At 53.4% G+C, this 138,776-nt stretch overlaps 5 protein-coding genes and 2 long non-coding RNA genes across 14 annotated transcripts in view; 4 read left to right on the top strand and 3 right to left on the bottom strand.

The window, feature by feature from the left end:
• The window catches only part of PPIL1 (peptidylprolyl isomerase like 1), a 21,597-nt gene extending 6,950 nt beyond the window's left edge, over positions 1-14,647 (bottom strand). Inside the window, exons 1-2 of one of the 2 annotated variants that reach the window (XM_036414892.2) lie at positions 14,328-14,647; positions 10,585-10,739 (exon numbers count right to left, since the gene is read on the bottom strand). In XM_036414892.2, the coding sequence (XP_036270785.1) occupies positions 10,585-10,739; positions 14,328-14,383 (211 nt within the window). In that variant the 5' untranslated portion in view covers positions 14,384-14,647. Of the gene's footprint in view, positions 1-10,584; positions 10,820-14,327 lie in introns of those variants that run through there. The other variant, XM_036414891.1, reaches the window with a different exon arrangement.
• LOC123651361 lies at positions 13,400-14,528 on the top strand. The gene is made up of 2 exons (XR_006740014.1): positions 13,400-13,766; positions 14,097-14,528. It is a non-coding gene; the product is annotated as an uncharacterized LOC123651361 (long non-coding RNA).
• Positions 14,648-18,478: 3,831 nt separating the features above from the next.
• On the top strand, positions 18,479-45,614 carry CUNH6orf89 (chromosome unknown C6orf89 homolog). The gene is made up of 8 exons (XM_036413585.2): positions 18,479-18,637; positions 25,636-25,843; positions 26,272-26,485; positions 37,549-37,703; positions 37,814-37,953; positions 39,122-39,251; positions 41,904-42,027; positions 44,498-45,614. Coding segments are annotated over exons 1-8 (1,068 nt in total). The 5' UTR covers positions 18,479-18,635; the 3' UTR covers positions 44,593-45,614.
• A 13,307-nt stretch (positions 45,615-58,921) lies between these two features.
• PI16 (peptidase inhibitor 16) lies at positions 58,922-67,933 on the top strand. 3 transcript variants are annotated; one of them, XM_045572979.1, is made up of 6 exons: positions 58,922-59,336; positions 63,229-63,450; positions 65,215-65,324; positions 65,598-65,686; positions 66,162-66,812; positions 66,996-67,933. In XM_045572979.1, exons 1-6 carry the CDS (start codon positions 59,172-59,174, stop codon positions 67,115-67,117), a joined length of 1,359 nt encoding a protein of 452 aa, XP_045428935.1. In that variant the 5' UTR covers positions 58,922-59,171; the 3' UTR covers positions 67,118-67,933. The 3 variants fall into 3 exon arrangements, with proteins under 3 accessions (XP_045428935.1, XP_036269475.1, XP_045428934.1); XM_036413582.2 differs by having other exon boundaries at positions 58,924-59,336; positions 66,165-66,809; positions 66,981-67,933; XM_045572978.1 differs by having other exon boundaries at positions 58,924-59,336; positions 66,162-66,809; positions 66,981-67,933.
• Positions 67,934-71,981: 4,048 nt separating this feature from the next.
• Positions 71,982-92,476, bottom strand: MTCH1 (mitochondrial carrier 1). Of its 2 annotated transcripts, none has more exons than XM_036413584.2 (12): positions 91,815-92,476; positions 84,579-84,663; positions 81,729-81,835; positions 81,314-81,391; positions 80,892-80,949; positions 80,496-80,547; positions 79,023-79,082; positions 76,189-76,282; positions 74,324-74,371; positions 74,088-74,155; positions 73,773-73,848; positions 71,982-72,827 (listed from the first exon to the last, which is right to left on the bottom strand). In XM_036413584.2, exons 1-12 carry the CDS (start codon positions 92,133-92,135, stop codon positions 72,756-72,758), a joined length of 1,119 nt encoding a protein of 372 aa, XP_036269477.1. In that variant the 5' UTR covers positions 92,136-92,476; the 3' UTR covers positions 71,982-72,755. The 2 variants fall into 2 exon arrangements, with proteins under 2 accessions (XP_036269477.1, XP_036269476.1); XM_036413583.2 differs by having other exon boundaries at positions 76,138-76,282; positions 91,815-92,161.
• A 16,894-nt stretch (positions 92,477-109,370) lies between these two features.
• On the top strand, positions 109,371-134,410 carry FGD2 (FYVE, RhoGEF and PH domain containing 2). Of its 4 annotated transcripts, none has more exons than XM_036413565.2 (16): positions 109,372-109,596; positions 112,136-112,361; positions 114,074-114,151; positions 114,797-114,945; positions 116,063-116,219; positions 116,371-116,509; positions 117,544-117,602; positions 118,429-118,575; positions 118,955-119,047; positions 128,846-128,925; positions 129,027-129,057; positions 129,463-129,555; positions 130,020-130,151; positions 132,544-132,690; positions 133,482-133,628; positions 134,004-134,409. In XM_036413565.2, exons 1-16 carry the CDS (start codon positions 109,529-109,531, stop codon positions 134,175-134,177), a joined length of 1,920 nt encoding a protein of 639 aa, XP_036269458.1. In that variant the 5' UTR covers positions 109,372-109,528; the 3' UTR covers positions 134,178-134,409. The 4 variants fall into 4 exon arrangements, with proteins under 4 accessions (XP_036269459.1, XP_036269458.1, XP_036269460.1 ...); XM_036413564.2 differs by having other exon boundaries at positions 109,376-109,596; positions 133,962-134,404; XM_036413566.2 differs by lacking the exon at positions 130,020-130,151 and having other exon boundaries at positions 109,371-109,596; positions 133,962-134,410.
• On the bottom strand, positions 119,677-129,558 carry LOC118705188. The gene is made up of 3 exons (XR_004983630.2): positions 129,427-129,558; positions 124,157-124,159; positions 119,677-119,687 (listed from the first exon to the last, which is right to left on the bottom strand). It is a non-coding gene; the product is annotated as an uncharacterized LOC118705188 (long non-coding RNA).
• Positions 134,411-138,776: the final 4,366 nt, after the last annotated feature.

Here is a 138,776-nt window from a genome sequence, read left to right as displayed (position 1 = left end):
GAAAAGGCCAATAAAATAAACAAGACCTATGAAGATATGTCCGATGTGGCCACTGGCTTCTGCAATAAACATTCATTCTTATACACCCACCACCTCGCATTGCTTCTCCGTCTGCCCTGCCACCGAGAACTGACCTGAGGGATTCAGACTAAGTTCCCAACAGCTAGTAGAGTGGGCAGGGTTCGAGGAAGAACCAGCCCTGGTGTAATCAGATAGGATAATTTATTTTTTATTTAAAATATATTTTCATTGATTTCAGAGAGGAAGAGAGAGGGAGAGATAGAAACATCAATGATAAGAGAGAATCATTTATTGGCTTCCTCCTGCACGTCCCCTACTGAGGATTGAACTCACAACCTGGCATGTGCCCTTGACTGGAATCGAACCTGGGCCCCTTCAGTCTGCAGGCTGACACTCTATCCACTGAGCCAAACTGGCCAGGGCCAGACAGGAGCATTTAGGAGAATGCATGGCCTCACAGCCACCGGAGCACCAGAGCTCGGGTAGGGCTGTAGCTTGTGCTCTGAACTCCATTTTCCAAATATCTTCCAGAAGAGCCCAGTGTGCACCCCCACCCACAGTGCTCCCCCTCCTTCTCTCACTGCTCTAGGTTCTCTGGCAGCTTTCCAGCATTTGTCAGTCTAACAGGCATATGCTCGCTTGTGGGGTTTTAACCTGCGTTTCCCTGACAGAGGAAATGTGCATAATTTCAGTTTATTGGCCACTTAGCTTTCCTTCTCTGTGAACAGCCACTTTCCTAGTGAGTGGCTTGACATTTTAGAATTTATATGTGTATTATATTATTAGGATTAGTATTCTCGATACGAATCCTTTTTTGCAAATATCCTCTTCCGGCTGACTTTTTTCACTTTTTTATGCGGTCTTCTGATGCATATAAGTTTTTGCAGTTGAAATGCCTTAATCTTTTTATGACCTGTGCTTTTTGCTTCTTAAAAAAACATTTATCCTCAAGATTCCCCATGTCTTTTCTTCCTCCTCCTGCTCACTGACTGTGAAAACCTCTTCAGACGAACTGGAGTGGCACCGGAGACACAGAGAATGGCCTCTAACCCCGGTGCTTGCTCCCTGTCCCCACCCTCCCATGCCACACTGCTGAGACCAGAGGCTAACACCCAGCCCCAAAGCAGCCACAGTGGGCCGGTCAGTGACCCGTAAGGGGGCCCACTCTGTCTGGGGACTGCACACTGGAAGGTGACTGGCCACGCCCATCTAAGCCTGTCTTCTGGGAAGGGGAGCGCTCAGACACTGCAGGCTGGCTGTCCTCCGAGCACCCCATCGCCTTCACAGCCTGCCTCAACCTCACAGACAAGGAAGGCGGCTACCACCCCATGCCTTTGCAGCAAGGGGGCCAGATGACCCAGTTCTGACCTCTAACATAAACGGGAGCCTGCTGAGTAGGAGACTCCTGGGAAAATGACAGCTTTCCTGATAAAAAGGGACATTCCTTAGTCTCACCCCCAGCTCTTTCCCCATCTTCGTTCCCTGAAAGCAGATGGGAGGAAGAATAGCAACTGTCCTGCACACGTAAGACAAGTTTGAGATCAAAAGTCAAGACACTGAGAACGGTGTTGTGGAAACAGCAGGCCTGGGTCCCTCCCACTCTGCAGGGCAGCGGACCCAATGCTGCAATGCTTCCTCCCCACGGCCCCTCCTGAGGAACACAAAAGCTCTGTCTAAGCCATTAGGCTGAGTTTTTTGTTACTTGTAGCCAATGGCATCCGAGTTGCTACAACCGCGGTGTTAGTAACAGGAGGAAGGGGGGCTGACTGGTGTGGCTGTGGTTATTCAAATCAAAACACTGAAAACCTTGGAAATGCCAAACACCAGATCTAACGTGGGAATCCCAGAAGCTTTGCAATTCTTAAGATGTTCTGTCTTTCCTCACGTGCCTTGGGTTTTGGTTCCAATTCCACCATTTGCTAGCTGGGTAACTAAGCAAAATACCCTCTGTAAGCCTCCGATTCCTTGAATGCAAACAAGAATAGTAGTACTAATGTCTCGGGTAATTGTTATGAGAACTAAATGAGATAAGCACGAAAGCCATGCAGTCATGTAGACGGCAGTAGTACCTGCCGTGATGGGCTTCTTTATCTGAGAGAACCGGAGCATTTTCCATGAGAGACAAAGGATGTCGGGATTCTGGGTTTATTCCAGTTCCTCTGTCCTCAAACCTCACCATTCCCTCCCTGCTCCTTGTTCTTTGTAACTTTCCTTCTTACTTCACTGAGAAGAAGGCAAAAGAGACCTTTCACATGCTCACACACCAAATTCACTTCCCTTCCGACAACTTTCTTCCTCCGGTATTAATACAGTATGAACAAACTGTTCATAGAACTATCTCACCCCCACAAACCATTTCCCTGCAATGCACTCTGCAGCTACAATTACCCCCTCTCCTGTATCAATTTTTCTTTCTAGTGGGTCATTCCATCAGCATAAAAACACGGTATGAATATTTCCCATATAAAAAGCAAACAAAACAAAAAGTCCATCTCCTAGTATCTCACTGCCCTGCATATCATCACAGAACAATCTCCTCAAAAAAGCTGTCATCACTTGGCGTCTCCACTTCCTCTGCTGCCTCTTGAATGCTCTCCATTCAGACTTCTGTCTTTACCGCGCAAACGAAACTGCTTTGGTCAAGGTCATCAGTGACTGCCATGCCCTTGAACCCAATGCCAACCCTCAGGCCTCACCATGCCTGGTCCATAAGCAGGATCTGACAGTTGATATCTACCTTCTTGAAACCCCACTGTACTGGCAGCTCCTCATATTTCCTGCTGGTGCTTTCTCCTCCTCCTGCTCTCCTTCCACAGGTGATGGGCCTGCACTGATGTTGAAGAACTCCCCTCTAAGGCCTTCCTCTCTCACCCTTTATTTTCACAGGTGTTACCCCAATAAAGCTCTTCCATGCCTAACTCTGTTTTGGCATCTGCTTCCCAGAGGACTAGGCCCCATAAAACCATGATCACTCTTGTCCAAACCCCAAGTTCTAGCTTTGACAACGAAAGCTTCCAACTGGTCGCCTTGCCTCTTTCTCTTCACACCAGTCGATTTTCCACCTGCAGGCCAGAGGGATCCCTTTAAAACAAGTCACAGTGTGGCAGTCCCCTGCTCAAAATCCTCCGGGGACATGTTAACACTCAGGACAAAATCGAAGTCTTCAGCACAACTTACAAGACACTCCATGATCGGGGACTCAGCTAACCTTCAGTCTCCTCCTGCCACTTTCCTCACCTGCTCCAGGTTCTTTCCTCTGTGCTGTTTCTTGCCAAGCACCCTCTTACCTCCATGCTATCTCCTACTCTGCCCCACACTGCTCCTTACTGCCCCCTCAGCATGCAGCCAGGTGCCTCAGGCAGCACATCGTATGCATTGTTCCTGTGTGGAGAGGTGGCTGGGTTGTGTCGCAGAGCCAGTCCAACAGGTGAGACGTGACACCTGGGGTTGTCGGCTCTCCTTCACACCATACATGCTTCTGTTACTTGTGTGTCTATTCTGTACTCATTCTTCTTCCAAAATATACCTCCCTGTCCTCCAAGAGTTAAAATTCTACATTCTTTCAAAGCCCACCTCAAAATATGCTACCCATTCTAATCCCACTCCACTATACTTTTTATTAATTATTCCAACCTATGTTATATAATAACCACAGCACACCAGCATACATTTGCATATCCTATATACCGTGTTTCCCCCAAAATAAGACATCCTCCAAAAATAAGACCTACTTACAGGTTTCCTTCTGAGTGAAATATAAGGCATCCCCCCAAAAATAAGGCCCTCCCTAGGCTAAACATGAGAGATTTGGTCCACTGATTCTGAAAGAAATGGAGTCACAAAAAATTCACCAGGAAATTCAGAAATTGGATTGTTATGATGATGTTCCAAAAGATGATGACAAGATTGTCATTGAATAAATGAGTAAATTCTTGATACTGTAGGATTCACAGTTTGTCTGGTTTGTGTTGACAACTACTGTACTACCATACCATATACAGGTAATAAATTTCCTTTATTTTCATTTAACAATAAATGTGTACCGTATTCTTCTTCATGGAAAAATAAGACAACCCCTGAAAATAAGACCTAGCGCATTTTTGGGAGCAAAAATTAATATAAGACACTTATTTTCGGGGAAACAGGGTAATAAAAGCCTAATATGCTAAGTGTCTGGACATTCGTTCAACCAATCAAAGCGTAATATGATGATATGCTAAGACCACTCAACGTCTCACTGTGACGTGCACTTGTTTGCCCTCAACCAGACCACCAGGGAACAGTAAGCCAGTCAACCAGTCACTATAATGTGCACTGACCACCAGGGGGCAGACAGCTGACCAGTCAACCAGTCACTATGATGTAAACTGACCACCAGGGGGCAGAAGCTCCTACCGGTAGGTTAGCTTGCTGCTGGGGTCTGGTCGATCAGGACTGAGCAAGATGGGCTGGGCACACCCTGGAGCCCTCCTGTGTCCCTCCCCAGCCCCAACAGTGCATCAGTGGGATCCCTCTACCTGGCCTGAGCCCTCTCGCAATCCAGGACTCCTGGGGGATGTTGGAGAGTTGGTTTTGGACTGACAGTGGAATGACCAGTCACTATGACGCACACTGACCACCAGGGGGCAAACATTCAATGCCGGAGCTGCCCCCTGGTGGTCAGTGCACTCCCACAGGGGGAGCGCGACTCAGCCAGAATCTGGGTTCACGACTGGCGAGCGCAGCGGCGGTGGCAGGAGCCTCTCCAGCCTAAGCTGGCAGTCGGACATCCCCCAAGAGCTCCAGGACTGTGAGAGGACACAAGCCAGGCTGAGGGACATGCCCGCCCCCCAAAAAAGTGCACAAATTTCATGCACCCAGCCTCTAGTTGACTATATTGTTACTGTCTAGATATTTCTCAGAATGAATATCTTGTCTTCCTGGATAAAGAGCTCTACAAAGAAAAAAACAATGCCTTGACTTCTCTCCTGGCCGGTTGGCTAAGTTGGTTGGAGTGTTTGTTCGTACACCAATAGGTGGTGGGCTCAATTCCCGTCAGGGCACATATGATCAATGTTTCTCTCTCTCCCTCCCTTCTTCGTTCTCTCTCTCCCTCCCTTCTTCGTTCTCACTATGTTTAAAATCAATAAAAACATATCCTCATGAGAGGATTAAACCAGCTCTCTAACTAATGCTATGTACCCCTCACAGGCCTTAGAATAGCACAAGATACCCAGCAGCCTCTTAGCAAATATTCCTCAAACGAATAAAATTAATGAGTTTGCTGTCAACAAGTTACACTTCAGGTATTTCTGCAGCAAGTGGAGAGATGAACTCAGAGTGAGGGTGACACACAACATAATCAGCACATGATTAATCACTGCGATCATAGCAGCCAGTGAGCCAGTGAGGCTCAGCACAGAGCAGCAGAAGCAAAGGGAAGCGCTGAATAAGGTGCCACGTCTTATAGGGAGGAGAGGAACAGCAGTTATGAGGGACAGTAGGGGATGGAAGAGGTATTTCAACTTGCTGCAGAGCCCACGATGCCAATGCCACGCTCCTGAGGGTTAGTAAAAACCTGTCACCTAAGCAGCTAACAGTTCAAAGTAGTGACCGAGCTCTTGTTTGCTCTCAACCAGAGACCTGCCAGCAGGCTGAGCTCAATCATTCGTTATACTTAAGGTTGGATACAATTATTTTGAAATCTTTTGAGTGGTTTAATTTCATTAAAGTTACATGGAAATGTGACATTATGAAGGTCTGAGAACTACAGAAATATATGAAGCTCTGGCATGAGTAACTCACATCTGAGTCATTTCTAATTCTTTTACCTCATCATTGGCTCTCTCAGTTCACTGCTGACATGAATTAAAATTTTATCTCATAAAACCCTGGCTGGTGTTGCTTAGTGATTAAGAGTGTTGGCCTGCACACAGACGGATTGAGGGTTCAATTTCTGGTCAAGGGCACATACCTGGGTTGCAGATTCAATTCCTAGCCCTGACTGGTGTGTCTCTCTCACATCCATGTTTCTCTCTCCCTTTTTTCCCTCCAGTCTCTCTAAAAATCAATGGAAAATTTTCCTTGGACAAGGATTATCTAAAATATTTTTTTAAATCTCATAACAACAATGAAAGAGAGGAAGATGACAGGAAAGAAGTGCATCAAAGTGTTGGCAGGACACTTTTAAGTAAAGAATGTGGACTCTTCCCGCCCCCGCTTCCCAATTCCTGATGAAGCAAACACACACACACACACACACACACACACACACACACAAAAGCAAAAATTTCAACCAAGTAAGAAAAAACAACAAACTTACTCCAAAAATTTTGAAAAGTCAGCCAAGGAAAAAAACACGTCTGCTTGTACTCCCTAATCCTCCTAGGAAAGGAGGAGTGCCACCCAGAGAACCCTCCAATTTTGAGAAGCCACCAGAGGAAGTGGGTGAGTAGCCCTGAAAAAGCTAAGCTACGGCTGCCGCACACACAAGTGCTCAGGAGTGGCAGGGGGGCTGCCAGCACTGGCCACCTGGGGGGGGGCTCAGGGGACCCTGAGCCTGGGCCACCTCGGGAGCTCATTCTGTGAGAAAACAATCCAAGAAGGGCTTCTCCATGGCTGTCTTAGCTACTGATGCGTCAATAAAAATAAGAATCCAATAAAACGAATTCGAAGACAAGATAATAAATCAATAGAAAAGGTTGCAGAACTAAGGAAACAGATTTAGAACGATATAACACCAATACAGCACTAATAAATAAATCAGAGCAGGAAAGAACAAAATAGACATGACTAAAAATTGAAAAAGGGACAGAATAAAGGTGTGAGATTATTTCAGTGAATGCAAGGAAATATGGAAAAACATCATCTCAGACACTCAAAAGAAATGTGATATAGAAGGCAAAGGTGATGAAACAAAGAATTAGTCTCCTGAAATAGAAAATCCAATAGGTATAACAGAAAAAAATTCATAAACATAAATCAAAAAAACTTCCCTGAATTGAAGAAGTAAATCTGATCTCAGAATTCTTCAAAGCCATGTTCAAAATCAGAAGGTGATGGAACAGAATGTCTATTTTCCTCAGAAGAAGATCTGAGGGAATGAATGCAGCCCAAGAGGAGCACACCAAGTCACAGTCTTTTTCAAGTATAAGGGCAACAGGCAGACATTCTCAAGCATGACCTACTTAAAAATGTAACAGCCTCAGGCCCTTGCAATAAAACCGCTCAACAAGAAACTCTACCTGCTAGCACTTGTGAATAGAAGAGCAGAGTGGTGAGCCCCAAACCTCTGAAATGCACAACCCAAGAGGGTGTAGAAGGAAAATGCTATAAACTCTGACAAGGAAAAGTAAAACAGAAGCTGGGAGTGAGGAAGGGAGGCCAGGTCTGAGATCGTTGAAAATATATTGGAAAGTTGGTCTCTGTTCCCAATTCTTGGCACAAGGCTCCTAAAACCCTTCGGAAGTGCTAAGAGCACCAGGAGCATCTTTATTCTAATAACGGGACTCTGGGCGGGCTCCTGATGGGGTCACCAGAAAGACCAAACCATGATTAGAAGCTTGGAATTTTCAGCCTCTGGCCCCCGCCCCCAGGAACCACCACCCCCCACTCTTTTCCGGAGAGGGGAGACTGGAAATGGAGTTGTCATGCCTGCATGAGGAAACCTCCATAAAACCCCAAGTACAGGGTTCCAAGAGCTTCCAAGTGGGCGAACACATCTACACCAGCAAGGTGGCACACTCCACCTCCACGGGGACAGCAGCTCTGGCACTCGGGACCTCCCAGACCTCGCCCTATATATTCTTCATCTGGCTGTTCATCTGTACCCTTTCCCACTATCCTTCAGCAATGGGTAAACAGAGTGTTTCCCGAGCTCTATAAGCCGCTCTGGCAAAGTAATCAGGCTGCAGGAGGTGCCGCTGGAATCTCCCCTATAGCCAGCTGGTCTTTAGTACATGCTTGTACCTGGGCTTGTGGTCTGGTGTGTGTGTGGGAGGTGGGGGGTGCGGAGGGTTGAGGAGAGAGACAGTGTGGAGGTGGGGGTGGGGAAAGAGACAGTCTTGTGGGACTGAGCCCTTAACCTGTGGGATATGACATGGTCTCCAGGTAGATAGTGTCAGGATTAAGTTAAATGGTAGGACGCCTAGCTGGTGTGGCAGAGAACGACTTGTTGTGAGGAAAAGGAACATATATCTGTGACACAAGTGAAGGGTTCTGTGTAAACAGGTAAAAGCAGAGGAGAAACAGGAGGATGCATATGCAAAACAGAGCTTTTAGTAAATGTCAGGATGAGTAGAAATTCAAGTACTAATTGCTTCATCTCTCATAGCAGGATGTCAATTTTTCTGTTAAACGTATACAAAATTAAATACAATACCTTTTGTGCAAAAAAACAATAGCATGCAGGACATAGTCTACTCTCTAAATCATTCCCATTCAGCTATTCACCCATTCATCCTTTAAAACAGGTATCTGAAAAGAAAGATGTCTAGAATGGCCACCAAAAGTGAACACTAATGATTTCTGAGAGGTGAGATGTTGGGGCAAGTTAATGGTTGTTAGGAATCTTTAGGAGGTATACTTCAGAGTAATTTTTGTTCTTTTTTTCTACTTTCCTATATATTCTATTTTTTTTAAATATTTTTTTATTGATTTTTAGAGAGAGAGGAAGGGAGAGAGATAGATAGAAATATCAATGAGAGAAACATCAATCTGCTGCCTCCTGCACGCCCCCTACTAGAGATCAAGCTCACACCAGGCATGTGCCCTGACTGGGAATCAAATCATGGCCTCCTGGTTCATGAGTTGACATTCAATGTCTGAGCCACACCAGCCAGGTTATTCCGTATATATGTATAATGTGTATATATTATATTATTCTATATATATATATATATATGTATATATGTATAATATATATATATGTGTGTGTTTTATATCAAACAGCAACCTCTTAGATAATAGGTTAGTGTTAATAAAGCCCATTTAAATGATGGTAACTCTCAAATTCATACCTCAATCCCAGAACTTTCCATGAAATCCCAAACTCATATCCTATTACTTATTCAACACCTCTCTTAATGTGTCCAAAACCAAAACCAAATTCTTAATCTTGCCCCCTCCAAACATGCTTCTCTCTTAGCCTTCCCCACTTTACTAAATTCTATTAAAAAACATTGAAGTCATCCTTCATCTTTCACACACACACACCCACCCCCTAATCCAACCTTAGTAAACATCATTGGCTCTATTTCCATCAAAACATAACCTCAATCCAGTCACTTCGCACCACTTTCTCCACTACTGGCCTCATCCAACCACATACTTCTAGACTGGATGACTACAGCAGCCCTCTAACAGGTTCCCAGCTCTCACTCTTGCCCCTTTATTTGTTCTCCAAACCGCAGCCAGAGCGAGCATTTTAAAGCATATGTCAGATCATGTCATTCCTTTGCTCAAAGCTTTCTAATGGTTCCCATCTTATCTATAAGAATAAAAGTGTAATATGCTAATTAGACAGAACAGCAGAACAACTGGGGCTGTGAGAGACAAGGCAAGCCACCGTGGCTGTGAGGGCAGAGCCCCTTCGTAGAATTTCATGCATCCAGCCTCTAGTCCTATATAATAAAAGGCTAATATGCAAATCGACTGAATGGTGGAACCTGGTTGCTATGACACGCACTGACCACCAGAGGGCAGACACTCAACACAGGAGCTGCCCCCCCAGCGGTCAGTGTGTTCTCACAGGGGGAGTGCAGTGGTGGTGGCAGGAGCCTCTGGTCTCTGTGCAGTGCTAAGGATGCCCGACTACCAGCCCATGGAGCAGGCCTAAGCCGTCAATCAGAAATCCCCCAAGAGCTTCCAGACTGTGAGAGGATGCAGGCTGGGCTGAGGGACGCCCCCTCCCCCCCAACTCAAGTGCACAAATTTCGTACACTGGGCCTCTAGTTCAGAATAAAATCCAGTCTCTACCATGTCCTACAAAATCCTACATGATCTACTGCATGGACTCCTGCCTCAGGCATCTGGGCCTACTCTTCCCTCCAGTCATAAAGTTCATTCCCTCACTTCATTCAGTTCTCTGCTCCATTAATAGCATTTACTCAGAGAGGACTTCCCTGGCCTTGCTATTAAAATCACATCCCCACATCCTTTTCCTGCTTTATTGGGAGCAAGTTTTTTTCTTTGTTCATGGCTACGCAAGAGCTTACAAAAGTATCTGACACAAAGCAGTTGGTCAATATTTATTAAATGAACAAATTAATCAAACAACCCAGTATTCTATTTTTCTCACAACACTGAAAATGTCTTCCTTTACTTCTGATTAGTAGATTATACATTACTGTAATATTATTTGCTCTTAGTAAGCAATACATGGAAGTTATGAGAAACTCTATGAAGCCCAAGAGTCCAGATTAGTTTGGTCAATTCCCCACGTGTGTGTTTGGGGGAGGGTGTGTGCTGGGGAGGAAAGCAATAGTCACCCGAATCCCTGTCCCTGGCAGGTGGAAGAGAGCCCTGCTGCCTTGCATCAGTGACAACAGAATGAAACTTCAGAAACTAATGCTGGCTTAACGGTACCTGTCCCCGTTGGGTCACCGCCCTGGACCATGAAGTCTTTGATGATTCTGTGGAATTTGGTGCCATTGTAGTAACCTCGACGAGCCAACTCAGCGAAGTTCTTGCAGGTCTTCGGAGCATGCTTCCAATACAGCTCCAGCACGATGGTCCCCATGCTGCAGGCGGAAGAGGGCGGGAGAGCTCCCGTCAAGAACAAGGTCACGGCAGACAGGAACGACATGGACTGCTCCAGGACTCTAATTTCAGACTCGTATGTGAGTCATGAAACTGTGATAAACATCAGACTCCATACTCACCAAGGAAAACACCGCAAGGAAAATAACATGAACACAACACAGACAACTAAAATGTTAACACCTTATATGTTAAAAATTTCTGATTACCAGAAATTAATATAACCAACCCCCAAATTAGAAGAAGAAAAAAAAAAAATCTGCCGAAACCGGTTTGGCTCAGTGGTAGAGCGTTGATCTGTGAAAGGTCCTATGTTCGATTCCGGTCAAGGGCATGTACGTTGGTTGCGGGCACATCCCCAGTAGGGGGTGCGCAAGAGGCAGCTAGTCGATGTTTCTCTCTCATCGATGTTTCTAGCTCTCTATCTCTCTCCCTTCCTCTCTTTAAAAAATCAATAAAATATATTTAAAAAAAATCTTACACTTAATTTATAATTTTTTTAAAGGAAGACATTAAAGTATCAGGAATTCATATTTATTTAAACATGTATAAGTTTCTGGGTGGGGTGGAAACTAGGTAAATAGGAGACAGGAAGATTTTCAATGAATCTCTTTTTTAAACTTTATATTTTTGAACCACGTAAATATAGTACTTATTCATAAATATTTTAATGGGGAGGGAAAGGTAATTTGTGTGTATTTAGGAGGGGCTTCAACAAAGGCAAAACCTGGTAATTCAAATCTTTATGCCTACCCAATGTGAGGAGCACTCCCCCGCTGAAGGACTGCCAAGGAAAAGGGAGAAGGAAAAGATGGAGACCAGGTGCCTTCCCTCCTCCATCTCTCACCTAGACTTTGAACTCCAGGAATTCGAGAACGGGGTCAACTCTGTCTAGACCGAATACCCAGTGCCAAGCCCACTGCAAGTAAACACTCTATACTATAGATAGGTTCTTGGAAACTGCCGTTTAAGGAAGGAATGTATAATGAGCCGAAACCGGTTTGGCTCAGTGGATAGAGCATCAGCCTGCGAACTGAAGGGTCCGGGCTTCAATTCCGGTCGGGGCATGGACCTTGTTTGTGGGCACATCCCCAATAGGGGGTGTGCAGGAGGCGGCTGATCAATGATTCTCTCTCATCGATGTTTCTAACTCTCTATCCCACTCTCTTCCTCTCTGTAAAAAAATCAATAAAATATATATTTTTTTAAAAAAGAATGTATAATGAAATCAATTTTACCAGAGGCTAGCTGATGTAAATAAGAGGTAAGTCCCTGTGGCATACTTCTGATCATAAGAACATCACCAAATTTCTAAAAAAAAAAAGACCCAAACACTTCTAACATTTTACATTGAAATAAATGTGAGCTATACATTCACATAAGAAAGATTAATAAAAGCAAATTAAAATAATTGCTTTCCAACCTGCTTATTCCAGTGCAGGGTCTTGAGTGGCTGGAACCTTATCCCAGAAGCTCAGGACACAAGGTGGAAACCAAACTGGACAGACACCTTCCATCCATGATACACTTGCGCACACACACATACACTCGCTCAGACTAGGACCACTGAGACATGCTAATTCACCTAATGTGCACATCTTTGGGGTGTGAGTACCTAGAAAAAACCACGCAGACATGGGGAGCACATGCAAACTCCGGAGACAGTGGCCTTGCATAGCAATCTCTCTTTTCCCCTCATCGTTACAACGGAAGGACACGGAAAGGAACCTTTATTCGAGGACCTGCTGTGTGTGTGTAAGTGCCAGAACACAGATTGACAACTGCTCTGGGCGGGGCACCCTCAGGGAGCTTACATTCTGGTGGGTATTTTTTAAAATTCAGATAATGACTTTAGAATGGCAATCAGGAAGTACCTATACAATACTGAAATGGGCATGCTTCTTGACAGCAATTTCAACCAAATATATACTCTATAGAAAAAAATTACTAAAGTGCTTAGGGATACAATTGTGCAAGGATGTTCATTCCAATACTTGTCATAACAAAAAACAAGAAGCAATTTGGATGACCTTCAAAGAGGGAATGATTAAAATATGAGCCATTCATACCATGGAAGACTGTATACATTAGTGAGTGAAAGGAAAGCAAATTGCAGGAAAAGAAACATACATATGCACAGTATGATCATATGATCTTATTTTTGTTAAAAAAAAAAAAAACATAAAAGAGAGATGTTTATGTAAAAAGGTCTGGAAGATCATTCAACAAACTATTAAAAATGTTTTTAGCCTGGCCAGTGTGGCCCAATGGTTGAGCGTCAACCCATAAACCAAGAAGTCACCGGTTTGATTCCTGGTCAGGACACATGCCTAGGTTTCAAGCCCAGTAGGGGGTGTGCAGAAAGCAGTGGATTGATGATGTTTCTCTTGGATTAATGTTTCTCTCTATCCATCTCCCTTCTTGTCTCTAAAAATCAATAAAAACTTTTTTTTTTAAATTTTTACATGAGAGGTGGCTTTCACTGCTTTTTTTTAATACACTTCTACACTGCTTGGATTTAAATTTAGATTTATCTTATAGTTGTTGTTTTTTTAAATGTTAACAGGTAAGTTCAAAAATTACTTTCAAGTTGGTATCTGAAATAGAATTTTTCCAGATAATAAGAAGGTAAGGAAAATGGGCTTGGCAACAAAAGCAGCATCTGACAGAACTGTGCTCTGGTGGAGAGCAGCATAGACAAGAAAAGAAGGAAGGCAGAGGGATGATGGCTGGACCCCGTCTACTGATGGGGGTATGGAAAGTGGAGCCAGGGGTAGGAAAAGGCCAGATGAAAAAAGTCACCTTGAATGTCAGACCACAAAGTTTTGCTATGACGTTGTTGTAGCAATAAGAAGTCACGTCCGGTAATTTGTCCTGCTCTGGACTTTTTCCAAAGCGGCCAGGGAATGAACGAGGCCAAGGAACCTAGCGCGTGAGGAGGACACACCAGGCTCCAAATGAGGTTCCCGGCTTACTAGCTGTGTGGCTTCGGCGGAGCCATTCGATCGGTAAGCTTTGGCATTCCCCTGCTAAGCCTGGAGGAGAGAAGGTGGAGTAATGCCTACAGGGCATGAGCTGCTGGGAGGATTAAACTAACTGTGAAGCTCTGTCTGCACCTGGGGCAGGGCCCAGGCTGGCTGGGGCTCAGCTGCATCACATGTGATGGTGGGGCAACTGTGCCAATCCCTGTGTTTACCACTTGCTTAAACCGCTGTACACGCATGGCGTTACAACTGTGCTGCTCATCCCCTTCACATGTACATGCTAGTAGCTGTCTCCTTCCCCATACGGTCACCCTAAGGCACGGCTGTGTGTTTTATCCACCTCTGTGTCCTCAGGCGCCAGATCCCACGTCCCGGGCCTGCATGAAGGGATGAATGAACGGAGGGCCGGGAGGAGGGCAATCAGGCGCCCCCCCCCGGCCGCCGCTCCACGAGGTCAGCGACGGCCCACACCTGCCCTCGCGGCCGCCGCTCCACGAGGAGGAGAGCCGCCGGGAAGCGAGCCCCGCGGACAAGCCCGGGCTCCGAGTCGCCTCCGCCAGCCCCGCCCCGAGGCGACCCCCTCACCTGGTCTCCAAGAAGACGTTGGGCGGCTGCCAGGAGTCGGGCGGGATGGCCGCCATAGCGGAGCCGGCGGAATCTTTCCCCGGCAATGGCCACTTCCGGCGTCGATTCGCGGGGGACCCGCCGGTGCAGGGCACACTTCCGGTACCCGCGGTTCAACCCTGTGATGCCAAGATTTGAAGAGTTGAGAAAAGGGAGAAGAAGGACCCCCACCTCCAAGGCCCGAGTCTGGGGTGCGAGGCGAAAGCGAAGAGGAATGCCCCCACTTCCAAAGCCCGGAGTCCGGGGTGCGAGGCGAAAGCGGGCCTGCGGCCGCGGCCCAGAAGGAAGGGAGCGCTCCCGCGGAGGTGGCCACGCGCCACTCTTCGGACGCTCTGATTGGCTCGACTGGGCGTGGAAGGCGGGAACAACCAGCAAATACTCACTCCGATTGGAGTTACGTCCTAACTTTCAATTCCAAGGAGTACCTGGTCCCACAAATGAGACTGGGGCCAGAAAGAAGAGGAAGAGAATGAAAGGGATTAGAGGTGAGAGATGCCAGAGCTAGCTTGCATAAGGCTCTGTACAATTTACAAAGCAGTCACACTTGATTATCCTATCTGCTGTGAAGTAGGTACTGTTATTCTGTTTTTCAGATGTGAAAACTGAGATTCAGCCGTTAGATGACTTTCTTACTTATCCAAAGACATAGAGCAAATCCGAGCCTCCAAACTCCAAAGGCTGAGAGTCTGGAGAGAGAGGGAAGGGTCTGGAAGGAAATGAGAGATAAGGAAAAGGAGAAAGCACAAAGAGATCTGGGCTAGAGCGAGGCCTAGAGTGGCCTGCTGGGATAGATGGTGCCCCACAGTTGTTAGGAGGGTTTGCTGGGGTCAAAGGTTGGAGAAGCAAAGCAGAGGCACTTGGAGGAAGTTTGGATAGAGGACAAGAAATAAATGGGGTAAATAAACATATGGTAAATGCTATGCACAGCATTTAATAATCATGGCGAAATGAATGCTTACTTTGCCTGGGGCTAAGCACTTTTGGGTACCTGAACATTGTTAAAATCCAGCACAGATGGAGACCAGACTTGAAAATTCCCTGAGCAGACAAACCAGTTCAGTCAAACAAGCAAAACTTAGGCCAGTTCTGGGACCCTTAAGACCACAGGCCAACACTCCATCCACTGAGCCAAACCGGTTAGGCCTGTCATTTATTTTAAAAATTATACATTTTTACAGAGCCTCATTTTCCAGGCTGGAAACCTTAAGATCATCCTTTCTTTCTGATTTCTCTAGGGGACACATCATCAAGATCTGTCAATTCTTTTTTCCAAAGATCCCCAAATTGTATCTCTTCCTTCCCACTCTCACTTCTGTTTCAGACCTTTAATACCAGGATTGTTTCAGAAGCCCCCTGGCTGGGTTCCCTGCCTCTGGATTTCCCCCACTAATCCATCGTACACACATACCACAACCAAAGCCTTCCTCTGAAATGTCTTGTAGTTTGCCACTTTGGCACCAAATACTACGTAGTTTCCCTTTGCCTATTAAAGTCCCATACCACTTGGCCTGGACTTGAAGGCCCTTCGCCATTCCCCTCCTCACTGACTTCTCCAGCCTGATTTCCTGCTATTTTATCCCTGACTTAAATGTGCCACCAACATGCCCACCCCCAGGCCTTTCCCCAGGCTGTTCTGTTTCCTTGCAATGCTTCCCAAACCTCGCCCAGGCCATTGTCCCAGCTCCTTCGGAAACCTCTCTACACTTCCTGTCCACAGTACGCTCTCTCCCCTCTCCCTTCTTGGTCTTTAATTCTCTGGTGCCTTCCATTGTTGTCTAACTGCTTGTGTCAGATTCTCTTCTCTTCAAGTAGAATGTTAAGAGCTCATGTGAGGGCCCATGTTAGTTCACTTCAGTTGAACTCTCACACGGGGCCTGTCCAGACCAGAACCTGGACAGAGAGAGTCTCCAATTGCTGAGCAGAGCTAAGGCACCAACCCACAAATAAGCAATTCTGTCTCATTGGGTGCTGTTACCTGGCAACGTTGTCAAGAGTTTTAGTGGATCTCAACAGAGAGAATCCAACACTAAAGAAATGGGATTTACCCATCATTTCCCTCCTGTCCCTCTGCCCCCAAACCAGTTCCTCCTCCCATCGCTCCAATCATGATTGTCCTAGTCAGCAGACATATCTTTGACTCCTCACACTCCCTCAGCTGCATCCCCACACACATTACAGATTTCCAACCACTTCCACACTCCTGACCTTTCCTCAGGCTCCAGGGACCAGGCTTTAGAGTGGAAAGCTCTGAGTGACTAAGAAGGAAGCAATCAGCTTAGACCCAACCAGGATTTACTGTTTCCTGGAACCCAAGCTTCTCCCCTGCTGTCTTCTGAGCCTTTTCTACAACCTGCCAGCCTTTCTGATCTGTTTCACCTGGGAAATGTTTCTTAAGTGGGTTCTCATTCGCCCATTCCTTTTTCCTAGACTGTCAAAGTTGTTTTTCCCTTGAACTTTCAAATATATTTTTATTGATTTCAGATAGGAAGGGAGATGGAGAGAAAGACAGAAACATCCAATAATGAGAGAGAATTATTGATCGGCTGCCTCCTGCATGCCCCACACTGGGATCAAGCCCACAACCTGAGCATGTGCCCTGACCAGGAATCAGAAGACCATGCTCAACCACTGAGCCACACCAGCTGGGCTCCCTTGAACTTTTCAAAATTAATTTTTCCTTTTCCAGTGTAGCCTTCATCCTCTACTAGATGTATGTATGTGTCCATAGCAGAGTTCTGATAATTTCACACCCTTCCTCAAAAAGCTTCAGTGGCTTCCCATTGCCCACAGATCAGAGTCCCAGCATTAAAGGCTTTCCTTACTACGCCAAAGTGATATTTAAATATTGTTTTTTTGCCTGGCCGGTTTGGCTCAGTGCATAGAGCATCATCCTGTGGTCTCAAGGGTCCTGGGTTTGATTCCTGTCGAGGGCTTGTACCTGGGCACATGGGATGTGCAGGAGGCAGCTTGATTGATGTTTCTCTCATATCTATGTTTCTAACTCTCTATCCCTCTCCCTTCCTCTCTGTAAAAAAAAATCAATAAAATATATTTTAAAAATAAAGATTGGTTTTTCCTCTGTAAGTACTTTGGCCTCATCCAGGTTGACATTCCAGGATCTAAGAATGTGCTCCTGTCTTCCCTCCTGAATCTTCTCACTCCTATATCTTGTGCCTAAAATGTTCATTCTCAGGCTCCAGTGTCTGAATCCTTACAGGCCAGCGCAAAGCTCACTTTCCCCTAAATCTTTTCCTGGTGCATCTACCAGTCACTAGGCACTGGGAAAGACAGAGATGAGTTACATGCACCGTGGTTTTGGTTTCCCTGTTCTGTTTTATTGGTTTGCCTGTTCCTGCATCAGTATCACACAGCCTGGGTATCTGTGGCTTCGTGAGTTGCCACAGTAGCATTTTGTTGGCAGCTATCCTATAGAAAGCAGCTAAGCTCTTTAGCACTAAAAACAGGGCAAGGTAAGGAGCCTGGGTTCACGTCATGATCCCACCAGTTTTTATATAGATAATCTCAGCAGGCTAACCTTTTCATAAACGTGAACTTGGTTGGTGTGAGAATGTTGTGGGGCTATTTGTGTCATAAGGTTGTTGAGGCGGTTTCCCGAATATAAAGTGCTTAGCAATGTCTGGCAGAGTAGACCTAAAAAATATTGAGCCTTGGCGGGTAGTGTGGCTCAGTTGGTGGTGATTCAAACCAGGTCAGGACACGTGCAATAAGCAACCAATTGATGTTTCTCTCTCACATCAGGTGTTTCTCTGGCTCTCTCCCTTCATCTCTCTAAAATAATTTTTTTTTAAACTGAGTGGGCCAGGTGTAAATTTGAGTTACCTGTTTGTCCTTCTCTTTTTTAGACTAGAAGCTCCGGATGTACGGGCCTGCTCTCCATTTACTTATCCCTCCCTTAGTGCCTATCACCTTGCCTGGCATGCAGTAGGGGGTTCACAAATGCTTGTTGAATGAACCCATGTTAGCGCAGGTGAGGAAGACTGGTCAATGAACCAAGCCCGAGTCGGAAAGCATTAAGGAGGAAGAACTGAACGCCAGGGGGAGCGCGAACCCCACTCTTCAGATCTCGCGAGAGGAATCGCAGCATCTGACGTGTTGAGTCGGGCGGAGCTACTCTAGGCGTGCGGCCGCGCCTGTAGCTTGGAGTCGCTTCCGGGTTGCGCGCCGGAAGCAGGAAGTTATCGGTTTCCCTTTCTCGCCCGGCGGCTGCGGTCCCCGAGGCGGGAGGAGCCCGAGAGGCGCGGGCCACGTATGTGAGTGTCAGGGGCCCAAGGCCGGGTGGGGAAGGTGGCTCCGTGACCTGTCTCTGCCGCGCCCTCTGTGACATCCTCGCGCAGCCCCTCCCCTGCCGCTACCGACCCCTCTTGCCCCTTCGCTGACCTCTTGTTTGAGCCTCTGGAGTTTTGCAGACCGACAGCATCCCCTGACGACACCCCCTTTCTCCCCCCTCCCCCGGACCCACTCCCTTAAGACGCCGCCCCGCTTCCCTTGGTTCTCCCGGAGGGAGCAAAGCGAGTCGCCCTGCTTGGGCTTGTCTCCCAGGCCTCACTGGAGTGTCCAACACATGAGAGGTGCTAGCGAAGTCGAGGTTTCCCTGCCCTTTGACAGATTTCTAATATATATACATATACAATATTTTTTTTGTATATTGAGATTAGATTCTTTTCAGCCCCCCTCGGAACCATCTTTCTAGTTGTTAAAGAGGACACTAGGAATATGTATGACTTGGTTCATTGACCTGAGCTGTTGTCATCGCCTTCCAGCGCAGGGAAATTGGCTTCCTGGTGTTCCATAGTATTCTGACGGCCAGTCACCCTGCAAGCCACACTTTTTCTGGTCCAATAAGAGCCCACATAGCTTTGTCCTCACCTTATAATAGAGACTACTCCAGTATACGATTAAGACTTTATCTGGTTGCTCATGTGGTTGTTCCCATGGTGGAATTGTCCATGAACATATGTCTCCCTTAATAAATTAACTTGCATTTGAGTTTTCACAATTTCTCTCAAAGGAACAACATGGCTTAACCTAAATTCAACTTTAAAATTGTGGGGGCTATAATAGAAACTATAAAATAATATTTTCCCTCCCATCTCCTAAGTTTTCCCATCTGAATCAGATTAATAGGAGAAAATAAACATTTTTAAAATTTATTTTAGAGGAAGGGAGAGGGAGAGAGAGAAACATCAATGATAAGAGATAATCATTGATCCCCTGCCTCCTGCACACATCCCATTGGGGATCCAGCCCAAAACCCTGACGTATGTCCTGCCTGGGAATTGAACCCTGACCTTCTTTTTCATGGGTTGGTGCTCAACCACTGAACCACAGTGGCTGAGCAGAAAATAAACATGTTAGTACATGTGAACAGGGAATTTACATAAGCATGAAATTCTCAAAGACAGTGATATATTTGTCATTTTGAACTAGGAGAGGGGGAGGGGTGGAATCTTAGATTTCAAAAGTAAGAATGAGCAATTTGCAGGTAATTAAGGAAGAATACAACATATGTACATTTTTGCTAGGCAGCCTAGAAAACAATGGTCTTCCTGAAGCAACCTTTTTCATCTCAAACTTTTAGGGCAGGAAAGCCAGGGAGGGTCAAAGATGCTTTGACCAATTTAAGTTAATATCCTAAAAGGCCGCTTAGGATGGAAAAACTTTTTTTTTTAATTTAATAAATCATTATTGTTCAGATTGTTGCAATAGTTTCTCCTTCCCCCCCCCCCCATAGCTCCCCTCTACCTGGTTCCCACCCCACCCTCTGCCCTACCTCTCCCCTCACTGTCCTCATCCATGATTTTTGTCCAGTCTCTTCCTGCACCTCCTATACCCCTTTCCACTGGGAATTATCAGTCCACTCCCTTTCTATGCCTCTGATTCTATTATATTCACCAGTTTATTCTGTTCATCAGATTTTTAATTCACTTGATTTTTAGGTTCACTTGTTTTTTAAAAAAATATATTTTATTGATTTTTTACAGAGAGGAAGAGATAGGGATAGAGAGTTAGAAACATTGATGAGAGAGAATCATCAATCAGCTGCCTCTTGCACACACCCCACTGGGGATGTGCCCGAAACCAAGGCACATGCCCTTGACCGGAATCGAACCTGGGACCCCTCAGTCCGCAGGCCGACGCTCTATCCACTGAGCCAAACCAGTTTCGGCTAGGTTCACTTGTTGATATGTATTTGTTGTTCATAATTTTTGTCTTTATTTTTTTCTTCTTTTTCCTCTTCTTGAAGAGAACCTTTCCGCATTTCATATAATACTGGTTTGGTGGTGATGAACTCCTTTAGCTCTTTCTTATCTGTGAAGCTCTTTATCTAACCTTCCAATCTGAATAACTTTGCCGGATAGAGTAATCTTGGTTGTAGGTTCTTGCTATTCATCACTTTGAATATTTATTGCCACTCCTGTCTGGCCTGCATAGTTTTCGCTTAAGTGTACAAAAGCAAAAAGATATGAAACGTGGATATCCTATATAATAAAGAGGTAATATGCAAATTGACCCTTGTGCCTCACATAAGATGGCTGCCCCCATGTGGTCAAAGATGGCCAGCAGAGAAGGGCAGTTGGGAGCAACCAGGCTTGCAGGAGAGGGCATTTTGGGGGGGACCAGGCCTGGCAATCAGGTTGACAAGGAGGGGAAGTTAGGGGCAACCAGGCTGGCAGGGGAGGGGTCCTGGCTGGCAGGGGAGGGCAGTTGGGGGTGATGAGGCCTTCAGGGGAGGGGCAGTTGAAGGTGACCAGGCTGGCAGGGGCAATTGGGCTGGCAGGGGAGCAGTTAGGCATCAATCAGGCTGGCAGGGGAGTGGTTAGGGGCAATCAGTCAGGTGAGCAGTTAGAAGACAGCAGTCCTGGATTGTGAGAGGAATGCCAGATTTGAGAAGGTGCAGGATGGGTTGAGGAACACTCCCCCATGCACGAATTTTGTGCACCGGGCCTCTAGTTAGATAATATTAGAAAATTATCAACTTTAATAGGTATGATAATAATGCTTAATGTACTATATAATAATGTCCTTATTCTTAGGAGATGCATGCTGAAACATTTAGAAGTGATATGTCGCAACTAACTTTCAAATGGTTCTGATAAAAACAAAAACAGACAGAAAACAAATCTGGCCAAGTGTTAACAAATGGTGAAGCTAAGGACGTACAGATGTTCATTGTGCTATTTCAGTTTTTCTGAGGCTTGAAATGTTCAACATAAAAAGTTGGGAGAATAATGGAAAGGCTTATTTTCAGAGAGTGAAAAAAGTACCAGGCTCTTCAATCTCTTTGGGAGGAGATGGCCAGAAAGGGGCCATCAGAGGCAAGTGATGACGAGAATGTGAAAAAGTAAAATTCTCTCGACTATGAATTTTAAGTACTTATTGCAGCTTTAAGCTGCTACTCTTTTAAAAAGTTATATTTTATAATTATTTTTCTTTAAAGATGTTTGCTAGTTTTAGTGTGTTTTTTTATTGTCTAAAGTTTTACATAGGTCTTCTTTTCCCTGGTTGACCTCCCCCTCAAGCCATTCCCACGCCAGGCAAGCCCCCACGTCTCAGTGCCTGTGTCCATTGGATATGCTAATGTGCACGCATACAAGTCCTTTGGTTGCTCTCTAACCCCCCCTCCCCTATCATTTGTCTCTGGATCTATCAAATTATGTTGATCATTATATCCCACATATAAGTGAGATCATGTGATATTTATCTTTCTCCAACTGGCTTGTTTTGCTTAGCATAATGCTCTCTAGTTTCATCCATGCTGCTGCAAATGGTAAAAGTTCCTTCTTTTTTTTATAGCGGCATAGTATTCCATGGTGTAGATGTATATTTTTTAGTGGTTTTTATTATAATTCAAAGGTCCCATTTATTCCCCTGTAGTAGAGGGAAAATTAATGGGAATCATTGGACAAAATATAATAGAATATATTCATAATACTAAAGAATGGATTAGCATGCTTTGTAGCTAGCATAATACTAAAGAACCTAGTAGGGGAAAAACAAAATGTAATATTACTCTGGATATTGCTCACATTGTTGAAGATTGGGACATATTTAGATGGGTTTTTGAAACTTTATTTCTCAACTCTAGTGTTTCCCCTTTTGTGCTTTTAACTAGATGAATCATAATTGCCTCTTAGAGTTGCCTAGCTGTCATATCTGCTTAGTTTACAAGCTGAGAACCTCCAGGCTGATGTCATATCAGTATTTAGGGCATATTTGTATCACTCTATTAAATACGGCAAAGGAGAGGTTCCCATTAATCTGACCTTTTAACCTGTTTCCTGCTTTTAAGCAAACATTTATATTAATATGTTCCATCAGTCATTCTGTTACACCTCTGCCCTGTGTTTTCCTAGACTGAGACCCAGAGGGAATTGTGGGGAACATTTCGTCAGAGCTGTCACTTTCTTCCTCCTGTTCTTGAAGTGCTCCCTGGCTTCCCTCCCGCAGGCCTCTTGAAAGCAGGATTTTGCAACCTCAGTTTCTCTTAATGTTTTGAGCAGGACAGTTCCTTGTTGCGGGGTCTGCCTGTGCATTGTAGGATGGTTAGTCTTTACCCACTGGATGCCAGTAGTACCCCCTCAGTTTTGACAAACAAAATCCTCAGATATCACCGAACGTCCCTGGGGAGTAGAATCACCCGTAGTTGAAAACTGTTTCAAAGCAGTGTCTCCTAGTTGGGGGTGTGTCTCTGGTCAGCAGGAAGCGGTTTGAAAACCTCTGGCCCTGGGTCCCTCCCAGAGGTGCTGACAGCCAGCATGTCCAGGTGTGCGTGCGGGAAACTTGGCTTTGTGTGCCGCTATTCGTGTCCCTGCTGTGCCCTTGCAGGTGTTAGGCACTGTTAAGAGTCAGAGTCATTCTTCGGAACTTCCCCTTCTAGACCTTTCTGCCCTCAAGCCTGCAGCTGATTTCACTCATTCCCCTTATACTTGGTACATAGCCAAGACTTTGTGTTTGATTTTTTTGAAGGGATATTATTTTATTTTCATACAAACTTTGTTTATCCTCATCCAAGGATACTTTTCCATTGATTTTTAGAGAGAGTGGAAGGGAAGGGATAGACAGAGAGAGAGACATCAATGTGAGAGAGACACATTGGTTGGTTACTTACCACACACCCCCTGTCCATGGCTAGAGATTGAACCTACAACCAAGGTACGTGCCCTTGACCAGAATTTAACCCAGGGCCCTTCAGTCCTCAGGCCCACGCTCTATCCACTGGGCCAGACTCTTACGATTGAAGGCTGACTTTCACTAGATCACAGGGAGGGAGCTGCTCTGATAGTATGAAACCCTGACTTAGAGAGAAGATTTTTGTTGTTTAACCTCATATCCACTAGATGCCAGTAGTATCCCTCAAGTGTAACAATTAAAATGTCTCCAGACTGTCCTAAGGCCCTCCAGGGGCAGAATTGCACCTAGTTGAGAACCACTGACCTAATGGAAGTCAAAAGGAGGGCTTATTATCAATTTCACTAAATTATAAGTACCTTTCCATTAACTTTGGGCCTGGTGTTAGACTGTCAGGGAAGAAGGCCTGCCTGGTGTTGCTCAGTGGCTGAGCACTGACCCATGAACCAGGAGGTCATGGTTCCTTTCATGGTCAGGCACATGCCCGGGCTGCAGGCTCCATCCCCAGTAGGGGGCGTGCAGGAGGCAGCCGATCAGTGATTCTTTCTCATCATTGATGTTTCTCTCTCCCTCTCCCTTGCTCTCAGAAATCAATGAAAACATTTTTTAAAAAGAATATCAGGGAAGGATGAGCAGATTGCAGAAATATATTCAGTATCGTAACATCATTGTATATTTGAATTTCAAAAAAAGAAACTATTGCTTTTGCGATTTAAACTGGGAGTTTAGTAGATTTTTATGTGTATCAAAAATGGGCGGAGATTTACAAAAGTTGTAAAGCAGCCATCAGAAATGATGACAATTGGTCCTCCTTTCAGCCTTACCAGCACTCTGTCCTAAGGATTCACCCATGTGATGTTCTCTTCTGCCTGGGGTATACCTACATTTGCCCCATCTCCTACACTTTAAAAAGCTTTACTGAATTTTTTCCCCCCCTAGAATTCCCTCTGCTCTCTTTTCTGGTCTAATGAGCTTTAATGGAGTTTGACTAGGTATTATTGGGTAATTTATTTTTGTGTATTTAAATGAACATTATCCCCTGCTTGCTTGAGGCACTGCCAAACTTTTTCTTTTCTTTTTTTAAAAATATACTTTATTGATTTTTTACAGAGAGGAAGAGAGAGGGATAGAGAGTTAGAAACATCGATGAGAGAGAAACATCGATCTTGCACACCCCCTACTGGGGATGGGCCCACAATCAAGGTACATGCCCTAGACCGGAATCGAACCTGGGACCTTTCAGTCCGCAGACCCACGCTCTATCCACTGAGTCAAACCGGTTTCGGCTTGCACAGATTATTTTAGTCAGGCTACCCTGACAGTCCAGGAGCCTCGCTTGTTGTTTTCAGATTATTGCCACAGCCAGTCTGCAAGAGCGCACGCTTCTGTATGTAGACTCTGCCACTGTCCCAGAACTGGCTCCCTCCCCCTCTCCCATCCCTTTGCTCATAGTTAATGTAAGCTTCTTCCAGACCACCTCTTTCTTCTTCCCGTCCCCCTGCTTGATAAAAATGCTTGCAAAACTCTGGACAAGCCGTGTGCTGTCTCTTCCACCCAGTTATGCTGCTGGGGGTTTAAACTCCATGCCCCAAGACTGGTCTTCCTTTTAGCTGGCCTTTTAGTCTTAATAAAAGTCACTTACAAAAAGCCTTTCGGCCTTGGAAGTTTGTTTGTTTGTTTCACTGGTCTATCTGGTATTAATGGAAAGAAATAATTGATAACAACATTCTCCACATTCCATTTCTTTTTATTTTAGTAAATTACCACCAGCAGATCTTTTGTGAAGAGATTCAGAAGTCATTTTGGATGGCACTGATGTTTCAGAGTCCACCTCGGGATTTATTGGGCTCTAGGCCAGTGCTCCTCAAAGTATTTTGTTTGTAAACCATTTGTTACCAGCCTACATTTGAGCCATACAAAAAAACTTGCTTGGCAACTTAACCTTGTCTCATATCGTCATTGTACTTTATAGAAGTACTGGCCTGCAGTGGACTGGGAAAAGCACAGAACCAGTTCTTTCCCACGGACAGTCAAAAAACAGTTCTAAAGCAAGCAGCTTTGAGGAGAGAGAAATTTAAAGAAACTATCTTTCTCTTTACATTTATTTTCTCTCCCTCAGGGATTTTGCATTGGAAGACATGGATCTTGCTGCCAATGAGATCAGCATTTATGACAAACTTTCAGAGACTGTTGATTTGGTGAGACAGACAGGCCATCAATGCGGCATGTCCGAGAAGGCAATTGAAAAATTTATCAGACAGCTGCTGGAAAAGAATGAACCTCAGAGGGGGCCCCACCAGAACCCTCTCCTTACAGCTGTGTATAAGGTAAGAATGGCTTCTGACTTGGCAACACTTAGATAGAGCACAAAGCCTTCAACTTTCTCCCCCAGTATACTGTGCCTGATTACACTGTCGAACCTTGGCCTTCGCTCTTGTTAACATGTGTTACGAGGAAATTTGAGTATTTTGTTAACTGTCTTAAATGAAAGCTGTGTATTTATATTTAAATTATATTTGTGTGTATTTTTAGTGGTGGACATACCCCTGGTTATATGATAGCAGCTTGGTGAGCCATGCAGTCCTCTTGGTTCTCAGACTTTTAAGTGCTTTAAAAAGTGAATATAAATGGCTTATTTATGAAAATGGATTAGTCCTTAAAGCACTAATAGTAGATGAGGCCTGTTATTTTCTTGGCATTAAAGTATTTTATTTGCTGGGATAAGTACTAATAATTTCCCTGTCTTTCCTTGTAGGTCCTTGCAACCCTGGGATTAATCTTGCTCACTGCCTACTTTGTGATTCAACCTTTCAGCCCATTACAACCTGAACCAGTGCTTTCTGGAGCGTATACCTGGCGCTCACTCGTCCATCACATCCGGCTGATGTCCTTGCCCATTACCAAGAAATATATGCCAGAAAATAAGGGAGTTCCTCTGCATGGGGGCGATGAAGACAGATCCTTTCCAGGTAGATGCTGTGTTTACTACGTATGAGATACAGCCTTCTTGACGATGCATGTTAGGAAAGGAAGTAACATTTATTGACATCTCATGAGGGACACTTTTCCTGTATTGTCTCACTTAATTCAATATGCACTAAAGTTCTATGGGATAGATTTTATTTTCTCCATTTTGCAGATTGAGAAACTAAGACCCAGAGAGATTAAGAAACTTGCCTGGGCCCTGGATGGTTGCTCAGTGGTTAGAGCAAAGAGAGGGAGGGAGGGAGGACGAGAGAGAGAAACATCCATCAGTTGCCTCCTGTGCACACTCCAACTAGGGATCGAACCCACAACCTGGGCATGTGCCCTGATCAGAAATCAAACCCATAACCCTTCAGTGCATGGGACAACGCCCAACTAACTCACACTGGCCAGGACAATAGTCATAATACCAGTCTTTAAGCAAGACCTAATAAGTCGTAAAAATCATCCCTTGGCTTGGTCTCCTTAGAAATCTTTTGTTGTACACTTGAGGAAATCACGGAAAGATTTCCAAAATTATATCAAAATCAGAGGAAGGGAACATCATAAATCAAAACCTTGGGCTTGTGAGTTGTAGTTGTTGTTTTAAATTAGCTCACATGCTTAGAGTTTTAAATTTCAAATATAACTTCCTGTATTTATTGGGAAGGTTGTTTTTGAAGTGTCATCAACAAAGCTCAAAAAACATGAAGTTTTTAACTCTGAGCAGGAAAGTCCAGAGCACATGGGGGAAAGCCAGCGGATCCCTTCAGTCAGGCCGATCTGTGCTGATCCTCAGACGCCCAGCTCCTCTCCTTTCTTCCCCTCCCGGCCCTGAGAAGCATCTCTGCCCATGGGCACAGGAGATGAAGTCAGTGGATTTTAGGGCAAAGGTGATGGCAGTTACGGTCTTTCTCTCTGTCCTATAGTGAATCTCCGTAGACTGTTGAGTTAAGAATAATAGTCAGTAGACAATGATTGCTCATTTTCTAAATCAGCGTTTTAAAATTTAAAAAAAAAAAAAAAAAATGTTAGAGTCTTGTCAACAACCCTGATTTTTTGGTTCACTCCAAATAAATATTTTGCCTTGCAGATGGAAGTAAAATGAGTCCTTGGAGCTCAGTTATAAAAAAAGAGTGTTGGAAGGGTGTGGCTAGGTCTTAAAATGTTGTTGATTCTGTTCGAGGGCTGCTTTCACTTGTAACATGGATGTTGACGCACCGTATTTTCCCATGTGTGATGATTCTGGGAAGCGGTAGACTTGTAAACTAACAGCGTTTGCTGAGCATCTGGAAGGAAACTTAAGAACGTGACGTTATATAAGGGGCAACTAGAAATATATTGGGGAGAATTAATTTGAGAAGACCCAAAGAGTAAAAATGTTAAATTGTCATCTGTAATGTTGTGCTACCAAAACACAATGCCTTTCGGTTTGGATTACGTGGGAGTCCCTCTAAAGCACATGTGTCAAACACAAGGCCCGCGGGCCAAATCCGTCCCGCCAGGCCTTGCAATGTGGCCCGCACCAAGCTGTCATCACTGCACTCCGCTGCGTTTCCATCACAATGACAGTTTATGACTGTTCAGTAAACCATTCAGCCCTCGATTTAGGCTGGATTTTAGATTTTGGCCCCTTCTCTGATTGAGTTCGACACCCCTACTCTAAAGTAAACGTGGAGGGGAGTGCCGTGGAGAGGCCTGGAGAGCATGGCTTCCTTAAGGGCTGGCCTGTCAGCTTTCCCAGGGTCATCCGGTGCTCCTGTGAAGGACGGGGCAGCAGGAGCTGTGAGGAAAGTGGTCAGTGTCCTCCTGACACTGGTCGTTTTTCGTCTCGACTCCTCCCGGGAAATAGAAGGCAACAGAAATGAGGTTCTTTTTCTAGCTTTCAGCCTTGGGCAGGAAAGCTTGCCCCTCACTCCTCTTGAGGAGCATGCAGGGCCTGTGGTGAGCCATGTAAGCATCCCTTGTTGCAGCAGGAAACAAACAAGCCGGCCAGATGCCAGGCCCTGTTCAGAGGGCTTTCTATGTATTGGTTCATCTTCATGATAGTCCTATGAGATAGGTTCTGGTTTTATGCCTATTTAACAGATGAAGACACTGAGGTACTTGCCGAAGGTCCCAAGGTAGTTAGGTAATGGAACCCTAATTTGAATGCAGACAGCCCATCTTCAGAGTTTGAGCTCTTAACATCTGGTACGATAGTTTATAGCTACACAGTACCCGAACAATAGAGTTTGATTTGGGAGTTCTACACTCTTTCTCCCTCAGCTCAGCAGATGCTTTCCTTCAGCCCCCAAGTCCCTAAAGAAAAGGCTCTTACTGGTACTACAAGTCCAAAGATAAGCAGTCCTCCAAGTTACTGGTCCTTTAGAATCTGTCTGAACCACTCTTTTCCTGGGCATCCAACCCAGCTCGTCCTCCTCCCTGTCTGCGCCGTCATAGGGGCTGTTTGACTTACTGTTTGGCTTAATCCTTTCACTTACTAACCCATGGTTTTCCCTTCTGTTCTTAGTCCCCTTCATGTCCACTTTGACCCTGCCAGCAGCCATTCTCTTGGCTTTAACCCTTCCATGGAGTCACTGTCTTGGAGCCAAAAAGGAACTTTTAATCAAGGAACTGATCTAGTACATGTCCCCGCTTTATAAAGAGGACACGGGGGCCAGAGAGGTGAAGTAACTTGTTACCCAGCTAAAAGTGGCAAACCAGCACTTGAACTGTGGTGTAGCATTCTTCCCATCGCACCACGCTCACTGCCAGTTGTATCCACCCCGTCAAGCCGGATGCCAGCATGCCAGGCCCAGTGATTTTGTTTATGTTGGGCGTTTGCAGTCTTTAATTATGAACACCTTTTCATACTGAGGAGCAGGGTGCCTTCTCACACACGAGGAGAAAGTGCATCTCAGTGTCAGCACTGGTCCCGGAGCTGATGCGCCGGGCGCTGTCAGGGAGGCTGACACGCCCAGGAGTGCGGGCATAGCAGATGGTGCATTCACTCAGGACTGAGACCTGCTCAGACCGAGTCCAGGCCAGTGCCCACGACAAAAGGTCTCAGGCCACGCCTTACTCTTTTTCAGATAAAAGAATAAAGCATTCCTTGAGGTGAGCATACCAGCTCCATCAAGCATTACTGTGTATCAGGCACTGGGCCATGTATTTTCTCAGACTTCACAACAGTCACAAAGAGTAGTTATTGTTTCTATGTTCTTCAGAGACAAGAAAACTGATATACCAATGGGATTGACTAACTTACCTAAAATCTCGCATTTAGAGACTTTTTTATACAAGGAGAACTCATGAAAATAGAGGAACTCTGTGGTTTGGAATGGCTCAAATGCATTGCTTTCTGGAGGCAAGGCGGTTAGCAAAGTGATTTATTTGGTTCCTTCCATCCATGATGAAAATGGCTCTGGGTTCACTGCCACTCATGCAGGGACCTGGCCTAGGGCGCCTGCAGTGTCAGGTCTTCATCCTGCCTCCTGCCCAGGATTGCAGAAGAGGTGCTAAGAAAAGGAGCGGCTGGAGAGCAGCCTGATTAAACACTGCGCATGCACCAGTGAAAGGCACAGGAACTTTGTTGTGGGCTTTGCAGGCTTTTCTTGAGTGCATTTGTAATCATAGAAATCTAGAAGCTATATTTATTTAATACTCATTTTGAGTTTTTCCAAATTCAGACTTGCTCATTTGATTTTTCTCCCCGTGGACTTAATTGTAAAAGCTTCTGAAAATTCAAGGTTTCATTCATTCATTCATTCATTCATTCAGTGAATGTGTACTGAGACCTCACTGTATGCCAGGCACTGTTCTCAGCAGAGCAGTGAAGAAAGCAGGACAGTCCTCCTGCTCTTGGGGAGCTAGCCTTGGCTCTGTGCCTTTCTTTCCTGTCCTTTTTACCCAGAGGGAGGTTTTTGTCCTGGAAAGAAGGGTCCCCTCCCCACCTCCATCTCCCCCACACACTTTTCTCAGGTTAATAATCCGTGTAAAAGGACTCTGTCCACTCCGAATTCCAGGCCATGTTATGGTTATCCACAGCGAGGCAGCCTGCCCTCAGGCACCAGGACTCCTGGCCGGCCTTGGCCACCGCTTTTCCACACTTTTCTGCCCAGCTTGCAGAGAAGGCTGGGAGGTTCCTGTTTCTGCCTTTCTTAGCTCTGGGCCATGTTTTGTCTCAGAGACTTTCTGTGTCTCAAACTGAAATGATTCCAACTCATGATGTGAAGTTGGAATACAGGTCATGAGTTTTATTGAACTCTTAAATGGACATTTCACTTGTCTGTCATACCTTTATAACATATAAAATAGCTATATAAGGAGGCTGTCTGCAGTAAAGAAGCCTTGGAAATTAAAAGGAAGTTAGGAAGTTGCTGTCCAACTTCCACTGGCCTATGTGTCCTGTGTTGCAAGCAGAGAGGGTGGAAAGCGGGCTGGTGAGAAGGGAGAGGCGGCATGGCGCTGCTGGGCGGGCGCGATGTCTGCTGGGTGCTGTTGGCTGCTGTCCAGGGTGGGTCTTGCTTCCTCTTTGGTGTGATGGCTCCAGCCAGTTGTATAGAGATCAGATAAAGCCTTTTCAGGTAGATGGAGGCCAGGTTGGAGTCTGGACACTTGTCTCTTTCCTCTTGGGGGGGTCTTACGACAAGGGGAGGAAGAATCCCAATTGTCCCCAGCACCCAGACACTTCACTGCCTGGCCGTTCCTCAGCCCTTTTCCACCCAATATAAGCACCTTCTCTGTCCACCTTGGAGATCTCAAGGTTGCAGAGAAATCAAAAGTAGCTCTTCTTCTTTAGAGACATTGAGAGAGAGGAAGAGAGAGAGAGAGAGAGAGAGAGAGAGAGAGAGAGAGAGAGAGAGAGAGTGCGCGCGCGCGCGCAAGAGAGAAGCATTGATTGGTTGTTCCTCTTATTTAGGCATTCATTAGTTGATTCTTGTGTGTGCCCTGACCAGCGATTGAACCTGCATCCGTGGTGTATGAGGAAGATGCTCTACCCAGAGGAACTACCCAGCCAGGGAAGTGGCTCTTCTTGAAATGTGGGCTCCTCTAATTCATATGTGTGGCATAGCTAACCCTTACAGGGATCCTTTCCCCACCTCTGCTGGCACCAGCCTGGCCACAGACCCCCGTTCTTGCCTCTGAGGTGACCGGACTCTACATTTCAAAGTTGACACTAAGGTTAACTTTTCCATATCCGAAGACATTATTATTTAGAAAACACTTACATACAAGTAAAGAGGTATAAGATTTTCATTTTTCAAAATATACTTTTAATAAAGTAAAATTCCTTGTCTCTATTGCTCTAACTCCTCCACTCAAACAACCCTGGTAATAATTTTTCTTTTCCACTGGTAATAATTTTATATACATCCTTGAGTTTTTCCATGACTGTACAGATAGATACACTTACCATACATAAATATAAAATACTTTTTGATTCGTGCACACAGAAAAAGGCTTATGTACCTATTTTTGGCTAGACACATTATATTAGTTTCTAAGGTTGCCATAACACAGTGCCACGGGCTAGTGACTAAAACAACAGAAATTCATGCTCTCACAGTCCTGAAGGCTAGAAGTCCAAAATCAAGGTATCGGGAGAGCCATGTTCCCTCTTGAAGTCTCTGGGGAGGAATCCTTCTTCTTGCGTCTGGCAGTTGCCAGCGATCCTTGGCGTTCCTTCTCTGTGGTAGCTCTGCCTCTTCCCTGTGTGTGTGTCTGCATGTCCTCTCTTTTTGCAAGGACCCCATTTAGATTGGACTAGCACCCATCCAACTTCAGTACGACCTTGTCTTAATTACATCTGCAAAGCTCTTACTCCCAAATGTGGTTACATTCTGAGGTTCCAGAGGACATGCGATTGGGGGGCTCTGTTCAACCCAGTGTATACATTTTTAAGATTTCATATTTCATTCTGTGAATATTCCATAATTAAAGTTACCAGTGGGTATGTTTTTTGGCTGTTATAAAAAATGGGACGTTCATATACACTGACCTTTCTACACATACACTGTTATTGCTATTAGAGCGATTCTTGGAAGTGGAATGGCTGAATCAAAGGGCATGCACAGTTTAACATTTTAATCAATACTAACTACCAAATTGTCTTCATAAACTTGCATGAGTTGATCAACACTGGATATTGACATCATTTTGCCAGTTAGAAAACTGAAGAATTGTATCTCGTTTTAAGTTGCATTTCTTTATTAATGATGTTGGATGTCTTTTCATGTTTGATAGGTCATTTATATTTATTTTTCTGTGGATTATGTGTTCATTTTCTTTGCCCATTTAAACATTTTTTATCAAATAGGAGTTCATTATGTATGAAAGATATTAATTTTTCACCTCTTATATTTCTTATATGCAAATACTGATTAAATCTGGCATTTTGCATCTTGACTTATGCCTTGCATATAAGAAGCCTTTTTGCCTCCCCAAATTATAAAAATCATCTCATATTTTCCCCTAATTATTTTCCATTTTTAAAATTTTGTTTTCTCCACTTATATATTTAGTTTATATAGAATTTATTTCAGTGTATAATGAAAGGTAAGGATTAAACTTTACTTTCTTCCAAATAGATAACCGCTTGTCCCAATATGACTTACTGAATCCATCCTTTATTCAGTGAATTAAGATTGACCTTGGTCATGAATTAAATATTTTATAGATCTCTTGCCACATCTTTGTTCTGTTTTATCAAGTGTTTTGTCTGTCCCTTTATGGGATCATGCAGCCGGTTCTCCTTGTGTGCTGTAGTCACGGTCTGTAAAATCCCTGCAAACACCGAATCAGTGAACACTGACCCACACCCCCAGGGGAAATAGAGGCAGGTGCCTGAAGCCTCTGGCCACATCATCAGCTGATCAATGCAGACCTTGATTTCTGTGTGTTTCTGTGTAAAGACGCCTATTTTATAGTGTTGGTTCATTAACATTGAACTCAGTCCACAGCACTATAACTCTTGCCTGAACAAAGTTGATCCAACACATGTCTTTTCTCTGAAAGGCACATCACAGCCTGTACTTAGGGACACTAGACGGTACTTAGCACTTGGCTCAGGGACATTTTTTTCATTATTCTTACAAACTATTTTTTTAGAGCAGTTTCAGGTTCACAGCAAAATTGAGCAGAAAGTACAGAGAGTTCCCCTACTCCTCCGCCCCCTCACAGCCTTGGGGCCATTTTAAACAGTAAAATCACTGACAGAACTGCAGAAAACGTGGCCCTAAGTAACGGTGAAAAGGACGTTTGTTTATAGTGGGAGAGGTGAGACAGAAAGAGGGTCCTGGTCCCCCTCGGCTGGGGTTGCTGCTCTGCACGTGTGTGGGTGACTCGTAGGCCCTGGAGCATCGATTGGGTTACACATGCGTCTCGGGGAGTTAGGCGACAGGAGCTGCTGGGCACTGAGGGTTGACTTTACTACTTATACTAGCTTTATAGAATGCCACTGCGTTTTTACATCTGGTAAAGCCATTTCCTCATATTTTTTTCTCTTTCAAGAATTTATTATCTACAACTCATGATTCAATAATAGAAAGGCAGATAATCCAATTAAAAATGGGCAAAAAATTTGAACAGGCATTTCTCCAAAAAAGATACACAGATAACGAATATGCATCTAAAAGATGCTCATCAGTAGTCATCATGGAAATGCAAACCAACACCACAGTGAGAAGGCACTTCATGCACACGGGGATGGCTGTAACAAAAAGACAGACAATAAGAAGTGTTGCCAAGGATGTGAGGAATTGGAACCCTCATCCATTCCTGACTGGAACGTAAAATAGCACAGCTGCTTTGGCGCACGGTTTGGCAGTTGCTCAAAAAGTTAAACACAGAGTAAGCAAATGACCTAGTAATTCCACTCCTAGGTATGTACACGAGAGAACTGAAAACATTTGCCCACCCAAAAATTTGCACGCAAATGTTTATAAGAGCATTATTCATAATAGCCCCAAAGTAGAAATGTCCAGCAACTTACGGATGAATAAATGAAATTCAGTCTCTCTGTGTAAAGAGTGCCACTCGGCAATAGACAATGAAGAACTGATATGGGCTATCACATGGGTGAACCTTGAAAACATGACACTAAGGTGTGTTTTTTTTTAATATATTTTATTTTATTGATTTTTCACAGAGGAAGGGAGAGGGATAGAGAGCTAGAAGCATCAGTGGGAGAGAATCATTGACCAGCTGCCTCCTGCTCACCCCCTACTGGGGATGTGCCCGCAACCAACGTACATGCCCTTGACCAGAGTCGAACCTGGGACCTTTCAGTCAGCAGACCGACACTCTATCCACTGAGCCAAACTGGTTTCTGCAGCATGACACTAAGTTGAAGGAGTCAGACACACAATGTAGATTCCATTTCTGTGAAATACCAGAACGGGCTAATGCATGCTCAGGGCTGGCAGGAGGGGTTGGGATGGGAAGGGACTACTAGCAGCAGCGTTTCCTTTCGGGGTGTTGGATGATGGTGCTGGTTACACTATGAATATACTGAAAGCCACTGGACTGTGTCTCAGGAAAGCTGCTGCTGTTGTCTTAATATGGTATCTCCACAGAGAGAGCAAAACGAGCCCTTTCCCTCCACTCCTGCCTCCTCAGGCCCCAAACGTGAAGAAAACCTTCAGGTCTCTGCCTTCTGAGTCGCTGCTCCCCCAGGGCGGAGCTGCGGGCAGAGCCCGCCTCGCGGACAGGCCGCGGTGCTGCTTAGACCTACAGATGGGTCATCCCTGCCCAGGAGGCCCCTCTTCCTCCCAAGCCTACTGCCTCCACTTAGACTCACTATATGTCACCCCTCGTCACCATACAAGCCGCCTAACGGGACAAACCAGAGTACAGCCCATCTCCCTCTGCCCAGCCCCGCTCTCTGGGACAGCCCAGGCACAGCCAGGATGCCTCCTCTCAGGCCTGTGGTGGTTCCTTGTTTTGCTTTCAGTACAGTCTCAAGGGCTTCAGGCTCTCCAAGCCCTCGGACCCTCATTACAGGACCCTCAGAGCCCCTGTCCTCTTATCCCGCCCCCCCCCCCCACCTGCATCCTCTGTGCTCTCCCCACCGCACTCTCTCCCTCACTCTCGGTGTGCTCATCTCCTCAGTGATCACACGGTAAAAAGTAACCCAGCGCATGGAAGTGACTGGCACAGGGCCTGGCTTCCCACATTAGTTCCCCTTCCCCTCCCTCCTTCCCTCACCGGTACTCTGGAAACTGAAATGCTATGTAATTGTGACATGTTGTCATGATTATGTATGCCTCACGTATGTCCATTACCCAGAGTTCTTGTATGATGGCAAGAATCCATCATATTGTCCTAACTGGTTTAGTTCAGTGGATAGATAGGGCGTCGGCCTGTGGACTGAAGGTTCCCAGGTTTGATTCCGGTCAAGGGCACATGCCCATATTGCAGGAGCGATCCCCAGTAGGGGGCATGCAGGAAGCAACCAGTCAATGATTCTCTCTCATCATTGATATTTCTAGCTCTCTCCTCTTCCTTTCTGAAATCAACAAAAAAAAAACCCAAAAAGCATAATAATAATGTAAAAAAATTTTTTTTTTTAAATCCATCATATTTGGCCTCTGATAAGGAATATTTAAAAGTATTCTTGAAGGGGGGGAAAAAAACTATAACTTTGCAGCCTCAGGTGCCACCAAAGGGTTTCAGCTGCCCCAAGGCTCCCGGCGACTGGTGAGGGACAGAGGCCCCTGGGTGAGGGGCATAGGCCTCTGGCTGGTGACCTCCACAGGTGAGACAGGAGAGGGGGGTGGCAGCTGCCGGGTGCCCTGGAGACGTGCTGAGAACACAGGCAGGCTTCCCCTGACGGGTGTCCTCCACAGCTACTGCCGCCTGAGGAAACAAGGACAGGGCACTGCAGGGCCACATGCTGTGTGGTCAGGAGTCAGGCTCCCAGTGCGCTTGTCGTGTAGAGAGCCGACAGCACAGCTTAGCCACGTTGGCTTTGTGCTGTCTTTGTTCTGGGCGCCCTCCTGAGCTGGTTTCCATTGGGTTTGCATCAGAAATCATCTCGTGGAACCTTTTGGATTCAAATTGGAGTTTATCACAAACACATATCTCAGAGCACACACGTAAAGCCCAGAATGGGACAAAAAGCAAACAAGTAGCACAGTGAGGTTGTAAACAGGCGTGCGGAGGGAGGAACAGAGGGAACCTGGGAAGCGCTGTGCAGCAGCAGAGCCAGCCCTGCAGGCAGCGGCCACCCAGTACTCACATCAGGGCCCAGGAGGGCACTCTTCCTTTGACCCACCTGCAGTCCTGGCGGGAGAAACCATGGATAGTACCCCTACCCCCTTCTGAGCTGGGCTAGTCAATTCACTTTACTCCAGAGATGTCCTGTCTCCCCTCCATCCCTCCTCTCTGCACCCTTTTCTCACTCATTCCTGGAGCCAGCCTGGCCTCCATTTGGGCTTGCGAACCAAGGGTCTAGGCACACATTCAGAGTGCTGAGAAGACACGCAACGGGACTCCTCCCTGATGGTGGGACCCTCTCTGCCAGCCCCTCCCCCGTGTGCGGTAGACGGTTCACACGTGTGCGCTCAGGTTAGAAAATGTAGAGGAGCCCAGGCCGGTGGTGCCCAGTGGGTAGAGCATTGGCTTGAGGACTAAAAGGTCCCAGTTCAGTTCCCCGTCAGGGCACATGCCTGGGTTACAGGCTTGACCCCCCTAGTGTGGGGCAGCAGGAGGCAGCCCATGGACGATTCTCTCTTCATTGATCTTTCTCTCTGAAATAAAAACATTTTTTAAAAGGTAGAGGAACTACATCTCCACCCCATGCCACTGAGTGTCTTCCTTTTCAGCTTCATTTGTTAGTTTGGCTTAGGAAATACGTGTACACGTTAGAGAAATACTTCCCATAAAGTGTAGAAGAGTCTGCAGGGTAAAGTACCTCTCCTTCCCGCGCTGTCTCCACAACTACCCTCCTCCCCACACTCTGCTCCTTCTCAGAGGTTGCCATTGTCAGCTTTAAAAATTCTTAGTATCTTTCCTTCCTCCTTCATTGCTGGCCTGTTGGATTTATCTGCTGTGTTCTTCCTGTATCTGCCTCTTCCTTGCTCAGATTTTGACCCCTGGTGGACAAACGACCGTGAGCAGAATGAGTCAGACCTTATCCCTGCCAACTGCACTGGTTGTGCCCAGAAATTACCCCTCAAGTTAGTGCTCCTGGAAGATGTCCCAAAGGAATTTGAGAGACTCCATCCTCTGGTGATCAAGGTGAGCTAGAGGCGGATTCTCCCACTGATTGACTACCCTTTTAATAGCAGAAACCGTCAAGCTTTCCTGGGAAATAATTCTGCTTTGCTTTTGTTTTTGGCCTTGCCAAGACGGAACGGCCCCTGTTGTCGGAGGACATTCAGCATTTTGTGTGCCAGTACCCTGAGGTGACAGAAGGCTTCGAGGAAGGGTTTTTTGCCAAGTGGTGGCGCTGCTTTCCTCACCGGTGGTTCCCATTTCCTTATCCGTGGTGAGTGTCAGAAGGGCGCTTGGCCTGTGTGTGTGTGGGAAGGGACAGCCCAAGTGTCAACACTGCAGATACCTTGCAGAACTGTGCAAGTCAGAGAGCACGCAGGAGCTCAGTGTGAACAAGCCAGTGATGAGAGAAAGGGGCGAGTGAAGAGAGGTGTCCGGAGGAGTGACAGCCTGGGTGGACGCCAGGGCTGCCTGATAGAGTCATGGTTTATTTCTAAGTCTGTGTTGAGCATTGTGTTTCTGCAGCGTGGGTCCTGAGCGTTGAGGGCTGAAGAGAGCGCGAAGAATGGGAGGGAGGCTGCATTCCCCAGCACGCTCTGTGCCAGGCAGCGTGCCTTGGTGCGTAGTGTCCATTGCTCAGTGGTGATGCTCAGAATAGCTCTGGGAAGTAGGGATTGTCATTGTCACCTTCAGATCAGAGAAGTGGCAATCAGAGAGGTCACCCAGTTGGGACTGAAACTCAGATTTGCCCCCGTTCCTCCCTGTGTCCTACAGAAGACATGATCCATGTCTTGGGGTGCTGTCTAGAAAGAAAAGGAAAGCCAGTTTCCAGCTAGAACAGCGGTCGCCAACCAGTGGTCTGAGGACCATGGTGGTCCTTGAGGTCCGAAAGGTTGGCAGCCGCTGATCTAGAACCCTCCACAGGGAAGGAACATTGCTTTCAGGCTTTCTGTTGGGTAATTTCTCGGTGCTTCTGCTTTTCGTTAAATTTGCTGTTTCTTTCGTGATCAGTGACTCAGTTGAACAAGCTAGTCAGGCTTCCCAGTGCATGGCACTCCGCTGCCGGAGAGGGCTCGCGATGTTTGCTGCTTCCTCCTCCCTCGGTCTCCTCTCCCACTTGGCTTGTTAGTACTTCAGTCTCTTTTCCAAGATAGAATGAATGGATTGTTTCCTCCCTTCCTCTATATGTTGTTTTAGCTGGATTTTATAAACACCCACCCACATGGACACATCGTGGCTGTGGAGTTTGTGTGTGTGCGTGTACATGTTACAGTTAATTGATTTGGCATGACTGTTCTTCATGGACCCAATACTTACGATATTATCCTGATAGTTTTCCTCTTTGCCCACCACCCACAGTTTTCCCACCCCGCTCAGCTCTATGTTAGCCGGAGGCTGGCTTGCCCAGTTTAATAACTTTTTTCTCTTCCAAACTTTTATAGGAGAAGACCTCTGAACAGATCACACATTTTACGTGAGCTCTTTCCTGTTTTCACCCACCTCCCATTTCCAAAAGACGCCTCCTTGAAAAAGTGCTTCTTTCTTCAGCCAGAACCTATTGTGGGCAGTAAGGTAGGAAATTTTGAGAGAACTGAGATCGAGAACTTTCCTCCTTTGGGACCTGGGCCGATGACATAATCAAGGCCTTCCCTGCACATCAGCTTTGGGGGCGAATTGCAGGGACACCCTCCCTGGTAGCCAGGAGACTGGGCAGCCTGCTCCTTTAGGAAGACAGGCTATGGAGAGTCTGCCTCCTGCAAGTCTCCCTTCCGGAAGCCACGCTTCTGCGTTTAAGTACATAGAACCCGAATTAGTCTGACTTCTCTACCTCAAAGTAGAAAGCAGGCAGCTATAAGAGAACAGTATGTGAATTCATAGTTCTGGTCACTCATCTTGTAGTTAAGGAAACAGCCCTAGCGAGAGTAAATCAAGGACATGGTAAGTTCATAGGAGGGCTCTTCCCACCCGCGCTCCCAGGTTGGCTTTCCCCAGAAATGGAGGAGGAGCCTCAGGTAGAGAACTGGAGAAGCAAAAAGCTTGGGAGCATGGAGAGGTTTGGGGACTAAATGGTGGACGGCACGCGCCCGAGGCCGGCAGCCCAGCTTAGGGGCTGCACCTCTCACCTCAGCCCAGGGAACCCGACCCCTCACTTCCCCTCCACCAGCCTCGGCAGAGCTGTGCTGTGTCGGTGTAGGCTCACTTGTCTCTGAATTGCTCTTCTGTTGAGTCTCATTCCTGAGGAAGGTTTTTGAGCCTGGATTGGTTTGAAAAAATTAAAATCATGAATTTTTACTCAGTAAAAAAATTAAATTTTGCAAACTGTGACCCCTACCAACTCTGGGTTGTGTCTTCAACCTCCTGATACTATTGGCTCCCAATTTGCTGAATCGTGTTAAAGGAATTTCAAAGCCTAGAAAAACAATCCTTGTGTCTAGGAGTAAGCTCTTCTGTCTGCCAGCAGTAGGGTGGAGGTGCTGGGCTCTTCCTTGATTTTAAAGACGTTTATCCTGTCGCTGGCTGGACTCGGGGCCCTCGTATGATTTCATCTTCGTAATTAGGATATCATTCTGGGCGAGGGCCTTTATCTTTATCTTGCTTTTCCCACTTGAATCTAAAGTTACTTTCATCAGCCTACTTAACAGGAACCCATGAGCCAGCCACAGTGGTAAATACAGAGTTACTCAGCCGCCTATCAGAGTCATCTTGTTATGGTTCTCAAGATGTTTTGGGAAGGGGAGTGGCCCAAATAGGCAAAAATCCTGAGTCTGGTTTCTTGGAGCATCTGTTCCCCACCCTGGCCCGGGCTCGAGACGCCTTGCGACTCCACCCTGTTGTCCGTGTCCCTGGGCCCTGGGCCTGGAAGCCCCGTGTCTGCAGGAGCCTTGGGTTTCAGAAGTGGAGATTTGATTGCACTGGGGGAAGACGTGAGGAGTTCCAGGTCCCTGCCCCCTTCCACATTGTTGCCCACCGCTGGCCTGCTCCGCCCTGGTGTCCGCTTCTTCCCATCCTGGGTGCGGAAGGTCATGGTCCCGCCCCCACAGGCTGATATGAAAGAAATACTAGAACATCCACCTGATGTTGGTCTTCAGGGATTTTTCAAGAGTGCAGGTGTCAGGGCTTCTGCTGGGACCAGTCAGTTGCAGGCAGCTCAAGACACCAGACCCCCCCTGGTCCTCCTCCTGTCACTACAGCAACAGTTGGAATGGCTCTCGTGTAGACATGGAATCAGTCATGGCCAGGGCCTGTGGGAGCAACAGGGAGACCAGGGTTGGGGACAAGAGAAGATGGGCAAAGATCTAAGACTCTGGAGGCCCCAGGCGGTGAAGAGGAAAGTCAGACTTCAGGTCCCTGCTTTATGTGGCCATCTGGAGGGTTTCCCAGATGGGCAGGGCTGGGAGGGGAGGCGAGGGGTTCTCTCTCACCTCGGTGAGCCAGATCAGCCTCTCCCTTTGTCCTATTAGGTGGCCCAGGGTTTGCAACTGTGCCTGGCACCCAGCAGGGTGCATGCCATGCCTATGGTGGCAGTAGTGCTCCCTCAGAAGTGTAGCCATTGCCTCTGCAGGTGCATAACCTGGTGGCCTCCTTGGTTTTCAACATCAGAGGCCAATCTTACTGCCATTAGCTTTCAGTCAGTAACATGACATACCTGCTCACCTGGGTCTTGCCAGAAAGTGTAAAATTGAACTTGCCACTCTTTGGTTCTCATCAAAACATTTTGTCAGTAAAAAGGAATATTCCATTGCCCAAAGGATATATATAGACATCTGATAGTTTAAAAGTCTGGATCAAACTAGTGCCTCAGAAGATTGCATTCTTAGACCAACATGTATTGGCCTTTGCTAGACTTTCGTGAAATTGCAGTTAGATATTTCGCCTTTGACCTACTTTGAAGTTGTGACTAGAAATAGTTGTAAATTATGAAGCTTGTGCCATTTCTACTATAGGGCGATTGTTGAGGCCCCACTTAATTCAGTGTCTCTATGGGAGCTGTTAGAAGCAATTTTTACCCTGGTCTCAACACTGAGAGATGCCATGCTTTAAAGAAACTAGTTTGTTTTTCTCATTTGGATGTGATTGTGAATTGTGTTATTGGTTCTGTTTTCCTTTTAGCTTAGGCTGCTAGGGAACTCAGAGCCGTGTGTGTGGATGTTTGTGCATGAATCTCCCACACCCCTGGGTTTTACTGTTTTCTTTTCCTTCCTTTTCTCCCTGTGTTTACTCCAGATGCATCGGATGCATGACCTGTTCGCCCTCGGCAGCGGGGAGGCCATGCTGCAGCTCATCCCGCCCTTCCAGTGCCGCAGACACTGCCACTCCATGGCCGTGCCGCTGGCGCCCGGCGACATCGGTAGGCGGGGCCCCGGGACTTTTTCAGTGTTGAACTCAAAAAATAGTGTAAGGATTAAATATTGCCTTCACAAAGATCAATTAAGTAGAGTCAAGAATAGCATTTTTTACTAATAGGTCAATATTTAGGCTTAAATGGAACAACTAATGAGAAAACGTGGCAGGAGGGAAGGTCTTGTGTGTCCAGGTTAGGCAGGGTCATGCAGATATTGAGAGCAGGCCTTTATGTACAGCTGAGGGGAGTGAGACCGGGAGGAGAGGTGCCACCCAGGGCCCACCGGCAGGTAAGCAAAGAAAGCCACAGTCTTAGTGTCTCGTTCAGCAGTCAGGTCAGGGAGATTCAATCCCAGATTCCAGGAAAGCCCTTTCGGTGCCATTTTGCTAATATAACAATGCAGTGCAAGCAGCATGTAAGGGCAGCAGCTGCACAGGCGTCTCATCCCCCGGGTGGGTCCCACCGGCAGGTCACAGCCTCACACTCACAGCCATGACTCACCCTCGGCTCCATGATTTCCCCACTGTGACTTGTTCTGTGCAGTAGATTCTAGAAGTTGGTTCCAGGGAAACAGGTTTAAATCAACTGCTGTCTATAGCAATCAGTGTTGTTAGAGTTTTCTTGGCAGAAGCAAATAACTCAGCAAGGACCCCATTGCGCGCCCCCCCCCCCCCCCCACCCCGTCTTTCCTGCCTCACAAAGCCCAGGGGCGGCCCGGAGGCCCTGGCAGAGCCCCGCCCAGTTTCCCAGCTGATTTCTCTAACTTACCTTTTCAGAAAACCCGGGGCTCCAGAAACCTCACCGCCTTTGGAGGACGTGTGCGCACTGGGAAGTGTGCCAGGTTTTAAGCCAGGTTACATAGCTTTGATTTCAGTTTAGAAATAGAAAAATGAAATTGCCTCAGTTAACCATTGACTGAGATGGAGCGCAGCTGGCCTGGCCCTGGGAGTTCTGCAGAGGGAGGTTCCTGTGTGGAAATGTCCTGGAGCTATCTTCCTGTGAGGCGTGACGGCTGCACGGGCCTGCGCGCTTGGCGCTGGGAGAGTGTAGTTGTGCATTCAGAGTCTGTCTTACGCTCTACAAATCCTGACAGTTCAGACACCTGCAGAAACACCTTAGTTATCCAAACTCCAGGCCCCCGGCTCCCACTAGCATCTAGAATGCCAGCCATAGGATGAGGGGAGAAGAAGGAATGGGTGCCTGGCAGAGGTCAGAGAAGCTTTGAGCAGCAGGTCCAGTGGACATAGTCCAGGCTAGCCTGAAATCCAGGGCCTGATGCCTGCCGAGCTGTGACTGGGCGGCCAAAGACCAGGTGGAACGGCCTGAGGTTGGCAGTGCCCACAAAAGGCCAGCCACGGGACAGGAGACTGAAGAGAACAAGAGGACGTGCATGCCTGGGAGAAGGCAGGGAGGACAGTGGGCACCTGAGCAGTGGCAGCAGCAGACGCCTGGCTGCAGCCGCTCAGTTACAAGTGAGGACCCAAGAGCAGGCCCTACAGTGGAGGGTTGAGGACAGGTGGCATCTTGAGCAGCTCGGGGACCCTTAGGAATGGCAGCGTGACAGCAGCTTCTCGGCTTTTGGACGTGATGACATGATAAGCATTGTCCTGTGAGGGTTAAGGGGAAGGGGACAAGGGGACAGACCACCAGGAACCTGGGAGGGGGCCGTTTTCAAGGGTGACGTAGGGTCAGGCGCTGTGAGCCTCACCCCCCGGACTGTGCAGTCCCTGCGCGGTGAGCTTTCTGACGCCCCAGGCAGAGGCTCGGGGCTGCCCGGGGCTCTCATTTACAGGTGAGGAGGACATTTCCATCAGGAGAGCAGAGCACTGACGTGGTGGGGGGTGTCGGTCACCTTTCCGCCCGCTCAGATGGTTCTGGTGAGTGTTTCCTAAGGGTTCTCCAGGCCACTCAGGACCGGCAGGAGCAGGCGCCCCCCCGAAAGGCCCTGGGAGATGGGTCCTTTGGTCAGTAGACTTCGGGAAATGCCAGGCTTGGCAATACACAGTGCACATTCTGTACAAAAGGCTCCGAAAACCCTGGAGGAATCTAGTGTTTCTCAAACTTGGCCACACAGAACCCATTTTCCTTGGACTTCTTACAGTTTAGGGAACGCTGGCTGGGTCAATCTGGATGTTCTGTAATGAGGCCATGTTGTAGAAGTCTCAGGAAAATCTAGTGGGGGACCCCTCCCCCTCAGCCAGTCCGGTCTTCTCGCTGAAAATGGTGAGCTCAGTGCGCAGGAATTGGTGCCCAGCACCCGCTCATCAGAGCACCTGCCGATGGGAACCTGTGGGATTGGCGTTCAGTCCCCAGGTGAGGCAGCAATGGAGCTGGTTCAGAGTGGCTCCTGCTGGTGCCAGGGTACAGAGAATGATAATGACCGGGCACATTTATGCAGGAGGGCCTGGAACACCACAGAGCACGATGCGCCTGGCTTTGTAGGTGTTCACACGCTGCGTTGCTGTTCCCCTTGCAGGCTATGCCGGTGCCGCCCACTGGAAGATCTACGTTGTAGCCAGAGGGGTCCAGCCGCTGGTCCTCTGTGACGCGACCGCCCTCGCAGAGCCATAGGAACGCGGTGCGGAGGAACGGTTTGGAGGTGAAGACCGGATTGACAGGAGGAAATAATTATTTTTTAAAAAACAATGGAACCACTTTCCAGGGGTTGGCTACTTGGTTCCCTGCCCTGTGCATGCCTGTGTGAGCCAGCTGCTGGCCAGCGCTCTGCCAGTACCCGTTTGGGAGAGACTGGGCTCCGCCAGGTCTTTTGGCCCCGCAGCCTCAAGGCCACGCTCCCAGCGAGGACTGGATGGTGCCCCCCTCACATGCACAGCGACCCCCTCTGCGGCCCAGCCTCACAGCCATCCTCTGCTGGGCCCTCGTCCGTCTTCCCGGCCGCACCACCCCGTGCTGTCAGGGACACCATGGCTGATGAAAGAAGTCATTGCCGTTTCCCAAACAGAACGAACGACTCGAGGACCACTGAGAGAAGGTCAAATAGCCTCAAATCGCACTCAAGAAGTGAACTTGCCCAGCGCCCGTGGCTCTCAGGGTCTCGGCGATGCCAGGCTGGAGTGGATTACAATTGAAACGGTTTCTCCTAAAGTCATGCTTCTCCATTTTATCTTTTGGCTCTTCCCCCTGCTCTTTCCCCCTCCCTCGGCCGCCTGGCTGAGTTCTCAGCACTTAGGCTCCTGGTCCCCCTCCCTGGACAGGCCAGAGACCTTGCCCGCTGAGGCAGCACCAGGGCCGCGGGCTGTGTTCTCTTACCAGTGCCTTCGGGGGGGAGCTAGATGCTGGCCGGTGGCGGGCGCCTCCCGGGCCTGATCCTCAGGGTCTGACTGCAGGGAAGATGTTTTACAGATGTGTCAAGCTGATGTAATGTGGTTGGGGAAGGAATTCCAGACCCACAGTGTTTGCCAGCTGGGTGTGCGGCTCTGTGGTCCTGTGTTACAATGGTCTGTCTCTCTGTACTGGGAACAAGGTGAGGTTTTTATTTTTTGTAACAATATACAGCCGGTTCCTTTTGGTTGGATAATTCACTATGCTCGTTGTTTCCCTTAAGTGCTGTATTAATCAAATGATGTAAATTAGGATGGCTCTTTTCTTGTTTCCTTTGACACCTCTGGGTGTCTGGTCATGCCAACACCACCACCACCGCGAAGAAAAACAAAACATCCTGCAGGCAGGAAGCGAATGGACACAGGAGGGTCTGTCAGTCACGGCCAGGCGGACGGCGGGAGGGGCGCAGGCCCCTGCCCCGGCCCCCTCAGAGCCACGCTCCTGCCGGCTTGTCAAGGACAAGCGGTTCGCGGAGCTCAGGGTGGAGACGCCGCCGCCGCCGCCGCCTCGGGCTTCAGCGAAGCTGGGATGAGCTGTACCTGAGGGAGTTCCTGTGGAGCAGTCAGCGCCTTGTGTTGATTAATGCAGGAAAACAAGACTTTCTGTCCATGTGAAAGTCACGCTTGCTAAGCAGTGGTTTGAAGAGGTTTGCAATGGGGGGGGGGGGGGGGGGGGGGGAGAGAGGGGGTGCACACATAGAGCCAGCTTTGTGCAGCCTTTTGAGCCCTTGCACGTCCTTATCTGCCCACGTGGGAAGGAGCATTGGGCGTAAACAAGCTCTTGAGAAGCCGCTCCGTTTCTTTAAATGAGGCCCTTCGGGCTAAGGAAAGGGAGGCTTCCTTAAGCGCAAAGCAGCTGTTTTAATGGTTGAGATTTCTATCTCATTTAATATATATATATATTTTATTGGTTTTTCACAGGAAGGGAGAGGGACAGATAGTTAGAAACATCGATGAGAGAGAAACATCGACTCAACTGCCTCCTGCACACCCCCCCACTGGGGATGTGCCCGCAACCCATGTACACACCCTTGACCAGAATCAAACGTGGGACCCCTCAGTCCGCAAGCTGACACTCTATCCACTGAGCCAAACCGGTTTCGGCTTCTATCTCATTTTTATGAATTACTCTGTGTTCCTTCCCATTTTATTCCTGCTCTTCATACCTTAAATGTTCAGAAAATTCTCACTTCAGCTCAAAACTCTGAAAGCTAAGAAACGCTTGCCTGTGATGGTGCTCCGGGGCACCCCTGGGAAGTCCTCTCAGCCCTGAGCTGGCCACAGGCCAACCTAGTGCGTGGCTCTGCTAAGTGAGGATGTGTGCATATGCTGCTCCTTTTATTAAAACCTGTCCCGTTCAGAATTGAATGTACATTTCAGTTAGAAGAGAAATTCTCAAAATGATTTTTGCTCTTAATTGCTGAATACATGCAAACTAGAGGCCCAGTGCACAAAATTCGTACACAGGTAGGGTCCCTAAGCCTGGCTGGTGATCAGGTTCCCCACATCACCACCTACTCCTTCCCTCACCACCCACGCATGCGCCACTGCAGGGTTCCCCTCCTCCCCCCCTCGCTCCCTCAGCACCCCACCGCCACTACCAGTTGCCCACCATGTTCTGCGCTGCCCCTGGTGCTCAGCACGTCGTAGCGAGTGACCAAACTCCTGAGGGGACACTTTGCATAGTAGCCATATATATATATATATATATATATATATATATATATATATATATATACACACACACACACACACACTGACCAGATTATGATGCATTCAGAGATCATCATAATCTGGCCACTCGGTGTAGACTAGAGGCCTAATACACGAAATATGTGCAAGGGCCTTGGCCCAGGTCCCTACCCACCACTGCCAGGGCCCTCTGCCACCTCTGCTGCAGCCCCCACCCACCGTCCTACAGAAATGACTGGGTGGGTGTGGGCGGGGGTGCCAGCCTGCCCTTGGTTCTCCGAGGCTTGTGTGAGGTGCTGCGGGCCTTCCCTGCCCACCTCGCTCTCCGCTCCTCCAAGGAAGCGTCCAAAGGCCCTCGGTGACCCGCTGTGGGAAAGGGCATCTCGTGAGGAAGCAGGGTCAGGGGAACCACCTAACCAGCTCCCACTCCACTAGATGAAGACAGAGCCACAGGGCTGCAAGAAGAGGGACTTGCTTACTCAGAGGTGACGTGACCTCCACACATGGGTTAGGTTCACTGTTTATAGGTCCCGGAGCACAGACTGGGGAGGAAGGCTGCTCCGAAACCAGATGGCCTGAGGTCAAGGACTAAACAGACTGCCCCTCTCCTTCCCCTACTCCCTCTTCCTCTTAGGGAAGGGAGAGAGTCAGGGAATCACGGTTTATGAAAACAGTATCTACCTGTCTATAAACAGCTTAATAGGCAGGCTTGGGCTCATTTTTAAGAGAAAGGAGCCAGTGACATTGGTGTGGTCCATGGTCTCTTGATCTTGTCTCAGTCCGTTAAACCATTTATTAGACCCTCATTTTACGAGTAAAGAGCCGGGCTTAGAGCAGCTCCGTGTGGCGGTGGGCAGTGGGCTCCGCAGCATCTCCCTCCGCAGCGCAGCCGGTGCCGGGGGAGCCGTGCAGGACCCCGTGACCCCCACGGGGAGGCGGCTCGGTGCGGGGTCCACCAGCAGGGGGAGACTCTTCGGCATTTGTTTTAAAACTGTTTGGACCGAAATGAAGGAGAGAATCTAACCAGATGACTATTATAAAGAAGTCTTTAACTTTTCCCTCGCCATTTGAAAACTCAGTGTCCAGCCATTTTCCCGTCACTCCTCATTTCCAGATGTCTGCCCAGTTCCAGCTGTGGGTCCCCCTGGAGCTTACATCACTTGTTTTTCGGTTCTGTTTCCTATTCCTTTCTCCCCAAACCCAGCATCGGCCAGAGTAGGAGCAGCTGTCTTAACAGAACCTCGGTCCTTAGCTGCAGGTGTGGCCTGTCCTTCTGCTGTCGCCCGGGTGGCTTTGCTCACTCACCGGGGGCCTCCGCGGTGAGCACTGAGGACCCAGAGCAGAGGTCCAGCAGGAGGGCCAAGTGTCAGGAGGGGGAAGCCGCGCGCCTGGTTGCATGGACAGAGGCCATCTTGTCCACCTCTGAACCCGTCAGGGAGCAGCGTGCTCTTTGGGCGTTTGAGTTCTCCCGAGCATGGAGGAGGAATTCCCTGAGTTCACCAGTTCACTCAGTGGGGCCGTCACCCCCTGAGCCATGACGGAGGGCGGGCGGAGATGGGCTCTGACGGAGGGAGGGAGGTGAGATCTCCCCGTGGGCCCCGCACAGCTGTGTCCGAAGTGGACGTGGTCGGGCCGCGGCGGGAAGGACACGTGCTGGGAGGGGGCCTGCCGCCCTGGGAAGATGGGAGGCTCTGGGATGTGCTGTCCCCGTCGGCAAGCGCGTTCCTGGCCGCCTCCCCCCTGCACCCCCCCCCCCAGCAGTGTCTCCCACAAAAGCATCTCAGACAAGACAGGTGCTCCCCCTCGCCCCGTGTGCACCCCCCCACCCCCGGCACCGCGTGACTAAGGGCTGGCCTGCGGGACGCCTCCAGCCGCCGTCCGCTGCCAGCCCCAGCTGCTGGTTTCCCTGCCGCATAACTGAAGCATTAGAGCTCAGTCATCTGTCATCTCCCTTCCTCTGGAGACGCGGGGAGGCCAGGCCTTCAGGGTGGGGAGAAGGAACGTCACACACGTCCGGCCGCGGCCTGGCTGCCCGGACACGGGCCGGCGGGCTGCTCCCCGCGCCGGAGAAGAGGGAGACCCGTTTAGTTTTCTGTTTCAAACAGAAATTGGGGAGTGGGGTCATCTACTTCTTTTCCCTCGTCCCCCCTCACCACTCGGGGTGGAGGAGGCCACCCTGTGAAGCCACCGTAACTCACACACAGCAGCGTCCCAGCGCTCCAACTCCAGCGACCTCTTCAGAACCAATCCCTCCACTTGGCTGTGAGAATTGAGGACAGGATCTGACACGAGACATTCCCAGGGGGGACCCCAGTCCCACCTCAGGCAACGTTCCCTCCAAGCTTCTTTCTGTGGTTCCGCCCTCGGAAAACGCTCCCTCCTGCGGGAAGGCCAGGGACAGGCCTGGGGCGGGGAGACTGGGAGGCAGAGGTAAGCCTGAGCTCCGCTCGGCGGCCTCCTGCCCTCATCACACCATCACGTCATCATACCATCACGTCATCACGGACAGAAGCCGGCAGCGCCGGGACGGTGGGCCTGGGTGGGCCTGGGAGCAGAAGGGCGCGGGCACCTGCCCCAAACACTGTGCTCGGAACGGTCTACGCTGTCACTGCTCAGCACAGAATGTTGACTGTAACAATGTATTGCAAGCTTGGAAGACTTACACCGTGTGGAGAACGTATGTCACAGACGTGTTCACTTCTTGCAGTTAAAAGTGTGTGTGTGGGTTGATGACTTCCCTGTGCTTGTCATTCTTTAACTTTGTTCTTTTCCCGTAACTCAGGAGACATGCAGCCATAGCTTACTCGACAGGCAGGCCTCGGGGCTGCTCTGTGGGCCCGGCCTCCGTCCCGCCTGGCCTGGGCCCCCTGACGTCCTCCCCCAGCTTGTGCTCACGCGTATTCACAGGCCCCTCCCTTTTTTTTTTTTTTTTTAAAATATATTTTATTGATTTTTTTACAGAGAGGAAGGGAGAGGGATAGAGAATCAGAAACATCAATCAGCTGCCTCTGGCACACCCACAACTGGAATCAAACCTGGGACCCTTAGTCCGCAGGCCAACGCTCTATCCACCAAGCCAAACCAGTCAGGCCCCTTGTTATTCCTATTCCAGGCCTTTGTCCACCAGGCCTGGCGATGTGCCGTTCCCAGGAATCCTCAGGCCTGCAATACCACACACACACACACACACACACACACACACACACCCCGGTCCCTGCACTGGGCCCAGAACTCACAGGAGCCCTGGGTGCCTTTCTCCTTCTCAGCTGCTGGCTGCATGCAGCCCAGGTCCCTCACGTGTCTCCTTTCTGGACGTGCTGGGCCCTCGCAGGAGGACAGCCAGGCCCCTGGATGGTTCACCCAGGAGGCGTGCAGGAGGCAGCTGACTGATGCTTCTCTCTCATCGATGTTTCTAGCTCTCTTTCCCTCTCTGTAAAAAAATCCATAAAACATTTATTTTTTTTAAAAGACCCCAACATCGAGAAATAAGCCATAAAATGAACTGGAGCAGGTGTGCAAAGTCACCTGAAAAAGTGGCTCCCAGATTTGACTGGAACCAGCATGGAGAAATGACACGCTAAGGACTGCCCATCGGGAGGTGGGCAGAGCGGCCACCAGTGGGAGCCCAGAAAGGGAGCCCGGAGGCAGGGCTGGCGGTGCCCAGCTGCAGACAGTGCCCTCAGCGGGAGGCCCGCCGGCCCTGCCCACACCTCTCTGGGCTCCGAGGCTGCGTCCACTCTCAGCTGCACAGGGAATGCGGAGAGCGGGTGGGGGGTGGGGGGGAGAAAGGGGGACCCGGAGCACTGAGCAGGGATCACTGAGTGGGGAGCACTGAGCGGAGGCCGCAGGAGGAAACGAGAGGAGGCCGGAGCGGGCTCAGAGATACTGCCGCCTCCCGTGGAGGAAGTGGGGGTCAGACATCCAAAAGAGGGTGGCTGCTCTCCCCGCAGAGAGGAGGCACGGGGGCAGCATGTGTGCGCAGCGGACCAGCAAGGGGTGAACACAGAGGCCTGGGGCAGGGCCAGGTGGGAGCCTGGGGTCAGATGTGACAGGAAGAAGGAGATGTGGGGTGATGATGGTGTCTGAGAGTCCGCAGCCCGCCTGGCGGGGTGGGCTGACGGACACAGGGCAGGAACAGTGTGTGTGTGTGTGTGTGTGTGTGTGTGTGTGTGTGTGTGGTGGAGTGGGGGGTGGGTGTGGGGGGGTGGACACAGGGCAGGCACAGTGTGTGTGGTGGGGCGGGGGGTGGGGGTGGGTGTGGGGGGGGCGGACACAGGGCAGGGATAGTGTGTGTGTGTGTGTGTGTGTGTGTGTGTGTGTGTGTGGTGGAGTGGGGGGTGGGTGTGGGGGGGCGGACACAGGGCAGGGACAGTGTGTGTGCTGGGATAGGGGTGGGTGTGGGGGGGCAGACACAGGGCAGGGACAGTGTGTGTGTGTGTGTGTGTGTGTGTGTGTGTGTGTGTGGCGGGGGGTGGGGGGGCGGACACAGGGCAGGGATAGTGTGTGTGTGTGTGTGTGTGTGTGGTGGGGCGAGGGGTGGGGGTGGGTTGGGGAGGTGGACACAGAGCAGGGACAGTGTGTGTGCTGGGGTGGGGGTGGGGGTGGGGGGGCAGACACAGGGCAGGCACAGTGTGTGTGTGTGGGGGCGGGGGGTGGGGGTGGGTGTGGGAGGGTGGACACAGGGCAGGCACAGTGTGTGTGTGGGGGGGCAGGGGGTGGGGGGGGGGGGGGGGGCGGACACAGGGCAGGGACAGTGTGTGTGTGTGTGTGTGGGTGGGGGGGGGGGGGGTGGGGGTTGGTTGGGGAGGTGGACACGAGAGCAGGGACAGTGTGTGTGCTGGGGTGGGGGTGGGTGTGGGGGGGCAGACACAGGGCAGGCACAGTGTGTGTGTGTGTGTGTGTGTGTGTGTGTGGTGGAGTGGAGGGGGTGTGGGTGTGGGGGGGCGGACACAGGGCAGGCACTAGTGGTTGTGTGGGGGGGCAGGGGGGGTGGGGGGCGGACACAGAGCAGGGACAGGTTGTGGTGTGGGGGGGGGGCAAGGGGGGGTGGGGGGGGCTGACACGGATCAGGGACAGTGTGGTGTGGTGGGGCAGGGTGTTGGGGGGGTGTTGGGGGGGCGGGACCACAGGGGCAGGCACATTGTGTTTGGGGGCAGGGGGTGGGGGGGGTTGGGGGCGGACCACAGAGCAGGGACAGTGGTGGTGTGGGGGGCAGGGGGTGTGGGTGGTGTGGGCAGGGGGTGGGGGTGGGTTGGGGGGCAGACACAGGGCAGGCACAGTGTGTGTGGTGGGCGGGGGATGGGGGCGGACAGAGACCAGGGCCAGGTGGGCAGTGGGAGGGTGCTCAGGGCCCCTGGATGGGAAGTGAGGAGAGGCAGAGCTGTGCCAGAAAGGACCGTCCAGCGTCACCGGTATCAGAATGCCTGAGCGGGAGAGGAGGGAGTGGAAGCTGAGCGGTGGTCTGTTCAGCAGGGAAACGAGTGGCGGGGACCCAGGGCCTCCGTGTAAGAAACCCTAAGAAGGCTGCAGGGAGGGGCGGGGACGGCAAAGCCAGTGTCAGAGGCCGCAAGCTCCTGCCGCCCAGTGCAGTGCCCTCCAGCCGCAGGCCGCTATTTAAACGCTAATTAACGGATCGCACTCGCCACATTCACGGCTGGACAAGGGCCTGCGGCTGGCGGCTGCCTGCGGGCGGCACCGGGGGCACCGGCACCATCGCCGGGGCCTCCGGACGGCGCTGGGGTTTGGGCAGACAGGAGATGGCACTGCGCCGGACACAGTGCAGTGAGAGCAGATGGACACCGTGCAGATGTCAGACAGACAGACAGACAGACAGACAGACAGCGGCGTGCCGGGGACCCGGGAGTCCGGGATCAGAGGGCCCGGGCGCCCCTGGCGCCCAGTGAGTGCCCGCACGTTATGGCGCCACCTTCTCCGCGGGCAGAGTCAGGCAGCTCCCGCTCAGAGGACGGGCTGGGGGGAGGGACCCTGCGGTGGGCACAGGAGACCAGACGCCTCTCCTGCTGGGAATCACGCGTCTGTTCTCATGTCCACGCCGCCCACGTGCGCCACGCAGCCGCTCCCTGCCACCGTCACCGTCCTGCGTCCTCACGGACACTCCGCTGGCCTCACTGCCGTGGCAACTTCCGCCAGCGAGGGAGAGTCCTCACAAAGCGCACAGCTGGCCTCCACTGGCACACACCCCTCCTGGGGTCCCTCTCGCTTGCCCAGCCACGGGCCCCACGGCTCTCCCCACAGCCCCCTCCCCCCTTCCCCCCAGCAGCTCCCTAGCCAAGCCGGGCCCGCACTCCTGACGGGAGGGCCTGTGTCTCCTGGGCCCCGCAGCCGGGACCAGCCGCTGGGCTCCGCAGGGATCAGTCTGCCCCGGGGAGCAGCGGCCCGGGAAGGTCCAGGCCGGGCACCCAGCACGCTGAGGCCACGGCTCCTGGCCGCAGCTCTGGCTGTGGCTGACTCTGGCACTTCAGAGGCAGGGGGAGCCCTGGTTATGATTTGGGGCTTGCAGTGCGGCCAGGCCCTTCTCTCTGGGGCAATGCATGGTGGTCCCTCTGCCCTCAGTGCCAATCCCGGAGCCATGACCCCAGACCAGCGGCTGAGGGTCCCGTCAGCCTGCTGAGGCCCCGGCCCTGCCCCTCTCCTCCTGTGGGAGCAGCTGCCGCTGTGTCCAGTGCTTTATCCATGAATGGCCTTCATTCATTCAGCGGTTCTACATATGAGCACAGTGAGGTGTGAGGGGGAGGGTTAGTTCAGCAAGTGACAGGGTTAGAGTCTGCATGGGGCGCACCTGCTGCCTCCTCTCCCTTCCTCCAGCTCTCGTCCTGCCTCTCCCTGCACCTCCATCTGCCCCCACCTCTGTGCTCTCCCCTTGCTCCCTCTCCCCCACCCCGGAAGCACAAAGGTGGGCTTGGGGTGCAGCTCTGTGGCTTCTGGCTGAGTGGGTTTCGTGCCCCCGGGGACGCAGGCTGCCCGAGCCCAGGAGCCGGAGCCCCGTCCAGGCGGCTCCCTTCCCCGGACCACCCTCGGGGGAGAGGATGAAGGTCCCTGAAACCGCTCCAGGGAGAAAGGTGTCACGCTAGTTGGAGGTGGGAGGGAAGAGGCAGGGCCGGGTGGAGGGCGACAGGGTGAAGGGAGGCAGGCAGGGGACCCTCCCCACGCAGGGCGCTGTGAGGCCTGTGTCCGCGGCCCCTCGCACACACCGCCCGCCGCCCGCTGACAGCAGTGCCGGGCCGCGGGGGCCAGTCCAGGTGGCGCCCCCTCCGTCTCCCCCACAACAGGAGCAGCGGCCGGGAAGGCCTGGTGCGTTCTTCTCCATCGCCCGGGCAGAACCAGAACCGCGTTAGGAGAGTGGTTAGAGGATCAGCCAGGACAATGGGGAGAGGGGGGAGGTGGGAGGGGCTGGACCCTCCTCCCTGGCAGCGGGGAAGCCATCTGCAGCTCACCAGGTGGCCCCGCAGCATCCTCAGCATTTGTCTCAGAGGAAGAAAAACTCGTGTTCACACAAAAATCTACACACAACGTTCACAGCAGCTCTATCAGCACAACACCAACTGGAAACAACCCAATGTCTTTCCACGACGAGTGTTAGACAGGCTGAGGCACTCGTCTGTGCCATGGAGTGCATTCAGCCACAGGAATGAGTGACCTGCCGGGATCGAGGGCATTCATGCTGAGTGAGGAAGCCGGTCTCCAAAGGGGCCTGCTCTCTGCTTCCATTCATAACCCATGACAATCTTTTCTTTTTTGTAAATCTTCACTGAGAGTACGTCTTTACTGATTTTAGAGAGAGAGGAAAGGGGGAGAGAGAAAGGACAGAGAGAGAGACATCGATGTGAGAGAGAAATATTGATCCGTTGCCTCTGTATGCTCCCCGGCCAGGGATCAAACCTACAACCTAGGAATGTGCCCTTTGGTGAACCGGACGATACTCCACTGGCTGAGCCGCCCGGCGAGTCATTTACCCGCGTCTCTGACATGATAAAGCTGCAGCTATGCAGAGCGGAGCAGTGGCTGCGGGGACAGGGTTAGGGGTGGGGTCTGACAATAAAGGGGCAGCAGGAGGAAGTTTCTCTAAGTTCTGGGTCTTGGTTGTCATGATGACAACACAAATCTGAGATCTACTTGCACAGAACTACACACACATACACATGCAGGCACACACGTACATGTATGTGCAGACCGGTGAGTGGAATCTGAATGAGGTCTGATAGCAGTGAACAGAAAACGATGTCAGCTTCCTGTTTGATATTGTGCCCGAGTTACATTAGGTGTCACCACTGCGGGGGAGGGGGTGGAAGCTGGGTAAAGGGTTCCTTGGACTCTCTGTATTATTTTTGTGACTTTCCGTGAGTCTAGTTATTTCAAAATAAAATTTGACTCTTAGAAAAATGAAATAGAAAGCAGATTTTAAAATGTCCAGTTTAAAAAAAAAACATATATATATATATATATATATATATATATATATATATATATATAAATTGATTGATTTCAGAGAGGAAGGGAGAGAGAGATAGAAACATCAACGATGAGAGAGAATCATTGACCAGCTGTCTCCTGCACACCCCCGACTGGGGACCAAGCCTGCAGCCCAGGCAAGCGCCCTTGACTGGAATCGAACCCAAGGCCCTTCAGTGGCAGGCCGATGCTCTATCCACTGAGTCAAACCCAGGTAGGGCAAAAGGCCCAGCTTTTACACCACAGATCCAGCAGACAGACAACCAGGTCAGGTCGCTGAGGGCTTCCTCGCTGCTGCTTCCCGCACCTGTGCTGAGAGCAGAGATGGCCTCCGCAGGAGAGAGAAGCTCCGGCTCAGAGCCTGGGAGCCAGCAGCAGCGGTGGAATCCCCCTTTGCCTTCAGTGTCTGAGTGGCGTTCCGCGGCTCAGATGGAGCTTGGTCTAAAAGGCATAGACAATATCCAAAAGAGAATCCACATCCCTTTGAGCCGGAAAACGTGCGTATCAGTTGGTGTCAACCACAGCCAGTCCCCTGCGGGCCTGGTTTTGTCGTGTCTTGCTCCCTCTCGCCTCCCCTACCTGCCTTCCTTCCATTCCTCTCCCCTGTCGGCTTGCCTTCACCCACCCTCTCTGCAGGGGCAGGTTGAGCCTCGGGTCCCACCGGTCACTGCTGCCCTCACCCTCTCTCGTGCGTGTGATTGGAAGGCCCGCCTCAGGGCTGTCCTGAGGCGTAGCCCCGGGGCGAGGGAAGGTGTCCGGGCAGAGCGGGCTCTCTGGCTGCGCACTGCGGTCCCCAAACACGTCCACAGGCCCCGGTCTTAACTACTCTTCGTTCCCAGCTCACCTTCCCTGTCAGGCAAACAGGCTCCTCCTTCTCCGCCTCCCCAGTCCCCGCATGTGCCCCCGCACAGCATTCTGCCCCCCAGACTCGGGCCTCCCCTCCAGCTTCAGCCTCTGCTACAACCTGGGGCCCTGTAAGCTCCTCCCCATCACAGTAACAGCGAACACACCCCATTGGCTAACTCCATGAGCACTTAGCGTGTGCCAGGCACTATCTCACACCCTATCCATGTGCTAACTCATTCAATGCTTTCAATCCTCCTAGGAGCTAGGTTCTGCTTTAAGCCTAATTTACAGATGAGGAAACTGTGGAGAAATAATTTGTCCAAGGCCACCCAACTGGCAAACCCCAAACTCTTACTTACAGCACGACATACCGGGCGGGTCTCCTGCTTCAGGGCAGTAAGAGCTGGGTCTGTCGTATTCAGCAGCTCAGCGCCTGGCTCTAACCCTTTGCTGAGTGAGGAATGAGTGAATGAACGAATGCTGCTCATTGTGCTCGGCTTACAAAGCCATTTTCCTCTGCTGCAGAGGAGCCGGGCAGCCGCATGGAGGTGACACCAGGGCAGGCTGTAGCGCCTGTGTCTGCTCTGAGTCCAGCACCCTGCCAGGCCAGGCCTTCAGCACCTAAACTCCCTGGGAGACCCACGTTTCCTTCTAAGTCTTCCTATTCCAACCTGGAGATCTCTGCCACAAAACAAAGATCTCCATCTCACAGCTTCAGCAGCCGAAGGCCCTGGAAGCTGCCCAGCGGGCTGGCGTAGGTCTAACCTGCTTTCTCTTAGTCTTCTCTCCTCCACTCTGATGTTCCCATCTCCTCCTCCCACAGACCAACCCACTTTCCTGCACTCTTCTGATTCTCCCCCACACTGTGCTCCACTCTGCCTCCTAAGTCTTTCTTCTCCCTTTTCAGCTACCCATGTATTTCCTTAATCGCATATAGATATGCCTAAGTACCTGCCGACCATTCGACCATTTGACCGGTAGCTATGACGCACACTGATCACCAGGGGGCAGACACTCAATGAACAGGCATGGAAACATGGAACGGACTGATGAATCTCAGAGGGAAGGGAGAAAGGGGAGGTGGAAAGAAATTAACCAAAGATCTTATATGCATACTAGAGGTCTGGTGCATGCATTCACCAGTGGGGTCCCTCAGCCTGGCCTGGGGGATTGGGCTGAAACCGGCAGTCCAACATCCCCCCAGGGGTCCCAGAGGTGCAGACCAGGACAAGGGACCCCACTGGTGCATAAATCGGTACACTAGGCCTCTAGTTTTAAATATAGTTATTTGAAAATCTTCTAGATTGTTATACTATCTCAAGTTTTGGAGACAGAAATCCTCCTGTGTGTGCTCATGGTAGCTCAGGTCCTCATGTGCTTTATAATTTTTGATTGTGAGCTAAAGCTGGGGATTTTCCCCCCTTGTAGATGGCCCAAGCTGGGTTGTGAAAGCTTCTTAGGGTTTTGTGGGGTTTTTTTTTTGATTGTTCATTGTTGTGTGTAGAAGCACAACTTCTTTTGTGGGCTGGTTTTGTATTGTGAGACTTGGCTGAATTTTTTAATGAGCGCTAATAGTTTTTTTGTGGTTGAATCATATTATTTTGTGTTTGCTTTTGTATTTACTCCGAGACCTGAGCAGTGACCGGTTTTATTGCATCTTCCAAAGCCAGTAAACAGACTCCTTCCAGGTCCCCATTCACCGAGAGTGCAGCTTCGAGGATCCCAGCCGAACTCCAAGCCCGGTTCCAGCTGCCTGCCTCGCGGAGGCCCAGACCTCAGTCCCGCCTGCATGGCCGCTCCAGTCCAAGTGCTTGCCCCCTGGGCCTACTTCCCTCCAGCCCCTCCCCTCGCAGCCGCTGCTCATCAGCTCATCACCCTCTGTGTTTCTGCTCTCTTCATCTGAAAAATGAATATATTCTATTTTCTACATATTTCTACATACAGGAGTGATCCCTGCACCCCACTTCCAAAGGCGCCCCTCAAGCACCTGAGCTCACAGAGAGCACGTGGGAACCGACATGTTATCCGTGGAAAGACCTGCGACCGGACACAGCTGGCGAGGGAAGCAGCCAGTCCCTCCTCCAGGAAGCAAGCATCTGCCTCCCCACAGGGCTGGGCGCCGGCCAAGCTCTCGCCCTGTGGGTGGTTGCCATCTACTGTTACCGAGGGCCTACTGTGTGCCAGACACTGTGCTGGGAGCTTTACACATATTCGACCTCCTTTAGCCCTCCTGCCAGCCCTGGGAGGCAGGCATGATTACTGTCACTGATTCAGTCCAGGAAACGGCCACACACACGGCCAGCAAAGTTGCAGAACCAAGATTCAGACTTGGTTTGGCTCACCCTTTACCAAATACACCTCGTCTTCCTCCCTCCTTCCCAAGCCATCTGCACCTTCCTCTTCCCGCCCAGTCCTCTGGGCCGGGGCTGTGGGGCTCCCCTGCCTCTGCTCTGTCCTCGGCGCCCGGGGGTGTGACCCCGGCCGAGGCTGTGTGCTTTGGGCCCCGGGGGACCCGTCCACCGGGAGGGACCGGACCGCGGCGCTCACAGGGCTGTTGGCCTGAGCCCCCGTGACTGAGAGAAGGGAGGCGTTTGCCAGGGACTCCGGGGGGAACTCCATGCTGGAGGGAACCCAGCCCTTGTCGGGACCCAAGCACCCGGCCCTCCCGGAGACATTGTGTGAGCCGGCTGGGCCTCCAGACGGCCCCTCCCGCCGCCCCAGCCAGGGTGGTGCTGGTGTGGGAGGGACTTTAAATCCGGCTGCCAGACCCCCGGACGGCAGAGGCAGAGAGGGCTGGCCACCATGCTCAGCTCCCGCAGCCTCCTGGCGCTGCTGCTCCCGCCACTGCTCCTGCTGGGGGCCGCCCCGGGCCCCGCCGGAGCCCTCAGCGCCGAGGAGAGACGCGAGATGGTGGAGCTGCACAACCTGTACCGGGCCCAGGCGGCCGCCGCCAACATGCTGCGGATGGTGAGTGTGGGCAGGCACACCTGCCAGGCTGAAGGGTGCGGCCGGGCCCCCCACCAGCCGCTCCCGTCCCTCAGCCAACGCTGTCCCCCGGGCTCCCTCTCCAGCCAGGACAGGGTCTCCGAAATTGTATGACTCCCAGGTCCCCATGGCAGCCCCGCCATAGGACGAGGAAGCAGGCTTAGGGGGCAGGGGGCCTGCAGGGGCTGACAGGGCCAGGCCTGGGTGACCCCGCTCCCCTCCAGCGCCCTCCCCCAGCCCTTCCTAAATGCACGTGCCACCGGGAGGGGAACCCCTAGGTGACAACCGTCTGTAGATGCCTCCCAAAGAGGGAGGAGAGGAATCGGCAGCAGGACCAGCCCAGGCGCCTGAGCAGGAGGGCGGCCTGAGGTGGCGGCACTGAAGCAGGCAGGGAGCACCTCGTCCAGCCACCTGCAAGACTTTGGGGGAGTCTCTGAACCCCGGAAGGACCCTCTGCTTCTCGTCTGTAAAGCGAGGTCATAACTGAGTCACACGTGTATCAACGTGGGCTGACTCTCGTAGATGTAATTTTGAGTTGGGGTAAAAATGAAACCTCAGCCCTCGCCAGTTTGCTCAGTGGTTAGAGTGCGGGCCCACAGACGGAAGGGTCTCGGGGTGATTCCGGTCCAGGGCACACACCTGAGTTGCAGGCTTGATCCCTGGCCCCAGTCGGGACGCGTGCAGGAGGCAACCAGTATCTCTCTCTCACATCGATGTTTCTCTCTCCCTGTCCCTCCCCCTCCCTTCCACTCTCTTTAAAAATCAATGGAAAAAATATCCTCAGGTGAGGATTAACAGAAAATTAAAGAAATCTCAAGTACATATATACTAGGATATATTTACATGACGTTTGAAAATGTAAAAAACACTGTTATAACAGGTGGAACTCGTGCTGGCTCGGTAAACACACATGCACAGCCTGCGCAGGACAGAGCCACTCAGGTGGTGGCCACTCTGCCTCAGGGGAGGTTATCTGATGGCAGCGTGGGGCAGGCTGTTCCCCTCAGGATTTGGAGAGATGAAGTGAGAACTTCACCCCCTTCCTGCTCTCCCCGAGGACTAGCCGGCCAGCCCCCGTGCCCCTCTGAAGCGGCCGGAGGGTGATGAGCAGTGACCAGGGAGCCGGAAGTTCAGTTCAGTTCAGAGCACGGTCACACCGGGGACACAGCCGCAAGCCGGAGTGCGAGCCCGGAGTGTTAACAGCCGAGTCCAGTCCGGCGAGGGGACTGGTGGCCCCTTTACCGTCAAAGGCCTGTTTCCTGATCTGTCACAAGGGGTGGCATCCCTGCCCAGAGGGCCGGCAGGATGGCACAGGAGCGAATGGGGGGGGGGGGTGTCAGCCAGGGACTGAGACACAAACCAGGAGCCGGTACCACTCTGCCAACGACTCTGACTGAGCCCGGAATACATCATCAGACCTCAGTTTCCCCATAGGCAGGGCCTTCCTGCCCACAGCCTTGCTGGCTGAGGCTGGGGCTTCGCCGGCTGGGAGCCACTTTGCCTACAGAGATGGGCCTCAGGGCGGGCAGCACTCCTGCAAGCAGGTTGGCATTGGGGGGCACAGGCTCAGCCAGCCTCTCAGTGGTAAATGCAGGCTCTGGAGCCACAAGGCCTGGGGTCCAATCTCTTTTCTTGTAATATATTTTTATTGATTTCAGAGAGGAAGGGAGGGGAGAGAGAGAAAGGGGGAGAGAGAGAGAGAGAGAGAGAGAGATGGAGGGAGGGAGAGAGAGATCAGTGATGAGGTGGAATCATTGATCGGCTGCCTCCTGCTCGCCCCACAATGAAAGATGGAGCCTCCTACCAGGCCTGAGCCCTGACCAGGAACTGAATGATGACCTCCTGGTTCATAGGTCCATGCTCAGCCACAGAGCCACGCCGGCCAGGCTCAGATTTTAACTTTGCCAGGCATTAGCTGTGTGACCTCAGCCAAGTCACTTAGCCTCTCTGTGCCTCAGACCTCCTCATCTGTAAATTGGGGGTGAGAATAGAACAATCCCTGGCTGAGTGGCCGTGAGGACTAAATGGTAAGCATGTGGGAAGCACTCAGAGCAGCCTGACAATTAGTAGTTCTCAGTAAGAGTGGGATTAACAAGAGGGAGTGGCCGTGGGTGAGGCAGGTGGGGGTCAGGTGGACTCCTCTCTCTCTCAGCCTCCACATGTGACCATCACCACCTTTACACCCAGAGGCTCCTCTTCCCGAGTCCTTCCTCCTGCCCCAGTCTCTTCGGCACAACGGATTCAGCCTTCCTGTTCTCCTCCCGGACACCCAGAGCGGCCGCTCCTGCCCCGGCTCCGGCTGCACTGCCAGAGCCAACGGCCCCACAGGCTGAGCCCTCGAAGCCCCCCTGGCTCCCAGTGCTCAGGACAAGCTTCACCTGAGGAGGCTCTGTGCCTGGCCTGCTGCCCCTCCTCCCTGCCTCTGCCCCTCCTCCCTGCCTCTGCCCCGCCTCCCTGCCTCTGCCCCTCACCTCCCTGCCTCTGCCCTCTGTCGGCCCCCCCCCCCCCTTCAGGCTGGGCTCAGTGGCCCTCTGGTGCCTCTATGGACCCATGCGTATCTCACTCACCACGTGGCGGCCATCAGTGGCTCATGGCGATGTGAATTTGGGCTCCTGGGTCCTTGTTGTTGCTTGGGCTGGCGCGGTGCCCAGGACTGTTGAGTGAGTGAATAAGTGAAGGGATGATGACCATGTGGCCAGTAGGGTGGTGCTGTGACTCCCGAAACTCCCCAGGGGTCTTGGGACACTAAGAAGCCTTAGGACAGAGCGGTGCCCTCCAGGTGGGGCCCAGGCAGCTGGTGGAATGGAAACGCAGGGGCTCTGAGCAGAGGCTGCCTAAAGCAGGGACCGTCTCAGCCATCCTCAGCTGGCAGGTCCCTGCTGTGCCATCCCTGAGCCAGCCCTGAGCCATCTCTGTGCCAGACCTGAGCCATCTCTGTGCCAGCCTTGAGCTAGCCTGAGCCATCTCTGTGCCACCTCTGTGCCAGACCTGAGCCATCCCTGTGCCAGCTCTGAGCCAGCCCTGAGCCATCTCTGTGCCAGCCTTGTGCCATTCCTGAGCCATCTCTGTGCCAGCCCTGAGCCAGCCCCGTGCCAGCCCTGAGCCAGCCCTGTGCCATCCTGAGCCGGACGGTGGGATGCGTGGTTGCCCCACCTGAAGGAGCTCACAGTCTAGTGTGCAGTCCGGCCAGCCTGCCAGGCGCCCTGTCCTTGTCCCGGCTCCCTGCCCCTTCCCCCCATCCCCCCTCCCACTCCTGCCCCGGTGTGAGGGGGCCTCCGGGACCAGGAATTTGAGACAAAAGGTCCCGGAGAGGGAAGGGACTCACCCCGCCACGGGGCCGGGCTGTCCCAGCCAGTGCTCCATCCACGCCGGCGGCTCCGGAGAGCCGTGTGAGCGGGGATGGGTGTGGACACAGCCCCCTCCTTAGGGAGCCGAGCTCTCGGTGCTTTCTGGGCCGCCCGGCCCCGCAGCTGGACGGCCTCGGAGGGTGGAGACCGAGTGTGGGCCAGGCGATCCTTCCAGGAGAAGCCGGAGGAAGTTTAATGGGATCCAGGCTCCCTCCTCACCCTTCGGTCAGCTGCCTTGTTAGTCTCTTCCCACCCACCCTGCGCTGTGCCCAGCGAGGGACCCAGCACCTCAGAGGCCCCTCCCCTCCATGCTCTCCTCCTGCCGTCACCCCGTGGCCGACGGAGAGCCCTGCCTTTGGGGGGAACGTTCTCGGGAAGAGGCCTCCGCACCGGGCACCTTGAGGTCTGCCGGCGGTGCAGGCGGCCAGGAGGGAGGCAGGGGCATCGCTGCCAAGTCCCACTGGGATATTAACATGAATTAATAAGATCACGGTCCCTAACCCTAACCCTGACCCTCCTCCCCGCAGAGGTGGGACGAGGAGCTGGCCGCCTTCGCCAAGGCCTACGCCCGGCAGTGCGTGTGGGGCCACAACAAGGAGCGCGGGCGGCGCGGGGAGAACCTGTTCGCCATCACGGACGAGGGCATGGACGTGCCGCTGGCCGTGCAGGAGTGGCACGTGGAGCAGCAGCACTACAACTTCAGCGCGGCCGCCTGCGAGCCGGGCCAGGTGTGCGGCCACTACACGCAGGTGCGGGCGAGAGCGGTGGGCGGGGCCTCGTGGGCGGTGGGCGGGGCCTCGTGGGCAGCGGGCGGGGCGGGCCCACCTGCCCCATCACCCGCCCCAGTGCCTTAGGCCACACTCTGAGCCCTTCAATCCTTCTTAAAAGCCATCACTCCACAGTTGTTAATGACCATCTAGACCTGACAATGTCTGCTTCTCACACTGATAGACCATTTCCAGTTCTCTCTATAAAAATCTGAACACCCAGGCCGCCCCTCGGCCTCCCGCTGCTGAACAGACTCAAGTTCGGTGTCTCGGAGCCCGTTTCTGCCCGGCAGTTACTGCACAGGCCACCCCATCCAAGCCGGAAACAGCCAGGCCCCAGCAGCAAGGACCCCCACTCTGTCCCCCCGCTCACTGTCCCTCTTTTGTCATTTCTCATGGTGTCTCAGTTGCTGCTTCTAACCTGCCAAAGGGGAAAAACAAACAAACAAACAAAAAACAAATACATAATTTTGTTGTTTAAATTTTTGTTTGCTTTTAAAAAACAACATAAATGAGAGCAAATTGTCACAGAGGGAAGGTTTCGGGAGCCTCTGAGAGCTTGTCCCTGCCTCTCACAGTCGCTTTTTGCTTATGGATTCTCACTGCATTTGGAAAGTTTGAGTCTGCAGATATGGGGTGTAAGGGTGTGTGCTGGGGGGAGCACCATTAAGTTCCTGAATTCTCTTTTTCCTCCTCCCAATGCTTATCTGTTGTTTAACAATAACACAAAGACAAGTTTTGGGTTTTTTTGTTTTTTTTTTTAAAGACAAAAATAAACCAACCATCTTCCCACCCATATCCACCAATTCCATTTTCCAGTGCCGCCTTTGAGTGGTATTCTTAGTGCTAATCTTTAGGGCAGGAAATCCCAACCTCACCCACCGAGATCAGGAAGTTATGAGGGTGCAGCAGCCCCCTCTGTACCCTGCCATCCCCACCCGATCCTCCCAGGGATTGCTGCCAGTGCCCAGCACAGCACAAGGGGGTCCGCCCCGCCTCCACCCCAGCGTTCTCTAGGGCTGAGTGCACACGCCCTTGCTCAGCTCTGCCTGGGAGATGCTCAGCATCCCTGGCGGACCTTCGGCTGATGTGAGCAGAGACGCCAGTCCTGGGAGGGTGGGCAGAAGCAACAGTCAGAGCCAGAGTTCACAGCAAAAACCCGCCCGTGTGAGTGGCTCCTGGGCAGCCGAGGCCTCGAAATAGCCGGTCTCCAGCCATGTGCACAAAGACTGTTTTGACTTCTTAAATTTTATACTCGAGGCAGAACTCCTAGCAGCCAGGAGACCCCTTAGAGATGGCAGGGCCCTGCTTCCTTGTGATTTGGGGAAAGTCCCACTTCCCAAATGGCTTCTCCTGTTTCTTTCCTTGGAGTTTACTCGTTGCCGAGTTTAAGATTCTCCCATTGGAAATCAATTCCTTTGGATAGACCCGTCGTTTAAAAAGCAGGAGCCTCTGGGAACAGCCCACAGGAAGAATGCATGAGGGCATAGCAAAGGGGATGGTTTTCAGAGGGAGAGAGGCCTGGTGAAATGGTGGTTGGCAGGGGAGAGTAGTCTGCTCAGGACAAACCCGCACCCTGCCCTTCCCACCCTCGTTCAGAGCTTTGTCCTTAAGCTGCATGTCATCGGGGGCTTGGACCTCACAGGCTGCAAGGCTGGCTCCTCTCCCCGCCCGCAGAGGCCGGTCAGAGCGACTCCAGCCAGGGCCCGGCCCATCCACGCCAAACTTGGTTTTGCCCTCCTTCAGGTGGTCTGGGCCAGGACAGACAGGATTGGCTGTGGCTCCCACTTCTGCGAGAAGCTCCAAGGAGTGGAGGAGACCAATATCCACTTACTGGTTTGCAACTATGAGCCCCCGTGAGTCCGAGGGAGCCGTTGGGGTGGGCAGAGCCAAGAGGACTGGGTTGGATGCAGTCTAAGGAGGTGGGTGGGGGTAATCTGGAGCCCAGGCCCTCTATGCCCCTGGGGGTGCCGTGAGGGGACCTATAAGTCTGCTCTCACTGATCCAGCCAATTAGTTGGGGCAAGTAAGAAGAGCCTGGGCACTTCCGGTCTAGGTGTGTGTATAAGGGCTAGAGTCAGGGGTTGTCAGGGAACCCCCAACCCCCAGCATCCTCCTTGCCTCCTGCAGGGGGAACGTGAAGGGGCACAGGCCCTACCTGGAAGGGACTCCGTGCTCCCAATGTCCCTCCGGGTACCGCTGCGAAAATTCCCTCTGTGGTGAGTCTGGGATGGGGTGCGGAGGAAGAGGAAGGTGAGGGGAGGGACGCACCTGAGCAGGGCGTGGACCGGGGAGGGGCCCAGGGGGCGCGACCTCCAGGGGCCTTCGGCAGTCCCACCCCATCCGGGTTCCCAAGCCCGTTTGGCCCTCCTTGGGCAGCCACTTGGGCGCCCTCTCATCCCAAGTGACCGGATTTCAACCCTCGCAGCAGAGAGTAGCGCTGGTAAGGGGAAGGGTTGTAGGGGGGGGGGGGGGGGGGGGGGCAGATGGGAAAAGCCAGGTGGACAGGCCAGTTGGTGGGCGTGTTAGGAACTGGGATCCAGATGAAAACTGGAAATGCGAGTGCAGAGAGAGGAAGGCTTGGACAAGGAGGTGATGGAGGAGCAGCCATATCAACCACGAGAAGTAACGTTTATTATCAGAGGTCTATGGGGTCCTGCTTGAAGCACTAATGCCAGGCCTTGTCTCTCGTAGCAGAACCCATGAGCGACCCAGAGGAGGTAACTGAGACCCCATCTTTCCTGGCAACAGAAGCCTCAGACTCTAGGAAAGAGGGCATCGCCACTTCCCTGGCAACAGAAACTTCATCCTTCTTGGTAACAGAGGTCTCAGGGCCCCTGGCAACCAAAGCTCTACCTACTACAGAGACCAAGGCCTCAACTTCCTTAGCAATGGAAGGCCCATCCTCCATGGCAACTGAGGTTCCATCTTCCTTAACAACTGAGTTCCTTCCGATTTTGGAAACTCACAGCCCGCTCTCCTTGGATGAGGGAACGGCTACCTCCCCCAAATCGACCCATGATCCCACCTCAAAAGGGGTAGACCAAGAGGCCAGCGAGACAACAATGCCCTCCACGAGCCCAGAGAATTCTCTGCACCTCCAGGTGTTCCCGACAGGGACACAAGGGCTGCTACCCCCCTCCCAGGAGAAGGGCAAGTCTGAGGCCGAGTTGCCTTCATCCAGTGAGGTCTCGGCCCCAGTTCCTCCAGCCCAGGAGGAGCCAAATGAGCTGCCGGCCACGCTGAACCACGATGTGCCCATCCTCTCCAAGTCCCTGCCCGACTTTCTCAACACAGGGGCCACCGCCAATGCCATGGGCAGCCGCACCCTGGCCCTGCAGTCAGGTGAGGCCTGCAGTGTCCGCCCTACCTTCCTTCTTGGGTCCAGACCGTCACCGTGAGGGACATGTGCCCTCTGAGCAGGAGCTGCGTCCTGGCTGCTGGGCCCCCGCCTGCATGCTTGGTGGGGGGGTGGGAGTTCAGGCAGAGCTGTCTCCGGGCCAAGGCAAACCCCTTCCCTTCCTGTAGGTGCAGAGGACCCTGCAGGGTCTGAAACCTATGCCGGGCTGACCTCGGGCTCCGGCCACATCTGGGGCCCTCTTCTGGCTCTGCTGCTACTGCCTCCCCTGGTGTTGGCTGGAATCTTCTGAGGGGTCACTACTCAAAGGCAAGGCCTGGTGCGGGGGACCCTGGCCTCATGCCTACTCTGGATCCTCCTCCGCCAAGTGAGAGGCCACATCTTCCCAGGCAGGTCCTGCTCTGTGGCCCAGCAGCCGCCTCCAACCCAGCTTCCGGCGCTGTCCAGGCAGCGCCTCCGCCTCCAGCGGCCGCCCCTCCACTAGCTCGGACTGAGCGCTCTTCCCGTGGCTGTGGCCCTGCTTTCTAGGGACAGGAGATCTTGGGGCTCTCCAGGAACCCCTGGCCCCTCCCAGGCCCCTGGCCTCTTCCCGGAGACATCTGAGTCCCAGCTATTCCCAGAGGTGCCTCCTGCCTTCCCAGAGTGAGGAGGTCAGCTGCCCTTCTGCCATCTCCCTCACTCAGTCCCCAGCCCCCCAAATAAAATGCTTAGTGGCCAAAGGCCCTCTGGAAGGGAAGGCTGCAGGGCACGCGCCTCGCTCAGACATCTTACCCGGCTGGCGGTGAGCTCAGGCTGCCGCCTGAGACTGCACATCTGACCTGGGCCCCTCCTGTGTCAGTCCAGGGGTGAGGGGGGATTCTGGGGAGACCCCTGCCTGCCTGGCCTGGGTTGACTGCCTCCCTCTTCCTACTTGCCATGTAGCTGGGGGTGGGGGGGTGGGAGGGGTAGGGGGCAAGTGGACAAGCCCCACCTGGTGGGGTGCTATGGGTGGGGCAGGCAGACACCAGGAGTGGGAAACAGCTCTGATTCCTGAATAAAAGCCTGTGTCAGATACCCGGTCTCCATGCTTGCGAGGGCAGGTGGCGCTGAAGAGGCTCAACACCTCCCCTGCCAACCTGTGGCACCTGTTCTCTCTTCTCACACCCCCTTCCCCCAAATACTCCATTTAGCTCTTTGGGGCACCTTCCTTTCCTTCATGTCAGCATCAAATCGTCAGGCTGCTGGCAGGAGGGTAAAGGGCCCAGGGCCCTGGGCTGGCTCTCCCAGCTCCAGGACTCACCAGTCAGGCCACGTTGGGTTCGGTGCCCGGGGTCGAGGAGTGGCATGCACCCTCTTCCCAGGGTGCTGCTACCCAGGTGCCCCTGGGATACAAGGCCAGAAATGGAGCCAAGCCCTGGTGACTGGAGGAGTCCTGAGGAAGGCGGAGTCCCAGACACTGCCCCAGCGGGCACAGCAGGGCTGTGCAGACGTGCAGCGGGCAGGAAGGCACAGTGTGTGTGCAGGGCCAGCAACAGTAGGTGGCTGAGGGCGACCTGGTGCCACGCTGGTGTTGGTGTTGATGCTGGTGAGGGCAGAGCGACTGTCTCCCGACTAAAGCCAGTGTCAGCAGTTAAACAGGAGGCATTCAAGACAGGCCAGGGATGCCTGCCTTTCATACATGTACAATATAAAAATATGATACCATATATGTCTATTAAGATATAACTCGCATAACATGAAACTCACTCATTTAAATTGTACACTCAATGGTTTTAAGTGTCTTCACAGGGTGGTGCAGCCGTCACCAAGGTCAATTTTAGAATATTTTTATTCTAAACCCCACTCCCATTAGAAGTCACGTCCTCTTTCCCTCCAAGCCCCCTCCCCCCAGACCTAATCCACCACTAATCCATTGTCTCTGTGGACTTGCCTATTCTGGACATTTTGTATACATAGAATCATACACTATGTGGCCTTTTCACGTAGCATAATGTTTTCAAGGTTCCTCCAGGTAGTAGAATAGAGCAGTCCAGCACTCCATTCTTTTTTTATTACCAAGTAATACCGGTATTCCATTGTATGATTATTTACCCGCCCCTAAGGCGGTGGGCACTTCAGTTGCTTCCATGTTGGGGCGAGTATAATAATCCTGCTAGACACACTCCTGGACGTTTTCATTTCTCTGGGAGAGATACCTAAAAGTGGTATCCCATGTTAACTCTGGATCCTGTGGTAACTCATGTTTAACTTCATCCTCTTCCATTGGTCTGTCTGTCTTTCTTATTGCCAGCATCACACCAAAGTGACTACTATAGCGATGGACTAAGTTTTGAAATCAGGAAGTGCAAGTCCTCCAACTTTGTTCTTTTTTAAGATTGTTTAGGCTACTCTAGGCACCTTTAATTTTAGGACCAGCTTCTCAAATTTCTGCAAAGAAGTCAGCTGAGATATTAACAGGGTGTGTGTAAGCTGCCATCCTGACAATGTTAAATCTTCCGATCCATGAGCATGGGATGTGTTCCCATTCATTTAGGGCTTCTTTAATTTCTTTCAACAATGTTTTAGAGTTTTCAAAGTGTAAGCTTTTCAATTCTCTTGTTAAATTTGTTCATAAGTACTTTGTTACTTTTGATGCTATTATAAGTAAAATCCTTAATTTCATTTCTACTTTGTTCAATTGCAAATGTATAGAAATACAATTGATCTTGAATCCTATGACTTTGCTGAAATCACTTATTATAGAAGCATTTTTAGTGGATTCCTTAGTATTTAAAAAATGTTTTTATTGATTTCAGAGAGAGGAAAGAAAGGGAGATAGAAACATCAATGAGAGAGAAGCATTGATTGGCTGCTTCCTACAAGTCCCTTACTGGAGATCAAGCTCACAACCAGGGCCTGTGTCCTGACTGGAAATCCAACCAGCAACCTCTTAGCACATGGAACAAGGCTCAACTACTGAGCCACACAGGCCAGGGCCTTGGGATTTTTTATATACAAGATCATGTCACCTACAGTTTTACTTCTTCTTTCTGATAGTCCCTCCAGGGCACTGAGCAGTGGCAAGAGCAGACATCCCTTCCTTCTTCCTGATCTTTGGGGAGAAGCATTAGGTCTCTCCCCATTCAGTGTTCTTTGTGGAGTTTTCATACTTATCAGGGTATATCATTGACTAGGTTGAGAAGTTCTCTATTCCTAGGTGTTTTTTTTATTATTATTTTTTTATTTAAAAAAATATATTTTATTGATTTTGTACAGAGAGGAAGGGAGAGAGATAGAGTTAGAAACATCGATGAGAGTCACCGATCAGCTGCCTCTTGCACACCCCCCACTGGGGATGTGTCCGCAACCAAGGTACATGCCCTTGACCGGAATCGAACCGGGGAACTTTCAGTCCCCAAGCCGATGCTCTATCCACTGAGCCAAACCGGTTTCGGCCCCTAGGTTTTTTTTGTTTTGTTTTTAATGTTTTTATCATGAAGGTGTTGAATTCTGCCACATACTCTGTGTCTACTGAAATGATCCTTTGGCTTTTGTCCCTTTTGTGGGTGTTTACATCGATTTTCAGATGTTGACCCAATTGTCCCAGAGGACGTTTTCCAATGCTGCCTCCTGTGAAGAACACCCTCAGGATCACTGTCACCTGAGAACCTGTCCCAGGCCAGGGGCGGGGCCTCTTTGGGAACGCATGCAGAGGGTGGGAGGGGCTGGCTCCCAGCACAGGCGGCTGCTGCCACCTCGGGCTTCATCACAGGGGTCCCTGTCACAGGCTTGCCCGGCTCTGTCCATCAGAATGAAGTGTCCCTGGGTGGGGGTGGTGACTGGCTTCACAGCATTCCCGAGCCCATCACCCCTCCTTCTGCAGACAGCTCAGCTTCCCTCCTGCCCCAATACAACCCACCTCTTTTGCCAGACTGGGACTTTGCCACTCTGTTTCCTGGACTGCCAGGGAGCATGCCAGGTGCTCAGAGGGCCCAGGCATCAAAGGGAGCATTTAATACACACATATGCATCTGAATATTGAACTGAAAACTTGCTTTTCAGTTCAGACGTAAAACCTGGACTCTGCTCAACTATAAATAGAGGATTAAAAGGTGTTTTCTAGGCATTTCTGGGTGTGGAAGAGCCTGGGAAATGGCGAGACCCCGAAATTCAGGGATCCCGGGGTGTTACCTGGAACAGCAGGCTCTCAGGCACCGCGCCAGCCCATCTGGCCCCCTCCTGCTCCAGGTGGCCTCTCAGGCCGGGAGGAAGGGTCCTCAGGCCAGCGCAGCACAGGACTGGGACCGTGAGAAGTAATCAGTGCACACAGGATCCGGACGTGGGAGACAGGAAGAAAGGTTATCCCAAACCGGAGTCAGTGCTGGGGAAACCACGCTGGGCTGGAGAATGGCAGGTGCCTGGAGGCAGACTCACCCTGAAGGACCTGCCTTCTGTAAAGAAATGAGGCTGGAGGGGGAGGGCACATTCCCCTTCCCTGCTCCCTTAGAGTCAGGACACCTGCTGAGGCATGTCTTCTGGGGGAGCAAGGATCCATAATAAACTGCTCTCCAGCCATCTGTCACTAGGCCTCTGGGGAACACCAGTCCTGCCAAAGCACCCCAGGGCCTCCCCTGGGGTGAGCGCCCGCACCTGTGAGGACATGACCAGTCACCAGACCACCAGGCTAGAGCAAGGGCAAGACACACGGAGGAAGCAGGCCAGGCCGCCATGGCATTCAAACCCCCAGCGTCTCAGGGCCGGGACCGCCCATCAGTACGTTCTGCCTGTCTCCGGACCCGGCGCTGGGCAGAGATGCTTCAGCTGGGCCCACATCGGCCCCTCTGCTGTCGCCACGTGGCTACACCAAATGACTCAGTAAACACTGCAAACCCACCCACAGCTGGTGCGGAGATGAGTCAGGGTTTGGAGGGACACCTTTGGAAGCTGGGAAGCCTTTAAAGGGACTGTCTCCCTAGCGACAGGCCCACGCACGGCTTGTTGATCTGTGAATGGCATCTTGGCCAGTCTGTTTCAGAAACCACCCCCATCTCCCCACCACCACCCCCCCAGGTGGCTGATCTACACCGTGCCTGGCACTTCTCAACCCAGGCTGTGCTGCCTCAGCCCTGCCGCTCCACAGCACATCCTCGCACAGACACCAAGAACTGCGAGATCAAAGTCAGAGACTCCCACAAAACTCCAAATCACCACCAGTACATTTATTTGAGGACGAAACGGTCAAAGTGGGTAGGACTAGAGATGCTGATCTGCCTAACTTCTGGGTGTTCACAAGTGCACAGGGAACCAGATCCCGCACACGAGGCGTCACCATTAAGGAGGTGTGCATTCAACGAGGTACACATTCTGAGTGGCCATGTGATTTCCTGTTGAGAGGGGCTGCCTCGCCATCAGAAAAGTAGTGTTGAGAAAAACGGCAGAACCTAGCCACAGCTTTTAGCACAGGCCTGGGCATGATGGCGGCTGGTGGCAGGCGATCACACCCTATTTACAAGCAGGAGATGGCGCTCCCAGCTGAGCTGCAGGGGGAGCTGGGGTTGACTGGGGGGGCTGACTGGGGGACGAGTGGGGTGGGACCTGACATCAAGAGCCTTTTCCCATCCAACCTGGGCCTCTGCAGCGTTTTGACCTGCAATAGGCAGACCTGGCACATGTGTGAAGCACGGGGATTCTGCTTCTGTGAAGCCTGGGCTCCCCTCCCCTGCCGCCCCGTCCTCCAGCCCCGCCCCCCCTTCCCCAGGCCCAACAGGTGACTGATCCCTGGATGCAGCCTCACCCCACTCAAGCCCGCTCTGGACAGACACAGGGCAAACGTGGACGCCGAAGCCCGGCTGGGCTGCGGCACATCTAGGAGTCGCTGGGTTAGAGTCGTCTTACGAGGCCCAGGCTGATCAGGCCCCACCCCGCGGCGGCCGGGCGGGCTGCCAGGCTGCGCCGCGGGTCTGTGATTCAGGTTACTCCACGGCGAAGTACGATCCTGACGACACCCGGCGGAAAAGGAGGCTGGAGCCTCGGAAGAGCTGGCCCTGGACGGCGAGGAAGTTGGGTCAGTGAGAGGGGAGGCCAGCTTTCCCATCCTGCCCCCGAGCAAGGCCAGTGTGAGCAAAGGAGGGCCCAGCGGCTCCGAGCTCAGGGTCGGGGAGGGCCCAGGCTGCATCCCTGAAGGACAAGAGCCGAAGTGGTTCACTGGCCACTGCATGCCACAGGCGTCCACTGGTGATGGGTAACTCAGTAAGCACCCCATGAGGAGGGTCCTCTGGCTCCAGAGCCCAAGTGGCCCGGGCCCTCCAATGGCCACAGGACGAGACGCACAGGGAACGCACTGGGCCACTGGGAAGAACTGCACCCGTTGCCCTGCGCGTCCCCCCATCCGTCCTCTCACTAACCCCAGGTCAGCAGTGCGCGGGCTGCTCGCCAGGCACTGCCCCATTCACGAGGCAAACCAAGGCTAGGAAGGCGAGGATCTGCCCCAGACACCAGGAGCCCTGGCAGGGGGCCCAAGGGCTCCAGCCAGGAGAAAGGTGCAGACTGCCCCCGCACCAGGCCCACCGTGTGGCCCAGGTCAGGCCCAGGCTCTGTGGGCGAAGGGTGTCCCGCCAGAGGGCTCGGCCCCCAGTACGCCAGCTGCCTGGCAGGAGCTGCCTCAACCCCACGGCCCATTTCCAGCGTCTGATTCCAGGTGTGAGAGGGTGTGCGCCCCTCCATGGCTCCCACACATCTGATCCAGCCGTCTTAAGAGTTGAAGAAAAGGGGACTTTTTCTGATGTAAATTTTTAAGTGGACTCAGATCTAACTACCTCAAACCCTAAGATAAAGTGAAAAGTCCATTTAAATGTCTTAAACCAAGTCTGCATTTACATTCTCTTTATCCTCCTCACAACCCTGGATTCCATGGCAACCCTTATCTTTCCAGCAGTGAAGCGCCCTCAAACCCCCGTGGCCGGCTCAGGCCGCCTCTGGAGCTTGCTCACCTGCGTGCTCAGGTACTTCCAGCAGTGGATCCAGGACTTGAACACGGGGGAGTAGGGGGGGAGCCCGGCCCGCAGCCTGGGGGGAAGGGGAGCATGTGAGACCCAGAGAGCCCTGGAGGTGATCACCCAGGAAGGACCCCAAGAAGGAACGGCGTGGCACTGCCGCTACCCGCCTCCCGAACCAGACATCCCAAAGGGGAGCCAGGGTGCCAGGCGGGATGTCAGGCCCAGATGGGAGGGGGCAGAGCGCTGGACAGGCTCAGCTGGGTGCCCAGCAGCCTTGGCAAAGTGCCTGGTGGAGGGGCGCACACCTACCCACAGTTGTTCACGGCCATGAGGTCACCGACCAGCAGGAAGGGGTAGGTCAGCATGCTCACCGCGATCTGAAACCCGGGGAGACCTGCGTGTCAGTGACCCCTCGCCAGTCCCACGGGGGCTCAGGGAGCAGGGGCACACTGTGCCAACATCCTACACCACGGCCAGCCCCCAGCCACCCCCAGAGCTGCCCTCCCAGGCCCCCGGGGCAGGGAAGGGCGGCTGACTTGACTTACCCCCATCACAAATTTGGTGTAGCTGCGGATGGCCAGGGCCTGGCTGAACTGCAGAGACAAAAAGGAAGACGGGTTTGCCACGGACACCTCAGGATGCACACGTCTCACTGCAGAACCCTGCCGTGCTGCCTGGTCCTGGCCTTTCCCCCCGACCGCTCCCTGCCTCACACACCCCCGTGACACTTCCGGGGCCTGCCAGCGGCCTCCATGGCCCTGGAGCAGAGCCACGGGAAGATCCGGGAGGCAGGGGTGGGACAGCCAGACTGAAGGGATTCCCTGGTCCCGCAGGGACGGCGAGGAGTGAAGGCCAGGTGAGGGGATCCCTGGCGGCTGGCCTGTGCAACCCACTGGCTGTGAGCTGCGAGGGCTTGGCCTGTGCTGCCCTGGTCAGTGTGAGGCTTGGCACAGTGCCCAGGGAGTGCTCACAGGCCAGAAGACAGCCAGCCTCCTGAACTACCCAGGCCCAAATCCGTCCTACATCCAAATGGGGGCGGCCTCGGCTTCCTGGCCCCTTCAGACCGCAACCTTGCCCCGGAAAGGGGACCACCTAACCTTCAGCATCTTGTGGCATGGCCATCCCACCAGGTGAAGCACCTACAAGACCCCTGGATGCAGGCCTGCTCAGCCCTCTGCCAGTGGCAGCTTCCTCTTAGCCTTTAAAAGCACTTTCAGGGGGGCTGCTGAGTGCCGCTGTTGGAGGCTAAACGCAGCAGGCCTGGTCACACACCCGCCCACCTAGACTAGAGGGAACCCATCAGTGTGGGATGCCCCCTCCACCTCCGCTGTCCCCGCCTGGCGCTCTGACGGCAGCAGCTCCCCACCCACGAGGCCCTGAGAAAGGGGCCGTCTGAATTCGCTCACTTTGAAAGGCCAGTAAGACACCTACACAAGACTGACTGAGGCTCTCACTGCTCACTCACCAGGCACAAGCCCAGACACACAGAACTGCCCAGACACAGACACATGTAGACTATGACACCCTCCACCCCCAGTAGATAGGTCCCTAAATCCTCACCTTCCTTCCTGGGGTTGGCAATCCCTGCTGTTACAATGGCTGGCTATCAGCAACCCTCACCCATCACTGTTCCCCAACTCTCATCTGGATTCAGACAGAATCGGTCAAGCCATCAGGTCCTTAAGACTCCTTTCTTCTCGGTGCCTTTTAGAAGGCAAGGCCTCCACATGCCCGACCCAACTGCTGAGGTCTGAGCGCAGCAGGTGTGGGCCTCTGTGAACACAATACTGGGTGCTCCTGTGTAACACACTTCCTAGTTGATTCGAAAACCTAAAGGGGGGAGCACCCCTACCTTCACAGGGAGGACTGAGGCCCAGCCCTGCTGATCCCAGCCAAGTGCCTCTGGAGAGCCCCTGTCTCTGGGCCTCAACGTCTCTGTCTGGGAGACAGGATGGCATGCCTGCCCTGCTCCCTTCGCAACCGGGTGCTCTCAGGAGCCAACGTCATAATGTTCACATAGGGTTTTCAAAACATCAAACACTAAGCAGGAGTGAAAGGATGGCTGGGAGTCGGTCTCTCTTGTTTCCTGACCCTAGTTGGGTCATAACTCACACAGTCTTAGATAAGCTAGGATTTCTGATTTCTAAAGCTGCCCAGGGACGGGCACTCCATAAACTCCAGGTTGCCAGTCTGTGGCAAAGCTAAGCTGGGGACCACAGAGGTCTCCTCTCAGACCTCTCCCCCAGAAGCCCTCTCTAGCCCTCGGGGCCTGGCGCTCAGAACCCCAGAGTCCTTGAGTCTGCCCCAGACCCTGGGCATCAGAGGTACACAGAAAGAACAAGTCCTTGTTCCAACAAACCTGGGAACCTGGATTCTGGTCGTTTCCCAGCCCCCCTGGGGAGTCACTCACGCTGTCGTCCACCAGGTAGGCATTGATGAAGTGGGCCAGCAGGTTACAGCCCCACAAGAAAACCACATCGCCCAGCAGATGAGGGACTAAGCCGCTAAAAGACAAGGTGAGCACACATGAGCCAGGGGGTGGGGGGGAATTTCCTGGGGCTCCACGCCCAGGAAGCAGCAAGGATGTTCCAAGCTCCAAACCTCAGCACATCCACTGCCTCCGGCAGAGCCTGCGGGGCCACAGGCCAGCGGCTACACACACAGGCAGGCACGCTCCTTTCTCCAGGACTGGGGTTATGTGCTTCGTCTGATACTGGATTAGCTTCTGGTTTCAAACCACAGAAGCTGGGCCTCAAGATGTGAATTTTGCTAAATCCGGGATTTTCAATACAGATTATGAAAGAGTACCTACATGTTGGTAGTTTTCTCCTGGCCTTGATGCCTAACCAACTCTCACAAAACACTGTTCAACGCATGTGGTCTTCCCCCAGAATGTTCACAACCAAGCAAGCTTCACAAGCACCGACCTTTAAAGCGACGGCCTCAGCCCTGACCGGTTTGGCTCAGTGGACAGAGCATCAGCCTGCGGACCGAAGGGTCCCAGGTTCGGTTCCAGTCAAGGGCATGTACCTTGGTTGCGGGCACATCCCTAGTAGGAAGTGTGCAGGAGGCAGCTGATTGTTGTTTCTCTCTCGTTGATGTTTCTAACTCTGTCCCTCTCCCTTCCTCTCTGTAAAAAAAAAAAAAAAAAATTAAAATTAAAAAACCAATAAATTAAATTAAAAAAAAAGTGACGGCCTCTGAGATAAGCAGAGGGGAAGCTCCCCCCAGATCCAGCACCTGTGTGTGCGGGTGGTTTTAATGTGCTTATTTACTGGTGTAGATATGGAGTGACTTGAAAAGATTTCCAGAAAAATGGCTATCTCTTGGGAGGGGAAGTAGAATTATGATTTTTGAGTTTTTAAAAATTGTATTTCAAAATACTTAAAAAGTTCACAAGAATTGGAACTTCACATCTATGTTATGAGGGATATTAAGAAAATGAACCTCGTGAATGCAATTCTAATCATGCTGCTCCCACCTGCGCCCAGGTGGCCTCTCCACACGGACCCTTTGGTGACTTCTGAGAACGGTAACGTTTGCGTGTGTCCCTGTTCCACACCCACGGGAAGAGAAGCAGAACCCGAAGGGTAAGTGACCAACAGGAGTCCCAGTCACACTCCAGAATGGCACTACACAGTGAGCGTGGAAACACCAGAGGCGCCCTACCTGGCTTGGCTCAGTGGACAGAATGTCAGCCTGCAAACTAAAAGGTCCCAGGTCTGATTCTGGTCAAGGGCACATGCCAGGTTGCGGGCTCAATCCCCAGTAGGGGTGTGCAGGAGGCAGCCAATCAATGATTCTCTCTGGTCATTGATGTCTCTCTTTCTCTCTCTCTCCCCCTCTTGCTCTTTGAAATAAATATAAATAAATAAATAAATAAATAAATAAATAGTGTGTGTGTGTGTGTGTGTGTGTATATATATATATATATATATATATATTCTTTAATATATTTTATTGATTTACAGAGAGGAAGGGAGGGGGATAGAGAGAAACATCGTTGAGAGAGAAACGTCAATCTGCTGCCTCCTGCACACTCCCTACTGGGTATGTGCCTGCAACTAAGGTACATGCCCTTGACCGGAATCAAACCTGGGACCCTTCAGTCCACAGGCTGATGCTCCATCCAGTGAGCCAAACCAGTTAGAGCAATGCAAATATCTTTTTTTAAAAAAACAAAACACCAGAGGTGGCGATGGGTAGTGTTTTAAAGTCTGATACACCAGTCACGTGGCAAATGTATAAGCATATATGCACAGGTGTATATATAAAAATGAGTGTGTGTACATAAGGTACGGTTTGGCATTACTGACATTTCGGGCTGAATAAGCCTTCGTTGTGGGCTGCCCTCGGCACTGCAGATGTTTAACAATAGCCCTGGCCTCTCCTGCACACTGGCTGGGACAACAAAAGATGTCTCCAGGCAGTACCAACGTCCCTGGGGCAAACATCACCTCCTGATGAGGCACACACAGAGATTCTTAGTTACACTGGATCATAAATGAAAACATGTGGCCAACTATAAAACCACAATATGAGTAAACAGAGAGCCCGTACTAAGTACATACATGCCACTGCCTGGACCTTAAAAGGCAAAACAGATGACACTTGTCAGGCCCGGCTTTTGGGCTCCATCTATGGATTATTCTGCCGGTGTTTTCTTTACAGGGAAAGCAGGTGGGTGTGAGACACAGCAAGGCAGAGGCTCTGTGGTCCTGGGGAGCTCGTGTGCCCTGCTGGCAGGCACTCTGCACAAACACAGGCTGAGCAGCGCCAGGTTTTCTGACTTTTTAAAAGAAGCCAGAAATAGGAACTGTTATGTGAAATTCCCTACATGTCAGACAGGAAGAACTCAGAAATGCTGTCACTAGGAGCTGTCAGTGTTCGGTCCTCAGTGCGTGGCACAGATTGTCAGTCATTTTTCAGCAATGAAACAATAGAGTGCCCTGGCTCATGGCCAGCCCCATGCCCACCCCCAGCCCTGGCAAATGGACAGGGCCTGGGTGGCCAGCGCAGTCAGCACTGAACAAATAGTACCATCTCTGTGTGGCCGTGTCTGGACCAGCATGCACAGCTCTAGTCTGGATGATCTGCAGCTCGAATGCGCCGTGAAGTGCAGCCACTCAGGCAGGAGTGGGGCCTGGGGTTAGGCTGAGGCCAGCAGCTGCGGCCTGAGAGGCTGAGGGAGCCTGTGAGCAGAGCCATGCCCGCGGCCAGCTTTGGGGGTACAAACTCACGTACACAAAGAATCCCAGCAGCCCCTCCTCTTTGAAAATCTTCCCAATGGAGCTCAGCACGCCGCTGTGAAGAAAGCAAGACGGGCTAGAGGTCACCCGGAGAAGCACCCTGTCCTCCCCCTCCCCACTGCTGCTCAGAACCATGAGTCCTGGCTGGGATGGGCAGGGGAGCTTCTGCTTCCAGGCAGAACCCAGTGGAGATGAGAGCTCTTGTTTGAGGGTGGGAGGGTACTTACCCAGCTCAGAGACCCCACCAGCATTGGGCAGAACTCAGCAGTTAGCAACCACTGTTTTGTGTGGGTCTGGGATTTAGGCCTAAACCGTGCGGCCTGGGCTACGGCACCCTGATGGGCACTTCTGCCTGGCCCTAGACTTCTCTCTGGCTGAGCGACCTTCCTGTAGAGAAGCCTGAGCGAGAGCAGGGGGAGTGGCAAGTGGCAGAGTTACTTTCCCAGAAGGCAGAGGAGGAGCACAGGGACCTGCAGCAGAGCGCCCAGAGGCAGCCTGGGAAAGGCATCTGGCCTCCCCAGCAAGAAGCCCGGGACCGGCACTCATCACGGCCTGTAGGAGACCAGATGGGCTTCTGGGTGAGAAATGGAAAGGAGGCTCCAGAGCAACCCGTGACCTTGCAAAGCCAAGTGGCCTGTCCTGCATGAGGCTCTGCAAAGCCTCAGGCGGGAGAGGCCCAGGAGAAAGAGACGGTGGGAGCCAAAGCCTTGGCTGGTGCTGGTTCCAGGGCACAAGCTCTGCCAGGTCCCACTATCTTTCTCCTCGGAACAGGGGCACGGCCACTGCTGGTCCGTCTGCCGAGCTCACATTTCAGTCTGGGGGAACGGGCCAATTTCCCACTAGTGAGCCCCAAGTGAGGGCCCCTAGCAGCCAAGCTTCCTGGGGCAGGGACCCCACAGGACAGCAGCAGAAAGCAGCTGAACCCAGGAAACGAGAATGAGAGAGGGTAACAGAGGCGGGTCCTGCTGTCACAGGCATCCGGGATCCGCCTCCTGTCCTGACTGAGCCTGAGGGGCAGGAGGGATAATGCCGGAGGGAAGGGCTGTTGTCCCTCTGCCCCAGCCCCTGCAGTGTGGTGCGCAGATGCACAGTGAGCACTTGGCCACCAGCTGCAGCAGACAGAGGAGGAAGCGAGCTGTGAGCAGGTGCTAGGACAGTGGAGAAATCCTTAGGGCATGGCCTAGGGGGCAGGAGGAAACCCTGTTTCAGTCCTAAGAAAAGAATCAGCTCTGGTGCCAGGACTCCCCGGCCACGCACCTCTCTGCAGGGCACCCAGGCCCGCCCCGGGCAGCCCGGACAAGAGGCACAGAGAAAAGGCCCCTGGACACAGACTATGGAGGCCACTACATTCCTCTGAGGCCAGCACATCAGAGCCCAGGCTGAGAAGGGGCAGTGACTGGCCAGCATGGCCTGTCCTCCAGACTTGGAATGGGGACGAGGCCATGCCTCAGTCCCGAGATTTACCCACCTGTACTTGGCCTCCCGTCCCACAAACTGAACCATGCAGCGCATTGAAATGACTGAGGAGAGAGAAAACACAGAGGTGACATGACGCAAACACAGAGCACAGGACAGCCAGCTGTGGGGTCCCGCGGGGGTGGCCCCTGCACATCATGGCCTGGGTCACAGAGCGGGGGGAAGGGCCTTTGGGCTTCCCAGCACACCCCATGGCCACGGCACCCCATCTTCCACCTGGGAAGAGCCTCAGCTCCCTCTGGACAGGACTCCCGGCCAACCTCTCCTCAGTGGGATTGCAATGCAATACTCCCACCTCACTGCCCCTTCCCCGTAAGTCTCCCGCCGCCCAGCTACAGTCCACGAGGGCATCCCATTCTGCGCTACGGTCTCTGGTGGGGCGGCTCACCATGCAGGGGGTGGGCCAGCATGCGGGACACGCACTGCATCATCATCTCGTAGGAGGTCTGCAAGAGGGCAGAGGGGGGTCAGAACCCCGGCAACCACTCAGTCTGGCCTGCGCCTGGAACGGACACTCCTGGGGAGCTAAGAGCTCAAAAGGGCACAACTGAGATACCGCAGCCCCCACAGGGGGTCAGTCTCCCTCAGGTGGCCCCACTTTTGCATCTCCAATTCCCACCCCCCAGGAGTGCTGCTGGGGCCAGGCCAGGCCCCCAAGCAGCTGCAGGCTTTCTGGGGCTCCCTGCGGTATCCACACTGGCCTTCCACGTCACCCCTACCATGCAAGCATGAGGACCCAACCCTGAGCCTCTTCAAAGACCTGTCCCAGGCCTCTCCCCGGGCCTCTCCCTCTCCAATTCCAGCACCCACCTCCTTCACCACCTTCTTCAGAGAGGTTTTCATGTCGTCCTTGTTGGACACCTGCTCGATCTCATCCGGAGGGAAAACCTGAGCGAACACAAAGGAGGGCCAAGCAAATCACAGTGCCTCTTGCTGGAACTCATGGAAGCAGCCCCTACCACTTCCTCTGCCGTGGCCACTGGCTGGCCAGCCTCAGGGAACCCAGGGCTGGAGCCTGGGGTCACAGCCGGGGGAAAGCGGGAAGACTGTGGGTAACCCTCCCGACCAACGAGCGGGCCACCAGGGTTTGGGGCCTGGCTATGGTGCTGAGGGGTGGCCCGGCCAGGCTGGGAACGGGCCGCTGGACCAGTGCACAGGCTGCCTCTGGGGTGGCCGGGAGCTCAGGGGAACCTTGGCCACTGCTGCTGACTTCCCCGGGCCTCACCTTCTTCATGCTGCCCCGGGTCACGGTGGAGAGGGCGTTGGACATCAGTCGGGGGCTTAGGCCTCGGAACAGCCCGATCTTCCCATCCACTTGCACAATGTACTTGGCTAAAAGGAAGCAGGGGTGGCAGTGTCACGCCAGCCCAGACGCCCACTCCGAAGTCACAGTCACGGAGGGGAGATCCGCCCAGGAGCCTGGAAGCAATCAGGCCCCACCAACTCCTTCTCTCGCCCATCCCTTCAAAACATAAAAGCCTTCAAAACATATTCCTGACAAGTTCGCACATTTCCTTTTTTAGCTTTGACAAATCTACTTGGCAAACCGAGCTCTAGTTTTCAACTCGGTAACTTCAGCGCTGCAACCCAGAAACCAGTTCTGTTGTTCATTAAAAAAAAAAAAAAAAAAAAAAAAAAAGTGTTTCTCAGGGGAAAGGAGAAAGGTAGGGTTCTCATAGATAATAATAAAGCTTTCAACCCAAGGGAGGAAAAAGGGGCTCCCAGAAGAGGCTCATGCGTGTCCGCTGGGCATGCCCCGGGACCGCACCTGGCCCGGGTGGCATTCATTAACCAAGACGGGAGAGGACCTGCAAGTGGAGAAGGAGCCAAAGCAGAGGCAAGGGCTATTTTACAGAAAAAAAGTCAGCAGCCAGGGAGCTAGAGCCACCTGCGAATCCGAGCTTCTTCACTGGGGTCTCTGAAAGGATCGCTTTTTTAATGTTTTGTTGATTTCTTTAATATCAACTTTAAAACTGTGTTCAAAAAGCTGCTGTACTTTTACAAAGCTGCATACTTGGAAGCTGGCAGAACGTTCTCAGACAATGCTCCCCTCAGACCCGCAACTCAGCTCTCCAGCGCCTCACAGTGGCAGGAACCGGCTTGTCCGGCCTTTCTCTGCAATATGTCTGCCGCCCAGCAGGCCACCGCCACGGCCACTGCCAGAGGGCTCCCCCGGGCTGCAGCACCTGCTCCCTGCACACTTGCTTCCTGAGATGGGCGGGCTGGGGAAGGGGGGGGCGGAGAACACAGGCGCTGGCTTCAGAGTGGGCAGAGGGAGGTTTGTTTTGGGGGAGGGGAGCACCACTCAATAAGAGGGAGAGGGATGCTGGGTAAACAAATATGACCTCCAGTGAGGCACTCAGCCTCTTTCTATTCACCTGCCCAGCAGCCAAAAAGGAGTTAGGGCTCCCTACTTCCCCCATCTCTGAGATGAAGAATGAACAAGTGAGAGCAGAGAAAGGCAGCAAAAATGTCCAGAGAGGCCCAGCTGGGCCCAAAGCCCCGCCCCTCTCCTTCCCGCAGCCCCTGGAACTCCCTCAGGAAGCTCTGCGTCACACCTCCACCTGTCACACCCCCACCGTGACACCTCCACCTGTCACCCCCCCACCGTGACAGGGGAGGAGATGCTTCTAGACAGGCTCCAGGCCTCCACACAGCCGAGCCTCTCCCCGCAGAGAGCAGTGTGTGTCCGGAAACACCCATGGGCTCTGCCACAACACCCGGGGAAAACACATCCCTGTCACCGGGTGGGAGCACCTCAGCACTCTGTTCATCTTCGCAAGAGGAGACAGTGAGTCCGTTCCCTCTCCTGAGTCCTTGCGGCGATGACTGCGACGTGAACAAGGCCGGCGCGGCTGGAGGGTGCCCAGCCATACAGACGCCCCAGGGAGGGGCTGGCAGCCCACACCCCTGCTTCCCACAGGCCCGGTGCTGCCTGGGTCCCCAGCCTCACTGCACTCCGGGGGTGCCTTCCTCATGCTGATCTCCCTCCCCCACACTGACAATCTTGAAGTAAAAACAAATAAGAACACATTTCCCCACAAAATGACACGTTCTGACTGGCCCCAGACTGTGCCCAGCACCATGGCGGCAAGACTGAAAGAGAAACGTGACAGCAGAGTCTGCCAGCAGTGGGTGAAGTGAAACAAAGGGGACAGGAGGCGAAGCCCCGTTATTCAGTAGAAACAAAGGTCTTCAGAGAACATTCTGGAACGACCAAAGAGTAAGAGCAGAGGTGGAGGGGGCATGAGGGGACCGGGCTGGCTGTGAACATGTAAAGGAAGTCCCCTCCATGACGACCCTGAGGGGGGACTGGGAGAAAGGGCAGCCATGGGGGCTTGGAGAGCTCTTGGGCAGCTGGTGCCCACGGCCCAGGGGGTGAGCAGCAGAGGCAGCCAGGGGGGCTTCTTGGTGGAGACCTTGGGCCAGGGCCGGGAGAGGTGTGTGAAGGGCCAGGCATGAAGATGCTGATGCCACTCGCAGAGGAATCGGGCAGGGCAGTGAGGCTGTGTGCCCCAGCTCACCGGCTGGTCAGGGCACACCACAGGGAGAGCCAGACTCACCGTGCACTGCTCTATACCCAGTGGGCGGAGATGCCAGAGTCAGGTGGCTCCATGCCCGGGGAACACAAAGGAAAGAGGCCGAAGAAAGAAGAAAGAGAACCAGGCCTCCTGCTACGGCAGCAGGAAAGCAAAAAAGCTAGTAGCAGGGCCGACTGCTCAGAAGGCAAAGGACACCTCACTATCCCCCCTTCCCCCCAATTCCAGGCACAACCTGGGGGCAGGGATGACAGGATCAGTGTCTTCACTGGCTCCTCCCTTGAGCACCTGTCTGCGCCCCCTCCCCCCCGGCTTGTCCCCCAGCCCACCCCCTCCAGCCCCGCCTGACCTGCTGCCAGGTAAAGGATATGGACCAAAGCTGTATTATTCACCAGCTCTCACCCCAACACCCTGCTGCCTCGGGCCACACTCTGGCATCCCCTCCTCCATGCCAGCTCTGACTGGGTGCCATGCTGCCCATTGTTCCCCAGGGCCACCTGATGCTTCTCTTCCGTCGGTGTGGGAAGCACACTCACCGTAGGTGAAGAAGCTCGGCAGATAGAGGACCTTCCTCCCCAGCACATTGGTCCCAACGGTGGGGGGCATCGGCTCATGGCCCACCTTCAGAATCAACACACACAAAGGTCAGATCCCACCTCACTGCTTCTCATCTTCCCAGGCCTCTCACTCCTTCCCCACAGATTCTAATGCTGTTCCTGTCGATGTTTCCCCAACAAAACGTAAGAGAAATTTCGTCAGTGTCTATAACCATCAGGATCATGAATCTCCCAATGAGCAGAAATGTCCAGAGACTGCCCCACCACTATCCAAGTCATCCCCATCCCCCAAAATCATTACCTTCAACTTCCAGACATCCCCAGGACAAAACCCCCTATTTTTATATACTTTGAATCCCATACTCATCTCAGACTAGATCTGTTTACTGTCATCTCCAGGTTAAAAACTTCAGTCCAGTCTCAATTGTAAATGTGGTTAACACCAAAACACAAAATCTCACCCCAAACTTCAGACAGCTCAGCTCCAAGTAACCCATTCCAAAGGTCACCCACAACTCAAATTTCTTACCGCACCCACAGATGTCAACAGATCTCTTCTTCTCAGAGCAGTCTGCCACCTCAAATCCCAGCTGCTCCTCCAACAATTTCTCAACTGTTTTCTAACCTCAATCACCCATATCCTTGTGTCAGAAAGTTCCACATTTTCATGGGGCTATGGTCCCTTTTGCTGTGTGGATGCTGTTACATGTGAACCTCATGTGGGTGAAGGACCAAGCCACCCACACCCCGTGAGGAAGTGGGGTCTCTGAGGAGTGAGGCTGTTTGCTAAGCAGCCCATTGAGGAGACTCTCGGCTGCCAGGCAGGAGGCAGCATGTCCGGGAGACCAGCACGTAAGTGGGGTGAGAAGTCTCCTTCCTTGACAGGAGGCTGGAACAGTAGCCCTGTCCCTCAAAGCAGGCCAACGGAGTCTGGGGACCAGTGAACCAGACCAGCAATTTTTTTTTATTTTATTTTTTACAAATAAATATATTTTTATTTATTTCAGAGAGGGAGAAGGGGAGAGACAGAAACATCAATGATGAGCGAATCATTGATCAGTTGCCGCATGCCCCCCACTGGGGATCAAGCCTGTACCCCAGGCATGTGCCCTGACGGGGAATCTAACAGTGACCTCCTGGATCACAGGTCAATGCTCAACCACTGAGTCATGCCAGAGGAGCAACTCTTGAAATGTGGAAAGCAGAAATGGCAGGGTTGGGGGCTCTGCCTTAAAAACTGAACTGGGTATGCTTCTAGTGCTTTCCTGGGTCAATTCCCCTTCTTCTTTGCTTTAGGGTTTTTGAAAGTTCACGCTGTCCCATATGGATGGGATTCTGAGCTACCTGACATATTACTGATTGTAAAGTAAGAAAGCTTCTCTGGATGAGACCTTTTTTTATTTTTTTTTTTTATTTTTTTAATAAATCTTTATTTTTCAGATTATTACAAATGTGATCCTCTTCACCCCCTCAATTGCTCCCCTTCACCAGGTTTCCACCCCACCCTCTGTCCTTTCCCCATCCCCCATTGTCCTCATCCATAGGTGCACAGTTTTTGTTCAGTCTCTTCCCGCACCCCCACTCCCCTTTTCCCTGAGAATCGTCAGTCCACTCCCCTTCCATACCTCTGATTCTATTATATTCACCAGTTAATATTGTTCATCAGATTTTTTAATTTCCTTGGTTTTTAGATTCACTTGTTGATAGCTACATATTTGTTGATCATAATTTTTATCTTTATCTTCTTCCTCTTCCTAAATAACCCCCTTCAGCAATTCATATAATTCTGGTTTGGTGGTGATGAACTCTTTTAGCTTTTTTTTTATTTGTGAAGCTCTTTATCTGTCCTTTGATTCTGAGTGATAGCTTTGCTGGGTAGATTATTTTTGGCTGTAGGTTCTTGCTATTCATCACCTTGAATATTTCTTGCCATTCCCGTCTGGCCTGCATGGTTTCTGTTGAGAAATCAGCTGACAATCTTATGGGTGCTCCTTTATAGGTCACTACCTGCTTTTCTCTTGCTGCTTTCAATATTCTCTCTTTGTCTTTTGCTCTTGGAATTTTAATTATGATATGTCTTAGTGTGGTCCTCCTTGGATTCCTTTTGTTTGGGGTTCTGCGGGCTTCCTGGACTTGTAAGTTTATTTCTTTCACCAGGTGGGGCAAGTTTTCTGTCACTATTTCTTCCAGTATTCTTTCCGTATCTTGCTCTCTCTCTTCTGGAATCCCCATAATTCTGATGTTGGTTCGCTTGAAATTGTCCCAGAGGTTTCTTACACTATCTTCAACTTTCTGGATTCTCTTATCTTCTCCCTTCTGCAGAGGAGTGTCCTCTGGCTCTTTTTGTTCTAAATCTTTGTCTTGATTCTTGCGATCTTCCCTTCTGTTTTTAGGATTTTGTATAATATTTTTTATTTCAGACAATGTTTTCTTCATTTCTTGTTGATCCCTTATTATTTCTAGTTGCTCCCTTTTCATATCCTCATAGGTCTCATTTATTTTATTGGCCTTTTTTAGGATATTATAGAATAACCTTTTAACTGTAGTTTTGAACTCAATGTCCAATCTTTTCTTTTCCTCCATCTCCTTCCTTTGTGTCCTTCTTCTTGTCTGCATTTTAGTTGTTTCCCTGATTTGATGGAATAGCTTTGTGTGCTAGGTGTTCTGGTAGAGCCCAGTAGTTACCTGCGGTGGACAGTCTTGGTGTAGCCCTTTGTGGGCTGTGTGTGCAGTCTTGTTGTTAAGCCTTGCTTATTGTTGGTATCACTGGGAAGCGTTGATCTCCAAGCCAATTGGCTGTGAGGATCAGCAGTGTCTCAGCTAGGAGGGTTTCCGTACGCTGCTTGAATAGGGCGGGGTCTCGGGGTGGCGCAGACAATCTTTGGTTCCCTGTCAGTCTCGCCTTAGAAAAGTCCTGTTCGTGGAGAGTTTTGGAAGATTGGTTGCAGGCGCGCACACCTCTTTGGTAAAGGCGCAGACAAGCTTTGGATTCCGGCCAGTCTCTCCTTAGAGAAAGCCAGCCTCTGGGAGAGCTTCTGTGCTCAGCCACAGGTAGGGCGGAGTCTTGGGTTGGTGCAGACAAACTTTGTTTTCCCTTCGGCTCCTCCCCAAGTCCCGCAGTAATGGCCTCTGGCTTCACACACCTCCAAGAGATCTCTGCCCGCTGCCTGACAGTCTCTCCTCTCCCTGTCTGGGGCCGTTTATCAGAGCAATAGGATGATTCTGTTTTCCTCTCGAACAAGAAAGCCAGCTGCGTTAGCTGTTCGCCCTCTCCGCGCCAGGAGTAAGCCAGTAGCGAACTCAGCCCGGCCCGCCCTCTCTGCGTGCAGGGAGTAAGCCAGCAGCAATCTCGGTCCGGCCCTTCCTCTCCGCACCGGGATTAAGCCAGCGCCTTTTCAAGCACACAGTTCTCCGTACCTTCACAGTTCCTGAGGTTCAGCGTGCCTTCTCTCTCCTTCCCAGATGGCAGAGCCTCCTCTCAGCCAGCCGTCTGGCGGTTCAGGGCAATGCCTCCCCTGTTTTTCAGTTCTAAATTCAAATTTGTTGTGGTAGGCTGCATTCGGGTGTCTACCCTATGCCGCCATCTTGGTTTTTTCTCATCGATCAGCCGAAACCGGTTTGGCTCAGTGGTAGAGCGTCGGTCTGCGGACTGAAAGGTCCCGGGTTCAATTCCGGTCAAGGGCACCTTGGTTGTGGGCACATCCCCAGTAGGGGGTGTGCAAGAGGCAGCTGGTCGATGATTCTCTCTCATCGACGTTTCTAACTCTCTATCCCTCTCTCTTCCTCTCTGTGAAAAATCAATAAAATATATTAAAAAATAAATAAATAAAAATAAAAACCAAAAGTTTAAAAAAAAAAAAAAAAAAAAAGAAAGAATCATCGATCAGCTGCCTCTTGCACACCCCCTACTGGGGATGTGCCTGCAACCATGGTACATGCCCTTGACTGGAACTGAACCTGGGACCTCTCAGTCTGCAGGCCGACGCTCTATCCACTGAGCCAAACCGGTTTTGGCTGGATGAGACCTTCTTTTTACAAAAGTCTATCCTAGAGGAGCTGGAGAAAAGGGATGAGCCAGCTGACCTAGGCTAACGGCCCTCCCCTTCCACACGTACATTCCCTGTAGTTTAAAACTCAAAGGTTTTGAGTTTTGTGTTGATTCTTCCTCTTACACAGGCAACATTTCTTTATCCTCTCTACTCCAAGTCTGAGCTATGCTCTTTTGCTGTCTTATCCAGTCTCGTCACAACCATTTGGGGGTCCCACTGATTCCAATTTCATCCCTGAATCTGCTGTGTCCCTTCACCTCATGTCCCCATAGCTTCCAAACCTATATTTGTAACTCCCACCTGGGTTATCAAAGGCACAGCGGCCATACTTCACCCTTATTCTCCTTGCCCTCAAAATTCCATTATTGGAGCCCGAGTCACACTTACCAATTTCATCCCCAATTCCGGGAACCCAGTCCCAAGCTGTGGCCCTGTATCAGATTCTGGCAGTTAGCCTATCCCCTTCCATCTCCAAACCCTGAAAGCTAACTCCCAGGAACCCTGATTTTAGGCACTGCGTTCTTATTTACCCCAAATCCGCCACTCCAAGCCAAATCTGTTAGCCCCCCAAACTGGTATCTACTTTTACAAAATGTTACTGATTCCTAAGCTATGCCCATTAAAATTTCACCCTAGGTATGCTATACTCAGGACCAGCTGAGTTCAAACTGGATAGGCCACCTCCCTACCATTCAGTCCTTTTAACCCAGTGGTCGGCAAACCGCAGCTCATGAGCCACTTGCAGCTCTTTGGCCCCTTGAGTGTGGCTCGGTGTTAGAACCACTTCTTCAAAATAGACTGGCCCTCTCTCTCTCATCGATGTTTCTAACTCTCTATCTCTCTCCCTTCCTCTCTGTACAAAATCAATAAAATATATTTAAAAAAAAAAAAATAGACTGGCCCAGACCGAAAACCGACTTTTGCACATGGGCCACGGAGTTTCAATCGCACTATATGTGCGAGCCTGCAGGTGGTATTTTGTGGAAGAGCCGCACTCAAGGGGCCAAAGAACTGCATTGGCTCTCGAGCCGAGGTTTGCCGACCACTGTTCTAACCGTTTAGCCTCCCTTTACTTCCCAATTCCTCATTCTCCCTCATTCCCAATTCTCTTCAAATCACGCTTATTTCAACTTCTTCTCAAACCTGCAAACCATCTACAATGGTCCACATGAAGCCACTTCCCACCTCCTTTCCATGGAGCCCCCTATGCCTGTACTCCAGCATCCCCCACTCCACTGATCCTCCTCTCTGCCCCTCGAAAACCCCAGCCCTCAGCCAAAACTAGCTCTCAGTACCCTCACTCCACACCTCAGGTACCAGTCAGGCCATCCTCCAAATCTATTACCCCATTCCCTCTATGCCCTCTACTCCAAGTCTGATTTCAATCTCTCTTATCCATCCAAATCCCTCTTATCCAATGGCATCTCCCACTGTCAGTACAATTATAAAGAAGTAAATCTGACACACATCCACCTCAACTTGAATCAAACCTCAAATCTTGGTTGGGTCTTCATCTTAATTTTTATTCCCCTCCCCACTCCCTGCCCACTCTTCTTCCTTTTTAAAAAAAAATATATTTTATTCATTTTTTTTTACAGAAAGGAAGGGAGATAGTTAGAAACATTGATGAGAGAGAAACATGGATCAGCCGCCTCCTGCATGCCCCCACTGGAGATGTGCCCACAACCAACCTAGGTGCCCTTGACCTGAATCGAACCTGGGACCCTTCAGTCCGCAGGCCGAGGCTCTATAAACCGGTTTCGGCTCACCCACTCTTTTTTTTTTTTTTTAAATATATTTTTTTTATTGATTTTGTACAGAGAGGAAGGGAGAGAGATAGAGAGCTAGAAACATCGATGAGAGAGAGTCATCGATCAGCTGCCTCTTGCACACCCCCACCGGGGATATGCCCGCAACCAAGGTACATGCCCTTGACCGGAATCGAACCCGGGACCTCTCAGTCTCCAAGCCGACGCTCTATCCATTGAGCCAAACCGGTTTCGGCTCGCCCACTCTTCTTAACTGGAAAATTCTAGGCTAAATCTTCAGGCCTGAACCACCCCCATCTAAACATTGCCCTTTTCGGATATGCATCCCTCCACCCTGCCTCCTCCCAATTCAACCTCTCCCTTTCTCAAGGAGCCTGCTGCCTCTGCAAGGCACTGCTGGCCAGCACCAGTACACCCTGCGCACCTGCATGGCACTGTGCAGACATCCCTACCTTGGCCTCAGTTCCTGCCAGCCTCTCTATCCTGCCATCTTATGTCCCAACTACCCTTTCTGCCTAATTCCAATACTTCCAAACCCCTGCAGCACCCCTGCCTCCGTTACAAGGGCTGAGACCCATCACCCGACCCCCACCGTGACTTCCATTTTCTCCTCTAAATGCGTCATTCTTTCCCCTAAAAGCCTCCTTGCTCCCCCTCCAGGCAAACGCCATAGTCCCCTCCCCCACTGCGTCTCCCTATGTTCCTCTCCTCCCACCAAATCTGCCGTCGCTATCAGATCCAGAGGCCCCCCCATTTCCTGCTAAACCGTGCGCCTCCCCACTCTCCCACCAAATTCCACCACCGGTAGCTCCACTCCTTCCTGGAGTCTGATGCCTTCTCCGCTCTGAATTTTTGGCCCAGGCCCCCGGCAACCCGTCCTTTGTCTTAAATCCATCCCTTTAAATCCATCCCTATCGAAGCCAGAGCCGTTGCTCCCTTCACCCTGAAGATGTGCTCATCTTCTACATATTTCGCCTTGGCCCCCAATTCTCCTTCCCACCCATTCGCCAAAACTCCCTGCCCCTCCCCCAAATCTGTTGCTTTTTCACTCGCCCCCAAATAGGCCCCTTCCTTTCTATTCTAAGTTCTCGCCTCCATCTCTTCATCCCCGAAAGAAACCCGTCTCTATCCCATCGCCCTCTCCTTGCACCTCCAAAGCTCCTTGTTCCTTCCACCCTCTCCCAAATCTGTCGCTCTGACCCCTTCGCACCTCTCCTACACCCTCAAACCTGTGCCCCTGCCTCCCCCAAACCCTCCTGCCTCCCTCCTCTCCCGTCCCTGCGGCCCCAGCCCCTCCCCCCAAACCCGTCGCCATCGACCCCCGCCCCAATCGGACCAGATCGAGGCCTGTCACCTTCACGTGAGCACCCCTCCCTACGCCGCCCCCCGGCCCCCACCTGGATGAGCAGTTTCACGTAGAGCAGCGGGTGGCTGAGCGCCGTCACGCCCGCGCCCAGGGCCACGAAAAGGGCCTCGGTGGTCGGGGTGTTGTCCCCAGAGCCCAAGCCCCCGGGGCCGCCGTCCATCCTGCGGGCGGAGGGCTGCGCCGCGGGCCGAGGGTGGCGCGGGTGTGCGCGGTGCGCGGGCGGCGGGTCGCGAGCCCGGGCCTCCACCCCCGCCGCCGCCCCGCCGCGCGCTCCGGCTCCAGCTCCGGCTCCCGCCATCCCCGCGGCACCGCCGCGAGCCTTGGGCGCCACTTCCGGGTCCGAGGCCCCCATGGCGCCGGCCGCCGAGGTCACTCCCCGTCACGTGACGGCGTCGCCCCGCCCTCGCTGACGTCAGAGGCCGAGCCGTGCGGCGGCGGAGCCCCAGGGGATCATGGGAGGCGGCGCGCGGGGAATACTCGGCTGTCACGCTCCGCGGCCGGACCGGGTCCTGGCGCCTGGCGCCGCGCTCGGCGGCCCGGGTCGCGGGGTCGGGCCCGGGTGGGCCGCCACAGGCTCGGGCGCTCTCCCAAGACTCCCGTGAGCGGCGGGGCGGGGCTGGCGGTTCTGGAAGCCAGATGCCCCCAATATGGTCTGCGGCGTTGCCAAGCCCGGCCCGGGCTTCGGGAGTTTTCCCTGCAGGTCCGCGCCCGCCCCTTTGCGGCCCGGACCCTGGGGAAACGGCCTGCGAGGCCTCCGGCTGCCGGGCTACGGCTCTGCGGGCTCAGACGGCCCTCCGCTTTGCCTCCCGCACCAGACCCGACCCAGGCGTCCTCAGCATCCTTTTCACTGAGCCTTCGCGAACCTCGCCTGGGCCCACGGCTGGAAAATGTGTTTTGCTCTCAAGTTCTTGGCCAGTCTCCATCGCTAGATGCGGGAGTTTTAGTCAGTCGTTGAGTTCTTGTGCCTGCTAGGTGCTATAGTCTAAATCTCTAGTTAATAAGAATGAAATAATAATTGGCCCTAAAATCGCACTTTGTGCCAGACACATTTGAAGGTGCTTTGCACCATGTCGACGCCAGTATAACCCTCACAAACTTCGTAGAGGAAGGCTTGGCTGGTCCTCTACCAACATTTTGCTCGATTTCATTTCTCTGTGTTAAAATGTTGATGAGATGCATAGGAACTGTAGCCTATGGTAAAATCGGTTTTGTTATCCGGTAAGTTGGGGACATAGTGTGTTTATTCAGCAAGTGCCCTGTCCCTGCTGGTAGTGCCACCCCTGCACGGACACCTGGAGCCGCCTGCTGCTTGTGAAGGTGCTCAGGGAACCTTTCTGTTTAAACGGAAAAGGAATCCGGTGGCTGAGTCTGCAGGAACACAGCCCTTTGCCTGTACTTATCCTGTGTTCATCGTGAGCACGTTCTTGAGGTCTTCTGACCATTTAGTCCAGGTATCTAGCAGTCTGCCCTTCCCAACTCCCTTCCTTAACTAAAAAGCCACTGCTGACAAACACTCTAGCAGCGGACGCCAACTGGTGGTCCTTGAGGTCCGAAAGGTTGGCGACTGCCGGTGTAAGGAGACCTTTGGAGTCTGTGACACCTTCCACATTCCAATCTTGCTAGCCTACCTCCCTTCCTCCCTTTCTTCACTGTGCTGGCTTCCCTAACCAGTTCTGTTCTGGTCTGAGTCACTGCAAAGCCTCCTAGCCCACCATGGCCATTGTGGCTTGGTTGGAGTGTCCCCCCCCTTGCACCAAAGGGTCTGGGGTTCGACTCCCAGTCAGGTGACTCTGTTTTCTCCTTCAAACACAACTTTCATTCAACCTACCTCCCACCCTAGGAGCATTTTAAATGACTTCCCTTTGCCTGATTAAGGCTTTTTCCCTACAGGGGGCCCTACAGTGACGTTCACTCACAGCCTCAGCTAACTTTACAGCGGCACTAACTCTCCTCCCACAAGTCAGATTTCCGTAACTTCCTCGCACAAACCTTTTCTCCTCTCGGCTTTTCCTCCCCATTTCCCCCAGCTGTCTGTTTTTCCTTCTGACCTTGCCTGTGGGTCCACTGTTAGCCCTGTCATTGACTCTGCCTTACATGGTTACCTAACTTTGTGCGTATATTTGGTTCTTTCAGACAGTTCCATGTAAGGCAGCCACATAGTATTGTCTTGCATCATTTTGTATCTTCCACAGCACCAAATACAGGGATACACTTGCAGTTAATGTCCAGGAAATTCTTTCTAAGTGATTGAGTAATTTCCCTAAGCAAAGATATTAAAGTAAACCTAGGTCGGTTAGACACCTTAGGAAACCAAACAGAAGCAAATATGTAACTGTACTATGGCTATAGTTCCACCACCCAGGTCTCGTAGGAACACCAAGAGAGAAAAAAGTTCACAACCAAAAATTACAAACCACTCAAAAACACATCCCATCACGACAGTGAATGGCCAAAACAGGAAGCTTAACTACTCCTGGGAACTTTTCAACAAGAGCAATCTGAAAGAAACTTTAAGGGAGAAAATGTAGTTTTCAAGTGAAAAAAAAAAAAAAGAATAAAGAATAGAAAGTATTGGGGAAAAGGAAAAGACGCTGTGAAAAGAGAACAGGTGTATTTGAAAAGGAATCCCACAGGTGGTCTGGAAATGGACGCATGCTCCCTGCAGTGGCTCAGTGGAAGGAGAGCCTGCTCAGGGTTCACTCCGCGGGGCAGCTGGCAGCGTGTGTACTTGTCTCTGGGCTGGTTAGTGCTCTCCGCCCCCCCCCCCCTCCCCAGCCCCACTGTGGTCCCGTTCGCCGCAGTCTCCACCGCAGAGTGCTTGCCACACGGTGCTGTGGCTTCTGCTTTGTCAGCCTCCCCTGTTGGAGCGCAGGGACTGTCTTATTCATGGTTGGCACAGCGCCTGGCACATGGCAGGAACCCACTTAATGTTTCCAAGAAAATGTGTGAAAAAAGAAAAGTAGTTTTCACAAAGTTAGCGAGACCTATATGCCCCAAATGAGGATCCAACAACAGCAGGAAATGAATAAGAACTACCACTCTTGTAGACTTTATTGACAAGGATGTAAACCACCGTCCCTGGAACCCGTGGGAAAGTAATGAAAAGAATACAAAATAATAAGTACCTGCTATTGCAGCTAAATGAACATCAAACTAATCAGGTCAGGAGTGAACTTGAGCTGATGTCAAGGTCAGCATGAGAGTTCAGGCCTCACCTGGGGACAGGGAGGCACAGAAGGTGTCAGTTGACGTCACCCTGGTGTAAAGCCTGGATGTAGGTGTACTATATAGTTCTCGGTGAGAGCATTCTGGCTGCACTGTTCACCTGTTGGCCTGGGTAGGGTTAGGGAGCACTGGACTTCCTTCTGTCTGGACCCTAGGGTCCCATACCCAGACATCAACTCCACCCAGAGACTAAGCTGCAAAAGGAAACAATTTTAGGTTCTGGCACCCCTGCTCCCATTGCTTCCCCCCGTACCCCAAAGCACGTAGGATTTTATTGAGCAGTTTTTTTTAAAATATATTTTATTGATTTTTTTTCAGAGAGGAGGAGAGAGGGATAGAGAGCTATTAACGTCGATGAGAGAGAAACATCGACCAGCTGCCTCCTGCACACCCCCCACCAGGGATGTGCCCGCAACCAATGTACATGCCCTTGACCGGAATCAAACCTGGGACCCTTCAGTCCGCAGACCGATGCTCTACCACTGAGCCAAACCGGTTTTGGCTACTGAGCAGTTTTAATAGCTAAATTCAACCAGCTTTCCAATATTCAGGAACTCTTCTGCTAAGGCAGTGGTCGGCAAACTCATTAGTCAACAGAGCTAAATATCAACAGTACAATGATTGAAATTTCTTTTGAGAGCCGAGAACCAACTTCTGCGCATGGGCCACGAAGTTTCAATCGCACTGTACGTGCACACCCGCACGTGGTATTTTGTAGAAGAGCCACACTCAAGGGGCCAAAGGGCCACATCTGGCTCTCGAGCTGCAGTTTGCCGACCACTGGGCTAAGTGACGTGAGGCCTGCCTGCACAGGTGCCCAGGTCCTCCCAGACAAGGTTGCTTTTGGCTTTACCCATATTAACTCCATTGATTGTTTCAATACTAGTGCCCTGGTGCACAGATTCGTGCACATTGAAAGGAAATGAATTGGGAGGTGGCCAGCGGGGTGGGACTGGGCCAGATGGGCCGGACACCCCCTGGAGCCAACCTCCTGCGTCCCTCCCTGGCCGGCTGCACCTGGGCAGTGCTGCAGCTCGAAGGGCATCTGCAGTGAGCAGGTTCTCTCCGGCAGGTGGGGTCCCTCCACCTGGCCTTTGGGGAATCAGGCCAAAACCTGCTCTCCCACATCCCTTAATGGGTCCCAGATTGCGAGAGGGCGGTTCACCGCAGCTTGGCAGCTCCTGCATTGAGCATCTGCCCCCTGGTGGTCAGTGCACATCATAGCTACTGGTTGGATCATCTGCCCCCTGGTGGTCATTGTATGTCATAGTTACCGGTTGGACAGTCGCTTAGCCTTTTATATATACAGATGAGGTGGGCTGTGATGATCATCTTCATTCCACAGGTGAGGAAACAGAGACCCAAAGAAGTTATGTAACTTGCCAGGATCGCACAGCTAATAAGAGTCAGAGCTAATAAGATTCAGATCCAGATCTGCCTGAGTCTGACTCCTCACACTCTCAAATGGAGGTGAAAGAGAATGAACAGTGTCCAGAGTGATGATTCTGGGCCTCCACAAGCTGCTGCCAAGTGGGCCAGTCGCTTTGAGATTGTTGCTGCCACAAAGGCCTTCTGGTCTATGAAGAAAGCGAGCTTTCAGCAGCTGTTGGCCCACATGTTCTGAACCACACTCAGTGTGGCCACCAGACTGCCTTGTGAGCCACTCTCACCTTCCTCCTCCATTTCTTCATTCCTCTGGGGAGACAGCACCTCCTTCAAAGCTCATCACTTCCCCCCGAGATTACACTCTCCAGGTCGCGCCCAGTCTTGGGGGCTTCACAGTTGCTGACCGATCCAGGAAGAGCCTATCTGATGGAGGAAACATGCTAGCTGGAGTCTAAGGGGTCTTGCTGAGTCCTGGAATTGCTGCTCCCAGCTGTGCAGCCCTAGAGGCTCTCTGAGCCTCAGTTTCCCCGGGTGTGCAATGAGAACTGGGGATAAGGAAGAGTGACAGAACCACCTGCTCAATAACTGCTGGCTGTCATTAATGCAAAAATATCCAGAGTTTGCGCATTTCCTCCGTGGATGGCTTTGAATATTTTCCCAGCCTCCCATCATTCCCTTCTTTGTCGGTAGCTCCTCATTGGCACAGTCCAACCGTTTCTTGCTGGTGTGGGACCACCTCCACCCAGGAGGTAATTGGGTGCTCACTAGCTGATGACAGCCCTGGCAGTTCCTGCCGAGGGGACCTCTGTGTTAAGGGAGCGGAGAACTATGTGCAAAGGCCTGAGTGGAAGTTTGTCTGGTAGATTGGAGGGCAGCGGGGAGGCCACCTGACCAGAGCAGAGTAAGTGAAGGGCAACTGGTGCAAATGAGATCAGGGAGCTGGGCCTTGAGGCCATTGGCTATGGCACCTAATGAGACATAAACTACATATATCCCTCATTTAGACCGAAGGAGGGTGGCCTTCAAACAGTCGGGAAGCCCTGGCCAGTGTGGCTCAGTTGGTTGAGTGTCGTCCCATGTACGGAAAGGTGCTGGTTCAATTCCTGGTAGGGCACAAACCCAGGCTTCAGGTTTGATCCCCAGTTGGGGTGTGAATGGGAGGCAAATAATTGATGTTTCCCTCTCACATCAATGTTTCTCTCTCCCTCTCCCTCTCTCTAAAATCAATTAAAAAAAATTTTTTTTAACAATGGGTGAAAACTGAGGCTAGCTGAGTGGCCATTTAGCCAGCAAATCTCTCTGATTTGCCCTCTGGGAGATGGTGAGGGAGAAGGGTGGGGGCTCACTCACATTGAGCCCCAAAGGCCCTGGGGAGAAGGGAGGGTCAGGGCTGGGCCTTGCTGGAACCTGGTTAGGGTGGACAGTGAGGCTGGGGGGACACCGAGACAAATAAGCCAAGGCCCTCCCTCTCAGGGTCTGGTAAGGACTAACTGTTAGGTTTGATCAAGCAACTGAACTGATACCCCTCCCCCAGGAGTTGGCTTTCCAGGCTACTTCACTATGGATATCCCTTTGCTGAGACCACATTTCATTTGTGGTGACCGCATTCCATTCTCTCACCTCCGGGTATGCACAAAGAAGTCTCTCCTCAGAAAAAAGCCTTCCAAAGTCCTTTAAAAACTGCTGACTCCCATCACTGGGTGCTGGAGCGGATGATCGAATAATAAATTCACTATCCCTCACCATTCTGGCGACCTTTCCCCAAATCCTGAGCACAGGGCTACTTGTTGAAAAAAGGGAGGAAGGGAGAAACCTGGCAGGCAGGAAGGAAGGAAGTGTGCAGCTCTCTGATGGGAGAATGGGTTGTCGTGGGCGGCTGGCTAGATAACAGCTCTCCTGGAACTATGCCTGCCACCCCCAGGTCAGGCCCTGTCACACTGGCCGTGTGCTTGCGCTCTGGCCGCCTCCTCAGGCACAGCCTGGCACCATTCCTGGCTCTGAGCACTGGCCTTGCTTTGCTGGCTCCCTCTGGCGCCTTCCTGGCTCTGGCTCCACGGGGGTGGGGTGAGGGGGGCTGGGGGGGCCTCTCTCCTCTCCAGAAACACATCCTTCCCTTTGCCCTCTCCCAGTCCCCGGGGGCATAGCTCCTGCCTCTTGCTCATTGGCTGTTTGTGGGTCCAGCCCCATGCTAGGCCCCCTCCTCAGCCCTGTTTCCCAGGACACCCCCCTCAGCCCCACCTGCTGTCGGCCTCGGCCTCGGGTGACCTTGAGTCCTTCCTGAATAGCAGGGCGGGTGCCAGGACCTGGCACGAGCCTTGCCCAGTCCCCGAGAATGCCAACTTTGAAACTGGATCGTTCACACAGAGCTGTTTACGGCTTCGCTGACGTCCTCCGGCCACCCACGTCAGGACTGACACATTTGCTCCTGGTCTTTCCGCTGCCTCTGCACCTTTGAGGGGGCCGCTGCCTGGGCGGCCAGGCCTGGGCTGGTCTCCTGGGGGAGGGAGGTTGGGTTTTGCTTCCCTGTGCCCCTCCTGGAGCAGACTGCTCCGAGTACTGGCCGCCCTCAGACTGACGGTCAGCTTAGGAGCCCCAGCCCACCAGGGAGGGGCCTGCAGAAACGGAAATGTGGGGAGCGTCCTGGAAGAGGTGAAGGCAGGAAGGAGGAAGCCTGCGGGCTGCACCCAGACCCCCAGAGGGCAGCCCTCGCCCTCGCAGAGGGCAGCCCGAAGGGGAGGAAAGACTGGTTGTTTGGGGAGGGGACAGGCCCGGCTCCTCTGGGAGGGAAGCTGGTTTTCATCTCCTTCCTCCCCCAAGCCAGGGGCCGGCGACAAAGGCCCACGGCTGCACTCTGGTGTGGCCCCTGCCCAGCCTCCTGAAGACCGGGGAATGGGAACTGAGGGGGACACAAAGGCTGTGAGGGGGTGTGGAGAGGCCGCAGGAGGAGGTTTCAGAGCTGCAGCATCCTCCTTGAGCCACGTCACCCCTGCCCACAGGCTGTGTGTCACAGGCCAGTAAGCTCCAGCAGGTGCTTGGCTGAGGCTGGGACCAGGCGGGCAGGGGCGGTTGGGGACACGAGGAAGTCTAGGGGACATGCCCAGCCAGCCTGGCCCCTCCGGCCTTGGCTTATGGGGGGTAAATGCTCCTCTGCAGAGTCCTCACTCTCCCCTGAACAAGTTACATCCTCTCGAACCTCTGGACATTGCCTGCATGTGCATATAAGCAGCCCCACACACACACACACATCACCCCCCCCACACACAGGCCACACCCCCCACACACATACACAGGCCACACCCACACCCAAATACACATATACAGCACACCCACAGCACATATATGTGCATACACACAACACACAAATCACATATACACACAGCACACATATGCATGCACACCACATCACCACACATGCATGCCACACATATACCATGCATATCCCACATACACACACACCACACACATACACACATACCACATACCACACACACTCATATCTCACACATACATACAGGGGTTGGCAAAAGTAGGTTTACAGTTGTGAGTATGCAAAACAGTTTATTCTTGTATTATTTATTGTCACATTACCTATTTGTATTACAACTATAAACCTACTTTTGCCCATCCCTGCATACACTACATATGCACACCACACGTAGACCACATAGACCACACATATCACACCCCATATAAATACATAGTAAACACACCACACACATACAACACCATGCACACACATGCATACATGCTACACATACCCACACACATATATACTATGCACACCCCACATACCACACAGCCCACACACACACACCACGCATGCATGCACACACCACATATACACACACCACACATGCATGCACATACAACACACACACCACATATACACACACTGCATATACACACATCACATACACACACCACATATACACACACCACACACATGCGCACACCACATACACTATACACACACATTACATACACACACCATATATACACACACACCACACTTGCATTTCCTCCCTGGCAGCCCCAAATGCCCACTGCTGCCCAAAGCTCTTGTTCAGAGGCCTTTGGGTGCCCCAGTCTGCATACAGAGCCCTCTTTGCATCCCGGGGCAGAGCTTTCTCACTGGCCAGCCAGCCACGTGATGGCCCGGCCCTGCGGTTTGTGCTGGTTTGTGCTGGGGCCTCCCCGCTCCCTGTCTCCACTCCGGAGAACTGAGCTACAGGGAACGAGCTCTTAAGTCCTTAGGCCTTGAAGGCAGGTAGGAGGAGAGAAAGCAGGGGGCTATTCATGCCAAGGACCCAAACAGCCCTGCAAGGCAGACATTGCCCCACTCAGAGGGAGCTGTGTTCACGCCTCTGCTTAAAACTCTAACCACCCCCTTAGCTCGCAAGCACCTCTACTCAGCAGACACAGCCTGCCAGGGCCAGGCTCCTGGCCCCTCAGCCCGTGTCTGGCATTCCCCAGCCCCTGGGCACCTGAGGTGCTGAGCTCCCTGCTCTTCCTCCTGGTCTCGCCCTGGTCCCTCAAGCCCTCACCCTTTGCAAATGTTGTTCCTTGATTTGAATGACTTTTCTCTCCTTGCGCCCCGAGAGTTAACAGCCTTCGCCCTGAGTGCTGCTTCTGCCAGGAAGCCTTCCTCTGTTCTCAGAGACTTCAGTGCTCCTTCTTTGGGTGCGAACAGCTCCCTGTGCAAAGCTTTTCCCACATCGTATTTTAACGGTTAAGAGATCTCCTTACATTGTGACCCAAGGGGCAGGGGACTGAGATTAATCCACAACCACTGTGCTGGCACATAGTAGGTGCCCAAGAACACTTGTCAGCTGAGTTTACGACTTAGTGAATGGGGTGGAGGTGAGCAGAGAGGCCTGGCCGGTGGGCTCAGTTGGTTGAGCATTGTCTCAGGCACCCAAAGGTCGCTGAAGCGATTCCAGGTCAGGGCACATGGCCAGCTTGGGGACTGAGGTCTCAATACCCAGTAGGAGGCATGCAAGAGGCAGCCAATGTTTCTCTCTCTCCCTCTCCTTTCCTGCCTCTCTATATCTCTCTTTTTTAAATCTTCACCTGAGGATATTTTTCCATTGATTTTTAGGGACAGTGGAAGAGAGAGAGAAAGACAGATAGAAACATGGATGTGAGAAAAACACATCAATTTGTTGCCTCCCACATGAACCCCAGTCAGGGTCTGGGCTGGGGAGGAGCATGCAAACAAGGTATGCTCCCTTGACTGGAATTGAACCCAGGACCCTTTGGTCCACAGGGCAGCACTCTATCCACTGAGTCAAACCAGCTAGGGCTCCTTTTCTGTCTCTCCAAAATCAATAAAAACATCTACACTAATAAAAGAGAAACATGCAAATTGGCCATCACATCTCTACATCCACCAGCCAATTAGGAGGGAATATGCAAATTAGAAGGCCAAAGATGGCAGCTGCCCAGCTGCTCAAGGTGCAGAGTGGCTGGGTAGGGCAGAACGCCTACTATGAGAAGGAGGGTGGGGGTAGGGGGGAGTGGAGGGATTTACAGGAGCGGCACTCCTGCTGCAGCAAAGACAGAGAGAGACTGCAGACTCTAGCCAGAGTGAAGGCCTGGGTTCTGGGTATCAGAGGAAAACTGGTGCTGGAAGCCAAGGGAAGGAAGGCCTATTGCACAAATCTCTTCATGCAATGGGCCTCTAGTATGTGTGTGTGTGTGAGTGTGTGTGTGTGTGTGTGTGTGTGTGTGTGTGTGTGTGTATATATATATATATATATATATATATATATATATATATATAAAACTAAGTGAAAAGGAACATATAACTCTGGAAGGAAAGGAATGTCCAATGGTAGATATCAAGGAAGGCCTCCTGGAGGGAGTGAATAGGCTGTTGACAGTGTAAAGAACTGATTAGTCAAGGCACAGGGAGGAAAGGTCTGACAGGAATAGGAATGTTTGTAGCCAACATTCACTGAGCACCTTATTCGAAGTCCTCACATCCGTTATTATCTCATTTAATCACCACAACACCACAGGAGGTTGGTGGTGTAATTATCCCCATTTCAGAGACGAGGAAAGTGAAGTTCAGTTACTGGTGCAAGGCACACAGGTCAGATTCGATGAGAGAGACAGAACAGCCAGAGTGAGGCAGAAAGTGGGATTTGACTCTACAGTGGGGAAGCTACTTAAAGAATTGATGCTGCTGATGTCCTGGTTGGTTTTCTCAGTGGTCAGAGCATCAGCCCCGCAGACTGAAGGGTCATGGGTTCGATTGCCAGTCAAGGACACATGCCTAGGTTGCAGGTTTGATCCCCCATGTGATGTGTCTCTCTCATACCGTGTATCCCCGAAAATAAACATCCCCTGAAAATAAGACCTAGCGCAACTTTGGGAGAAAAAATTAATATAAGACAATGTCTTATTTTGGGGGAAACAGGGTATTAATGTTTCTCTCTCCCCTCCCAACCTCCCTTCCACTTTCTCTCTAAAATTCAATGGAAAAAAAAAAAAAAAAAAAAAGTCCTCGAATAAGGATTTTTTTTTTAAAAAAAAAAAGAGTTTTCTTACCACATCTAACTGTTAGAAGGAACAAATGAGACATTAGCCTGGAGGATCCAAGATGCTATCTGCAGCCGCACACAACAATTTCAATAAAATACAACTAAAATATAAAATGGACATTGCCCAGAACTACAGAAGTCGACTGACTGAAAATTCTACAACAAGAAGGAAAGAGAAAACCAGAAGGAAAAATCAGAGGAGCTGTTAAGGTATGGAGACATGCTGCGCGCGCACACGCGTGGAGAGGACGGAGCTGGAGAGGGGGGGAGGCTGAGTACCTGGCTGGTGTTCCCTAGCAGGAAGGAAATAAAAGCTTTGGCCTGGGCTGTACCCAAGTCAGACAGCGCTGAACCCCAGTTCTGGGCCAGACCCTGGGGACCCAGGCTCAAACAGAGGGAGACGGGGCTGTGAGGCGGGATCCCAGGGGAGCGGCGAAAAGCAGAGCCCCCGGAGTTGTGCACGTTGCGCGCAGAGGACAGACTGTTGACTCTGAAGCTAGATTGCCCTAGCAGGAAGGAGACAAAAGCTGCGGCTGTGCTGAGCCCTAGTTCCAACTGCTCTGAACCCCAGTTCTAGGCCAGAACCTGGGGACCCAGGCTCAAACAGAGGGATCCTGGGCTGTGAGGCGGAATCCCAGGGGAGCGGCGAAGGGCAGAGCCCCCGAAGTGGTGCACATTGCGCGCAGAGGACGGACTGTTGACTCTGATGTTAGACTGCTCTGGTGGAAAGGAGACAAAGGCTCCAGGCTGGGAGGAGCGTGATGAGGAGCAGGAGCCGCCACCGGGTGCCGGCAAGCCGGGAGCTGGCAAGGAGCCAGGCAACAGGGCCCCTGGAGGGGGGGTGCCGCTGGGCCCTCAACCGCTGATCGCGGGCCACGGAGCCAAGGCCGGGGACTGCTTCCTGGGTGGTGCCAACCCCGGCAACAGGCTGAAGCCATGCAAGAGGCTGAGGAGAACAAAGGGGCGCCACAGGCCAGCCTGCTGAGCTTCCAGGATGAGGAGGAAGAAACCGAAGAAGTTTTCAATGTGAAGAAATCAAGTTATAGCAAAAAGATAGTAAAGTTACTTAAGAAAGAATACAAAGAAGATTTTGAAAAATCAAAGATTAAGACAGAACTCAACTCAGCAGCCAACATTGCAACATTAAAAAAAAAAAAAAGAAAGAAAAAAAAAAAAAGAAAAAAAAAAAAGACAGAATGTTGGAGCGGCGGCGGCCAGGCCCAGAGTGGCCAGGCCCAGGGCAGTGGCAGCCGGGCCCGGAGCAGCAGCAGCCAGGTCCCGGAGCAGCCAGGCCTGGGGCACTGGCAGCCAGGCCTGGGGCAAAGGCGGCCAAACCCAGGGTGGCCAGGCCTGAAGCAGCCAGACCCAGAGCAGCCAGGCCGGGAGTAGCCAGGCCGGAAGCAGCCAGGCTGGGAGCAACCAGGCCCGGAGCGGCTGGGCCCGGAGCAGCCAGGCCCAGAGCAGCCGGGTTGAGAGCAGCCAGGCCCAGAGCAGCAGCAGCCAGGCCCAGAGCAGCCGGGCCCAGAGCAGCCGGGTCGGGAGCGGCCAGGCCCAGAGTGGCCAGGCCCGAAGCAGCCAGGCCCGGAGCAGCCAGGCCTGGAGCAGCAGCAGCTGGGCCCAGAGCAGCTGGGCTCGGAGCAGCAGCAGCCAGACCCAGAGCAGCCAGGTCGGGAGCAGCCAGGCCCAGAGCAGCAGCAGCCGGGCCCGGAGCAGCAGCAGCTGGGCCCAAAGCAGCCAGGCTCAGAGCAGCAGTGGCCAGGCCCGGAGCGGCCGGGCCCGGAACAGCTCGCTCCTCGCCTGCCCATGCTCCAGGGCTGCCTCTCAGACATGGCTGGAAACTTTTTGGGGAACTTGAGGGTCTGCTGAATCAAGTGATGAAGGCTTAGATTGGGATGTGTTGAGTTGTTGTAACGCTGGGGTGTTGATCTGTGAGTGCCTTGTGTGGGGTCTGGATGAGGTTGATTGATCTATTTGGAAGTGTCTTTTATGTGAAGTGTATCCTTGGGCATGTGGAGGTATTATTGATTTGAGAAAATGCTAAGTAATTGATTTACTACCTGAAAAATTTAAAGTTCTGAAAGTTTAAAAAATAATAGTAATAATAATAAAATTTGAAAAAAAGAAGAATTGGTGTTTCTGAGTTTACAATCATCAGGGCAGGCAGTGGGATAGGGAGATGGATGAGAAGTGGGGGAACCAGTGAGGAAGACCCGGGACTTTGGAGGATGACCAGGAAGCCGCCAGCTTCAGTGACATGGGTGACCTGCAGAAGAAGTTGCACCCTTTGTCCTGGAGCTAAACACACACCTGGCCCAGGAGCTGGACAAGCGAGAGAGGGGGTGGGGGAGAGCCCAGAGCTGCCACCCCCGTGTGAGGTGCCCACGCCCACCTGGGAGCCACCACATGGGCTGTGGCCCAGCCAACTCGTGGGGAAGCGGAGTCAGCTCAGCTGACACAGCACAGAGCCACCCTGAGGTCACAACCCAGCCCTGGGTGGGGGTGGGGGGGGGCGGAAGAAATGTCTGGGAGGCGCATCAGAGCCAGACTGGGAACTTGGCAATCTTCCGTGGGACCATGGGCTGGGTTAGAGACTGTGTGTTGAGATGGAAGGAAAGGTGGACATGTCCCTGGCGATGTCCTGAAGGTGTGGGGGCTCTCGGGCCGGGGCAGGACAGGAACCCTGGGCTAGGTTCTGAATTGGGTGGCACCGGGTGTGTGTGAGGGAGACCAGAGGCTGGGGCTGAGCCTCGGGTGATGCCTGCAGATGAGACGCAAATCAGACAGAAAGGCTGCCGAACTGTGAGGGTCCGAGGGCAGGGAGGTGGGGCATGGGGGCAGAGCCCTGGAAGGTTGTTTGGGGACGCGGGCATCTCGGCCCTCCTTCCTGGGCAGATGCGGCTCTGACGGTACCGTGTTGTAGACAAAGCTGGGCTCCTGAGGGACCTCTACCCACTCCCCTGACTCTGCGCGAGGGGCGGGTGCTCTGTTTGGGCCCAGACGCTACTCTGGAAGCTCACGCTGGATGCGAAGGTATGTAATGAGCTCTGGGCTCCAGGTGGGACATCTGTCCATCCCAAGTGCCTCCTGAGGCCCTTGTGTGTGGGGGACACTGGACCAGGCTGGGGACCAGCTGCCAGTCCATGTGCTTTGGCCCTGCCTGCAGGGAGTCAGGGTGCAGTCTGCTGGGGGCGGGAGAGGAAACCGGGCACTGCAGTCGAGGGGAGAGGAGCACCCAGGAAGGAGGCCTCCCCAAGCCCTGGGAGGCGTCCAGGAAGAAGTGGCATTTATTTCTTTTATTTTATTTAAAAATATATATTTTTTATTGATTTTTTTTTACAGAGAGAAAAGGAGAGGGATAGAGAGTTAGAGATATCAATGAGAGAGAAACATCGACCAGCTGCTTCCTGAACACCTCCTACTGGGGATGTGCCCGCAACCAAGATACATGCCCTTGACCGGTATCAAACCCAGGACCCTTCAGTTCGAAGGCCAACGCTCTACCCACTGAGCCAAATCAGTGAGGGTAGAAATGGCATTTAAATGTGAGCCTGGTCAAGGCCCTCAATCTAACCGTCACGAACAGGAAATCAGGTACCAGCACTGTCATCGTCCTGTCCGAGGGGCTGTTGGGCCAGCACCCGGGTTCCTCTGAGCTGCACTGCGCAGGAGTTGGCGCCTGTGGATGGCAGGATGGCTAGCAGGGGGACAGCCCACTGAGCCAGGGGGGCCTTATTTAGATCCTGACTTTTCAAAAATGGTGAGGAATTACTCTGCTCAGGCCGCCGTAACAAAATACCGCGAACGGCGAAGCGTAGAGACAGCAGCACTTCTTTCTCACGTGCTGGAGGCGTGACGTCCAGATCCCAGTCTGGCGGGGCTCCTTCTGGGGAGGGGCTCTTCCCGCTTGTCCTCGGCCACTGGCCCCACACGGCCTTTCCTGGGCAGGGAGGCAGGGGGTGGAGGGGGAGCGGGGAGAGACCTCTTCCTCTTACAAGGCCGCCAGTCCGATCAGATTTGAGCCCCACTCTTTTGACCTCATTTAACCTAAATTAACTCCCAAAGGTCCTCTTTCCAAACCCAGCCACATGGGGGTCAGGACTTAAACTGGTGAACTTGGGGGGCGCAGTTCAGTCCACAGCAGATGACATTTATGTAGAACCGGCTCTGTGAACGCTGACGGATATTTGACCACATGGAGGAAGGATTGGCAAACGCCTCCTGGGGATGATGACGGCCATACTGTTTCCTGTACACACACCTGCAGTTGACCCTCAAAGGATGCCAACCTCCCACCTTGTCCAAAGTCCAAGTGTGCTTTAGGCTGGCCTCCGAGCGAGGTGCGGACTGATCTGCAAGGGCCAGCTGGAAATATCTGTGTCATCAAGCCTGCATTGTTCAAGGGTGGACTGTATGTAACACGGGTAAGACATGTGTCTGCGTGCATATGTAGAATACGTCACCAGTGTGTGTGTGTGTGTGTGCGTGTGTGTCCTTCTTTCAGGTGCACGGGAAATGTTTAGGGGTGAAATTATCTGATGTCTGGGATTTGGTTCCAATGGTGATGTGGGGGGCAGGGCAGTGAATGTGGCTGCATGTGGAGCAGGACTAGCCATGAGCTGTGGCTGCTGGGCCTTGGTTACAGGCTGGGGGGGGGGGGGGGGAGACATAAAAAGTAAAAGCTGCCCAAACCGGTTTGGCTCAGTGGTTAGAGCATCGGCCTGCGGACTGAAAGGTCCCGGGTTCGATTCCGGTCAAGGGCATGTACCTTGATTGCGGGCACATCCCCAGTAGGGAGTGTGCAAGAGGCAGCTGATTGATGACTCTGTCTCATCGATGTTTCTAACTCTCTGTCCCTTTCCCTTCCTCTCTGTAAAAAATTAATAAAATATATTTTTTTAAAAAGTAAAAGTGAAAGGGAGGAGGTTTGGTAAAATTTAGGGTGGGGGAGGAGCCAGGCACCTGCTGGCAGAAACCACTGAGAGAGGCTGCAGCGTGCAAGCCGGGTTCACAGCGCTGGAGCCTGACGCGGTGCCAGGCACCGGGGGCCAAGGCCTGCCCTGCAGGACAAAGACCGGTCTCAGCGGAGGACTGGCTCAGGCCCAGCGGCCAGGCCCAGCGGGAGGCCCGGAAGGCCTGTGAGGCTTGAAGGAGCAGTGGGGCAGTGCTGCTCTGGCCCAGGAGAGGAGACTCGGGCAGGGCCACCCTGCGCACTGGGAGCTGGAAGCCCGTGGGTGGGGCAGTCAGAGCTCAGCCAGGCTCCCAACCACCTCTCCCTCCTCCAGACCTGGGGGACAGCCACCTTGTCTTTGGAACCGTGACTTCTCTTGTGTCCTTACTGGGTGACTGGGAGCAAGTCACTTAACCTCTCTGGTCCTCATTGATTTCTTCTGAGCCCTGGCCGGTTTGGCTCTGTGGATGGAGCCTCAGCCTGAATGGGCGGAAGGGTCCTGGGTTCGATTCTAGTCAAGGCAGGTACTTCATTTGCAGGTTCGTTCCCCAGCCCTGGTTGGGGTATGTACAGGAAGCATTTCTCTCTCTGTCTCTTCCCCTCCCTTCTACTCTCTCCTGGGATAACCATATAATCTATCAATCAGATCAATGGAAAAATAGCCTTAGGTGAGGATTAACAACAAAATGGAGTGGTAAAATGAGGGCAGTGATAGGGCCCATGTCACAAGCTGTCATGGACTTAAATGAGAAAGTGCCTGTAAGACACTGTAAAGCGTGTGTTGGCTATTCTCATGGTCAGAGTTTCAGGGAGGAAGGCAGCCTCCCCTGGGGCAGCAGGGTGGAGGCTGCAGCATGAAAATGAGAGGCCCCGGGGGGGGGGGGGGGGGGGGAGTGAGGACACCACAAGCTCCTCCTGCCAGCCCTTCACAGGCTGTCACTTATTTTTAATGTTTTTTAATTTTTATTTTTAACATATTTTTATTGATTTCAGAGAGGCAGAGCGAGATAGAAACATCAATGATGAGAGAGAATCATTGATTGGCTTCCTCCTGCCCACCTCCAACGGGGGATCAAGCCCAGAACCAGGGCAAGTGCCCTGACTGGGAATGGAACCGTGACCTCCTGGTTTATAGGTCAATGCTTAACCACTGAGCCACACCGGCCGGGCTATTTTTAAATTTTTGCAAGCTGTTTTCACAGCAGTGAACAGGGTCGGATGCAGAGGAGCTGTTAGAGAGGACCAAGTAGAATCCACTGAGCCTGTCACAGAGCAAGTGTGGTTGACGACAGATGCTCTGGCCGAGAGTCCAGCCGAGGGCACAGCCTCTGACTGTTGCCCCCTGTTGTGTGGCTTCTGGAACTGGGGGTCCATGGGAACAGAAGTTCAGCCCCCAGAAAGGAGGGGTGGGGCCGAGCGAGCTCCTCCCTCTGCGGGGAGCACCAGCCTTTCCCCTTCCAGCTGTGGCTCTGGGACCACTTCCTCTTTCTTCACTGTGAAGCGGAGCAGGCCTGCTGAGCCCTCGAGAACGACAGGAGCAGATGCCCGATGCCTTAGCCCACCTGTGACCCCAGGTGGGGTGGCTGAGGGTGCCGGCTGGAGGCCCCTCTCTCTGCCTCAGGGGACCCTAGGGCCTGCAGGATGGAGGCGGCAAGTGAGGAGAAGCTGGCCTCTGTGTCCGACCTGGTGACTGTGTTTGAGAACAGCAGGTATGGGGCGCTGGGGTGGGAAGGGTCAGCATGCCCACTCAGCCTCCTGGGCAGTACAGGCCCTCCAGCCCTGGGAGCAGGGCCAGGGCCCCCTGGAGCCCTCAGCGAGCAGCCCTCTCTCTGGGTCTGCCCCTCCTCACTGGGCAGTGGGCCACTTGGCCATGGCTCCTCGGGGCCTGGGGGAATGTGGTTGGGCAGAAGGAGCTGGGCAGGGGTGAGGCCGTGCCGATGTGTTGGGGAGAGTCCCCATATGTGTAATGGTGAGAGCTGAACTTCAAACCCCACCCAGAGTCCCTCCCGCAGATTTAAAGCTAACACTGACCACGCACTCACTTCTTCTGACTGGGATAACCATGTAATCGATCACTCAAACCAGGACACACGGACACGGAGCATGAATGCCACTGAAATGTGTGGGTGGAGGCACAGGAAAAGCTGGGCTTGTGTCAGACAACCCGGGTGTGGGGTTGGCTCACCTGCAGGGCACTGAGTGTGTTTTGTTGCCTCGTTACTCATTAACAGCCTAACCGGGAGGCCCTGTTTCCATCTCCGGAGGAGAAAAGAAGTTCATGGGCAAAGGGCAGCTCAGGGGCTTCTGTCGGAAGGGGAAAGGCAGGTCACGTGTGTGGAGGTCATTGGCGGCTCTGACAGGAGTGGTACATGTGTGTGTGAGTGTGTGAGTGTGTGTGTGTGTGTGTGTGTGTGTGTGTGAGACATTAATCCATGCTGCAGGCATGTTAGGGACTGTGCTAGGAGCTGCCATGCTGGGTCCTCGGGAGATAGACTCTGAGGTGGAGGTTTACTTCAGGGGAGCTGTGGGGGGACGTGCATGGGGCAGAGGCCCGGCCAGTCCCAGGGAGCTGGGAACTGGGGTGCCTCTCAGGTTGCTCCAGCTGAGGCAAGGTGGGTCCTTACACCCCACGTGGACTAATCACTGGTGTGGACTTGAACTTGGGTGAGGCAGCTCTCTTCTGGGCGCTGGGGCAATTGCAAGCACAGGCCAGCACCCCCCAGGAGCCAGCAGACATGGGGCTAAAGAATGACCCCTGTCTTCAGAGGCTAGGCTCCTGGACAATAGATATCTCGGGAGGGCCCAGACGCCGTGCAGAGGGCGCTGAGCACACAGAGACTCCTGGGCTTCCTGGCAGAGTGGCACCAACCAGGACCCAGAGGGCAGCTCCACTTTCCAAGCTGTGACCTGGCCCTGCCTCTCTCAGAGTATTGGCCAAGCGTTTCAGCACCGAGGACAGCTCTGCAACCACCTGCCAGGCCCACCACCACCTGGGGTGTGGGCAGAGGGCATCGCCCCCCTCAGCGCCCAGGCACCCCCGGTGGAGACCTTGAGCACCTGTGCTCTGCCCCGCAACACCCTAGCAGGAGGAGGCAGCCCTCAGAGGAGGAGGCGGCCAGAGGAGGCCCTTTGGGGGTGAAAGTTCCCCTTACTGGTGAGGCAGGCGCCCCCATGCCCACCGCCGCGCGGCCTGGGCTTTCTTGTGAGGTCTCCAGCACATTATTGATCTGAAACCGAGGGGTGAGGAGGAGCCGAGCTGCCTGGGGCACCCGGAGGGAAATGCAGAAGCTGAAACCGCATGAAGAACAGAAAGCCCGAGCACAGCTGTTTCCATGAGCTGCAGCCCCGCGGCCTGAGGAACCGGGCACTGGGGCACCGAGCAGTGGAAGGGCCTTGGGGGGCCCTGGGAGGCCGGTCCCCGTCCCCTCTCTGCCACGAACCAGCTGTGTGACTGGGGCCGGTTGCACTGGCTCTCGGGACCCATGTCTCCTCCACTCAAGCAGGGAGGGGCAGTTTTGGGGGAAGGCTCAGGAGGGTGCTTGGATAGGAGGGTGCTTGGGCACTCACACCTCTGTGTGCAGGCGGGGTTCCTGGCTGCATTTCTGGGGTGAGGGCTTGTTTCCAGGTGCAGATCTTAAGAGCTGGGGTGCAGGAGGTGGGTTCATTCTCTGCTCCTCAGGGAGCAGCTCTGGTTTGACTCCTCCAGACTGTGGGCGGCGCCGGGAGTGGGGTGTGTGGCGGGATCACGCCGTCCCTCCTGCCTGTCAGGGTGGGCCTTCTCTCCTTCGCCTAATGCGAAGGAGTCCAGGTGCCAGCGGCTCGAGTTCAGGGTTTGTCGGAGGAAGTTGTTTCGCGTGTGGGATCTGTTGTCTAGGTCTGTGTGTAGGTTTGGTCTGAAGGGTCCTCTCACATCCCCATCTTGAACCCGACACCCCTCCCCCCCATGCCCCCAGCACACCGACTTCTGGCTCAGGACTGCTGGGTCAGCTCCTGCACAGCCCGCACAGCGGGAGAGGCCCGGCCCATGGCAAACAGGGAAGTGCGCAGCGCAGGCTGACTCATTCTGAAGCCTGGAGTTCCCTCCGGGAGCGGAGGGAAGTGGAAGTTTTACTTAGCGGCTCCTCCTGAGGGCCAGGCACCCGGGCATCACCGCGCCCCTGTGATTTGCATCCATCGCCCCAACTGCCCACCACGGAGGCGCTGTTCTCGCCACGTACAGACGGGAAACCTCGTGTGCTCTCTTCACAGGGCACCAGGAGCAGGGCCCGGGGCCCACACGCTCGAGCACCACCACCCCGGGTGCAGGTCTCCCGGTCCCGAGGGGCCGGGGGAGAAGCCGGGCGCCGGGGAGCCCCCGGGGTCCGGGACCAGGACGGTCAGCAGGAGGTACCTGAGCTCCCTGAAGAACAAGCTGTCCAGCGGGGCCTGGAGGAAACCCTGCCAGCCCAGCAGCTGCTCCGAGCCAGGGACACAGGTGCCTGAGGGCTGGGGTACAAGTGGGAACTGGGGTCCCCTCCACTGCCCGCCCCACACACTCTCTCCCAGCCAGCGCCAGCACTTCCCAGCTGGAAGCTGGCCCCTCCCAGCTAAAGGCGTTGATGAAGTGTCTGGCGTGTACCCCTCTGGGCAGGAGTCTCTCAGGCAAGGAGGGCCGAGCTCAGGCAGCTGAAGGGACATGTCCAAGGCCACAGAGCTTGGGACAGTCTCCATCTTGTAAACCAGGTACCCTTCCCAGTGGGGCCTCAGTTTACCCACTGAAGGAGGCAACAATCCAAACTGGAAGCAGAGTCAGTGCTAATTCCTCTCCTTATTCTGATCCCGGGAAGGCACCTCCTTCCTCTGGGTGTCAGGGCCCTCGTCGGTGCAGGTCAAAGGCGAGGCTGCAGGACACTCCCACCTCTCCTGCTCGCTAACGGCGTGACCTGGGCAAGTCATTTAACCTCCTTCACCTTAGTTTCCTCGCGTGCAAATGGAGGTGATGATCACAATAGTACCTTCTGGTTTTTAATACTACATAACAAACCACCCCAACACGCCTTTGCCCAATAGTCTAGGCTTCCTTACAGTTCTGTTAGTTGCCGGGAATACTATTGGGTGGTTTTTCTATTGGCCTTGCTTGGGGTTTGAACTACTCTCCGGGCTGCCATAACACAGTACCTCAGCCAGGGTGACTGACAGGACAGAAACTCATTTCCCCACAATCTCTGGAGCCGGAGCTGGAGGCCAAGGCCAAGGTGCCGAGGGCTGGTTTCTGGCGAGGCCTCTCCTTGGCCTGCAGTGGCTGTCTCCCCATCATGTCCTCGAAGGGCCTCTTCTCTGTGCACATCACTTCCTCTTCCTACCAAACTCCAGGAGATGGGCCTTGCCCAGTTTGGCTCAGTGGATAGAGCATTGGCCTGCGGATTGAAGGGTCCCAGGTTCGACATGTTCCTTGGTTGCAGGCCGATCCCCAGTGGAGAGTGTGCAGGAAGAAGGTGATCGATGTTTCTCTCTCATCGATGTTTCTAGCTCTCTCTCCCTTTCCCTTCCTCTCTGTAAAAAATCAATACAATATATTTATACAAAACAAACAAAAAACCAAAACACCAGTGGATGAGGGCCCCACCCTGATGCTTTCAACTCACCTCAACTACCCCCTGAAAGGCCCTCGCTCTAAACACAGACACGTTAGAGGTTAGGGCTTCAACATATAAACGTGAGCGGGACACAGCTTAGTCCATGACAGGGTCTCCCATGTGGCTGCAGTCAGATGGTAGTGGGGCTGGGATGCCCCCAAAGCTCACCCCCAAGCTTGGCCCCTGGCCAGCGCTGCCAGAGGCTGGCTCAGCGGGGACGCGGCATGGCGGGCCCTGGCTCTGTCCGTAGTCTCAGGGCTTCTCCTCCCCACAGCACGGGGTCTCTGCACCATGGCCACCTGACCTCCAGATGGGGCGGTCCGAGAGAGCACAGACAGAATTTGCAGGCCATTTGGGGCTTTGGCCCGGACCTGGCACAGCCTCACTTCTGCCGAAGCTCTCAGCGCAGCCCCGAGGCGCTGAGGGCGAGAGTGCTGGGAGGGTGTGAATGCCAGGAGTTTCACCAGGGGGGGGGGGGGAGTCTTTAAAGACAATGGCCCAGGTGCCAGCAGAGGAGACAAAGCTGCCGCTTCCTTCTCCCCCCCCCCCCCCCCCCCCCGTCCCCCCGCAGGAGCCTGAGAAGAGGATCGTCCAGGAGCTGCTGGAGACCGAGCAGGCCTACGTGGCCCGCCTGCACCTGCTGGACCAGGCCAGTGGCTGGGACACCCCCACCTGAGCCCCAGCACCGGGTCTCCTCACCCCACCCCTGCTCTCCCTCCCAGCCCACCTCGCCATTGCTGAGAGTTAGGACCCTGATTCTAGGAGGCCCGAGGCCTCTAGCCCCACCTGCTGGAGCTGGCAGAAACCAGAACAGCCCGCAGCGCCACTCCCCACTCCCACCTTGGTGCCTGGCGCCTCACCTGTGCCGAGTACACAGCAGCCAGTCACTCCAGGCCCCACACCGCATCCTCACCCCAATGCAGACATCCTCACCCGTCACCCCTTCACACGTCCTTAAAGAGCCCACGCGAGGGGGTCCAATCTCTCACCCCAGCAGAGGCCCCTTTAGCCTGGCCGAGTCTAAGGCCCAGACAGCCCGGGCTGGCCTGTTCCTGACATCCATCAGCTGCCTGCCCTGGGCCAAGTGTGCGAGTCTCTAGCCAGGGTCTGCCATCCTCTAAGGGGCCAGAATACAGTCTTCCCTGCCGGTGCCATCTGGGGCTGTTGGGGGGATGAGGGAGGTGAGAGCACGCAGTAAGCGGGAGCTTGTCCTGGGGCCCTGTGTGTCCCCCTGGGCTGCTGGGGGGGGGGGGGTCCCCTCTCTGCCCGCCCCCTGACACTGTGGCGGCTGCAGGTCTTCTTCCAGGAGCTGCTGGAGGAGGCCCGCGGCAGCAAGGCCTTCCCCGAGGACGTGGTCCGGCTCATCTTCTCCAACCTCTCCTCCATCTACCAGTTCCACGCGCAGTTCTTCCTCCCCGAGCTCCAGCGGCGGCTGGATGACTGGTGAGGTCCGCCGGGGGCCTCGAGTCCCTGGCCGCAGCCCCGGCCGCAGCCCCGGCCTGGTCCGGTGCCGCCCCAGGGCACTGGCTGTGCGGCCAGGACCGCCTGTCTGCTCAGCGCGGGGCCTGGGTGAATGAGCCTTGGGTGCGTGTGCCCGGGAGGGGACGGATCAGGTCCTCACTGGGCTGGGTGACAGGAGGCAGGACTAACCGCCTGCTTCCTCCATGCCCTGCTGGGGCTTTATAGCTGTTCTCTCATCTAATCTTCCCGTCAGGCCCCTGTGTGAAGGGGGCATCGTAGTTATGCAAGAAACCCCCTTTGTCTTCAGAAGTGACCACTAAAGTATTGAGCGGTAAAAATCACTTGCTTTACGTATCTTGCCGGAGAAATGCCACCATGTCTGGGATGTCCTTTAAGATTCTTCAGCACAGCCCTAACCGGTGTGGCTCAGTGGATAGCGCGTCGGCCTGCGGACTGAAAGGTCTCAGGTTTGATTCCGGTCAAGGGCATGTACGTTGGTTAAGTGCACATCCCCAGTAGGGTGTGTGCAGGAGGCAGCTGATCAATGTTTCTCTCTCATCGATGTTTCTAATTCTATCCCTCTCCCTTCCTCTTTGTAAAAAAAAAAAAAAAAATCAATAAAATATATTAAATTAAAAAAAATTCTTTAGCAAAGAAGGATGTTAGTAATTAAGTCCAGCGATGAATATGTAGTTCATGGTTATATTCTTCTGACTTTACATGTATTTTTAAAGTCAACCCTCCGAGGTCACGTGCCATCATTTTCACATTTCCAGGCAGGAAAACGGAACCATAGAGACGCTAGTGACTTGCCCATGACACCGGCAGCTAGAATGATGGGCCGGCCTGCCTGCCAGGCCGTGGGCTCCGCTGGGAGTCACAGGCAGATGGCCCGCTCCCTGCGGCTCTGCTCTTTCAGCTCCTGGTTGCATGACCTCCAGGCCCCCTCACACACGTGTGGGGTGACACGCCCCACGACCGCACCCAGAAGTGCAGGGGGAAGGCTGCTTTGGCGGGCCGGGGCCCGGCTCACCTGCCCTGCCTGGGAGGGAGAGGAGGTGCTCGGGCCGAGGGCCATACCGGGGCGCCCCTCCTGCAGGTCGGCCACCCCCCGCATCGGCGATGTGATCCAGAAGCTGGCCCCCTTCCTGAAGATGTACAGCGAGTACGTCAAGAACTTCGAGCGAGCCGCCGAGCTGCTGGCCACCTGGACCGACAAGTCTCCCCGCTTCCAGGAGGTTCTCACTCGCATTCAGGTGAGCTGGGGTGGGGGCGGGGCCTACACTGCTACCCCCAGGCACAGTGCTGGGTTCCCTGGAGATCTGGGGCACCTCCCGGGCTCAGCCCCCCTCAGGTCCCTCGCCCTCCCGCTCTCACCCCACTCTCCCTCCCTCATCCCTCCCCAAGAGCAGCGAGGCCTCGGGCAGCCTGACCCTGCAGCACCACATGCTGGAGCCGGTGCAGAGGATCCCGCGCTACGAGCTGCTGCTCAAGGAATACGTCCAGAAGCTGCCGGCCCAGGCCCCGGACCGGGCGGATGCCCAGAGTGAGGACTCGCCGGGGGGCCCAGGGGTGGGGGGCCGCCCCTGCTCCCGTGTGCTCACTGAGCACCTGCTGACATGTCGTTAGCATCAGCCGTCAACCTGCTCCGTTGGTACTTGGTAGACATTCTCTATGCCATTAGCTATTGGTTTTGTTGCTAACCCTCACCTGAGGCTATTTTCCCATGGACTTTTAGAGAGAGTGGAAGAGAGGTAGGGAGAGTGAGAGGGAGAGAAACATCAACGTGAGAGGAGACACATGGATTGGTTGCCTCTCGCACATGCCCTAATCCGGGGTGGGGATGGGGGTGGGGGTAGAGATGGGGGTGGGGGTGGGGGATTGAACCTGCAACCCAGTACGTGCCCTTGACCGGGAATCAAACCCACAGCCCTTCAGTGTGGGTGCTGATGCTCTAATCACTTAGATACACTGTCCAGGACCCATTAGCATATTTCACAGGCAGGGAGGTTAAGGTCCAGAGAGGGTAAGTGACTTGCTCGATGTCACACAGCCAGAAGGAGCAGAGCGGGGTTTGAAGCTGCCTCTCCAGTGAGAGAGACAGATGCCAATGCCTGCGCCCTGGCTGGGGTGGCATCCAGCTCTCCAGCCTGGAGGGAGATGGCCCCTTCCCCAGCTCAGGGCCCGCCTGGAGGGAGATGGCCCCTTCCCCAGCTCAGGGCCCGCCCGGAGGGAGATGGCCCCTTCCCCAGCTCAGGGCCCGCCCGGAGGGAGATGGCCCCTTCCCCAGCTCAGGGCCCGCCCGGAGGGAGATGGCCCCTTCCCCAGCTCAGGGCCCGCCCGGAGGGAGATGGCCCCTTCCCCAGCTCAGGGCCCGCCTGGTGGGAGATGGCCCCTTCCCCAGCTCAGGGCCCGCCCGGAGGGAGATGGCCCCTTCCCCAGCTCAGGGCCCGCCTGGTGGGAGATGGCCCCTTCCCCAGCTCAGGGCCCGCCCGGAGGGAGATGGCCCCTTCCCCAGCTCAGGGCCCCGTCGCGGCCACCAGCCTGGTTTTCAGGGGCCACCTCTGTTCTGCCCCCCAGAAGCCCTGGACTTGATCTTCTCAGCCGCGCAGCACTCCAACGCAGCCATCAAGGAGATGGTGAGCAGGGCCCTCAGGAGAGGGCAGGGGGTCCCCCGGGGCTCTCAGCCTCCCCAGCCCACCAGGCCTCTGCTTCTGCCCATCCCCTGGTCCCTTCTCACCCCCTCACCCCCTCACCCCTCACACCCTCACCCCCTCACCCCTCACCCCCTCACTCCTCACCCCTTCACCCCCTCACCCCTCACACCTTCACCCCTCACCCCCTCACCCCTCACCCCCTCACACCTTCACCCCTTTCTCCCTCACCCCCTCACCCCTCACCCCCTCACTCCTCACCCCTTCACCCCCTCACCCCTCACCCCCTCACCCCTCTCTCCCTCACCCCCTCACCCCTCACCCCTCACCCCCTCACCCCTCACCCCCTCACTCCTCACCCCTTCACCCCCTCACCCCTCACACCCTCACTCCTCACCCCTTCACCCCCTCACCCCTCACCCCTCTCTCCTTCACACCCTCACCCCTCTCCCCCTCACCCCTCACACCCTCACCCCTCACCCCTCTCTCCTTCACACCCTCACCCCTCTCTCCCTCACCCCCTCACCCCTCACCCCCTCACTCCTCACCCCTCACACCCTCACCCCTCACACCCTCACCCCTCACACCCTCACCCCTCACACCCTCACACCCTCACCCCTTTCTCCCTCACTCCCTCACACCCTCACCCCCTCACCCCCTCATCTCCTCCCCCCTCTCCCCCTCCCCCCTCCCCCGTTCACCCCCTTCATCCCCTTCACCCCCTTCCTCCCTCTCCCCCTCCCCCCTTCCCCCCTCCCCCTCCCCCCTGCCCCAGAGGGAGGTGGCCCTGGCTGACTGAGGGCCCCCCCAGGAGCGGCTGCAGGAGCTGTGGGAGGTGTACCAGCGCCTGGGCCTGGAGGATGACATCGTGGACCCGTCCAACGCCCTGCTCCGCCAGGGCCCCCTGCTCAAGATCTCCTTCCGCCGCCGGGACCCCACCGAGCGCTACCTCTTCTTGGTACGGGAGGGGGGACAGGGAGGGGGAGAGGGTGCAGGTGGAATAGGGGAGGGGGGTGTCCCCCCCAGGGCCTCTCTGCACCACGGAGGAGCAGGGAAGAGCCTGCGGTGGCACCAGCTGCCTCGGGACAAGTGCTGCCCGGGCCTGGGGGCTCCCCGCTGAGGGGGGTCCCGGACTCCCTGGGGCCACGGAGTCGCCTCTGGCTCTGAGCGGGCGGTGCTCTCTGTGCTCCAGGCTGCTCGGCGGGGTGAGGGCTGCTGCCACGGAGGATGCCTGGCCGGCCAGAGGCTGGCCCTGGAGGCTGGTCCTGCCGGCCGGTGGGGAGCCGCCTCCCGCCCCTGTGTCCCCGCAGTTAACACCTGCCCCTGCGTCCCCGCAGTTCAACAACATGCTGCTGTGCTGCGTGCCCCGCGTCATCCAGGTGGGCGCCCAGTTCCAGGTGCGGACCCGCATCGACGTGGCCGGCATGAAGGTGAGGGGCCGCCACTGCCAGGCTGCCCCGAGGGCGGCCCAGGCAGAGGGGGAGCAGGAGGCCCCGGGCTCCCGTCCAGAAACCAGGCGGCAGGGCCAAGCCAGCGAGGATGTGGGAATGTGGGGTCAGAGCTGCCCCTCCGGGCTCCCAACCTCCTGCCAGGGCCGCCACAGGCCTCCGGGGCCGGCCCAGCCTGTCCCTGTGGGGTGCCTGGCCCAGCCTGTCCCCGTGGGGTGCCCGGCCCAGCCTGTCCCCGTGGGGTGCCCGGCCCAGCCTGTCCCTGTGGGGTGCCTGGCCCAGCCTGTCTTGTTAAAAGGTGGGTCTGACTCAGTGTGTGTGTGGGGGGGGGGGGCATTCTAGCCAGCTCCCGGGCCACGCTGCCACTGAGCTCCGCAGGCCACACTGTCAGGCGCCCACCCAGAGATGGCTGGGCTGTGGTGACAGCACCCACTGACGGCGGGCCCCTGGCTGGCCCTGCATCGTCCCACCAGGCCCTCACAACAGGCCTGGGATGTGGGGCTCTTATCGCCCGGGCATGTGAGGGCTTAAAAATATTTTTAAAATAATAATTTTATTACTTTAAGAATATAGATAATGCACATTCCCAAACCACACAATATGAGGATTACATAAGCCCCTCCTGCCCCAGGCACCCCGAGGTCCCTCCCCGGGCGGCCTCGGCCTGTCGGGGCTGCCAGAGGTGGTCTCTGCGTGCGGAGGAGCGCCGTGATCATCACTGCTCCCTTTTCTTTCACAAACACGCTGTTCTGCGCTTTGCTGGTTGGAGTAACCCGGAGACTGGTGTGGGTCTTGCTTATGCTCCGCGGCAGGGCCCCGGGCGTGGTGAGCCGGAGTCACTCGCCAGGCCTCCGCTGCGGGGCCGTTAGATTTGCAGTCGTCAGTCTCTGCAAACGAGTTGAGTAACTGCACTCGGCAGTGTGTGAGTATGGGTGTAGTTAATTCTATTTTTTATGAATGAGGCAATACATCCTCGCTGGTTTGGCTCAGTAGAAAGAGCATCGGCCTGTGGACTGAAGGGTCCCTGGTTTGATTCCGGTCGGGCTTCATCCCCAGTAGGGGGCGTGCAGGAGGCGGCCAATCAATGATCCTCTCTCATGGTTGGTGTTTCTAGGGCTCTCTCTTTCCCTCTCCTTTGCTCTCTGAAATCAATAAAAAATATATTTTAAAAAAGAAAGAAAGAAAGAAAGAAAGAAAGAAAGAAAGAAAGAAAGAAAGAAGAATGAGGCAGTAGCCTGGCCTATGTGGTCCAGTTGGTTGGAGCACTGTCCCATGCACCAAAGAGTGATGTGTTCGATTCCCATTCAGGGCACATACCCACCCACGTCTCAGGATCCATCCCTGATTGGGGTTTGAATGGATAGTGGCTGTTAGATATTTCCCTCCCACAGTGATGTCTGTCTCTCCCTCTCCCTCTCTCTCTCCCTCTCCTCTCCCTCTTCTTCTCCCTCTTCCTCTTCCTCTCCCTCTCTCTCTTCCTCTTCCTCTCCTTTCCTCTATCTAAAATAATTATTAAGCCGGAACCGGTTTGGCTCAGTGGATAGAGCGTCGGCCTGCGGACTAAAAGGTCCCGGGTTCAATTCCGGTCAAGGGCATGTACCTTGGTTGCGGGCACATCCCCAGTAGGGGGTGTGCAAGAGGCAGCTGGTTGATGTATCTCTCTCATCGACGTTTCTAACTCTCTATCCCTCTCAATTCCTCTCTGTGTAAAATCAATAAAATATATTCAATAAATAAATAAATAATAAATATATTTTTAAAAAAATAAAAAATAAAATAAAATAATTATTAAGTCAAAAATAGTTTTAGCCCTGGCTGGTTTGGCTCAGTGGATAGAGCGTTGACCTGGGGACTGAAGGGTCCCAGGTTCGATTCCTGTCAAGGGCATGTACTTTGGTTGCGGGCACATCCCCAGGTGGGGGTGTGCAGGAGGCAGCTGATTAGTGTTTCTCTCTCATCAATATTTCTGGCTCTTTGTCTTTCTCCCTTCCTCTCTGTAGAAATTAATAAAATATATTTTAAAAATAGTTCTAGCCGAAACCGGTTTGGCTCAGTGGATAGAGTGTCAGTCTGCGGACTGAAAGGTCTCAGGTTCGATTCCGGCCAAGGGCTTGTACCTCGGTTGCGGGCACATCCCCGGTGGGGGGTGTGCAGGAGGCAGCTGCTTGATGTTTCTCTCACATCGATGTTTCTAACTCTCTATCCCTTTCTCTTCCTCTCTGTAAAAAATCAATAAAATATATATTAAAAAATATATTAAAAATAGTTCTAAAAAATAAGGCAATAAATTCTGATGCATACAGACAATGGAATATTCAGTGATAAGAAGTGAGCTATCAATCCATGAAAAGACGTGGGAAATGTTAATGCCTAACTAAGTGAAAGAAGCTGCCTGAAAAGGCAAATACTGCCCCAGTCTAACTAAGGACACGGAAAGGCAGAGCAGGAGGCAGTAGAAGGACCAGGAGTTGCCAGGTGTTGGGGAGAGGGAGAGGTGAGTAGGCGGAGCACAGAGGATGTTTAGGCACTGGCAGTATTTTGTATGATATGATAATGGTAGATACAGGTCATTACTCATTTTTCCAACCCATAGAATGCACCACACCGAGCGTGGCCCCTGGGGTAAGCTGCGAACCTTGGGCATGTCCACGTTCACTGATGGCAGTGAATGTCCACTGGGATGGGGGTTGATAATGGGGAGGCTGTGCCTGTGTGGAGGCAGGGCTGTATGGGAATCCCTGTACCTTCCTCTCAGTTTTGCTGTGAACTGAAAACTGTTCTAAAAATTGTCTTTTAAAAAAAGAAGGAAACCAAGCCCCAGAGAAGTTAAGTGACTTGCTGGGGGTCAGACTCAGGTGTACCAGAGTCCAGAGCCCCTGCTCCTAATCGCCTCGCTACACTGGTTCCTATTAAAGCTTCACCCCAGGGGATCCCGCTATGGCAGATTGCAGGCACTGGCAGAAGTGTGGAGAGCCTTCTTGATCACTCCTCTGATCCCTCAGTCCTTCCTGAGGGCTGGGGTGGAAGAAGCATGCGCAGGTGTGTTTGTTTTTTCAAAAATTTTCAATAAGAATTCAATACTATTTTAGTATTTGTATTCATTTTAAGTGTACAGCATAGTGGTTAGACAATCTTGTACTCTACAAAGTCTTCCTTCCAATATTTTCAGTATGCACCTGACACTATACATAGTTATTACAATACTAGAGGACAGGTGCACAAATTCATGCACCTGTGGGACTGGGCCAAAACTGGCTCTTCAACATGCTCAAGGGGTCCGGGATTGTGAGAGGGTGCAGGCCAGGCTGAGGGACCCCACTGGTGCACGATTGAAGCCAGGGAGGGACAGGGGAGGTTGGCCACCTGGGGAGGGATTGTGGGAGGGCTCCAGGGCATGTCTGACCCATCTCACTCAGTCCCAACCCGCAGGACCCCAGCAGCAAACTAACCTACTGGTTGGAGTGTCTGCCCCCTGGTGGTCAGTGCATGTCACATGGAGCGGTTGAGTGGCCTTAGCATATCAGTAGTGTATTTTGCTTTGGTTGATTGAACAGACAACTGGACAACCAAACACTTAGCATATTAAGCTTTTATTATCTAGGATTATTATACTTAATATCCCCATGACTATTTTGTAACTATCAATTTGTGCTTCTTGCCCTAGCTGATTTGGCTCAGTGGATAGAGCATCGGCCTGCGAACTGAAGGGTCTTGGGTTTGATTTCAGTCAAGGCACATGCCCAGATTGTAGGATCAATTCCCAGTAGGGGGTTTGCAGGAGGCAGCCAATCAATGATTCTCTCTCATCATTGATGTTTCTATCTCTCTCTTCCTTTCTCTCCCTCAACTCCCTCCCTTCTGGCAGCCATCAGTCTGTTCTCTGTATTTATGACTTTCAAATTTGTTCACTTATTTTGTTCTTTAGATTCCACATATAACTGAAACCATACGATAGTTGTCTTTTTCTGACTGACTTATTTCACTTAGTGTAATACACTTTATGTCTAGCCATTCTGTGGCAGAGGGGAGATTCATTCTTTTTTGAAGCTGAGTAATGTTTAATTGCATACATGTACCTCAGCATTTTTATCTACTGGTCTCCTCATGGGCAGTTGGGCTGCTTCTAGGCCTTACCTATTACAAATAGTGCTACCATGCAATAGGGGTGCAAATATTAGTGTTTGGAATTTTTATATATATATATATATACCCAGAAGTGGAATCACTGGATCACAAGGCAGTTTCATTTTTAATTTTTAGAGCATCGGCCTGCGAACTGAAGGGCCTTGGGTTTGATTTCAGTCAAGGCACACGCCCAGATTGTAGGATCAATTCCCAGTAGGGGGTTTGCAGGAGGCAGCCCAATCAATGATTCTCTCTCATCATTGGTGTTTCTATCTCTCTCTTCCTCTCTCAGCCCTTCCTTACTGTTCTCCACAGTGGCTGCACCAGTCTGCATTCCCACCAGCAGTGCATGAGGGTTCCTTTTTCTCTGCTTCCTCACCAGCACTTGTCCTTTGTTGATTTATTGATGATAGCCATTCTGGCAGGTGTTAGGTGCTATCTCCTGTGGTTTTAATTTGCATCTCTCTGATAATCAGTGATGCTGAGCATTTTTCATGTCTATTGGCCAATTGTATGTTCTCTTTGGAGAAATGCTCAGGTCCTCTGTGCATTTTTCCATTGGATTATTTGTTTTCCTTGTGTTGAGTTGTCGGAGTTCTTTATAAATTTTGGATATTGACCCCTTATCAGACATATCAGTGGCAAATATGTCCTCCCATTCAGTAGGTTGTTTTGTTTTGTTGATGGTTTTCTTTGCTGTGCAAAAACGTTTTAGTTTGATGTAGTTTCATTTGTTTATTTTTCTTTTGTGTCTCTTGCCTGAGGAGATATGGCAGAAAACTATTGCTAAGAGAGATGTCAGAGATTTTACTGCCTGTTTTCTTCTAGGAGTTCTATGGTTTCAAGTGTTACAGTTGTCTTTAATCCATTTTGAGTTTTTGTGTGTGTATGGTGTAAGTTGGTGGTCTAGTTTCATTCTTTTGCATGTATCTGCCCAATTTCCCCAACACCATTTATTGAAGAGACTGTCTTTTCCCCATTGTATGCTCTTGCCTCCTTTGTCAAATATTAATTAACCATAGAGGCTAGGGTTTATTTCTGGGCTCTGTGTTCTGCTTCCTTGATCTATATGTCATTTGCTTTTAAGCTTGTACTATGCTGTTTTGGTTACTGTGGCTTTGTAGTATAGTTTGATATCAGTTGGTGTGGTTCCTCCAACTTTGTTCTTCTTTCTGAAGATTGCTGTGGCTCTTCGGGGTCTTTTGTAGTTCCATATAAGTTTTTGGATTATTTATTCTAGTTCTGTGAAGTATGCCATTAGTATTTTAATAAGAATTGCATTGAATCTATAGATTTGGGTAGTATGGACATTTTAATGATGTTAATTCTTCCTATCCATGAGCACAATATATTTATTTATATCTTCTTCAATTTCTTTTTTCAGTGTTATCATTTTTCAAGTATAGGTCTTTTACCTCGGTTAAATTTATTTTTAGGTATATTTTAATGCAATTGTAAATGGGATTGTTTTCCTGCTTGCCCTTTCTTTCCTTTTTTCTTTTTTTAAAGCATTTAAAATATATATATATATTTAATTGATTTTTTTTACAGAGAGGAAGAGAGAGGGACAGAGAGCTAGAAATATCGATGAGAGAGAATCATCGATCAGCTGCCTCTTGCACACTCCCCACCAGGGATGTGCCCGCAACCAAGGCACATGCCCTTGACCGGAATCGAACCCAAGACCTCTCAGTCCCCAGGCCGACGCTCTATCCACTGAGCCAAACCAGTCTCGGCTGCTTGCCCTTTATGATAGTTCATTATTGTTGCAACCAATTTCTGAATATTTATTTTGCATTCTGCTCCTTGAGTAGATTCCTTTATCTGTTCTAGTAGCCTTTTGGTAGAATTTTTAGGTTTCTCTCTATATATATATCAGTATCATGTCATCTGCATGATACTGACAAAATAATGACAATTTTACTTCTTTCCCATTTGGATATTATTTTTTCTTCCTGTCTGATCGTGTGGCTAGGACTTCCAGGACTGTGTTGAATAAGAGTGGTAAAGCCCTAGATCAAGCGTGTCAAACTCAAGGCATGCAGCCCGCCAGCCTTGAGTTTGACATGCTCCATAGTTTGGCTCAGTGGATAGAGCGTTGGTCCTTGGACAGAAGGGTTGCAGGTCTGATTCTGGTCAAGAGCATGTGCCTCTGATGGTCAGGGCATGTGCAGAAGGCAATCAATTGATTTGTCTCTCTCATCAATTGATGTGTCTCGCTCACATTGATGTCTCTCCTCCCTTTCACTCTTTCTCTCTAAAAAAGTGGTGCCCAGCCACCAGTGTGGCTCAGTGATTGAATGTCGACCTATGAACCAGGAGACCCCAGTTCAATCTCAGTGAGGGCACATGCCCAGCTTGTGGGCTCCATCTCTAGGAGGGGGTGTGCAGGAGGCAGCCAATTGATGATTCTCTGTCACCGTTGGTGTTTCTATTCCTCTCTCCCTCTTCTTTCCTCTATGAAGTCAATAAAATACATTTTTAAAAAGAAAATAAATTAAAAAATAACATCCCTATTTTATTTGGATATTAAGGGAAACTCTTTTAATTTCCCCCCATTGAGTATGATGTTAGTTGTGTGTTTGTCATTTATGGCCTTTATTATGTTGAGGTATGCTCCCTCTATCCCCGCTTTGCTGAGTTTTTATCGTAAAAGGTGCTGCTTTGTCAGATGCTTTTTCTGTATCTATTGATATCTATTGGTCATATCTATTGATATGATCATATGATTTTAATTCTTCATTTTGTTTATATGATGTATCACATTAATTGATTTGCAGATATTGCACCAACCTTGCATCCTGGGAATAAATCCCATAGGGTTAATGGTGTGTTATCTTTTGAATGTATTGCTGAAACTGATTTGCTCATATTTTGTTGAGGATTTTCACATCTATGTCCATCAGGGATGTTGGCTTATAATTTTCTTTCGTTGTGGTGTCTTTATCTGGTTTTGGATTAGGACAATGCTGGCACATGTGCAGGCTTGTGTTTCTGGGTGCCTTGGTGAGTGAGACCCAGAAAGTCCCAGGGACGCAGTGTGTCCCTCACAGGGCATCTGTGCTCCAGCGGCCACACAGCCCCCTCTCCTGGATGGCACAGGCCTGGCATGCGCAGAGCTGTCCCCCCACCGTGTCTGCACGGGAACCATTTTCTGAGTCTGAGGTTTGGAGGCAGGTCCGGCCTTCAGCCACCATGATGTCCCCATTGGCCTATGACCCCTGGCCTCCTCCTCCCGGATGTCAGGGAGGACTGCTCTCAGCGCCTGATTGTCCCCGAGGTCCGACCTGGTCCTAACGCTGTGCCATGGGCGCAGGGCCAGCCCGGGAGCAGGAGGGATGTGAGACACACAGCTGGGCAGGTGCTCACGGTAGGACACACGCCATCTAAGATGGGCACACCTCATCCGCAGCCACCTGCACACACGGTGTGTTCACAACTCTCCTTGCCCAGCAGAGGGCAGCCAAGTGTCTTGTTCCAACAAAACCTGCCTGTGACGCCAGTCTGCCAGCAGATGTCAGTAAGGTGTTCTGAGGAAGTGGTGTCTTTTGTTAATTGACACAAAGGGGCCTGGACCAGCCCAGACCTGGGGGAGGCTGGGACCGGGATCCGGAAGGTGTCTCTAGAAGCCTCCATCCTGCCTGGGCCAAGGCAGATGGTGCTGGACCCCCAGGTTTCTATGAAAAGCATCGGATTCCTTCCTGCCTCTGGGCTCCGAACCTTAGACTTCTCCCTTCTTTGCCCTCTCCCCTCGCCCTCACTGCTCAGTCATGGCGTCTGGCCAGAGTTCCTGACGTCCCTCAGGAGAGACTCTTCCTTCCCGCTCCCGGTGTGGGCAGGCCTCCACCCAGGGCCCCGCTTCCCAGCTGGCCTTGGGACCGCTGGTTTGTCCCCTTTCCCCCCACAGCAGCCCTCCTCCCTTACACACGCCTGCAGAGCGACGGCCCACACACCTTCCCGCCTGAGCGGCTCCATTCAGACACTCTCCCAGCTTCCCGGTGGCCGAGGGCATTGAGTCCAATCCCATCAGGCCGGCACCGAGGCCCGGCCGGCTCCGTGGGCCGGCGGGTGGCCTGGGCCTGGCGTGAAGAGAGTGTTCCCAGAGCCATGCTCTGTGGGGTGGGGTGAGCCGCCCTGGGAGGTCACACAGGGCAGTGAGATGGGCTCAGTGACAACAAAGCTCCCAGGCCAGGACCGTGGGCTCCATGTCCATGTTCTGGCTTCCCCGTGACTCCACACCACGGGGGGAGGTCCGTGCTCACAGGACTGGCTGCAAACAGACGTTCTTCCATTTTACCCTTTGGGGGGCCAAGACCCCAAGTTTGAATCCTCATTCTGCCATGTAGATGCTGTGTGACCTCAGGCAGGTTTCTTGCCTTCTCTGAGTCTCCATTTCTCCATCTCCCAGAGGAGGATGGTAATATCTGCCTCCCAAGATTGCTGTGAGGATTTTCTTTAACTTTTTATTGTGAACATTTTTTAAAAATAGACTTTTATTGATTTCAGAGAGGAAGAGAGGAGGAGAGAGAGATAGAAACTTCAGGGAGAAGAGAAAATAGAAGCCCATATACTCCTCCCCTAGTTTCAGCAATTGCCAGCTCAAGGCCAGTCTTGTTTCCTCAGTATTTCCCCTCTTAATCCCCTTTGTGCACTGGACTATTTAAGGGCAAATCCCAGTCACATAATTATTTCACCTGTAAGTATGGATACTTCAGTATGTCTCTGTCAGAGATAACTCCTTTTTTTTTGGCCTAAAAGATGACAACAGTACCATTATCACCTCTGACAAATGGATAACAATTATTTAGTAACATTAGGACCTGTCGGTTTTCCTTGACCGTCTCATAAATGTCTTCCCACAGCTGATCTGTTTGAATCATTTGTGATATGCTGCTCATGGCCCGTTTAATCCATTACTCTTCCCTTCCCCACGCTTTTTCTCATTTATTTATTGAAAACCGGGATAATTTCTCTGGTGGAGTTTCCTGTAGGTTGGACTTTGCTGACTGACCTCTGTGGAGCCGTGTAACATGTCTCGTGCTCACTGTGTCTGTGAACTGGTGGAGGACCCAGAGGCCTGAGCGGAGTCAGCGGTGCAGGGAGCCCGCGGCTGGGAGAGATTTGCTGCCCTGGGAGGCCGGGATGGCTGAGCATCAGGGCGGATCCCGGGTTCCCCGTTTCAGGGCTGAGTGAGAACGTGCACAGAGGCCCTGAACGCCACGGCCTCTCTGCCTGGCGGCTTTCACATCGGCCCTGGGACCCTGGGCCAGAGGGTGGCGACAGGCAAGGAGCTGATCGCCCAATTCTTGGATCCATTGAGGTTGGTCTGCGTGGTCCATGGATTGGGTCATCAATTCCTTCAGGCGCTGTATGGGGCAGAGGGCCTTACTCTGGGCCCTAGGTCTGCTCTTGCAGAGGCTGTGTCCCCGAGCCCCATTGTGGCCACTCTGGTGAGTCATTTGTCAGGAGCCACCACCCTGCCTCACACGGGCCATCTCAGCTGCTGCCGAACTTCCAGGAGCCAGAGCAGCCTTCGCTCGGCTCCGAGGGACCAGGGGGTGCTGGGCCAGCTTCCGTCCTCGTCCCTGGCGTTGGCATCGCCCGGGGGCACGATCCCTCTCCCTGCCCTCTGAACGCCCTCCTGTGCCCGGGCAGGTGCGGGAGCTGACGGACGCCGAGTTCCCGCACTCCTTCCTGGTGTCGGGGAAGCAGCGCTCCCTGCAGCTGCAGGCCAGGTAGGGCGGGCGGCGGGGCGGGCGGCGGGGCGGGGCGGGGCGGGGCGGGGCGGGGCAGGGCAGGGAGGCCCGTCTCAACACCGGCCTTCCTCTCTGTGCAGGTCCCAGGAGGAAATGCTTTCTTGGATGCAGGTATCAGACCCACCACCCAGGCGGGGTGGGGGAGGGTGGGGGGCGGGGAGGAGAGGGCGCAGGGGCGGGGCGGGGGGGCGGGCTCTGTGGGGCGCCCCGCTGCTCCCTGCTCCTCCTCGGGAGCTGCTGGGGGCAGGTCGGAGTCACACCTGAGCTAGCATTCTGCTGCCTCTCGCTGTCTAGCCGGGTGGCCTGGAACAGGTCACCAAGCATCCCTGAGCCTCAGTTTCCCCATCTGTAATGTGGGGTGATGGTTTCTCTCCTGAAGTCGGCCCATGTGCACTGAGTATCCCTCGCCCAGCGGCTCTCAGCAGGGTCTGCCAAGGGTGTGGATGGATGGACGGAGGGATGGACACCCTCCCCCTCGACCCCCTTTTCCTTTAACGACTCCCTGCCCCCTCCCAGGCCTGCCAGGCAGCCATTGACCAAATCGAGAAGCGGAATGAGACCTTCAAGGCCGCGGTGCAGGGCCCCGAGGGCGCCGCCCAGCGGCAGGAGGTGAGGAGGGCAACTCCGAGGGCGGAGTGTCCCCCAGGAGAGATGTGAAGGGACAGGGAAGCCTCCCACCCCAGCATCGCCCTGTCAGACCCAGTGCCCGGGGCTCCCACGGCCGACAGCCGCCCGCCCGCTGCACCTCCGGGGGCAGCCAGCCCGGGGAGGGCTGCGGGCTGGGGGCCGGCGGGCTGGGGCAGGTCTGGGCTGAAAGGCCTGGGAACTGTACGCCCGGGGGAGGGGGAGGCCGCAGGGGGACAGGGGGGGCTGACTGATCTCGGACCTGAGCTCGGACGCTGGCTGCTGGGTGGCTGTGCGGGTCCCAGCCCCCTGGGCCTGTCTGCTCAGCGGCGGAGGGAGATTGTCATGGGGCTACCCAGGGCCTCGCCGTCCGGCCCGCTCCGCGTGGCGGGCACTGGGAGCCCACACGGACCCGCCGGGCAGAGGGTGACGCCGGCCCCCTGCCCCAGCTGCAGGCGGAGGAGCTGGGCCTGCGGGCGCCGCAGTGGGTGCGGGACAGCATGGTGACCATGTGCATGCGCTGCCAGGAGCCCTTCACCGCCCTGACGCGCCGGCGCCACCACTGCCGGGCCTGCGGCTACGTGAGTGCCCCTCCCGCCCCTGCCGGCACCCCCCCTCTGCCAGCACCCCTCCCTGCCCCCCAGCCCGCTCCCTACCCCCCAGCCCGCTCCACCCAGCGCAGCCATGAGCTCTGTGCCAGGCGTGGGAGACACCTCGTCTGGACCTCAAGGTGCCCACAGTGAAGCGGGCCTCATCCTCCCCCTGAACTAGTGCTCGGACACTCCCCAAGGTGGTGCTATTAGCCACCTGCTTCCTTCACTTCCCGAGGCCCCCAGCCCCGCACTGGGACATGGTCCCCAGGGTCAGGGCGAGGGGCATGGGAGCCCCAGCCTTCCCCGGCCCTGCCCCGCCTCCTCAGCCCCACGCCTGCACCGCCACCTCGTCCTCCCTTCCTGACTGGCCCCACTAGCTCTCCTCTCCTCTCCTCCCCTCCCCTCTCCTCTCCTCTTCCCCTCCCCTCCCCTCCCCTCACCTCCCCTTCCCTCCCCTCCCCTCCCCTCCCTTCTCCTTCCCTCTCCTCCCCTTCCCTCCCCTCCCCTCTCCTCCCAAGCCCTGAGCACTCCAGCCTCTGGATTCTGTGGCTAACTCTGCCCGTCCAGCTCCGGCCTCAGTTTCCTCGCCTGTGCAATGGGGATGACAATGCCTGCCTCCGGGGGGCAGTGAGGACCGGACTAAGGAACGTGCCCCCTCCCCTCGCCGCCTCCTCCAGAGCTCAGGCCCCTCAGAGGAGTGAGTCACAGGCCACTGGGAAGGGGCTGTCCCTCCCGCCACCTGCCCTGCGTGTAACACCTGCTGCACTGGAGCTGCTCTCTGCTGGCGTCATCGCCCCCCCCCCCCGCAAACAGAGCCGTGACCTCGTCTTTGATGAGCTCCGGGGACAGGAGGCCCGCGGGCAGGCTGGCCAGGGAGGTGGCCCCGAAGTGTGTTAAAGAGCAAACAGAACAGAGGGACTGTCTAGGCCCGGGACACACCTCCGTGGGGATTTAAGAGTCCATCCCGGATGTGGGGATTAGCTCCCGTTCTTGGCGATTCACGCCGGCCAATAAGACTGGCGTCCGTTCACACTTGTGACGTAGTAAGCAGTTCTAAACAAATATTTAAAGTAGTTAAGAAGTACAGAAAGGCACGAAGACTGCCCTAACAGCCCGAGGCAGGTACGTGGACCAATACAGTACTCTGACTGGATGAAATGTCAGATCCTGGATTGGATCCTGGAAACTTGATTGTCCGCGTGACCCTGACAGTGAGTCAGGCAGCAGAGTGCTCTGGCTCCTGGCGATTCCCCCCGGCATCACTGAGGGTGAGGGGTCCTGATGACTATAATTTATATCCGAATGGTTCAGACAAAGTGAAATGCACATATGCAGAGAGAGGCAAAGATGTTAACAGTGGAGAGTTGGCGGTAGGAGTGTCAGTGAATTGTTCTTTCAGCTTGTCTGCAGGCTTGAAATTTTTCCAAAAGGGAAGTTGGTGGAGGAGAAAAGGACACACGCATAATATTTAACAGTTAAATCTCAATAAGAGTAAAATAAAATGTTCGCACGGTGGCGGAAGGCCCGTGTGGGGATGTGCGGGGCACCTCCCACCTGTGCATTCCCCCGTGTCCGTGAGTCACCCTCTCGGTGGTTGGGTGCCCAGTTTCTGTCTCCTGCCTGCCAGGGATCCTGGCGAGGGCGGGCCCTCCGTCCCTACTGAGCCGGGCACACCCAGGGGCTCCCTGAGGAGCAGCCCTCTCCTCCCTTCTCCCCTCTCCCCCTCGTTTCCAAGCCCACCTCCTGGACACAGTGACCCCCCGTCCTCCTGGAAACCACGTCCTGCAGCGCCCATGTTTTCCTCGAGCCCCATCATGCCTCTTCCACCCGGTCTCCCCTTCTTGGGGCCTCCCCGTGGGGGGCGGGGGGTCCCCAGTCTGGGAGTAAGCAGGGCAGGCCTTCCTGGCCAGACAAGCAGCCATCATTGCTGTGTTGGAGCGGGCGTGGCTCGGGGACGAGCGGAATGCAGAATTTGCATGGACCTTAGATCTAACCGGGGAAGGACAGGGCCTGCTGGTGGAGGGCCAGCTGCAGCCGTGAGCTGCTCCCCGTGAGGCGAGGACAGAGGCCCGCAGGCGCTGGGAGAGGAAGTGAGAGGCAGAGGGACTGAGGGCCCCGGAGGAGTGGCTCCGGTGCAGGGAAGCGCTGGGCTGACAGCTGCCTTCACTCAGGGCATCTGGAGGGAGAGGCCGGCTCCAGGCCTCAGCCCCGCTGGGGAGGCCCGGCCTGAGCTCTCCTGCTGCCATGGGCGGGAGCAGCAGCCTCTCCCGCGTCTGCGTTCCTCCCGGAGCCTCGCCTTCCCTCCTCCCGCCCCTGCCCGCTCCTCTCCAGCCCCGCTCCCAGCCCAGGCTCAGGCGGTCCTCCCGGCCCTCCTCCGCAGGTGGTGTGTGCCAGGTGCTCCGACTACCGGGCTGAGCTCAAGTACGACGGCAACAGGCCCAACCGCGTCTGCCTGCACTGCTACACCTTCCTCACGGGCCACGTGCTCCCCGCGGACCGGGAGGACCGCAGGCGGGGCATCCTGGAGGTGAGGCCGTCCTCCCGCCCGGCACCCTCCTGGGAAGAGAGCTGGGGTTACCGATGGGGAAACCGAGGCTCCAGGGCAGGGCCTCGCTGCTGGAGAGGCGGGCGGGCGGGAGACTCCATTCTAACAGAGGGACTCGGGGGCCTGTCCCGTGGGAGCCCGGGCCAGAGCAGCGGCTTGCCCGGTCACCCAGCGAGAAGGAGCCGGCGCCACGGCCTCCCCCAGCCGTCCTCCCGGCTGCCCGTGGGCCCGGCTGGGCCGCTCACTCCCTGGACCTCCCCCGCCCCCCGTCCCCCACCCCGGGCGCTGGCTGTAGTCAGCCTCGTGCTACAAACACCGGGTGGCCCGGCCTGGCACAGCGTGCCCGCTGCCCCCTCGCTGAGGCCAGTGGGCATCCGCTGCCCCTGGGAGGGGAGAAGACCCAGCCTGTCCAGCTGAGCACAGCCCCCGGGTCTCCAGCCGGTTCCTTTCCACGGGCATCGGCCTGCCTTCCAACCCTCCCCATTGTTCCAGGTCCAGCAGTCACGGCCTCGCTGGCCATTGGGCAACACAGCCCGCCCCTGGAGAGAGGGGAGGGTCAGCCCCTTCTCGGGCCCTAACTGTGTTCCCTGGGAGAACTTTCCGGTGGAAAGCCCCGCCCTGCCCCCGTTCAGGCTGGCCAGGGCTCGGCCGGCTGTGACGACCGAGGCCCGTGCTGGCCTCTCTGAGCCGCAGGGACGGAGATCGGCCTGCAGGCGCCGCGGGAGCAGGAAGAGAGATTGACGGGTCCCCGGCAGCCTGTCCTCTGGTTTCAGACGGGGTCCTCGGCGGCAGCCGAGCGGAGCCTCGTGTGCGGCTTCCTGCAGCTCGGCGGGGAGAAGTGGGGCAAGAGCGGCCCCCGGGGCTGGTGCGTGATCCCCCGGGACGACCCCCTGGTGCTCTACGTCTATGCGGCCCCCCAGGTAAGGCCGCCCCGGCCCCCGGCCCCCGGCCCTGGCCCTCTCCCCACCGGTGGGGATGGGGAGGGCACGCTGCTGGCCCATTCCTCAGATGTGGAGACTGAGGCCCAGTGCAGACACAGTTCTCTGGGGCCCCACAGGGTTAGGGGCTTTCAAAGCTGGGCCCAGACCCCAGGGCACAACTGCGTTGTCCTCAAGGGGCGGCCCGTTCTCCCGTCCCCTGGTCCTCCCCCAGCCCTCCCCTCCCGGGGCCGTGGGGCGTGGGAGCAGGTGTGTGACTGGGAGGCCGCAGGGCCGGATCGGGGACCGTGGCCCACAGCTCTCTCCTCCCTCCAGGACATCCGGGCTCACACCTCCATCCCCCTGCTGGGCTACCAGGTGACCGCCGGGCCCCAGGGGGACCCCCGAGCCTTCCAGCTGCAGCAGTCCGGCCTGCTGTACACCTTCAGGGCCGACAGCGAGGAGCTGCGGGGCCGCTGGGTGAGAGCCATCGAGCGGGCGGCGGGCGGCTGGAGCCCGGGCGACCCCGCGGACGGGGACCTGTCTGACTGAGCCCGGCCGCCCCCCGCAGGGCCCGGCTCCCCACGGCCTGCCCGGCCGCTCACCCCCGCTGAGCTCAGCCGCTCTCCAGGCACAGTGTCCAGGCCGCGTGTCCGATTTGGTGACCGGGCCTCCGGTGTGCCGCGCTGAGGGGCCCGGGACACGGGCCTTTCCGTGGGGAAGCCGGGTGTCTGAGTCACCCCGGGCTGCGGGTCAGTGCGGCTCTCCCCTGGGGTCTTTCCAATGGACCCCTAAAATATAAAAATAAACTGAACATTTAAATACCACCGCCGTAGCCGTCACCAGACTTCTGACGTCCCTGGTCTGGGGTGGGAGGCGGGTGTGTCTCAGGAGCACCCCCAGAGTCTCCGTGCAGCCAGGCTCCCCGATGGGGCAGAGAGAGAGCAGGACCCCTGCTGAGCACCTATCGGGTGCCAGGTGTGATGGCCATCACCATCATCACAGCCATCATCAGCACCATCATCAGCACCATCATCAGCACCATCATCATCACCACCATCATCACCACCATCATCACCGCCATCATCACCACCATCATCACCACCATCATCAGCACCATCAGCAGCACCATCAGCAGCACCAGCACCATCAACAGCACCCGCTGGGCCAGGCACTGCGGGGGGGCCTGACGTGGTGATCTCATTTCACCCTCAGGAGTCATCACCCCGTTTTCCAGATGGGACACTGGGCCTCGGAGTGGTCTCATCGTGGGCTCAGGGGCACACAGCCGGGGTGCCAGGGCCAGGGCTAGCCTGATCACTCAGATTGAAGCTCCCTGAGGCACACAGCGATGGGGCAAAGTGGGGAGACGGCAGGGGAGAGGCGGGCGGAGGCGGGGAGCAGGCACCTCTCTTAGGCCCCCTGGCCAGGGGGTGAGGCTGCTTTTTCACAAGGAGCCGCCAGGGGGTGGCAGTGGTCAGCAGGCCGCATGCAGCGGCCCAGGTTGGGCCCTGGCACCCTCACCACTTCCCTCAGCCCAGACACTGCCAGCTTCTGCCCTTGAGAATGGCGGACAGTCAGGCCGTAGATCTGTGCCCATTTCCGGCCCAGCACTCGGCCTGCTCCCAGCCGGAGGCGGCCTCCCCTTGGCACGGTCTCCGGGGACCAGGCTGGCCACAGGCCCATCCCCTCACTCAGCAGTCTCTGTGGAGCGTCTTCTGTGAGCCGGTGGAGCTGCTGTGCTGGGAGGCCTCCCTCAGCCAGCAGACAGAAAGCGCTGCCTCCGTTGAGTTTCCATTCAGTCGGGGCTGATCCCAGAAGAAGGATGTAAAATGTGGAGCAATCGGTGTGACAGTGCTTACTGATGGTGACCAACCTATGGACGTCCCTGGTTTACAACCCAAGTCTCCAGTCCCAGGAAACCCGCAGCTCCTGACACACCAGGGTGGGTGGCCTCCCCGACGGAGAAGGAGAAGCAAGAGGGAATGAAGAGCATTCCAGAAGCAGGGGGGGGGGGGGGGACGACAGTCTGAGGGCCTGAGGGAGGAGCCTGCCTGTGTGTGCAGAGCAGTGAGGAGGGGAGTGTGGCAGAGCGGAGGTGTTCCAGGACCCCTAAGCCAAGGGTGGGTCAGGGAGGCAGAGTGGGGCCTTCAGAGGCTGGGTGAGGGGAGGCATCGGAGGGTCTGGTTTGTTTGAACAAAGCCCCTGCTGCTTGCTGCAGTAGGCTCCAGGGGGCCAGCGTGGAAGCAGCTTGCAGGCTGTTGCGAGGATCCCGGTGAGAGGCGCTGGCTTATAGGTGGGAGCAGGGTGGGGAGGGGCAGCCTTCCGGACAGATTGTGGCCGTGGGTGGAAGAGACCCCGCAGAGTGGGCGGGTGGGCGAGAGGAGGAGCCAGCGCCGACCGGGCCCTCTGACCTGAGACAGGGAGGACGGAGCTCCCACTGCCCACTGATGGAGGTGAGGGATGGAGGGGGAGGGCGGGAGGGGAGGGATGGAGGGGGGTGGGAGGTGAGGGATGGAGGGGGAGGGCAGGAGGTGAGGGATGGAGGGGGAGGGCGGGAGGTGAGGGATGGAGGGGGAGGACGGGAGGTGAGGCATGGAGGGGGGAGGGCGGGAGGTGAGGGATGGAGGGGGAGGGTGGGAGGTGAGGGATGGAGGGGGGAGGGCGGGAGGTGAGGGATGAAGGGGGAGGGCGGGAGGGGAGGTATGGAGGGGGGTGGGAGGTGAGGGATGGAGGGGGAGGGCAGGAGGTGAGGGATGGAGGGGGAGGGCGGGAGGTGAGGGATGGAGGGGGAGGACGGGAGGTGAGGCATGGAGGGGGGAGGGCGGGAGGTGAGGGATGGAGGGGGAGGGTGGGAGGTGAGGGATGGAGGGGGGGCTGGGAGGTGAGGGATGGAGGGGGCAGGTTGGAGCAGGTTGTGGCTCTGCCTCTGTGACAGCCATAGCATGGTGTCTGGGCTCAGGCCCAGGTCTGGGCTGGGATGTAGACGTGGGAGCCGTCACCCCAGAGGTGGGGTTCAGAGCGTGGGAGCCTAAAGGAGGAGGCCCAAGGACTGAGCCCAGCGCATCCAACATGCTAGCTACAGGCTCCACAGCATCCCAACTACATGCACCTGACATTCTGACTACACGCACCCCAACATTCTAAGTACACTCACCCTGCACTCACCCCAACATTCTAACTGCACCCCCTCCAACAACCTAGGTAATTCACCCGGACATTCTAACTACACTCACTCCCACGTTCTAACCCTGAGAATTTACCCCAAGGAGACAGACAGGCAGTGTGACAAGACAGGAAAACTTGTAAAAACAAAACAAGACGAAGGCACACGCAGACCGGAGCGCCTGCTTGCCTGGTCCCCCCGTCGGAAGCGCTTTCATGGCTGAGGGGCATGCCTCAGGCCTAGCCCGTTCCCCTGCTGAGGCCATTGGCTTGGCCCCGGGGGGGCAGTTAGGAATATTGCCACTATGAACGGCAAGCATTCACGCTCAGGTTTGTGTGAGCACATTTCCATTTCTCTAGGGCAGACACCTAGAACCGGACCACTAGGCCGTATGCGAGCACACGGCTACCTTCTCCGAAGCTGCCGAGCTGTCTCCCCCGGCTGTGCCCTGCGCACTCCCATCAGCGATGACGAGCTCTCCCATTGCCCGATCCTGCCAGCTTTGGCACGGCCGGGGAGTGGTGGTTGTGTTTGTTTTTAATTTCAGCCATCCTGGTGGCTGTGTGGTGCTTACAGCCTTCTAGAAGTTTATGACTGGCCTCGGCAGGTGTAGTTCAGTGGTTAGTGTTGGCCATGTCCCGAAGGGTCATGGGTTCGATTCCCAAAGGCATGTATCCTGCAGCTTTGATCCCAGGCCTCAGTGGGCTTGTGCAGGAGGCAACCAATCCATGTGTCTCTCTCACATCTCTCTCTGTCTCTGTCTCTGTCTCTGTGTCTCTCTCTCTCTCTCTTTCCCCTCCTCCACTCTCTCTAAAAATGGGAAAAAATACACTTGGGTGAGGGTTAACAATAACAAAACATGTATGACTGTATCAAAACATCACGTTGTACACCTTTAATCCATACAATTTTTGTTTCTCAATTATAGCTCAGTAAAGTTGGGGGAGGGGAGTCTGTGTATGTAAAGAAACAAGGGCCCTTAGTGGGAAGCCCTTTGTAAACTCACAATCACGTGAGCACCACTATGTGTCAGGCAGCATCCCAGTCCGCCCGAAGTCCTCCGGGGAAGGGCGCCAGGGTCACATCCCCGCTCAGCCCCCCAGCAGTTACTGTAAAGAGAGGAAAAGCCCTGGTGGGAAGGCGAACGAGGTAACACAGGGAAAGCCCCCGCCCCCGGGAGGGGCTGGATCGCCCGGAGTGGTTAGCGCCATCAGTCAGGGGCGGCTATGTTCCTGCAGAGTGTGTTCCGGAGCTGGTGTGGCTGCTTCCACCTTCAGGACTGAGCCCTTCTTCGCACCGCACACCTCACAGACCACCGCTCTGTCCAGCCAGCATCATCTCCTCCCCTCCCTCTTCCCCTTGCCCCTCCTGCTCCTATCTTCTCCTCCCCTTCTTCCTTCTCCCTATCCTCCCCCTCCCCTCCCCCTATCTTTGTCCCCCTCTCCCCTACCCTTCCCACCTCCTCCCGACTTCCTCCCCCTGCTCCTCCCACTCCCTCTTGCTGGATGGCAAGAGCTGCTCTCCCTGCTTCTGCACGCGCCCCCTGGTGGTCCTTCTGCAAACAGCCCCCTAGGAGTTGTTTCCAGCCCAGCCCTGCAGGAGATCACAGGTCAGGCGCAGTTCAGCACATGCCGGTAGCAGGCTGATCCCCTGTAGGAGGCACGCAGGAGGCAGATCGATGTTACTCTCTCATCGCTGTTTCCCTCTCTCTCTGAAAAATATCAATACAAACATATTTTTTAAAATAAAGAAGTTCTTAAAATTTAAAAAAAAAATTTAAATTGATTTCAGAGAGGAAGGGAAAGGGAGAGATAGAAATATCAATGAAGAGAGCCAATCATTGATCAACTGCCTTCTGCATGCCCCCACTGGATAGGGAGAGGGAAACCCAGGCATGTGCCCTTGACCGGAATCGAACCCGGGACCGTTCAGTCCGCAGGCCGACACTCTATCCGAGCCAAACCGGTTTTGGCAAGAGGTTAATT

Source organism: Pipistrellus kuhlii, unplaced genomic scaffold (genome assembly GCF_014108245.1).
Source record: "Pipistrellus kuhlii isolate mPipKuh1 unplaced genomic scaffold, mPipKuh1.p scaffold_m20_p_5, whole genome shotgun sequence".
NCBI lineage: Eukaryota > Metazoa > Chordata > Mammalia > Chiroptera > Vespertilionidae > Pipistrellus > Pipistrellus kuhlii.
Note: the sequence above shows the minus strand (reverse complement) of the source record. Positions and strands in the feature narration are given on the sequence as shown.

Coding starts and splice junctions, on each gene's coding strand:
- PI16 (XM_045572978.1), top strand. CDS start 59,172: ATGCTCAGCTCCCGCAGCCTCCTGGCGCTGCTGCTCCCGCCACTGCTC. Junction 59,337..63,228: donor CCGCCAACATGCTGCGGATG/GTGAGTGTGGGC, acceptor TCCTCCCCGCAG/AGGTGGGACGAGGAGCTGGC. Junction 65,325..65,597: donor GTTTGCAACTATGAGCCCCC/GTGAGTCCGAGG, acceptor TGCCTCCTGCAG/GGGGAACGTGAAGGGGCACA.
- MTCH1 (XM_036413583.2), bottom strand. CDS start 92,135: ATGGGGGCCTCGGACCCGGAAGTGGCGCCCAAGGCTCGCGGCGGTGCC. Junction 79,083..80,495: donor GGACGGGAGGCCAAGTACAG/GTGGGTAAATCT, acceptor CTTTCTTCACAG/CGGCGTGCTGAGCTCCATTG. Junction 76,283..79,022: donor GGGCTGCTGGGATTCTTTGT/GTACGTGAGTTT, acceptor CTTGTCTTTTAG/CGGCTTAGTCCCTCATCTGC.
- FGD2 (XM_036413564.2), top strand. CDS start 109,529: ATGGAGGCGGCAAGTGAGGAGAAGCTGGCCTCTGTGTCCGACCTGGTG. Junction 112,362..114,073: donor GCTCCGAGCCAGGGACACAG/GTGCCTGAGGGC, acceptor GTCCCCCCGCAG/GAGCCTGAGAAGAGGATCGT. Junction 133,629..133,961: donor ACGTCTATGCGGCCCCCCAG/GTAAGGCCGCCC, acceptor TCCTCCCTCCAG/GACATCCGGGCTCACACCTC.
- CUNH6orf89 (XM_036413585.2), top strand. Junction 26,486..37,548: donor TGAAGACAGATCCTTTCCAG/GTAGATGCTGTG, acceptor TTCCTTGCTCAG/ATTTTGACCCCTGGTGGACA. Junction 39,252..41,903: donor AACCTATTGTGGGCAGTAAG/GTAGGAAATTTT, acceptor TGTTTACTCCAG/ATGCATCGGATGCATGACCT.